At 48.8% G+C, this 120,418-nt stretch overlaps 3 protein-coding genes, 1 long non-coding RNA gene and 2 pseudogenes across 4 annotated transcripts; 3 read left to right on the top strand and 3 right to left on the bottom strand.

The window, feature by feature from the left end:
- The first annotated feature begins 28,557 nt into the window (after window positions 1-28,557).
- On the top strand, window positions 28,558-52,770 carry LOC136794502 (uncharacterized). The gene is made up of 4 exons (XR_010841386.1): window positions 28,558-28,724; window positions 31,213-31,260; window positions 50,104-50,221; window positions 52,439-52,770. It is a non-coding gene; the product is annotated as an uncharacterized lncRNA (long non-coding RNA).
- LOC136793126 (uncharacterized) lies at window positions 36,429-47,056 on the top strand (annotated as a pseudogene).
- A 9,932-nt stretch (window positions 52,771-62,702) lies between the features above and the next one.
- On the bottom strand, window positions 62,703-65,528 carry LOC136793535 (uncharacterized; annotated as a pseudogene).
- A 2,422-nt stretch (window positions 65,529-67,950) lies between these two features.
- Window positions 67,951-79,373, bottom strand: RHBG (Rh family B glycoprotein). Its single transcript, XM_059055176.2, has 10 exons — window positions 79,187-79,373; window positions 73,955-74,141; window positions 73,097-73,247; window positions 72,827-72,974; window positions 70,976-71,142; window positions 70,534-70,671; window positions 70,316-70,449; window positions 69,626-69,747; window positions 68,530-68,603; window positions 67,951-68,332 (listed from the first exon to the last, which is right to left on the bottom strand). Exons 1-10 carry the CDS (start codon window positions 79,371-79,373, stop codon window positions 68,264-68,266), a joined length of 1,377 nt encoding a protein of 458 aa, XP_058911159.1. The 3' UTR covers window positions 67,951-68,263.
- Window positions 79,374-100,026: 20,653 nt separating this feature from the next.
- Window positions 100,027-104,984, bottom strand: TSACC (TSSK6 activating cochaperone). Its single transcript, XM_067033399.1, is given in 4 exon segments — window positions 100,027-100,114; window positions 100,116-100,241; window positions 101,186-101,306; window positions 104,927-104,984. Coding segments are annotated over 4 exon segments (378 nt in total). The 5' UTR covers window positions 104,970-104,984.
- A 1,078-nt stretch (window positions 104,985-106,062) lies between these two features.
- Window positions 106,063-120,194, top strand: CCT3 (chaperonin containing TCP1 subunit 3). Its single transcript, XM_059055075.2, has 14 exons — window positions 106,063-106,294; window positions 108,166-108,227; window positions 108,937-108,987; window positions 109,077-109,139; window positions 109,834-109,930; window positions 112,234-112,351; window positions 113,869-114,055; window positions 114,959-115,108; window positions 115,877-116,009; window positions 116,184-116,265; window positions 117,539-117,719; window positions 118,481-118,726; window positions 119,002-119,133; window positions 119,864-120,194. The coding sequence occupies exons 1-14, from the start codon at window positions 106,264-106,266 to the stop codon at window positions 119,966-119,968; spliced, it is 1,638 nt and encodes a 545-aa protein (XP_058911058.1). The 5' UTR covers window positions 106,063-106,263; the 3' UTR covers window positions 119,969-120,194.
- The last annotated feature ends 224 nt before the right edge of the window (window positions 120,195-120,418 follow it).

Here is a 120,418-nt window from a genome sequence, read left to right as displayed (position 1 = left end):
CCTCAGACAGTAATGCTGAGAACCAGTTGGAAGGCAGGCAGAATTGAGGTCCAGTCAGGGTCCTTTACAAGTGAGAGGATGAATTTAGTAAATACTTAGGAGGCAGAATAACAGGACTTGGAAACTGCCTGGTGAGGACAGAGGACGAAGGAAAGGGAGGCGAGTCAATGACTCTCAAACTCGTGCTTGGGCTACTGACTGGATGGTGGTGCTGTGGCGCCAGACAAGGCCACCAGGTACGTCCGAAGGAGATGAGTCTTGTTTCAGATGAACTGAGTTAGAGGTGTACGTGGAAGCCTTCGTACGGTATTGATAGATGGTCATCCTGTCCAGGCCAGCAGGATGAGGTCACCCCATGGGTAGAGAGAAGGTTTTTATGAAGAGGGAAGCCATTCATAGTGTTGGTCACCTGTGAAGTCGTCGTCCTTGTGACATGGGAACTCCAAGGACCATGGAAAAAGGCTGGAGGGTGGGGCAAGGAGAGACTCATAGAGGGCCCCAAGCTGCCTAAGAGTTTGAGTTGTAGAGATCAGAAGAACCAGAAATGTATTTCTTATCTGTGATCTCCTAACTTCACTAAAGGCCTGCTTGACTCTAGTCTTTTTTTTTGGCCGCACTGCATCCCGGATCTTAGTTCCCTGACCAGGGATCGAACTCACGCCCCTGCAGTGGAAGTGCGGAGTCTTAATCACTGGACCACCAGGGAAGTCCCTTGACTCAATAGGCTTATGCTAACCTTGAAAAAGGGAAAGCTCACTGATGCATTCTTTGGGGCATGGGAGGGAGGAGTGTTTTGCTCCCCAGGAGTAACTGCAGGGTCAGGTGTGGTGGACCCAGTGCAACCCTAGAGGTCACTGGTTTTCTTTTGATAAGGAGAGATAACACTTCTTTACTAGATACCTGGAGGATATTCCGGAGGAACTACCTGGTAGGCAGCTGGATGAATGAAGCTGCGGCTCAGGACAATGCCTAAGCCAGAGACAAGAGAAGACTTGTGAGACATCAGCCTAGAGAGTACCTTAACTTCTTCATGACTAAGTCACTTCATGTGTAAAATGGGTTGCTGTGAGATTTAAATAAACATTACATATTAACCACTTGAAACTATTCCTGATCCATAACAAGTGCTCAATCAGTGTTATTATTTTTATTACTGCTACTTGTCAAAGACATGAAAATAGATTAACTTACTTGGGTAAGAAGAGGTTCTATGGGCAAAACACAGGGCTCTACATGCCTATTTCTTTGAAAATCTTCCTATCATTCAAGCTTTTTACTCCTACAACTTTCCCTCCATTAAACTTTTCCTGATTTCCCCCATCCTACCCAGCTGGCTATGATATTTTTCTCTTATGAAGTGTCTTAGGAATCTGCCCCTTTTTTATAGCTCCTACCTCATTCTACCTGAAACTGTAGGTACTAGTTTCTATTTTCTCTGTACAACTGGACTGAAAGCTCTTCTTAAAAATTAACTGCCTAAAAAAAAAAAAAAAAAAAAAAAAAAATTCCCCTGCCTCACCCATTTTTGTGTCTGGCTCAGTGCCTGGCACACAGTATGTGTTCAGTCAGACTAAAATGAGATAATGCATGTGAAAGTGCAGTTCATAAACTAAGTGCTACAAACTACAAAGGGTTTTTTTTTCCCCTCATGAGCATGGTAACTTTCTGCAGCTTCTCTGCTTTCCAGCACCAGATCCAATGGGGCTGAGGAGCGTGGATTCCAGTTTCTTCTCGTTATCACTCCACTGAAGAAATTAGCACCCAGTGGGCTCCTATCCCCCAAGAGGTGACTCGTGGGAGGTGGGAAACAAAGGGTGGTATCTGATTGTTCCAGCCAAGGAGGCCAAGCAGTTCCCTGTAGCTCATGTTCTTGTGACTCACCCCTCAGTCCCATGGGCTAACTTTTCCAGCCTTGTGATTGTGGAAACTTGTTTCAGGAACAGCAAGCGGATGTGAAAGGGACATAAGGCGACCCCACCCCAGGCTCCAAAGTGGCTCCTACTGAGCCAATACAGACTGCTTGTTTCTGACTGCAAACTTAAATCATTCAGTGTCACTGCCCGTCTAAGGGGCACGTCCAGTGCCCTGCTCTATTTCAGTTGGTAAACCCTAGGCCCAAAAGGAAAAGGTGGCTCTCAGGTTCTTTCCACAGCGCAGTTCCCAAATAGGTATAGTTCATTTGAGCCTAGGCTTTACTGCTTCCAGTTGCATTGACTTGCATTTACCCACCCCACTTTGCTTTGCCCCCGTTTCCACCTGTTTACAGCTCTTAGGCCTCATTCGGGCACTTCGTTTGGCTTGAGGTCCCCGCCTTCGCAGTGTGGCCGCCCAGAGTCACTCCCATTTACTGTGCATCAGCCGCCATGTGCCCAATAAAAGCTGGTGACGACGTCGAGGGCTCAAGAGGGAAGGGGCAGCGGAAAAGGAAGGGGAAGGGCCCCGCCTACACGGAGGTCCTGCGGCCGCCAAACCCCGCCCTCACGTGACCGCAGCGCCAGTCCTCACGCCCAGTCACCGCCCTCGGCTGGGAGCGGAGGCTGGCCTCGGCGCCTTGGTGTCCAATCCCAGCGCTGCCACCCAGTGCCGGGTGGGGACCTTGAATTGGTTTAGTATTCGCGGAGAGGAGAATCTCCATCTAAGGCGAAGGGGAAGAAGGGAGGTGTAAGGCAATAAAAGCACTTGTTTAACCTGTCCCACTAGGCTGTAAGCCCCCATGGAGGCAGAGATCACCGTTTCAAAGCGCCTGCCTAGGGCAGCGTCTGGCATACAGTGGGTGCTCAACAAATGATTGACTAGCAACGACCCCTGGGGACCCCGCCGCCCTTTACACCGACCCCTTCACTCTCTCATTCACCCTCCCCGCTATGACAGCAAATAAGGCAGTCGGTCGCCAGCGAGTGAGCCAAGCTTCCTGCCCGCTCCCAGGCTGACTTTTCAACCGCTTGGTCCGCACGAACATGAGTACGGACAAAGACCCAAATCCACTCCCAGGGCTCCCCACCGAACGGCGGGAAGTGGATCTTGAGGCTCACTTCATTGGCTCATCCGATGACGGATGGGACCATCAGCCAACCGCAGCCTATACAAGACGCGTGCGTACAGAAAAGTTTTTAGCCCCTGTATGGAAAAAACCTGAGCAGAGCGAACCAATTTTGGCTGGGTCTCACCAGGGCCTCGAGCAGGAGATGCGCATGCGTGAATGCAACTGCCTCACGCCCTGCCCAATTCGAGGGGGAGGGAATGCCCTCCCGCCTGCTGGCAGTTTTCACAGAAGTTTATCCTCCGTTGAGAGTACGGCCTGCTATGGAGCTCCCTGGAGGATCACGAAGAAAGGAAGAATCCCGGTTCATGCCCTCGCGGGTGACACGGCCGTCCCCAAACAGCCAGAGCGCCACTGGCCTGGCCCTGTTTGCAGAGGCCCCTCTGGAAACTGGGCCCAACGGTGACGTGAATATTAATTCGCAGTTTACGAAGCTCGTTGTATCCGCTGTCTCAGGAGTTCCTCGCAAAATCCCTCCTGTTAAGTAAAGAAAGAAGTGGAGGCTCAGAAAGGGGAAGGAACCAGGTCGAGGACAACTGCCTGTGAGGGTGACACCAGAATTGGAACCCAGGCCACCCATTCACTGCTCTCCTACCACGATAAGCCACCTCCCTTCCTTCCAAGGAGTTTATGTCTAGTTAGGGTGATGCCACTTAAGATATAGGAAAAGTGAAGCTACAATTTCAGCTCGTTTTAAAAATAGACAGTGACTACTAGAGGCGTTCATAGTTGGGAAGGATCGCTTTGTGCTCTTGTGATCTGAAGAGGCTACGTCAAGGAGATGAAGCTTCAAAGTATGTATAATTGGATTGACTAAATCTTAGGAACATACTATTGAATGATAAAAGAAATCCCAGAACACTGCAAGTATTTGAGACCATTTTCATAAATTTCAGAAACAAGCAAAATTAAACAATATATTGTTTGGGTATATATGATAAAACGTTTTGAAAAGCAGAGGAATGATAAAGTTTATTAGTAGTTACTTTGGAGAGAGTTTGGGGATGGGATGGGGAAGAAAAGTGGATGCTCTTGGTAATGTTCTAGTTATTGGGTAGTTAAATGGTAGATTTGTGGGTATTCATTATATCTTATAACACACATATAACTACTATTCTTTTGTATGTATAAAATATCTTAAAAGATGATAGTGGAATCATCTCCACCACCACCCCTCCAAATATAATACACAGTTGGAGAGATGAGGGGAAAGCCTTACGTATATTACACTTGGTTTCCAGAGCATTTCTACACGTTATATCAGTTGATCCTCACAAAAACCCTTCGAGATAGGTATTATCTCCATGTTAGAGAAGAAGAAATTCACCTGAAAGTTACTTGAGGCCAGTGAACAGACAAGAAAGGTGGGAATGCAGGCCTGTGGGGAGCCCTGTACAGCTAAACCTCCAGTGTGCCAAGCACTATGCCTGAACAGGGAACATGATCAGTAAACATTTGCTGAGTGAGCGAGTGGCTGAATTTTCTAATTACTTGGGTGTCTAGTGGTGAAATGAGCTGTCCTAGAAGTAGTTGAATACCCTGCACAGCAGCTGGCTGACGAGGGGCTGAAGGCAAAACTATATGAAGATAAGGCTTTCCACTGGGGAAGTGGAAGTGGTCACCAAAGAAATGCCTGGACAAAGGAGACATTTTGAAGGACAAATTAATAGGACCTATTGCCAGAATAAGTGTGAGGTGTGTTGTAGTTGTTGTTATGTGTATTGTTGTATGTAGCTACAGGATATTGACCCATCCCAACTGGATGAACGGTTGTGCTACCACGTAAAACAAGGAAGTAGGCCTTCATTTAGAAATGCCTGGCAGACAGTTGATAATACAGGATAGTGCTCAGGAGAAATAAGGGCTGAAGACACACTGAGATGTAAGAGAAAGAACCCTGGAGTTTGAGTTAGGAGACCTGATTTCTAGACCTGGCCTTGCCTTTAATTGACAGAGTCGCCTTGGACAAGTTACTTAATCCATCTGCGTTTATATTCTCAGATATTAAGGAACATATACACACAGCAAGAACTATAAAAAGGAGAATGTGCCCTACCCCCTTCTCAAGATCTAGTTAAATCTACTTATATAGTTACATATGCAGATATCCATCACTGGAACTTTGCTGTCCTTGGTTGTCCATTAATGTCATGTTCTTTCTCCATTATAGGACTTAGCCACATTTTATTTCATGTGCTTGTGCTAGAAGTGAGTTCCTTGAGAGAAGGAACCCTATCTAATTCAAGTTTATATTCCCCCATGGTGTCTTGCCCAAAGTAGTAGATGAGTCTTGCCCAAAGTAGTAGATGAGTCTTGAATTGCACAGAATTGCGTGGTTAAGTAGAGAGCAATGTTTAATCTCTGTGAGACCTAAATGTCCTTATTTGTAAATTAAGCTAGTTCATCTTTAAAGTTCTTTTGAATTATAGAAGTCTGTTATCCAACTATGTTCTATGGATTGGGAAGATTGAACTATCCGATCTCTAAATTCCTTTTCCAACTCCAATATTCAAAGATTTTATAATATTGAGTTACAAGTAATCTGCATAGAAGTGATAGATTGAACTTGAACAAGTTCTTGAAGAGAAAACGTGTAGAAGAAGAAGATTGAGAACAGAAGCAACATCTAGTTATCCGATACAAGAAAGAGAAACCACTGAAAGTGACATAAAAATCAGTCTCAGAAGTAGGAGAGACTTCCCTGCCAGTCCAGTGGTTAAGACTTTGCGTTCCCAATGCACGGGGCAAGGGTTCAGTCCCCGGTTGGGGAACTAAGATCCCGCATGCTGCACAGCATGGCCAAAAAAAAAAAAAAAAAGTAGGAAAGATAATAACAGGAGGGGTGACAAATTCAGATGCCTAGAGGAGCCAGGCAGATAACATAAATAAGTGAAGTGGTCATGTGGTAAGTATGAGGGAGCAGTGGAGACTGGAGAGGCCACAGCCCATCCGAAGAAGTCAGCAGTCTCTGGTTACCAATGCTTGTGTTGCCACATCTTCTAGTTGTTTTTTTTTTTTTTTTTTTTTTGCGGTTCGTGGGCCTCTCACCGCTGTCGCCTCTCCCGTTGCGGAGCACAGGCTCTGGACGTACAGGCTCAGCGGCCATGGCTCACGGGCCCAGCCGCTCCGCGGCATGTGGGATCTTCCCGGACCGGGGCACGAACCCGTGTCCCCTGTATCTGCAGGCGGACTCTCAACCACTGCGCCACCAGGGAAGCCCTCTTCTAGTTTTTAAGATGAAGCTGGAAATCCAGATTTTTGTTTGAAATCTCATGATTTTTAAATGTGGGCAACCAATTCAGATTCTTTTAAAGCTCTATGCAGGTACACACACACACACACACACACACACACACACACACACACACACACACACACACATATCTATAGGCCAGATTTGTTGGGCCAGTCTTTAGCCTCTCTAGTATAGTACCAAAGAGGAACTCTTTTCCCACCCTCAAATCGTACATGCTTAAGTATAATTTTAGTGGAAGAGGTTCCTGTTCCTGTTCATACCAGTTCTATAATATCAATCCCAACCTTCTTGGTACTTCCGGGGCTTTGCCCCATCAGTTATACCCTTCCCTTCCTCTTTTTCTTTTCTTATTTATTTATTTATTTATGCTGCACACAGGCTTTTTCTAGTTGTGGCGAGCAGGGGCTACTCTTCGTTGCAGTGTGTAGGCTTCTCATTGCAGTGGCTTCTCTTGTTGCAGAGCACGGGCTCTAGGCGCACGGGCTTCAGTAGTTGTGGCTCGTGGGCTCTAGAGCACAGGCTCAGTAGTTGTGACACACAAGCTTAGTTGCTCCGCAGCATATGGAATCTTCCCGGACCAGGGATCGAACCTGTGTCCCCTGCATTGGCAGGCAGATTCTTAACCACTGTGCCACAGGGGAAGTCTCCCTCCTCTGTTTTCAACTTTTCCCTTTCTACTTGCATCTTTCCTTCAGTCTAAGAACATGTTTAAGTCTCTCCACTGCTCCATTGTCCTATAATCCCTTCTAAGTACTTTCTAGAAAGTTTAATTTCTTTTTCTCTTTTTCCCTTCTCCAACAAATTTCATAACAGAATTAATTGCATTTGCTATTTCTATTCTATCTTTTCCCATTATAAGTTGGCTTCACTCTTCAACTCCCTGTAGTCTAAGGTCAGTCATCACCATTCCACTGAAGCCTTTCTGACCGGGGCAAAGGTCTCTGTTGCGAAATTCACTGAACTGCTCCAACTGGGCTAAACTCCTCAGAGATCAAGTATTATCTTTTGCACCTAACTAAGAGGTGTTCCATCAAAGTTTATTAAACCAAACTGGAAACTGTTTTCAAGAAAGAAGGATGGTCAGCATCATCAAACTTACGAAAAGATCAAAGACTGTGTTGGCCAAATAAAACCCATTATTTTTTAAGATAAGGAGATTGTTGGTAACTTTTGAGAGGGTAGTTTCAACAGAGGGAGTTGGTAAATATATTGCTGTGGTTTATAAAGAAAGGGGTTGTGAGGCTTTCCTGGTGGCGCAGTGGTTAAGAATCTGCCTGCCAATGCAGGGGACGCGGGTTCGAGCCCTGGTCTGGGAGGATCCCACATGCCGCAGAGCAACTGGGGCCGTGAGCCACAACTACTGAGCCTGCGCATCTGGAGCCTGTGCCCCGCAACGAGAGGCCGCGTTAGTGAAAGGCCCGCGCACCGCGATGAAGAGTGGCCCCCACTTGCCGCAACTAGAGAAAGCCCTCACACTAAATGAAGACCCAACACAGCCAAAAATAAATAAATTAATAAAAAAAATAAAATCCTTACCTCTACTTTTAAAAAAAGGAAAAAAGAAAGCGGTTGTGAAGTGATGACAGGATATAAATCATGCAGAGAAGTTTGGCACTACAGGGAAGAAATATCAAGCAGGAAATACTGGAGAAATAATGCCAGTTGGAGTTCCTAAGACTGAGAAAATCATGGCATGTTTGTAGGTAAAGAGGACAAAACCAGAAGCATAGGAGATACTGAAAATGCTCGAGAAAGGGAACACTTGAACATGCATCATCAGAGGGGATGGGAGAGAGTTGAGAAATCAGCCAGTTGAAGAGACTGGTTGGCCTTTGCAAGGAAGTGAGAAGTCTCCTCCTCTGAAGTAGGCAGCAGGGTTAAAGGCACAAGTCATAATTATATACAGACCCTTGAGGTAGGGAAGGTGGTGTAGGAGAGCTCCTGTGGATTTTTTCAGTCAGATGGAAGCAAGGTTACATGTCTCCAGTAAATGGGGTGGTATAACAGGACTATAGATTGCTGGTGATCTAAGAGACATTATTCTTTACTGGCTATACTCCTTTTGCTCACTGTGTATTGTTTCCTGGGGGTTCTGCATTTGCTACCCTTTCTTCTTTACTCCTTTTCAGGGAAGTGTCATCTAGTCCTGAGGTTTAAGCAAGCATGTAAATGCTGATGACTCCCAATCTATGTCAGTAGCTTAAATCTCTCTCTTGAGCTTCAGATCTATGTATCCAGCTACCTATATAACATATCCCTGGGGTATTTTATGGATTAAACTGAAAAAAAAATCAGTATCTCCAGGACTGAAACTTAATTTCTCCTAAATTGCTTATCACAGCTAATGGTCACAATACTTTCTCTGTTGCCCAAGCCAGATACATTTCTTCATCTCTCTCTCTCTTTTTCTCTCTCCCTCTCCTTCTCTTTCTCCAAATGTGTGCCTAGGTAGATAGGCATTTGAAAGACTGGGAACACACTTATATTTTGTGTATTATGTTTTCTTTTTCACTTACTAATGTCATAATCATTTTATCATGTCAGTAAATGATTTTCTATATTTTTAGTGTCTGCATAGTATTATCTCCTACACATGTACTATATTCTACTGCCCCACTGAAAATTCTGTTTGTTTCCTTTTTTTTCTATTATAAATAGCACTGAACATACATGTACGTATTTTATTTCCTTAGACTGAATACTTAGAACTGAAAATGGAAGGCCAAAGAGTATGCACGTTTGAAAAGCTTTTAACACATATTGCCAAGTTGGCCTTCCAGAAAAATTGTACTAGAAGTATATGGGTAGCATTCATTTGCCTGTACTTCTGCCAACATTGGATGTTAACACCTTTAATTTTTGCTGATATAATAAATTATATTTGGTCCTCCAACTCTCAGCCCCTGTCTTTCCCCAAAATCCTTTATCCTTTGCTTCTCACAACTCCCCTGGGATACACAACTCACTTGAAAGGCCGAGGGGAAAGTTACACCAAATTTCCCATAGAGATAATTCTCAATCTTCTGCCCTTTCTTTAAGCCTCTAGCCCGATTTTTGCTGCTTTCATGCACAGTGGTTTCTAGACTATTCTATATGAACTTCCAAAATATGTTTTTGGTGACTCTTAGTGTTTTCTCTTATCTCCCTCTTTTCCTAAATTCCTGTCTCTGAAAAGTCGTTTCTTCTCCCCCCTTGAAGGTTGACCCTTCCGAAGCACTCCTGCCCTTCCCTCCTCCCCTAGAACCTTTGCCTTATTTGAGCAGTATCTTCCATTAATAGAGTATTAATGTCCTTCCTCTTCCAGCAAATATAGTTAAATCTCTGCTATACAAGAAAAGATTTCCATCACCCTTTTTAAATTTTTTATTTATTTTGCGGTACGCGGGCCTCTCACTGCTGTGGCCTCTCCCATTGCAGAGCACAGGCTCTGGACAAGCAGGCTCAGCGACCATGGCTCACGGGCCCAGCCGCTCCGCGGCATGTGGGAACTTCCGGGACCGGGACACGAACCCATGTCCCCTGCATCGGCAGGCGGACTCTCAACCACTGCGCCACCAGGGAAGCCCCATCATCCTTTTTACCTTCTCAAACTTCTACCTTCTTTTCTCCTTTTTTTCATCATCAAACTTTTCTAAACAGTAATCAAGAAGTGTCTACTGGGCTTCCCCTGGTGGTGCGGTGGTTGAGAGTCCGCCTGCCTGTGCGGGGGACGCGGGTTCGTGCCCCGGTCCGGGAAGATCCCACGTGCCGCGGAGCGGCTGGGCCCGTGAGCCATGGCCGCTGAGCCTGCGCGTCCGGAGTCTGTGCTCCGCAACGGGAGAGGCCACAGCGGTGAGAGGCCCGCGTACCGAAAAAAAAAAAAAAAGTGTCTACTGACTCTCATTTACCTCTCACCCCTTGAATTAAGTGTTCCAGCCCCTTTTCTCTCCTGAAATTGTAGTCTTCAAGGTCCCAAACAGTCTCAAAGCCATATTGAAAATCTTGGTCTCTGTTGTCTTCCTTCACGTCTTAGTAGCTTGTAATGCAGAACCATGGCCTCCATCCTGAGGCCATCTTCTTCTGGCGGTGTGGCTCTGCTTTCTCCCGGTTCTCCTCTCAAGAGAACGTCTGTAATTCTTCATGCCCTCTAAGTGTTTGTGTGCCTCAACCCTCATCTCTTCTCTCTCTCCCCTCTCTCTTTGGGTTTTCTCACCTACTTCTGTGGCTTCAGTGATCTTCTTTACATTGATGACTCACAGCCTCTTGAATTCCAGACCCAAATGAGATAGTTACCTGTTAGACAGCTCTACCTAGATGTAACTCCTCAGATTCCACAAATCCCGTATTGAATTCGTGAGCCAACAACCCCTCCCCCTCCCCACACAGAAAAATCTGCTCTCCCACCATATTTCCCATTTCAATTAATGCTGTCACCATACTTTTAATGGTCATGTTCAAAATCATAATCTAATAGTTACCAGGCATTGAGTACCTGCTATATGCCAGGTTCTTTCCATACACAGTCAAATCCAATCCTCTCACAATAATTGTGTAAAGTTGATTTACTATTCCCATTGTTATAGGTGAGGAAACTACTAGAAAGTGGTGGTATTCACAAGTCTAGTTAGTGGTAAAGCCTCTGTGTGGTATTTCACCACATAATTTCTCCCTGCTCCTCTACCATATCCAGCCAGTTTCCAGGTCCCCTGAATCTCTGCGTGTTCACTGTACATCTGCCCCTTGTTTATCTGCCCACCGTCTCCTTCAGTCAGCCTTTGTTCTTTTTGCCTAGAAATTAGCAAACCCTCTTCAACTATCACTGACAGATTTCATTCTAAAGCATAGTTTTAAACATATCACTCCTTGTAAGTAAAAATCCAAAATTGCTCTTGGTGCTGAATGAAGTTCTAACCCTTTAGCTTGGCATCCAAGGCTCTCCACCCTCTAATGCCAGCCTTTCATCCTGCAAGTGCCCTTTGTGGACCTATATTCCATCTAGCCAAAACATGAGGCTTCAACATGCCCTGCACTCCTAACCCAGTCTTTGTTCATGCTATTGCTTCCCTCTTTAATTCCTTTTCTTTCTTATCTAACCCCCCCCCATATGTGTCTGATGAAATCCTACCCACACTTAAAGCCCAATTCAGATGCCACCTCCTACCTAAAACCCCTTCAAATCCTCTAAGGGAAATTTTAGTTCTACCTCTTCCAACCCCCACTCTTAGTATTTTTTGCTTTTCTTTGTCATATTTTTCCTTGTCTCAGAGATATTTTTGTAAATGTTTGTCTTCCCAACTAGTCTCTTATATTCTCAAAGGATATGGACTGTTTCTTAGCTATCTTTGTTCCTCTCACCTTAACCCCGCCCCTGGGCACCCCTCCCCCCACCCCCCACTAGGCAGTGTTCAAAGCAGTCATGTGTTGTGTGTTAAATTTTAGTTTGGCTGATTTGAACTAATCAAATAAACATTTGGTCCATTCTTGTTAATCCTTCAACTTCCACATTCCAGGCTCTGTCAGGTGAGCTGTTGTACTGTGTTTCTAGACTTAGTGACCTTGTCAGAGGGAGTCATTCCTGGAAACTGGAATGGATCAGAGATACCCCTAGGAAGAGAGATTATTTTCTCCCATTGGATTGCGACATAAATAAATTTTGCCTACTTTTACACAGTCAGTTCTATTCCAAGTGTTGGGTAGAGAGGAGCAGTGTTCCAGGCTTTGGAGTCAGCCCAGGTCCCACCACTTACTAGTATGACTCAGAACATATTGCTTAACCTCTTGGAGTCTCTGTGAGTACTTACCTCGTAGAGTTGTGAGGAGTCAATATAATGCAAGTAAATCACTTAGAGTAGTGCCTAGGAAAGATTAAGTGTTTAATAAATGTTAGATATTATAGTAACAGTAGGAATTATAAAATACATTCAAAATGGGTTTTATCTATCTATACTTTAGTATGAATGTGCCTGCCTTTCTGGAAATCCACATCAGTGTAGATTAAATGACTCTACTTCCCAGCTTCTCTTCCCAGCCCAGGTCAGCCCTTCCAGCCCCTCTCCTTCCTCTCTCCTCACTCTCCTCTAGTGTGGAGGAGGATATTGCCATAGCCATGCATGACCACCAGGAGGAGCATTTGCGCCAAAAGATGAGTTCCAATTCTCCCGCAGGAAAAAGTCGGCTTGAGTCTCCTGGCCACATACGCTGCCCTCTAGGGCATGTTGCTCGGTAGTGTGCTATTTTGCGATGCCACCACTTCCATCTCCCTGTCCCCTCCTCCTCCAGGCATACATGGGGCTCTCTAGTTCTACATTTCCATTCTCTTCTTTCAGACAGCCTGCTCTAAAGGAATGAACCCTGGATGAGAGCCAGGAGACCTGTGACTTACCCAGCTTTGCCACTGATTAGCTAACTGCTTGACTTTCTTTAGCATTCGTTTCCTCACCTGTGAAATGATGATACTAATACCTGCCCTGTGAGCCTCACTAGGTTGCTGTAAAACTTAAATATCCTGACATATGTTGACACTATTTATTAACTATAACATGCCACAAAGGTTATACCTTTGTCTAATCTCATACTGTGTCATCGCTCCCTTCCACTGTCTTTGTGGTCTATGCTCTTCATTCCCATCAACCCTGTGCCCCAAGTTGGAAACTCATGGTCAGGAAGGGAATACAGAGCACAGCTTCTCTACCTCTGCTAACAAAAAGGAAAGAATTTCAACCATAGCAAGAGGTTGAAAGGCTGGAGCCTCTTTTAACAGGGAGAAAAAGGCAGAGAGGGAACTGTCTAGAGCAGCATGAAAGCAGGGATACCTAGAAACAAACAGAGGGATGGGGTGACTTGCTCCATAATTGGCCAGAGGGAAGGCTTAGCATATTTTTGCTAAAGGGTTAAGGGCATCAGTGAATAAAAGAATGAATGTAGGACTTCCCTGGTGGCGCAGTGGTTAAGAATCCGTCTGCCAATGCAGGGGACACTGGTTCAAGCCCTGGTCCGGGAAGATCCCACATGCCGCGGAGCAACTAAGCCCGTGCACAACTACTGAGCCTGTGATCTAGAGCCCGCGAGCCACAGCTACTGAGCCCACGTGCCACAACTACTGAAGCCTGCGTGCCTAGAGCCTGTGCTCCGCAACAAGAGAAGCCACAACAATGAGAAGCCCGCGCACCACAACAAAGAGTAGCCCCTGATCGCCGCAACTAGAGAAAGCCCGCACGCAGCAACGAAGACCCAATGCAGCCAAACATAAATAAATACATAAATAAATTTTTAAAGTTAAAAAAAATGAATGAATGTATTGGGACTTCCCTGGCCGTCCAGAGGTTAGGACTCTGTGCTTCCAGCTGCTGGGTCCCAGGTTCTATACCTGGTTGGGGAATTAGGATCCCGCAAGACGCGCGGTGCAGCCACAAACAAAAACAAAAACAAACAACAACAACAAAAACCCGAAAACAAAGAATGAATGTATAAATGAATCTGCATGAATGAATGAACTGTGGTCTCTCCCTAGGGTAAGGTATTTAAGGTTTGGGGACACTAGGTGGCAGCACAAGGCAAGAAACTAAGAGATGAGACGTGGCACCTTATATGTATTCCCCTGACTTTAAGCACCTTTTCCCGTTCTCTACCTACATTCTTTCAAAGGATGACACTCTCTAATGGTAAAGATGCAGACAGGGAAGAGAAAATCTGAGGGGAACCAAATGCATATTTCCTAGGGTCGTTTTCAAATAGCCCCTGGGGTTGGAGTGTTCCAGCTTTCAAAAGGGCATTTTTTTAAAAAAAGGAAAATTCAAAACACTGCATGAGAAATCTGGATTAGGGTAAGGAGGCATTCAGATAGGACTCCCAATCTAGACTGATTGGGAAAAGAACTGTGGCAGGAATCTTTTTTTTTTCTTTTTTAAAAATCAAATAATGGTATTCTGAGGAAGTTAGTGCCTCATCCATTCCTGCCTCAGGACACCAAAGACATGTCTCCTCCAATTTCTCTGTAGATAGAGAGCCCATAGCATTTCTTAGCAAAGCAAAAGCAAAGCAGAAATCAGGAGTGTAGTTAATGGAAACTCTTCATTTTATCCTCCCATCAAGTATTGGTTCTTTGCTATAGGAAAGAAGGCTCTGCCAAAAGCGGGGGGCCAACGAGTAAACCCCCATCTCAGCCAGGAAATCCTGAAAAGCTACTGTGGTACAAAGCAGGGAGTTGATCATGCCACCTTTGCCACCATAACGCAAGTCTTCTGTGTCGTGAACATCATCCCAGTGGAAATATGCTGCCTTCTCCTTAGTTTCACTCTGCTTGGTTTTGTAACTCTAAGACAAAATTCCCCTATCTATATCATTTCCATTTCTCCTGTTGCTCTGTTCAGCATCCTATTTTAGCAGCCATCCATGGATGTGCAGCCCAGTGATGCCCCTCCAAATTTCCTTTAGCACAGTAGAACAAATGCCACCATCTTATCCTGTTTTCTCTGTCTATGGGCTATGACTCCTTGATTCTCCCTGTTTCTTCCAGACCTCACTTCTTCCCATGCTTTTCCTTTGAACTGTAACACTTACTGTTTTTGTAATAATGCATATAAAGCACTTGAAACAGAATACTCATTTATTCATTCATTCAACAAATTATTATCAAATGCCTGTTATACTCTTCTGGGCACTTGATAGAGAAATGAACCAAATGGGCATGATTCCTGCCTTCATGGAACTTTCAAGGAAGCTTATAGTTTTCAATTTAAGCTGACACACCCACTGCTTTGTGTCAGAATCTTGGCACTGGAAGGAATGTTTGAAACAGCTAGTTCAATCCCTTACCCAAGTCAGAAATTCCTTCCTCTATGTCTTTGACGGGTAGCCATTATGAACAAAACATTCTCTATATTTGGTCTTTTCTGGCCATTTATACATTCTTCTTCATGCCAACCCTAATCTGCTTCCTTATTTCCATTCACCGATTCTTCTCCTGCACTATTTTTTTTAAATATCTTCATTGGAGTATAATTGCTTTACAATGTTGTGCTAGTTTCTGCTGTACAACAAAGTGAATCAGCTATATGTATACATATATCCCCATATCCCCTCCCTCTTGCGTCTTCCTTCCACCCTCCCTCTCCCACCCCTCTAGGTGGTCACAAAGCTTCGAGCTGATCTCCGTGTGCTATGCAGCAGCTTCCCACTACCCATTCATTTTACATTTGGTAGGGTATATATGTCAGTGCTACTTTCTCACTTCGCCCCAGCTTCCCCTCCCCCCTCCACCGTGTCCTCAAGTACATTCTCTCCATCTGCGTCTTTATTCCTGCCCTGCCACTAGGTTTATCAGTACCGTTTTAGATTCCATATATGTGCGTTAGCACGTGGTATTTGTTTTTCTCCTGCACTATTAGTCCGTCCCTTTTCTTTCTTTTTTTCAAATTGAGGTACAGTTGTTTTACAATGTTGTGTTAGTTTCTACTGTATAGCAAAGTAGAGTTCCCTGTGCTATACAGCGGGTTCTTATTAGTTATATGTATTAGTGTATATATGTCAATCCCTAGTCTGCCCCTCTTCTACATGATGGCCCATTGAAAGTTAAAAGTTAAAAACAGATATCATGTCTTGTATTTTCCATGTGCCAGTCACTTTAGTGGGTGTTTTCATATAATCTCATTTAATCCTCATTTACTGTGCAGCCAATGTCATTCTCACCTTCCTTACTAATAAGGAAACTGAAGATGACACGGGTGAAGTAACCTGCCCATGGTCATACCCCTTATATATCACAGAGCCCCCTGTTTTTAGCTAATCCTCTTCTCAGTGCTATCTTATATGTTAGTATCTCACTTCAGATGAAGCCAGTTCAAAGAGCAGTAACATTCTTCATCTTTCTTGATCTGGATGTGATTCTTCCCCTCATAAAGCCAAAGACCACGTTAGCTTTTAGCAGTTACATGATGGTATCGGTTCATAATGAGCTTATGATTACCTAAATGTTCAAGTCTTATTGATATGCATTATTGTGAAGCCTGGTCTCTCCCATTCTCTTCTTTCCCTACATTCTGCATGTTCAGGTCCTATTCATCCTTCAAGACCCACCCAGCTCATGCCACCCCCTTAACGAAATCTTCCTGACTGCACATTATGCCAATTGAATATTATCTCTTGGGCTTCGCTTGTGGCACAGTGGTTAAGAATCCACCTGCCAATGCAGGGGACATGGGTTCGAGCCCTGGTCTGGGAAGATCCCACATGCCATGGAGCAACTAAGCCCATGCACCGCAGCTACTGAGCCTTCACTCTAGAGCCCATGAGCCACAACTACTGAGCCCATGTGCCACAACTACTGAAGCCTGCGTGCCTAGAGCCCGTGCTCCGCAACAAGAGAAGCCACCACAATGAGAAGCCCGCGCGTGCACTGCAAGGAAGAGTAGCCCCGACTCACTGCAACTAGAGAAAGCCTGCGTGCAACAACGAAGACCCAACGCAGCCAAAAATAAATAAATAAAATTAAAATTTTTTTTTAAAAAGGACCTCTTGCTCTCCCCTTAGAATTTCTATCTCGTTTTCTGAGCACATATCATGTCCTGCTATGTACGTCAGTAATCTGTGTCCTTGTCTTCATTCTTTAACCAGGGCATATGCCTCATTCCCTTTTGTGTCTCTTAGTGCTTTGTATATAGAAGTATCCAGCCACATTTGCCAAATGAACAAATCTTATAACTGGGAAATCAACATTGTGTCCCTAAATGTGCAAATGCTTTACACACTGCTGTTAAATTTCTTGAGCAAAGGCTTTCTAACTTCTTTATGGTGTTGGGGCACAGTCCCTGCTCTGTCTTGCACAGTGTTTTGTATAGAACACCCGCCAGGAACTGTGTATTACCTCATTGATTTTTCACAGCAGTCCTGTGAGGTAGGCATTATCTCTGTTTTACAAATGAGGAAAATGGAGAGTCAGAGAGTTGAGGATCCAGACCCAAGATCACCTAGCTAGTAAGCAGCAGAGCTGGAACGATTCAAACTGAGATCGTTCTGACTCCAATGTCTGTGTTATTTCTGTCACTATGCTGCTTTTCTAAAGTAAAACATGTGCCCCTTCTGGAGACCAAGTGTGTTTGGGGCAGTCGCCCCAAACAGGCAGGTAGTTGTTGGCCGAGGTGGGGAGACCTGCCTCTGCAGATTGTCCTGGAGATGATAAAGCAGGCTGCTGGGAGCCCCTTTAGGTTCTTGAGCAGGTCAGAAAACAGCTAAAAATAATGGTTGAGAGACAGAATGGGTTAGAAGTGGCCAACACACAGGAAAAGGTGGGAAGAGACTGGCTATTCTTTGTGTGTGGAACTCTCTCCTGATTTCCTCTTGAATAATTCTCTCATCTTCTGCAAGTCTTTGTTCAAATGCCACCTTCTCAGTGAGGCCCTATCCCTCACTCCCTTACCCTGTTTTATATTTCATTTATTTTCTATGGCACTTATCACCTTTTAATAAATAACGTGCATGATCTTATTCCTGGAGCCAATTTGCACATACATGTTCCTCCTGGTTCAGCCATAAATAAACTTCCCATGAGGCTCCTCCTAAGCCTCTCCCTCCACCATTTACGAAGCCCCTTTTGGCAACAGAGTAATAACAAAGAAGAGAATAAATGTGAAAAGCCTGTAGAAGAAATGACTTTCGGATGGAATTAAATTAGTCCTTCAGTGGATTTTCGTGTCCTCTTCCCCACAGATCTGCCAAATGAGGGATGAAAGTTAGATTTCAATAATTATTTCCCAACAGTCACAGGTGGGAGAAACTTGAAGAGACTAGAGAGAAAGAGAGACCAAAAGTGGGCTGGGGCAAGGTGGCCTCAGAGCTGAGACAGCAGGCCAGTGGGGCACAGAACAGGCTGTCCCACACCTCCACAGGGGGCTGATCCTCAGAGACCCCCAGAGCCCCGGGCCCGCCCCTCTCCCCGATTCCCATCGTCGCAGGCTCCCGAGAAGAATGCAGGTCAGGAGCATAAGTGACCTTTCACACCTCAGACAAGCTAAGTTTGTTTTCTCCTTTTCTGTCCAGCCCGCAGCAGGAGGGAGGGGGAAATGGGATGGGCCTTGTCGAACTTTCTCCCGCTACAATACCCCAGAGGAGCTGAAGTGGAGAGAGTAAAGGATCTATTTATTTTGGCTCAGGAGGGACAATGTAAGCAGATGGTCTTTGATGGGATTAGCGGCGTAATCTCTAAGACCCTGGTAAATTGGAAAATGATCCATTATATTCCAGGAACCTTTGGCGGCTTCAGCTCCTGGGGAGGGAGGGGCAGGGCCCGGGGGCACCTTGTTAGAAAGGACCCCCCTCCGGGAAGCAGCCAAATCTTGCACAGAGAATTTGGGAAGAAGTTCGTTAGCTGGGCGATGGAAGCCCCTCTCCACTTGAGAGAGCACAGAAATAAGAATTCTCCCAGTGCCCTCTCAGAGCCTCTTTTTTCTTCTTTTCCCTCCTCCTTCTCCTGGGTGTGCTGGGGTGTCTTCACTAACGGCCTCTGCCTCCAACACTTTCCATTCCCAGGAACTCTTCTTTGGGGAAAGATATTGGGTCTCCTGCCTTGGGAGGTCAGAAAATTCTTCTTAGAATCCAAATGATAACCCTCCCAGTGGAATCTCAGTCCATTTCCCACTCCCTCCACTGGGACTCCCTCCACTGTCCATAGACTTGAAAGCCAGGCAGAGAAAGAGCCAAGAGGAGGGGGAATGGGCAGGGATTGGGGAGGGGGGAGAAATGTGAAAGGGGAGGTAAGGTGATAATGAGCCACTCTGCTCAACCCTTCATCCTTTTAACTCACCTCAATCCCCCCAGAGTCAAGTGCCTCCACACCTAGGATCCATCTGGAGACTCTGGGCCTCTGAGTTGGAGGCGTATGGGAGACGCATTCAGTAAGGTGTGGTGCAGTAGCTAGGGTCATATAAGCTATTTGTAGTGTGTAGTGTGTAAGTTATTTGTAGTTCCTCACAACTAAGTGAGGAAAATTGAAATCGAAAAACTGGAAAGCCTAAGGTCACCCACTTCAGTAAGTGACAGAACTAGGACTGAGACTTGATTTCATTATATTGTGAGATCTACTCGTGTTGATAAATATGTCTAAAATTTTATCTTAACTACTGCACAACATTTTATTTATTTATTTCAGTATTGAAGTAATTTCCAAAACTTTATTGTTACAACCATTCTTGAACAGATATCTGCTTGGAATTGTATCAGATTTATAGATTTAACTTGGGGGATTAAAAACCAAAACACAAATAGTCAAATATGCATTTTTCCATACATAGAACCGCCACAATTCTTTGAAAATAAGTATGTAAATAAGGAAAGTTGGTGGTGGGGAGGGGCAGATAGAAAGGCAGCACAAGTTATTCAGTCCCAAGTAAAAATTCCAACACTTTTGAGTATATTAAACTCTAAGAGATGTAACAGTTGACTGGTGAAGGAGGGTTCCAGGAGGAATTCCACTTGTGCAGCATTTTGTTTCAGGCTATTTCAACGTACTGAGGTATGTTTTATTTATTTTAGTATCATTTTTTAAAAGAGTGACACTTTGTTATGTGTGTATTTGTTTATTTGAGATAATTTGAGGCTGACACAAGGATTTGTAGGCTGGTTAAAACAAGAAGGCAGAGTGAAGAGGCAGCAAGCTACAGCCATTCCTCACCTCCTAAGCCCCCCTCCCTGCCAGCAAATGTGAAAATTTCTCCCAGCAAATATGAAAATCACACTGTTGACATAACAATCCTGGACTGGAAGAAACTTACTATTTCTTGAGTGTCTATGAGGGGCCAAGCAGGTGCACACTGGGTGCATTAACGCACTGAGTTCACAACCCAAGGAAGTATATGTTTCCTCTCCTGCATGTTACCTGTTCAGAACAGAGGCTCAGAGAGTTTAGGTAACTGGCTTAGAGTCACACAGCCAGCTAAGTGGCAGGGCTGCCACTGCAGACTGTGCTCTTCACAACACCTTGCTCTTCCATCAGGCTGTCTGGCCTCATGTCATCCTCTGCCCAGAGCACCCTGCCTGGTTATTCACCCCCCTGGGAAGTCCTCTGCCTCCCTGTTCTGGGTTTCTTCCACAGAAGGAGGCTACTCCTCACCTCCCGCCCCCACAGCTGGTGCCTTTCTCTCAGGTTGGCCCACACCCTGCTGAAAATTAATACACAGTATGTTTACTGATGAAGTCCAAAATGTTCTGGGGTGAGACTGACTGATTCGCCAAACCTGGGTTGGTCTCATTCCTTCCTGGCTCTGATTGTCTTTCCACTGGAAAGACTGGTGGCTCCTAGCCCCAGACTCTTCTTTTATAAAGGAGGAAATAACTTGGCCAAGGTCACATAGTTGGTCCTAGCAACCTGTTCCCCACCAGTCCGTGGATACGGGGGCCAGGAGAGAGACTAGGGTAGGTATTTATTCAGGTGTTTGGAGAGTAAAATGGCCACTGAGTCAGCTGGCGCTTATGGGTGAGCTCTGAACTCAGCCAAGCCTCTTGGTGGCTGTGATTCCAGAAATGGCTCTACACCTTTATCTGGAGGACTTCAGCTTGCCAGGGTGCATCTCTTAGGCACCTTCTCTGTGCCCTAAGATGTTACAGCTTCCCCATCGCCTCACACTCTATCACCTTTCTCTGCTTCTGAGAGCCACAGACATGTTCAGCGGAGTCTGCACGTTCCTAATTCTCTGAAGCCTGTTGCAGGCTACCATGTTATGGTCTCCCCATCCGCTACTGGAAGCCCAGGGTCTAAGGGCAGAATTCAGCAGCTTTGGAAGATAAGGTCAAGGGCCCCCAGCGGTGCTTCAGGGAGAGAGGATATCAGTGCCTCCGCCAAACTCCTTGAGGGGCTCGGCTGCCCTTCCACCACCTTTCTCCGTCTCCCTTTTCCCCTTTATCTCTATGTTTCCTTTTCTCCAGCATTTCTTCCTCTTATCCGCCCCGTTCTTGGCCCCGTCTTTTCACCTCTTTCTCTCTCATCTTCCTTCTCCTCATCTTGCCAGGCTCCCCTGACACCCTAGCTGCTCCTGGTTATTAATTACTCACCCCCCCTGGCCCCGCACCACAGTCCGGGACTTCCTGTCTGGGGCTGGGGCCCGGAGCTGCCGGCAGAGAGTGGGCGCCGCCGCGTCCCCCAAACCCCACGCTGTCAACAAGCCGGTTTTCCCGTGGCTCCGCTTGGCGCCACGAACCCAGAGAAGCGCCTACAAGGGCCTCGCGGCCAAGAACATGAACCTTAGGGGGAACTGACCCTGACAGTCGGGGGGATGTAGGGGGGGATAGGAGGCTCATTCTTGGTTTTATTTTCCCCGGGGGTGAGTTCAGTAGCGGAGGTGGGGGGCAGAGGTGGTCCTCTGTGCCATCGCTGCTGGCGGGGCGAGTCGGGACTAACAGACCCTCCAGCGGGGCTTTTCGCCGGACCCGGGTCCGGGGAGCGGGCGGACGAGCAGAGGAGGCCCCGGGGGCTTGGCTTGGGCCGAGCGCAGCCGCCCGGATCCCCGAAGCTCTCAAACGCCGACTCGCCCCGTCTAGGCCCCCTTTCCCCTCGGGCGCCTTGGAGTCGTTTCTTTTCCATTTTGTTTCCTTGCCGTTTCTATAATTTAGTTTAACATTTTAAATGCCTTTGGTATGTTTCCTTTTTATTTCAGTTAGCGTTATTTTATCTCGTTTGTTTTAACGTGTTATTTCTTTTCAAAGAGATTTTGTTTTTCCCTTTTCTCTCTTTCCGATTCTCTATTTTCTTCTGCTCACTTCTCTCCTCGGCTCTTCTCGTGCTTTCATTTCCTCTCCTGGGCGCCCGCAGCCTTGAGGCTCTCGCGTCGGAGGCGTCCGCGGTCGTCCCGACCTGGGGAGGAAGCGAGTGTCCCCCACCCCTCGCCCTTCGCACCCGGAGGCCCCTCGGCGCCGCCCGGCGGGTCCGCGCCCCGTGCGGCTGCGGAGCTTGGACTTTGTCGCAAGCGGGAGCCGGAACCGCTGCTGCCCGCGAAAGCGCGGAGAAGAGGCAAGGGCGCCGGCTGGGGCTGCACGGGCGTGCTCCTGCCTGGCTTTGGCCGGGCCCGGGCACCCGCAGTTCACATATAGAAGCCACAGGTCCACACACACTGGGATTCAGGGGCCCGCAGACCATGGTCCACGAGCCACAAAGACACCGAGGCTCACAGCCAAGTCAAGGGCGTGCGCTGCGCAAGCACAGTGCACAGCGACAAACACAAACACCGAGATCAACAAATGTCACACATACAGCCCCAAACTACACACACACACACACACACACACACACACCAGTCACAGAGTGTCATATGGACATATATGTGATCATAGTACACATACAACAACCAGCACACACATGACTGCGCACTGCATATAGACATGAGGCAGAGACACACAAACCTACTTGTGCACACACCGCCGCGCTCAGCGGGGTTTCAGTGCTGACTACTCAACCCATCACAGTGGTGACCCTGGGGAGAGCTCCGGGAGTGGGGAGGAAACCTGCCTGGTCTCACCAGCAGGCACAGCAGTAGCCATATACACAGCCACCCAGAGTTCAGTAGCTCTGCCTGGACTAAGGCTGTAGGGGCTCCAAAGGTGGGGAATACGGGCTGCATTTTTTTTTTTTTGCTGTACGCGGGCCTCTCACTGCTGTGGCCTCTCCCGTTGCGGAGCACAGGCTCCGGACGCGCAGGCTCAGCGGCCATGGCTCACGGGCCCAGCGGCTCCACGGCATGTGGGATCTTCCCGACCGGGGCACGAACCGCGTCCCCTGTATCGGCAGGCGGACCCTCAACCACTGCGCCACAAGGGAAGCCCTGGCTGCATTTTTAGCTGAGGGATCCAGCCCAGACCCCAGAGCCTGAGCCCCAGAAATGAGCATCGGACCTAAAGAACCCACTGTGAAGCAGACAGAAGCGGGCACTGCACCAAGAAAATGGCACTGTGTTAGAGTATAAAGCAGGCATGCGATATGTGTGCCAGTATGTATTCCGTGCCACATGTATCCCACACAGTTGCCGGTGTTTGGCCAAGTGCCCACATGGAGACCATTATTTTTGTGAAAACGAGCAGAGGAGATGTATATGGTTCCAAGAATAAAAGTAACATATGTATACAAATATAGGTACCAATACACAACTAGGGAAATGTCAAGTAGAAAATCTCTCTCCAGATCATTGGTATCATTATCAAACTGGCATGCTAGACCAAGCCTCTGTGGCAAGGTCTGTCTCCTTTCCAGGGCGACCGTGATTATTTGGTGCCATGGGAGCTCTTTGGTGAAAGACTGGTTTGTGGGAGAATCAGATGTATCTGACATATTAGCAACCCATCAAAAGGGGAGATTTTGGCAGCTTTAGGGGGGAATTTTGGGGTAAAAAAACTATCTGAATTGCACTCCAGAAATCCTGCGTTTGAAAGGTGCCCGGGGCTGTAGCAGCACCAGTGATGGCCAGACATGCCTGGCCGATGGTGGAACCTGACTGCAGGTAGGTGCCAGTACACATAGAATGTGCTGGATAAAAACATAAACCTGTTCATGCCATACACAAACCCTCTCTACACATGGACAGCTCTGAGAACCACACCGGGCAATGTTCAGTTACAGATGTCCAATTGGATTGCCAGAGAAATTAATTTTGTAGGAGAGAAGATAAGAGATATTTAGGTGCACACACGGAGCTCTATAGTTTTGGAGCTCAGTTATTGTAACAGGAGAGCCACAGCAGCAGGAAAGTGCCTAGCGCAAAAGAGAAACACAGGCAGGTGAGTCCCTATCGTACAATGCCAGCTGCATGGAGATGGGTGTCTAAGGGGCAGCCCCGCGAGGGATTCGATCCATTGTCCAAAAGACTCCAGATGCATGCAGAGGGATGTGCCTGATGAAGCTGCAAATCTACTCACCGATTTCTGGGCTGAGCCTGGGGGAGAAACACGCAGAATTGAGGGCCACATCCCATGTCTCTAATGTGGGATAGAGAATGGAAAGCGTGGCCCTTGGGGCTGGCTGGCTGGCAGTCTCTGGATCTGTCCTGTCTTTGACTGGCTTTCTGGTGCCTCTTAGCACCTTTTTCTTTCACTCTTGCAGGTCGCTGTCTCTGGTTCGGTCTCTGCCTCTCTCAGTTTCTCTCTCTGTTCCGTTTGTCTGTGTTTCTCTCACTGCCTCTTCAATTCTTTTACTATTCTGTATGACAAGGTCACAGAGAAACACAGCCAGATCCAAGAGCAGATATAAAAACAAATGCATATCATAGATGCAGAGGTCATTGGTGATAAAGCCTATCCATCTTGCTGGTCTATATAGATTTATGTGACAGCACATTTTCATTTTTGTGTAAAAATCTAAGTAGAGCCTTGAAATTTTGTTTCCTTTCAGTCTTTTGGCTGCTTTCTCTTTGGGTGTCTGTCTCTGTCTCATTTTTCTCAGGGACCCTTCCTCTTCTTCATTATATCACTTAAGAGCAGGCATTTTGGCCCCTGGACCCTGCCACAGTTTTGATAATCCCCCCTTCCCTATATTGCCTTCTTCGAAGTTTGCCTCAGGTGGGCAAAGGTTTTTTTGAAACAGACAGTTAGATTGCCACATTGCAAGTGGTACCTGGAGAAAGACATTTGAAACATGATGGAGATACAAGAACATCTAGGGACATAAAAAGGGTTTTGGGGCCAAACAGAGATACTTCCTTAATTCACCTGGGGGCTGGAGTCTTCTTCTGAGTGGAGTGGAGGGAAGGATATAGGTGAGGCTCTGAAATCCCAGTCACTGGTCCATGGCTGCCATGGGCCAGCAGAATCCCACCCTGCAAGGCAGAGGAAGAGGTACCCAACTCAGTAGGGCAAGCACTGGAAACCATATGATGGAAAAGCAATGAAAACTATCAAGGTCCCATTTCCCAATCTTGGATCTGGTATAAACAGTGTCTGAGTAAAAGAAGGTTAGAACAGGAAAAGGGATGGAGTGGTATGGCTGAGACCTTAGAGACAGATGCACCCCATGGAGATCTAGCTGGGGAGCCAGAGAGTGAGACAGCCCCTGAGAGGAGAGGAGGGGTTCCCGGCCCAGCCCTGGTGGGAGAAAGGAAGTTGGAGAGTCGGACTTCCTTCATGCGATTTATGCTTATCCTATGGTTGTTAGAATAAAATGATGCACCAAAAGCCTCTGCTGGGGTCCCTTGACCATTTACTAGGTGGTGGAAAGAGGGCAAAAGACTTGGTAAAGTGGGTTGGGCTCTGGAGCCAGCAGAGGATTGGGGAAGGCCTCGGTCCTCGGTCCTCGGTCCTCGAGCTGCCCCAAGCCCAGCCTGAGTGAACTGGAAAGCTCATCCCTCCCGCTTCCAGATCCTTGTTTTCTCTCCAGATCTGGATTCTTCGTGCCTCTCTCTTTGTGAGTTCGCGACTCGGTTTCTGGCTTCTCTACTCCCTTGAACTGTGGATCTGTCTCTCTCCATTTCTGTCACTGCTTCGCAGATTTTCTGACTTCATCTGTCTCTGTTCTCAGGTCTCTGTCTCTCCGTACCCCCTCCCTTTGTTAATTCAAAGGGTTCTCACTGAGCACCTCCCTAGGCTTCCCAGAATAACATTGAGTAAAATGAGATAAAACCCGCCTGTAGGTTTTTTTTCTTGTCCTACTCCCCTCAGCCCCCTCTTCCAAGGCTACAACCCCCTCTTATAATGTCAGATAATTGCTGGTGTGCAGCTCTGAGAAGCCAGAGCTGATACCAGGGAAGGAGCGGGTGGGGGGTGGGTGGGTGGGAGGTGGGTGGGGGGAGAGAAATAAATAATAATCTGCTTCCATTCAGTGTATATAGGTTACCTGATTTGCATATATGCTAATATTGTTATAATTACCCTGCTGTTCTGGCCTATGATCAAGTTCTATAAATACATAGGATAGTAGAGCTAGGCCTAGCCACACCACCCTGAAAATGATCAAGTATACGTATGTATCTGTGTGCATTTCTGTGTACTCTAAATCTATGAGCCTTTCTTTGATATAACACACTCCCTTACAGATCCTAGCTCTTCCGGCTTTTAGTTAACCCTCCTATGTTTTAAGGCCACTCCAAGGGAGGGGGAAAGAGAAGCCTGAATGAGAAAACATTCTAAGTTATATTTAAATTCTTAGAATTAGTATCATTATGAATAAGTTATTACTATTTTATTCGGAAAATCAAAGATTTCCCCAAATTATTGAATTAGTTACCTCCTGAATGCCCCCCTCCTACAGGCCCATGCTTTGGGGTACAGGTTGGGGGATAGGAAGAGATATCTCCATGTCCTAGGCCTTTTGAGATGTTTAAGAAAGTGCTGTCTATGGGAGAGGAAGTGTAGTCCCCTTCCCCAAATCTGCCCCCATGCCTCACTCTCTTAGCACACTCCCACTCTCAGGAAACCAAGGGGAAGAAGCTCATGGCGTGGTGCAGATTTTTGGGTGATGGTGGCAGAAGTGGGGAGGAAGCCTGGAGGAACATAAAAGACGCAATCCACAGCTGTCTGCTTTTAATTATAATTATCCCCTTTAGCTTCCTTTCTGGCTAATGAGGGGGGGATTAAATTTTTTTCTGCCTTTCTCCCCCTCCCTCCTTTCTCTGGAATTGAGGGGTGGAGTGAGTTCAGGGTCCTCCTCCCCTTCCTCCCCAATCCCTTGGTTACTGGGAGAAAGGCAGACTCCAGAGGGTGGTGACAGTATGAAGAGATTTGTAGGAACAAAGGAAGGACAGGTTTGGATTGCTGGACACGTCCCAGAGTTGGAGAGACCCCCCCTCCATTCCACTGGCACCCCCTCCCATCAACCCCCCAGCTCCCTAGACAAGGAACTCAATGTCTTCAGCCGGTGAGAAAGGAGCTAAAGGGAGCCCTGGTCCAGAGGGAAGGAGGAGGGAAGGGGTGGGGAGCTGGGGGCGGGGGGTGCAAAATTAGTCTCAAAGGATCTTTATTTCTGAGCTAGTGAAGCAGATGTAATCAAGGGGAGAGCAAAATAATCATAATGGGAGGAATGAGGGGAGGGGGAAGCTGAGGCTGGAATGGGGGGACTGGGCCAGAACAGGGCTGAGAATTGGGGGGCAGGTAGCCTTGATTGGGGGCAGTCTGTTACCTTCTCCCACCTCCCCAAAGTCTGCCTACCTTGGGGTAGGCAAAGAAGGACCAGGTCTATAGACTCTGACCTTTGCCCTCAGAATCCCCCTTTCAGAGCTTAGGGATGGCCAGGCCAGAAGGTGGCTGGGAAGGCACCAGGGAGAAGAGAGACCCCCGCCCCAGCTGAGGGAGGTGGTGAGGAGAGGGGAGACTGAAAGCAGTGGGGGAGGGTGAGAGAGGGGAGCCAGCAGAGACTCAAGTGGCCTCCAGGTCTGTGGGACAAAAGTTGGAGGGAGATTTGTGTATGAGAGAAGAGGGGAGGGGGCCTTGGGGAAGGGGGGGCTTTGACAATGAACTTGAGACAAACTTCATTAGCATGCAGGCCTGCTGTCTGTCACGTCGAGCTCAGACTGAGTTCCCATGCAGGCCAGGAAGAGAGGGAGGGAGAAGAGGGAGGGGCTGAGGGTGGGGGTGAGGGAGAGAAAAGAGACCCGACCATTGTACCATTCTGGGCCCCAGCTTCCACCAGATATCGGGACCCCAGCCCTGGAAACCAACCCCCAACTCACTCTCCCTCCTCTAAGAACAAGATAATTTATCTCCCACTTTGGATCTATGGTCCCACCCCCTCCTCTTCTCTTTTCTAGGCTTCCAAGTGCTGGCCTTCACTGCCCCCCCCAACCTTGGTCACCCCTCCAGCTCTCAGCCTTCATCTTCTGACTGTCACTTTCTCTTTTACAGCTAAGATCTGGATTTGTGATTAGTTGAGCTGACAGGGACAGAGAGCTGGGGGAGGTTTGGGAAGGGGAGACCAGAATACTTTGAACCTCCAAATGGCAAACTGTGTCCTCTTTCTATCACTCTGTATCAACTCCACTCCCCACCCTAGACACACATCATTTAATCACGCTCTCAAGTTCGAAGGTGAATTAGAATGGGAAGGAGACTGGGGACAGGGTATTTCTGTCACACACTTTCTCTTGCTTCCTTTGGGGATAAGGGTGGCCTGGAGGAACAATAGCTTTCCTTAGCCCCTTCTTCCTGCCTCAGGTTAGAAAAGGCAGTAGGAGGAGGTGGGAAAGAGTGAAGATGACAAAGACCCCTTCCCAGACAGGCATTAGATGGGAGAAGGAGGGGCTTCATCAGAGTGGGTTGTTATTCTGGTGGTGATGGTGTCTCCAGACAGGGGCAGCACCCCCTTTTTGCTGCCTTTCCAGGGAGCGCAGCAAGAGAAAGAAAGAGAGAGGCAAGCGAAATTCCTGAATGGATAGACAGATGCTACGTCATCGGAGCTGCATCCTCCACTCCTCAAGAGGCTAGGAGCCGGGAGAAAGAGGCAGTCCAGCGGCAGGGGCCACCCGAGCAGGATGTCCTCCTCACAGAAGCCGGGTAAGTGGCCATTCTTTCGGGAGGGTCCTAGCCCCTCAGACATCTGAGCTGGGGGGGGGGGAAGGGATCCCCTAAAATCAGTCAGGGCGCCCTACCTTCCTACTTTGCTCACTGGCTAATGGAGGCGGGTGCAATAATCACAGCAAAGAAAGGCTGATAAAAGATTTAGGGGTGACCAAAACGGATGAGGCATGTGTGTGAGTAGTAGTTGGCAGAGTGGGATTTCATCTCTTGCTTCCCCCATCTATCTATCGAGGTGGGCTGAGGCAGGCCCCTGCCCCACCACCGTCCCAGAGCGCCTCTTGGTCCCCCTCCTTCCCCTAGCCCAGGCCAACCGGGAGACAGCTTACTAAGTTTGTCAATGGGATTCAGAGGGGCTTTAGGGTCACGGTGCTACTGATCCTATTAATCCGCCCCTCCCTTCCCTCCACCAGACAGGGCCAACATCTTAATGCTTGCACCAGAGGAGAGACAGGAAGGAAGATTGTAGTGGAGATGTGAGGGAAGAGAAAAAATGGTTCTGTATTTGGACTCCTGACCTTCTTTCCTCGCTCTGACTCTTATTCCTCTCTGCCCCAAACACTTCAGGTTTTAGGGGCGGACAGAGTCTGAGGGACTGGGGTGATTGGGGGTTGGAGAAGGAGCCGCATCTCCAAAAAGGTGGAGATGAGAATTAGGAAAAAACATCGATAGCATTTAGATTAATTTTATTCCCCCTTTTCCTTGCTTTTCTCATGAGCGGGGAGGTGGGAAAGGGGCTGAGGGGAGCTTAAAGGCAAGTGAGGTATTGGGGGCAGATGCCTAGGTTCAAAAGGGGAGAGAAGCCTGCTCCAGCCCTTATGCGACCCATCTGACAGTGGTTTTTTAATTTCTTGTTTTTTAAGAAGGGCAAGAGGAGATAGAAAGAAAACACTATTCTTATCCCCAGTCCCCACCCACATGGTGGTTTCTGGGAGAGAGGCTGGGACCATTGTGGGGTAGTCGAGGCTAGAGGCCAGCAGGCTATTTCTGGTACCCCAGGGGCCAAGTTTCTGGGAGAGGCTGAGGCTGCCACCACCGAACAAGCACACACCTGTTCCATGCCTCCTGGGGCGTGGTCCTTGTCACCATGTCACCCTGGACATTGTGTGTGTGTGGGGGGGGTTAGGGTGGGGTGCAGAGCAGAGGTCAGCAAAGAGAGGTACAGCTGCTCCAGGGACCCCAAGACGCTTCTTGATTAGGGTGGGAGAAGGAGCCTTAGGCTCCCCAACTGTCCTTGTGCTTATTTTCTATCAAGTTGGGGGCTGGGGGTGGCCCCCTCTTTGGTCTGAAGATAATTTCAGACTGAGATACCCCTTTATGAAATGGATGGGCTGGCAGAGCTGAGGCTGGGAGTTAAGTGGGTATTCATGGGTGTTAGAAGTGGGGAGGGGGACATTCAAAACACCCCTCCTAGAAATCAGGCTTGGATTTAAGCCTTATCTCTGCTCCCCAGCCTTCCTTTTTTTTCTGATTTCCTCTGCATTTAGGTAGGTTATCTTCCTGACTTTCAAAAAAAAAGAAGAGGAAGAATTTGTTGTGGAATTGAGTTTGATGTAGAAGGGATCACCAACTTACACCAACATACACACACACAAATACACTTCTCTTAGTATTTTAGGAGCTGGGTTACCTGTGGTACACATGTCATTCCTCAAAATCATAATTTAGCCTGAAGCAAATACTGGGAGAGTAAGACTATAAAATATTGAGACTGGGTTTCATACCCAACATTAAAATTAAACAAAAAAAACTGCTTTGTATCCACCCCTTTTGTGTATGTGAGAAAGAGAAGGAGAAGGAGAGAGGGAGAAATTGATAGCTACAGAAGATGTCTTTATGGATCCTTAGTGATATGCATGGGTAGATGATAGGTAGATAGGTAATGATGAGAGGGGGAAAGAAAGCTAGAGACACAATATGATTGACAGTATCTCAAGTGCGTAGCACTTTACGATGCAGTTACAGCTAGATAGACGAAAATGTATGTCTGACCCCAGATCCTTCATTCTCTCTTGAGCATGCTTTCTCGTACACCATGAACAGCAGGAATCTGTGAGGGGATGGTAGCCATTGGGCAGGGAATTACTCCTCTAGTTTTAAGTCAGAAGGGCCACAGCATCTCCACAGGCTCAGTTCAAACCCCTGGGCTGGTAAGGTTTTGGAGGGAGGTGGAAGGAGGTTGTGAAGATGGGCCTGGGTTAGAGTCATCCAGGCAAGATGGAGCCAGAGAAGCTCAGGCCAGGGGCCCTGCCTTCCCTGCATGTCTAGGCTTTTCTCTTTTAGCTATCTCCCTGTGCAGCCCAGAGCTCTGGCAGTTGAAGAGGGGAACGTAGACTGTCTAGGTCCTAAAAACATAAGACTAGAAGAAAAGGAGTTGGTGAGAGAGTGTCAGGGAGACATGGGTGTTAGTGAAAGAAGACTGGAGCCACTCAAAAGACTTTAACCTTTGTATTCTCCTCCTTGACAGGAGCTGGGCATCCGAGAAGAAGCAGCCTCCTTTGTTTCTGGTGTCATCGTAGGTGTCCCCCTTTGGCTTTGGGGGTATTTATTTTCTTATTTGTTTGTTTTTGATGGTGGTGTTTGGGGTGAGGATGGAGAAAGAAGCTGGCTCTGCAATCATCTGGGTTTTCTCCTGTTCCCTACACCTCTCTACCCCATGCCCTGTCTCTTCTAGCTTTCAGCCCCTGATTTCGGTCTATTCTGATTGTAGTAAGACTTGTATAGTCATTGATAGTGGGAATGGAACGTGGAGACTTAGGAATGAAGGCCACCCTGCGCCCAGTTCCGTGAGAGAGAGGAGAGGCACTGAGGATTCCGGGGACTCTTTTCCCCCTCTCTCATAGGCTACTGAGGGCAGAGATGGAGGGCAGTTGACACAGGGGACGGTGGTTGGTTGCAGAGGAGCAGAGATATCTGCACATGGATGATAGAGGTGAGAAAGGAGAGTGTGGGTTGCGGTGAAGGGGGACCTGCTGAGCTTAAACAGCTGTGAGTGGGTGTGTGTGCCAGGGTGTGTAAGCATTGGGAGGTGGTACTGCTGGGAATATCTGTAGATATGTCATTGCATTTGTCTTAGTTGATGATAGGATTGTGTGTGTGCGCGTGCCTGTGTACATACACAGCACCCTTACACACTCATGCTTTTGCCCCTCAAAGAGACCATTTGCTGATGGCTAACCCTCTACCACCTCTGTCACCTTGTTCTCACCTTTCCAACTCCATAGTGCTCTCAAGCAAGTGAGTGGTATGTGAGTTCAAGGACAGAATTGGGAGCAGGCAGGGAGGCAGTGCTTAGATAGACCTGAGGAATTTTCAGGCCGGCCTCTCAAGAGGAGAAAAACACTTTGTGGGGAGCGAAAGGTGGTATCCCCAGGGATGAAATCTTCCAGATTATGTCTCCACGCCCTTTAAACTCATCTGCCTATGTAGAGATTTTTTTTCACAGCTTCCCCATGTTTTTTTTTTTTTTTTTACTGCGAACTCTTGCTTTTATTTGTCGCTATCCCATAGAAAATGCAAATATTCTATAGCAAAAGAATAATGTATGATAATGTTCACAATAATGATGCACTTATAAGACAGAAATAAATATCTGAACCCACCCTCTGCCAAATGCAGCTTTCATCTGTATCTTCAAGGCAAATTAACCTGATAATTGAAACAAAGAACAAATATGCTTTCTATTTAATTACCTAAATATTTCAAGAGAGTTGCTTGATGCCAAAATATATTTTGGGACCCAAATTGTAAAGATCCATCCAAAAGCTGCATCCAGAGAGCATAATTCAGGCCATGTTTTTTTATACATGGACCTCTTCAGGGACACAGACAATGGGTGGGCATCAGGGCTGTAGGAATGGGGGTGGGGACAGGCACTGGCAAAGAATGTATGCTCCTTGGCTATTTGAGACACTTACAGACTCAGATCAGCACCAGGGATTTGGTGTGCTCTCTCCACAGTCTGCCAGAATTTCCCTTGAAGGACTTGGGTGGGGTCTGCAGACCATTGCTCTAAGAACACCGCAGCGGAATCTGCTGTGTGCTGGAAGCAGAGGGCTATGCTCCAACTGAGGCCTTCCTAGAGAGACTGAGGCTGGTTAGCCAAGCGCAAGGGGGATCTAATGCACCCATTTTACTCCAGCTGTTAGCTTCTCTCAGGTCTGCTGTATCCAATTCTCCACAGTAGAAGGGTCCCTTCTGGTCAAAGGAACTGTGGAATAGTCACTAACACACAACTCCCCACACTCCCCTCTCACCCCCATACACAGATCCCACAGGACACACCTTTTATCAACGCCCGCCCTCTGCATCCACAATGGGCTCAATCCACATGAAGGCAAACTCAGACTTGCAGACACACTCACAGAGACACACATCCTTTTATTAATTCATCAGTTACTGAAGGACAGGGAACTCTGCTCAGTATTTTGTAATAACCTAAATGGGAAAAGAATTTGAAAAAGAATAGATACATGAATATGTATAACTGAATCACTTTGCTGTACACCTGAAACTAATACAACATTGTTAATCAACTATACTCCAATATAAAATAAAAATTAAAATAAATTAATTCATCAGTTACTGGGCACCCACTTTGTTTTAGGCATGGCGTTAGATACCATAGAGTCGAAAATGTATGAAATCGCCTCTGCCCTTGAGGGGCTGTCTCGTTTGCTACCCTTGAATTAGTTTCTTTTTTGAAACTGGAGCAACATGCCTTGGTATACAAACCAATTCCAGTTAATATGATGGTGGGGAGTTTTCTGCTTCTTTCATGGCTTGCAGTTCCATCTCCATTAGAATAAAGACGATGCCCCACTCATCGTCATCCCTGAGCAGGAGCTGTGGGAGATCAGGTTGTCAACTCCACCCAGACAAAACTAAACAAAAAATTACTTCATCAGGAATCTAGGCAGAGAGGGGGATTCCAAGTAGATAATGCCAGGACAACTTGGAATAATCTCCATTTTCTTTTGTGCCCCCCCCCCCCTATATTTGGACACTCTGTTTAGACTGAGGTACCTCTGTAGGAGCCAAAGCCACAGTAAGGTGCAAGGGGATCTAGTTCTTTGTCTAACTATTTGGGGAAATTTAGATATGTACCCACTTCTGTCTTGACCTTGGTTTTTGAGGAATTCCAGCTGAGTCTGAATTTGGGCAATAAGGGTGTGGCTGGGGGTTTTCTGTTGGACAAAAAACCGTTTCTGTCCTCCTCCCTCCCCAACAAAAATACAGCAGTGGCTGAAGGGGAAGGGAGGTCCCTGCTGATCCCAACTGCTTCTTGCTAAGCCGTCTGGATGGCCCAGGCCAGGGCAAGGAATTGTGGAGATAAGCTTGGGCCCCACAGAGGGCAGGGAACTTGGTTGGAAAATAGTGACAGAGAAGAAAGGGGAGTGTGCTAGCAAGCAAGACAGCCTCTTTCCCACATGCTGGCCCCAGCCTCCAGGAGCTGGGTGAGGGTAGGATGGAGGGGCAGAAAGGTTTGTTCAGGGTGCTTTTGAGGGATCTCCTGGAAGGGCAAATGGGGAAATACTTGTAGGGGAAGTTGGTGGTGTGTTCAGAGAAGTGTAGGTCCTATTTAGGATTGCTGGAATGTCTAGAGGATATTGGGTGTCCTATAAAGGAGTATGAGGTGGTACACTGAGAAATATTTGAGGAGGTCTGTAGGCATGAAATGGCCTATAGTTTCTCTGGGGCCTGGCATGGGGGATTTATGTAGGGAATGCATTTAGCAGCACACCAGTAGGGTATGTCTACCTGTGAGAGTGGGGAGGGCTCTGCTTTTCTGCAGCTATACCCCACCATTGGCGGGTGTGCTCTCAGTTCTGGGAGGGTGAAGAATTTACACTGTGGAAGTTTCTAGAGAGCCTTTCCTTTGGGTAGGGGCTTTGAGACCCTATGGAGGCTGACCGAAGGGGAAAAGGTGTGCCAGGCACTGCCCTGAGAATGCCCTCAGACCTGGGGAGATCAGGGCATCTGCTTCAGCTTCCAGCTCTCACTGTGGTGGGGAAACGCAGGTCCCTGGGCTTTATCCTATTTCAAAGTGCCCCCCACCTCACAATCATGCAGCAATTACTCATACATTTTCCAGTCTTTGAGGGGAACACCAGATGAAACCCACTGGCACAGCTTACATCTAACCAAGGCAGATAGCATTCAGGCTGGGCTTTGTCTTAGACTATGCAGAGGCAGGACCCTGGGGCAGATAAAACCACCTGGCTGGGTCTGATGGCCAAACACTGGGCCAAACCCAGTGCACCCCTGTTGGTGTGGGATCCCTGGTGATAAGACCCAACCCATATTAGGCAGGGGGACTGGCTCCCGGTGTCCGAGTCATGGGATATTTTAGAAAAGGGGCCCAGAGGAGAGTGGGTGGAGGGATGGGGTAACTCGGCGCCAGGAAATAGAGCTGCTCCAGGTCAGTCACAGCGGCTCAAATGGGGGTCCGCAGCTTGATCTCAGAGGGCTCCGCCTGTCTTGGAGAATCCGGATCCCGCCTGCGGACCAGCGTGTGCCCCCGGGAGTTGGGACACGGCATTATTCGCTTCTGATTCTCCCGGCCACATGGGGAGCCGGGTCGGGAAAGCCCGCAACCTGAAACCTTGCTTGGAGAATGATTTTTCTCGCTGCGACCCCGGCTCTCCAGACACCCGGAGATGGAACCCGGGTTGGGGGTGCAGGGTTCGTGGTTGAAGGCTCACGGGGTGGGGGAAGGGAGAGAAAGCTCTAGCGAGGGACTCCAGGGCTAGGTCAAATCTGCAGGTGTTGCCCAGACTAATGCCAGCTGGGATCCCCAGCCTCCCCTACCTGGAACTTTGGTGCTGCGAACAAGTTCAAGAGATATTCTCATTTCTGCACGGCGAAGAAGGAGGCCCAGCCTCGCTCAGACCCTGCATCTCCCAATAGGAGTCCCAAACTTCCAGGATCTTTCCCTCATTGTTTCGGATTGAAAACCAACAAGGGAGGTTCCCATCTATCCTAAAAGATTAAGATCACAGTCTGGGAGGGATCAGAATCCGAGAAGCACAAAGAATATCCTGATGAGAGAAGGCAGGTAGAGGTAGAATCTCCAGTCATCTGGTTCTTTTTGAGGAGATGTCACCCGATCTCTTTTCCCATCATTGAGCCCTGAACCTGGTGCAATACACCTAGGGCCAAAATGGAAAATGTAGAACCTACAAAAAGAGTGAGGTTGGAGTGCGAAAGCACAAATGGTAATGGATTGGAGATGGCCGGCAGGTCTCGGGGATGCAGCAAAAGGCTGGGAATCAGCACGCAGACATAGTAGTTCCTCCCCCCCTCACCATTCTCCCGGGGGGAGGGCGCCCCAGTTGCGCACTCCGGCTCAACCTGGGAAGGGGGAAGGGCGGAGCTGGCGGGGGAACGAGGTGGTGACGTCAGGCTCGGCGGAGCCAATGACAGGCCCGCCTGGGGAGGGAGCGTGAAAGGATGAATGAAAAGTCCGGAGCCGGAGCGCGCCCGGGTCAGAGCAGCGGCAGAAGCTACGGAAGGAGCTAGGGAGGTGAGGCCCGCTCTGCCCTGCTCGCCTTGGCTCGGCGGAGGCTGAGATCCCGGCGGGCGCCTCTATGCCGGCGCCCGCTGAGCCCTGGCATCTCGGACCCAGGGCAATGGCATTCCGTGGGCGGGAACGTGCAGGGAGGACCGCGCGGGAGAGCACGGATGGGCACACTGGGCTCGATGTAAGTGGCCTGGCTGGCTTGGGACACGAGGTGGGCTAGAGCCTCGGAATCCTGCGTGCCGGCGCCTCCGCCACTAGGGGGGCTGGCCGAGCCCCACACCCTCCTCAGGGCTCCCGGGACCTCCTAGACGATTCCCGTTCCTGATCGGAACTCCCACCAACCCCTAGGGCACCTCTCGCTGCGGACCCCCGGCCATTTTCACAGCCCCGGGTGATTCTGGACCTCTTTGTACAAAGCCATTTCTCTGGGGGGGTCCTGTGGGGCCCGGGACTCGGCTCACCTTCCCGGCCCGCCCTCCGCTTTCTTCCCTCTTCCCCATCTCATGGATGCTCTCTCGGATCCCTTCCCGGGTGTGTCTCTGCCCTTTCCTTCTCTCCTAGAGAGACTCGCTTGGTAGTCCCTGGGTCGCCTCCTCCCACCCCCTTTGGGTTGCTAGGATTTCCCTGTTTCCTTCTGGGACACCTCCGGGGTTTTACCCCCAGGATTTCGCTCCCCGCTCCCCCTTTTAGTCGGAGGCTTGGATCCAGCCCTTTCCCCCTGCATGAGCTCCGCTTCGCTTCCACCGCCCTCGCGAGTTGGAAGCTGTGGTGGGGCCGGCTCCGCGCCTCCCCGCTACGACCCCACACGGAGGCTTGGGCTCCGCTGAAAGCTAAGGCTCCGTCTATCGGATGCGCCTGGATCTTCCAAAGGAGGGCAATGCAGACCCCGTGAGGTTTGGGAGGCCTCTGTCTCGGTCCCTGCAGTCTTCCCGTGTGGCACGAAAAGCCCGAGAGTCCCTCCTCCCAGGGACCAGCGGAACTCTCTCGCTTCTGGCTCGAATGGGGAGCGGGAAACGAGGCGTCGCAAGCTTTTGGGATCCGGGGGCGATTCCCGGACTTCGACACCGTCGGCCGTCGCGTCCCTTCCACGCCTTTTTCGGTCTCTGTCATGTCTGTGTCCCAGTGTCTCTGAGTCTTTTTCCGTCCTGGACTCTGTTTCTCTCTCCGTCCCCCACCTCTACCAGTGTACCCTTTCCCCAAGCCCCACCGGCGGGCGACCAAGATGCTTCGGCGATACAGGCGTCCGCAGCGGCAGCCGGGAGGCTGCGTGGAAGAGGCGGCGACGGCAGCCAGGAGGCGGGGTTGGTTGTTATCTTTGGTTATCTAGCTGTATGAGTGGTGTGGAGTCTTCATAAAGCTAGATAACCGAAAGTAAAAATAACCCCATACACTGCGCGGAGGGGCCCCGGGAAGGCTGGTGGCACGGGCGGGCGGGGGAGGCCTAAGCGAGGGGCTAGAGCTGCGAGGACCCACGGGCCGTGGTAGGCGAGAAGAGGACCCGGCGGCCCTCGGGCCTCAAGACCGCAGCAGTCGGGGCGACTTTCCACCCTCCAACTTCGGTCCGCGCAGGTAGGAGTCGCAGCCGCATAGCCAGGCGCAAGGCAGTACCTTCTTCCCCCGCCGAGTCGAGGGGTGGAGGGTAGCAAGAAAGGGCGTTGTGGTTACCGCTCGGGATGGGGCCTTTTCTGGCAGTCTGCGGATTGGGTCACTGCCGGGGGAGCTGCTCCAAGGGAGAGATCTGTTGAAATCTTGTTGCAGGGTTATTCCGGACGGTGCCGGGGGCTCCTGGGCCAGGCCTCTCCCGTGGGCGCTGGTGAACAGCTTCCCGCCGGCTATTCACAGCTATGGCTGGGGCGGGAGAGTTTGGGGGAGGTCACCTGAGAAGGCTAGCCTTTGCTTTGATGGGCTCCCTGAAGCCACGTAAGTCTATCCAGCTAGGTCGGGAGCCGAGAAGGGCAAAGTGGAGATAAGTGGAGGTAGACTGGAAGTACTGGGGGTGGGGGGCGGGGTCGCTCAAAAAGAGGACAGGGTGGCTGGGGAACCTTTTTGCCCAGCCTGGGTCCGGGGCGACGAAGTGCAGAGTATTTCTCAGCCCCCTTGTTTTCATATTCTTTCCTCCTTCCCACTCCGGACCTGAATCTGATGTCTTGAAAAGCTTCTCATGCCAGCTTTGTCTTCACTGACTAAAGGGGGTTGAGTTGGGGTCTTTCAGGACACCCTACCTCCCCACCCCATCCTCACTGTCTTGGAAATCATCTCCAAGAGCAAATGGCCTCAAGGAGCTCCAACACAAAGGAATTTGTCGCTTGGTATTTATGCTGCCCAGAGAAAGCAAAGACTTAGAGAGATTAATCAAGGCCTTTCCTAAAAGAATCCATTTATCTGGCCTGACCTAAATATTTTAAGCAAAAGGGTGTTTAAGTGCAGTTGAGTGGAGGATGGTCTAGTCACTTGGTAGAATAAAAGTAACTGTAGCAAAACTAGAAGTGGGCCCCTCTGCATTTATTACCTCTCCCCATCCCGACAACTCCCCACCATCCCCCCAGCCCACCCCCGCATTCCAGAACACAGGGCAGGGCAGTGAGGAGTCAAAAGAGGGCAGGAGAACTGGACAAATGACCTCGTACTGACTCCCTTTGCCTGTGTAAATTTAAAATTTCCTCCCAGGAGCTGATTTTATAGCTACAAGATTATGATTCAATTATATATTATGTGGGAGAAATATTTGGGAATCCAAACTAAAACAATTAGGCTTCAGAGAGTCCAGAGTGCCTATGTCTTCTTCCTTCTGAGGTTTGGAGGAAAGAGAGATTAACGGCCTTTTTGCTTTTTTCAGCTGTTTGAAATCTGTTTTTTTTGGAGGGGGGGTGTGCAGCTGGAGACAGGATTAGGAAGAAAGGGAGTGGGTTTGGGGCAGGCACTATTAATCCCTAACACCACACCGTATTTCCCGGAAACATCACTCTGCTTAGGTGCCTTCCTTTGATCCTCCAACACTGTGTGATAACTGTTATTAACCGCATTTTACAAACAGGAGCTACGAATTCAAATGTGTTGCTAATGTCACTCAGTGGTTTCAAATCCAATACTTTCTCTACTTCTCTACTCTACCATGCTTGCCTGAGGGAAGGACTAGAAAGGGTGAGGTAGGTAGACTGAGATGGGAATGAGCTAAGAAGGGAGGGCATCTGCGCATCAGCGGAGAGGGAAACCCCACTGTGAGATGCAAGGCCTGGTTGTGAGCACAGGCTGACTTTATTTTTTTTTTTTTAACTTTTCATGTAGTTAGCTGGAAATGTATATATGGGATCTGCTGAAGCTCATCCACAGGAGACTTCAAACCTATATTATTAGCCACACCATTCGGCTTTATATTATTATTGTTGTATCCCATTAATGCGTTTGACCACAGGATCTCCAAAGGAGAATAGAGGGCCTGAGGGCACTGGTGGGTTGAGGGTTTACATCCTACAAAACAAGCACCTCAATGGAAAGGGGGACTAGAAGGCAGGAGCGATGTGGGAGTGAGGGTTTGTGTCTGCCTCATGCGTACATAAGGTGTGTGGGTGTGTGGATAGGGTTGTCAGGAGAATGATGGGTGACAGTGTTTGTGGGCTGTGTATGTCTGCTTATGAGGGTGAGAAACTGAGTGATGTGTGACCTGGTATGAGATTGGATGTGCGTGATCCATGGTGGGTAGGAAGCTCAGATGTGAGATTAGGGATTCCTGGCTACATATAGCTATAAATCCACTAGAGCAAGAGACAGTCTGGGATCTGGGGGGGGGGGTTACCAAATGCAGACATCACAGTGACACCACTGAGTCCTACCTTCTGCCTCCCCCAACCTTTATACCAGATAGCACTTCCTCCAGCTAAACCCAATAGGAGAACGGATGGAATAGGGATGCGTGGAGGCTGGGTTGAAAGGGGCACAGAAGGGCCTTACCAATTTCTCTTTTGTATCATCACATTTCTGTGTCCAAGAATTTTTAGGTCTGTTCTTTGGATCTTTCTACATCCACCTATTCCTACTGGAAAACAAATTTTAAGCTAGGTTCTTTACCTATTTCTCTCCTCAGCCCTTTATCCCAATACCCTCCCCTATTGAATTCTGAGTTCAGGAGTTCAAAGGAAATTTTCTTCTAAATATTTGTCTCAAGTTTTACATTTTCACTCATACCCTCACCCGGGGCCAAAATTTTCCCAATCTGGGCATTAAAAAGGTTTTGTTGAAAGGTCCTTACAATAATAGGAATCAACACAATCAGAAAGGCTAGGGAATGAAAGAGAATGAGCAAATGTGACTGAACCAAGGTCTATGTTTAGGTGCCATTATTAACCAGCCTCAGATCAGATATTTGTACAGTGGGGGTAAGAATTTATACCCTCAGGGTTGTTACACGGAGCAAATGAAGAATTCTATATAAAAGATCTTATACGTTATGATACCCACAGGTAAAGAGTAATTCTTAGATTGCAGAGTAGCTAAAGGCTACAGTTTGAAACGACTGTTTGAAAGCATATGATTGATCTCAGAGTGCAAAAAGGACAGCTTTTTGGCATATTCTCAACTGAGGATCTCAAAACACTTAAACTTGAGAAAATTCCTCCTCCTTTTCAGCTTTGGAGTGGAGGAGGGACTCTTGGGACCTGAAGAAGCAGTGTCTGAAGCCTGGGGAGAGGAGGAACAGGCCCCGGGAAGCCTGTTATGGGAAGTGGCTGGAGTCCACATGGCAGAATGACCATTGTATTTTTTTCTCCTTAATGGATCTTACCATGTATTGGTAAGAGTGCTTAAGGTTGGTGAACTGGCTTATGTAGATAGAGAGGTATGGCTGTGTAAATGATAATTCCAAATTTATTCTATTAAGCTTCTGGAGTTACTAAAAAGAGTTTATTAAATTAAAGGACCAGTTAGGTAGTGGGTATAATTAACGAACCAAAGAGAGTTCTGTCCATCAGTATGCAGACTTTTCTTCATCCCTGAATGACTTTAAGAAGGGGTGTTTTCGGGGACTTCCCTGGGTTAAGACTCTGCGCTTCCAATGCAGGGGGTGCAGATTCAATCCCTGGTCTGGGAATTAAGATCTCACACGCCACGCAGTGCAGCCAGAAAAGAAAAAAGGGGGGGGTGTTTTCTGTCTTCTTGTCCCCCAACCCCCCACCTTCCCAACCACTGACTCTTTTTTTAAAAATATTTATTTATTTATTTATTTATTTGGTTGTTCCGGGCCTTAGTTGCTGCATGTGGGCTCCTTAGTTGTGGCATAAGAGCTGTTAATTACGGCATGCATATGGGATCTAGTTCCCTGGCCAGGGATCGAACCCGGGCCCCCTGCATTGGGAGTGCGGAGTCTTAGCCACTGTGCCACCAGGGACGTCCCCCAACTGTTGACTCTTGATTCCCAAGGTTGATAACTCACCAGAGAGCACAGACCCCTCTGCATTCTTCCACATCTGGAAGTCCTTCTGAGGTCTGTACTTCCCAAGGTTTGGGAGTTGGAATACTGATATTTGTTTCTTCACCTCCTTTCCACAGTGATATTCTGGGGATCTTTGACCTTTCCATCTTCCTTCCTTTGCTATTGAGACGCCAGAGATCTTGAGTGGTTATAACACTGTTTCATTCAGAGGCAGGGTGTACCAACTTCCTGAGTTGTTAAATGAATTTAGGTTAATGCTTTAAAATCATTGGAGGGAAAGAGTAGACAAAAAACCATAAAAACATTCTCAGAGCTTTGAGGAGAATGAAGAGCAGGGTTGTGGAAGGTAAGTGTGAGCCAGAGCATATTTAGATAGGAGAGAGGTAAGAGAAAAAGGGGAACCCTTCCTTGCCACCCAGGCTCTCCCAGGGCTCAGAATGGCACCCCTCCTCCTCTTGCCCTAATCCCCCCATTAAGGCTGCTCTGAGTTTGTTATGACAGCGGCTGAAGGCAGCTGAATTGCTGTTTGCTGTGTCTGCTAATTGGACTGAAGGGTTGGAATCTGGACACTGAAAGAGACCATTGTTGCTGTTTACCTTCCACACTGCCTCCCTGGGGACCTTCTGGGTGAAGGGGAACAGCACGCCCTCAGGGTCATTGCACCCATTCCCTGTCTCTGCACAAGGGACTGGGGTGGAGGGAAAGTTCATCTCATTGCCTTGAATGGTTTGAGCTTCCACAGCACAGAAGAGACAGGCCCAACACCTGAGTCGGTCTCCAGGCCAGGCTTGGGGCCATTGGGAACTCCTAGGAGAGGGGAGGTTATGTGTTTGTCCTTCTCTTCCCTATTCATTCCCTGCTTCAGGGGGCCTAGCATTGCCTCTTCCTCCAGCTGCTCAGGCTTAACCCCTGACATTTTTCTTATTTGCTTTCTTCCAGACCAGTGGTTCTCAACTTGGTTATGCACTAAAATCACCTAGGAAACTTTTTAAAAAATACTGATATTTGGGTCCAGTGTATCCCAGAGTGCCTGAGAATGAGGCCTAGGCATCAGTATCATTTAAAAGGTCCGTTGGTGTTTCTAAATGTGCAGTTAAGGTTAAGAACCACTGATATAGGCTCATCTCTCTGCCTGGGAAACACGCAAACACACACACACACACACACACACACACACACACACACCTGTGCACATGCAAGCAGGCACACACATACCCTTTCCTACTTTCCCCACCTTTCTATCACCCCCCACCCCAAGCTCCTAATAGCTATAATACTATCAGGCAGATTGTGTATCTTCCTCATCTTTATTACTAAATTCCTCATAGGCGCCTTAGAATTTAGGGTGGAATTTAGAAGTCTGTAACCTGTCCACTACTTCAATCTGCGCTCTACCCCAAGGGCAGAAACTATGACTCCATCTCCCTGTGGATTTCCAAGTAGGATCCAGATGAGGACTGATCTAATCCAGGACACTTAAATCATTAGGGATGAAGGGGTGTGAGTTTCAGAGTTTCATTGACTCTTGATCTCTTCCTCCCCCAAAGTAGTATTGGCTATTTGGAGATCTTCAAGGAGGAGAAACTGTCTTCAGAAATACATCTGCCCCTTTCCTTGCTGTTTCGGAATGTTTCTGCTTCTTCTCTTCCCTTTAGCTTCTCGTCTGGGGTGGGTGGGTGGGATCTCCACCACCCTCCCGCCCTCTTTCCTCCACAAGGGCACCAGAGCCGTATCCAGCACCACGGACAGCTCCCAGGCGGTGAGTGCAGTGGCCGTGCTGACCCCCTTCGGGAGGGTTAGGAGGGGATCCTGTCTGCACGGTTATATATCAAAGACTCTAGAATTTTTAATCTTTGGGAGTTGTTTGCAGGCAGCTGTTGAGTCTCAGGGACAGGAAAAGGCTGAGGGCAGTTGCCATTCCGTCTCCAGGAAACTGGGTTTGTCCACTTTGGGGAGTCTGAATGAGAGGTCTCCAGCAGTAGGGAGGTTGAGGGTTAAATTTCAGGAAGAATTGAACCTAAGCTCATGTAAGATACACAGTGTATGGATCAGGTAGAGCCTTAGATAGCATCAGCTCTATAGCCGTCATTTTACAGATTCCCAAGAGAGTGCAAGAGGTATGACCAAGGTCACTCAGCTGGTTAGTGGAAAGGCCAAGATCCAGGCTCCTGGTTTCCAGCCTGGCCTTGCTTATTGTGTCTGATACCTCCTTAAGGAGTCTCCCTGCCTGAGTTGGGTGGAGCAGCCCTAATGCAGGTAGGTAGAGTTCACAGGTTGCCCCCATACAAAAAAGGACGGGATTCATGTCCGGGCATGTGAGGTGTCCACACAAGCCAGGAAGAGATGGAATTGACTGCTCTCTCTGTCTGAGAAGGCTGGGAAGGGAGGCCTCAGGGAGAAGCACAGGGGAAGGCATACCTAGCAGTAGATGGTAAGCCCATGGGAGACAAGGCAAGGGGGCAACAACCTGCCAGGGCAAAGAGGCCAGTGGATGGCCACAAGGAGTCTCCAGAGGCCAGCAAGAGTCACGCAAACTGGAATGGGGCCTGGGAAAGGCCCTTCTGTGTGCCCAGTCCTGCTCCCCCAACACCACCGCAAGCCTGGAAACAAAGGGACCATTCTTTCTAGGATTTGATGCCGCCATCTCCGGCTGGCAGTGCCAGGTGGTGGGGGCATCAGGGGGTGTCAATCCATTATCCCTCCCAACTCTCTAGGTCCTCTGGGGCTGGATGTTGGGGAGGTGGGTGTTCCATGCTATGTTGTCATGGCAACCACCCCAACCCCCACCTTCCAAAGCACAAAGAGAGACAGCTTGCACCCCCCACCCCCACCCCAGGAAGAACCTGGGTCTGGTTGGGAATCTTCCCTTGGGAATCCTCCTTTCTGATGCACAAGCCATGGCATGCATAAGCATCACCCTCTTTTCAGCTGAAGGTTCAGCCGTCAGCAGACCATACAGGCAGGGAGGCTGGTACATCCAGAGTCTCTGGGCAAGGTTGTGTAAGTGAGTCCCTTGTACCTAACCCTCTCTCCCCGCAAGCTCTCCTGTCCCTCACCTATAGCCAAGGCCATCCTAGGCCTTCTCAACTGAAGCAACGGTGCCTTCACCTACTCTTTCCCAGAAGTGAAGGACACCTCACTACCCCCAGCAAGCCCCCAGGCTGTGGGAACAGAGAAGATGGGGTCATTCCTGCCACCCTCCATCTGTACCCTCCGCCATTACTCATTAGGCATTCTGCCCCCTCCTTCCGCTTGTTAAGCCTGATTTGCATACATTTGCATAATACAACTCATTTGCATTCCAGGAGGCTCTTGGTAGGAGCCAGGAAAAATGGGGAGGGGGGTTGGAGAAGAGAGAAAAGGGGAGAGATTTTGTTTTCATCAAAGTGTGTGTGTTGGAGGGGGAGGTGGCAGGAAGAAGACAGAAATAAAAACTCACACTACTTTCTTTCTTCCCTTCTGCCCTCCCTCCCTATGCTAGACTCAAATGCCAAAGAGAGATGCCAAGGGGCCGGCTTTTCTGTCCTTTTTTGTCTTGCTTCCTCCGGCCTTGGCTCCCTAGCCTGGCCCCCCACCTTGCTGGGCTCAGGCTTCAGAAAGAAAGGGGCAAGGGTAGGAGGCAAGCTGTGGGAACGGAAGCAGAGGGAGAGAGGGAGGCCACCATCTTAGGTAGCTGGCGCCTATAAAATGGCCGCCTCTGACAGGTGTGGGCTGAGAGCCAGCCTTGGATGGTGGACAGGGAGGGAGGTGAGATCAGGTAGAGCCTTAGATAGCATCAGCTGACCAGGAATATTGTTGAGTCTTCCTACTAGTGGAATTGTGAGAAGAAGATGGGGAGAGAAGGAAGGAGGGAGAGATGAGGGATGGCAGCCCCAGAAGAGACATGAACCTCACATAGGATCAGGGGTGGTAGAGAGGCCTCTGTGTTGAGTTTAGTTCCAGACCCCTCATGGGTGCCAGTGGTTAGAGAACTTGGAGGACTATGAAGAGTGTTAAAAAAAAAAAAAATACTGGAAGAATCAGAACTGGAAATATCAGCAGGAAAGGGAGGGTGAGAGGACAAGGTGTGGGCAGGCAGGATTATCTGTCAGTTTGAGGGTTTCTCTGGGGTCTGTGAAGGGCCACTCGCTATGTACTTGAGGTGAAGTTCCAAGTCTTCTCTCCTCAGCCCATCAGTCTGGCTTCCACCTTCATAACTGGTGAAACCTGTGCCCTCTCCAGCCTCTCACACAGACTCTTCAACCGGACCAAATGGCCCTTGCTCAAGCCTGGTGACCTCTGTGGAACATTTCCTGCTGATATCCATTTCATACTGATGTCTTCTCCTTTGGCCTTTGGTTCTTCTGTTATACCCCTGATTATTCATTCTGGGTTCTAGTCATTCAGTCCTCTGGGTAGATCGGTTCTCCAGCCAGAATTGTTCTCCAAGGTTCTGCTATCAGCTCTTTTTTTTTTTTTTTTTCCCTTTCCACTCATGCTCTTTCACTTTTACCATTTCAACCATCCTTTGGAATTATAAATGCTCACTCATTTCTCTAAACTCCAGATTTGCACCCTAACCACTGTGGTCCTGTTATTAGCTCCCAGATCAGATGGGAGTGGTGCATCTGATTGGCTAAGCCTGGACCATATGACCAGGCCCTAGCTGCAAGGAAACCAGGGAAGGTACCTGTGCTTTTGGCTTCTGTAGTGGCTTATAAGTACAACCTCCCTCCGAAACTCATGAGATGGCCATTCCCCAAACATAGGGAGGGCATTCAGATGCTTACTCACTCAGCATTTAAGTCTTGCGCTACATTCCTGCTTCCCCACCTCTATCGATAGCATCATTAAACTTCTAGGTCCTCAGGTGCAAATCCTGAGCATTATCCTGGATTTGCCTTCTTCCTTTCCCCTTCATCCAGATCAGTCACATCAGAACCCATCACTTTGTCCTCAGTAGCGCTTCTCACATCCATGCCTTCCTTTCCCTTACCCATATCTCCATGTCAGCTCATTCACTGAACAGGCATTTATTGGGTGCCTACTGTGTGCCAGGTGCTATGTTGAAGAGGAAGGTGGAACACAAAGCTGCTTTCAGGGCCTAGCAGCCTGGTGGGGGAGGCAGACACGAATAATTACAAGACAGTGGAAAGGCTGCTGTCCTGAAGACCTATACAAGGTGCTGTGGCAGCATGGGGGCTGGGACACCTTGGGTGAGTTAAGGAAGGCTTCCAGGAGGGGGCCAAAAGATAAGTGATAAAATAAAGGGGATAAAAGTGATAAAAGTTAAGCAGGGGCTAACAGTCTAAGGCATCTGACAAAGTGCGTGGTGGGGAGTGGACAGCATATGTGAAGGCAAGGAGGTAGGAAAGAGCACGTTGTGTCAGGAGTGTCCCTTAGAGGGAGTCTGGACAGGGAGGAGATGGGAAATGGAGGCAGAAGTTCAGTTATTAGGAGCTTTATGTGCTTCACCAGGGAGACTGGATTTGATAGGGGTACTGGGCAGTTAGCTGACAGCCTCAGAGGTGCTGAGCGCAGAGTACGGCTCAGGGACAGCACATAACCACCCCCAGGATGAAGGGGGAAACCCGAATCTAGCTGCCCGCTGAGCCCAGCACCAAGCAGATACTTAGCTCGCTCTTGGCTGGTTCTGAACAAATAGAGGAATGTGAAAGGAGGGGGAGCCACTTGAAGAAGGGTCTCTGCCTCTCCCCCTCTAGAATCACCCTCACTCCTCTCGACCACACACACCTGCATGGTCGGGGCAGGCTCAGGGGAGCTCCCTGGGAAGAGACGTGGAGAAGCCAAGGTTGGTCCCCAGCACAGTGAGTGCCCTGAGGTCAGGACAGGAGCTGGACCTCTGGGGGCTGGAGTGAAGAACAGAGAAGTTCAGTCCTGGAAACTTCCTGGAGGAGGGAGTGGGAGAAGGGGTAAGGGAGGGTCCAGGGGTGGGCCAAGGCTCTGAGGAGATTCTTCCTAGAGAAGGGGTGAGAGACTGGAGAGACAGCTGAGGAGATGGCGATGCCACTGCCGGCCACCAGGGTGGAATGTAAGTGGGTGTGCCGCCTACCGCCCCTCCCCCAGGCGCAGCCTCTGCACAAAGACCTCTCTGTGAGTAGCTGTGGAAGTGGCCATGTCAGGTGCGGGGGCTTAGCTCCCAGGGCCTACTGGGAGTGGGCTGGAATGGGGTTGGAGGAGGGAAGGGTGAGGGGTGGCCTCAAGCTTTAGCCAGGTCCTGGAAGGAAACAGAAGCTGAGATTTGGCCAGGTCTCACAGTGAGGCCATCCATGGTAGAGTCGTTCCCAGGACAGGCTCCTCTCCAGCACCAAGGCTCTGCCCCTGCTCCCTCCCCAGGTCTTTCCAGGTGTATCTCCGATGCTGCCAGGCCTGTCCAGCCTCCCTTCCCCAACTGTACATGCCCTCCCATAGTACCTCTGCGGCTGGCCCCGCCCGGAGCCTCTCTCTTCTTCCAGCATAGATTCCCCTCCAGCTCTGCACAGAGCTCCCCGTCCAGGGAGGGCTATGTTGGGAGGGTGGAAATTCAAGACTGACCAGAGCCCAAAAAGGAGTCCAGGGTCCCCTCGCGGTCTCCACACCCAGGGGAGGTTTCTCTCCTTGCCTGGCCTCAGTGTCACTTATGCTAACCGGCAGTGTGGGTAGACCTCCTCCCCTACCTCCAACCCTCCGTTGGGTACACCGTCCCTGCTAATAAAAGTTTGGATTTGGGGCACTGGAAGCGGTAGAATGATGGTGGACACACCTCAGCTGGCAGATTGCTCACAGATTTGATAGAGGGGCTCCGGCCATAGGAAGAGCAACAAAAGAAGGAGGTTTTGGTTTTCGACTCTGGAATAGGACAGGCTGGTCAAGATACAAATTCTATCTTCCCTCCCTTACTAGCTGGGTGGCCTTAGGCAAGTCACTTAACGTCTTTGGATCCTAACTTCCTTCCGCGGTTATCCTGAGGGTCAAATAGGTCGGTGTGGATGAAAGTGTTTTCAAGGCTGTGTGCAGATGTCCAGTGCCCATTCTAAATGCTGAGGGACACAGAGTTAGAGGGGCCATGATAGGCATAGATAGATGGGGACAATCAAGGAAGGCTTCCAGAGTTTGGAAATGAGGGAGTGGGTTGCTAGGGAGGAGAGTGAAGGGACTCTGGGTACAGAACGTGATGAAGCCCTGTCTGGGAGGCTGGGCTCCGTGGACTGGCTGGAGCTCTCTGGTCTCAAGCAGGTGAGCATCTTGCTGAGACAGGTTTGGGAGGCACTTGTTTTTAACAACTATGTGGTGAAATGGACTCCGTGACCACAGCTTCTTTCATCCTTCTCAGGAAGAACTTCCCACTGGCCCTGTGTGAATACTGTCCAGCCATTCCGGGAAGAGAGGAGGGGTGGAGTGAAGCCCGATTTCCCTTCATCTCCCTAACCCACTCTGCTCCCCCATCTCAATGCTCTCCAGAGGGAACCTTAGCCGGACACTGTGACCCTCCACTGAATGTGTACAAAATGGTACCTCCGAGCCTTGCCACTTAGGACCCTCCCAAGTCCCTGATTTTAAGGTTCCTCAGCACGGTCAGGGGTGAGCTAAATTCAGACCAGTTTAGATCTCTCGGCTGGTGGGCCAGGGAGACTGAGCAGGAGGGTCTTTTGTCTCTAAGCAGTCATCCCTTGTTGTACAAGCAAGTCTCGAGGAGGAATCCCCACTGATAGCAATGGAGCCTTTAGGCCTGGAGGGAAGGGACAGGCTGAGGCTGGCATATGGAGGGAGAGCCCTGGGCACAGGGTCATGAGCTTCACCCAGCTGGGGCTACCTTCTGCTGGGTTTGTCCATCTGGCACCAGCTGGCTTCCCGGCACTGCCCCCACAACCAACCAGACTCCTTCTTCTGCTGTTACCATAGCAATTGGCTGCCATCTTGTACTTGGGGCACTATCTCATATCTGGGTTTTCCCATGGGGTTCCTGGAGGATGGGAGATAGGTCTCCAGGGGATTTATCCCTCCTCTTGATATCCATCCAATAAAAAATCATATTAATATATGATTTTTTAAAAATAGTCAAAACGAAGGCTTACTATATGTCAGGCTCTGCTAAATACTCTCTATGTGTTATTTAACATGGATAAGAAAGCATTAATGAGACAAAATTTAAGAGGTTCCCACTAGGGGCTTCCCTGGTGGCGCAGTGGTTGAGAGTCCGCCTGCCGATGCAGGGGACGCGGGTTCGTGCCCTGGTCCGGGAAGATCCCACGTGCCACGGAGCGGCTGGGCCCGTGAGCCATGGCCGCTGAGCCTGAGCGTCCGGATCCTGCGCTCCGCAACGGGAGAGGCCACAACAGTGAGAGGCCCGCCTAGCACAAAAAAAAAAAAAAAAAAAGAGGTTCCCACTCAGTTTCCTGTTTCTTTGACAGACTCTTCCTCTCTCCCACCAGGCAATTCCATGCTCTTGCTTACTGCTGTCTTGGGAAGTCCTTTCCAGTGTCTAACCAAGTTCTGTACTGCTGAAGTACCAGTTCTTTGACCCTTGGCTTGACATGGCTAATTTGAGAGGTAAGGAAGGAACTGCCACCCAGCTTTAGTCACTTTATTGAGCTTCCTGGATTCCAGCTGTTGGGATAGGGAAACTGAGACTTGGCCAGATTGGTGAGAGGCCCAAGTGCCCCTTAAAGACTTGGAGGTCCCAAGTCTAAAAGCTTTTGTTTAGAGGAGTGGACTCAGTGTCACAAATGCTTTGAAATTTCCCTTCCTTGCCCCATCCCCACCCACAGAGAGAGGCAGGAGACAGAGACCATTGGCAAGTGATAGTCTTCTAGCTCTGGTGCAGTGGGGGTGGAAGGCAGTCTCCCCCCTCCAGCCACTGGGGACGGTCCAGCAGGGTCCCTGAGAGATCCTGGGAGGGTAAGAATTCCCTCCCTCTGTAGCTCAAGCAGAAGGCTGAGAATGGTCACCTTGAGCTAGAGGGGCACCTATAAGGGGGCACTGAGCAGGGGCCAGCTTTGCAAGGGAATCCTGAATGAGGAGCAGGTGGAGAGAGAAAGGAGGCCATTCTCAACTGAGGAAGGGTGGGCTGGCAGGGAGGGGCTAGGGATAATTTACGATATCACTGTTCTCCGCCCCGCTTTCCCAGCCCCCACCCTCTTCCCAGGCCCCTGCTACTGTACGGTTGCTAGGAGATGCTCCCTCTGTCTGGAGCTGAGAGGGTGTAACAGGCGGAGACTGTTCCATCTGGACTCCTCCTCTCCCACCCAGGGGAGGGCCCTGAGCTGGGCTTCATCTACCACCCCTTCCCAGGCCCTGACAGACACCAGTTTCCTCTGCTGTTCCCCCAAATCCAGCCAGCCTGGGGCTAGCAGGGTTCCCAGACAGGCTGAGGATCTTGAGCAAGGAAGGGAAAGGGAGCTGTGGGGGGAGAGGCTAACAGACTTAGCGGGCACTGAGGGGCAGCTGGCTCACCTCGGGGCCTCTGGGAGCCAGCCCAGGCTGGGAATAGGGCCAGAGGGGGTCAGGGACACAGGCCTCAAGGAGCCCAGGTTTGAGAGAGACTGAGTCCTTACCTTTGGGGAGCTTCCAGTTTGATGGGTGAGGCAGACCTCCCATCCCTACCCCTCCATAGTATGGTCAACGTCAAGGTTAGGGAAAGGCGAAGGTGGGGTTGGGGGCAGGGAAGGGAAGGAGGAGGTGGGACAGGGAGGAAGAAGGCAAGTCTGGAAAGTCTGAGAGTCTAGGTAGGAGGAAGATGACACTGATCTGAGCAGAGGTGGGTAACGCAGCGGTGTGGCCTAGATCCCCTCCTCTTTCTGAAATTCTCTTCTCAGATTTTAAAGCCGTTGGAGAAGTCGGGTGAGGAGAACTCTGGGGGCTCCCAACTCCGGATGAGGCAGGAAAGGAATGCTGTGCCCACAGCTGTGCTTCTGACACCTGATTTCTGTGTAGCCCCTATTGATTTTATTCTTTCCGAGGCACAGCTTCCCTCCACCCCAGGAAGGAAGGGACTGACCTCGATCTGGCACCCACTTGCTTGTGTAAACCCTTTCCTAGCCATTGTCTCAGTTAATCTTCCAATGGTCCTGAAAACTGGGTGATACGGTCCCCACTTTACAAAGGCATAATCAGAGCCCCAAGTCACAGGACTAGTAAGCTGGGCTGGGCTTCAAATGGGACTTGGTGGCTCCCAAAGCATATGCTGTCTCCCTCCCCTGTGCTGACTTCCTGCAGAACATGTTCCAAACGCAATCCGAGGGACTGAGAGGAGAGATGACCAGATAGGCAGGGGGCCTTCTCTGCATGTTCTCAGGGGAGGAAGGGGCGCTCCTTCTCAGGTGCAGGAGTGGAGTCTGAGGAATGCTGAAACAGTCCTTGCAGGTTAAAGACAGGACTGGGGAAGAGGCCACAGGAGCTGTAGAAGTCAACAAAATCTTCCCAGGTTTGTCCCTAGCCAAGGAAATATGCTTTCTCTCTTCCTGAAGCAAGTCCCCTGGGCCACCGCCTAGCCTCTCACCTGTTTGGGATCTGAGTTCCTGCCCTGGGCATGCCCTCTCTGCCTCCCCCTCCACACACACAACCCCTGCCATGGCCCTGCGTAGAGCACCTAGAAGACGCTCCTAGACTCATCCATTGTCATGGTAGCCCCCTTTTACATGGAGCCCTCCCTGGTCTCTCGCCTTTCCTGGCCACTGGACGCTTGCCGTGCTTGCCGTCTGCCTCCTGCTAAGGTCTCCATCCAAAGAGAACTTTTTTCAATCTTGACATTTTTTTTTTTCTTTTCAGACCAAAAAGAAGAAGCTACTTCACCCAGCTGGCTTGGGTTCCCTCTGAGAAGCCATCCTGGTTGACTGAAAGATAAGGCTAAACTCTAGCAAGTTGAAGAGCTCTTTCAAAAAGCCTTTGAGCCAAAGAGAAGTGGGGAGGCCCTAGCCTCCAGCCTGGGCAGCCCACTGTACCTGGAGCCACCTGGGATAAGACTTTGCTTCACCATTGCTCCTGGGTCTACAAGCTGTCCATCCCACCCGTCCTGGTCTCTCCTGTGTTGTCTGAGCTGAGATTCCTCTGAGATGGAAGTCCCATCTCCTGTCTAATAAAGACTCTTGAATACTGAACAACAGTACTAGTGGTAGTGGATGTACCTGGGCAGGGGAGGGGCTGAATGAGAGGAGGGCAGTACCGGGCTCCCTCTAAGAGACCAATGCTATAAAAGCCACCATTGCAACAAAAGGGGGAAGCCTCACTAAGACAGAACTCCCACCTGTGGGGGATGGGTTGGGGAGGAAAGATCTCCTTGGCTCCTTCCTCTTCTCTGAGCCACCCCAAGGCCCCTGGGAACACCATCCATGATCTGGTCAGTCCCAATTCAGAGCAATGGGCTGATGCTCCCAGCCAAGGAGGCCCCTAGGTACCACCCCAAGGACCAAGAGGATGGGAGAGGGTGGGGTTGCTCCCCCAGAATGCCTGTGTGGGAGGTCACTGGATGGCCCTCTGTCTCAGCCACAAAGGGACCCATCCTTAGAAATGTCCTCCAGGGTTTGAACAGACCAGAGAGAAAGAGCATCCCTGCTTCACAGGGCCACCCACTCCTGCTTCCTCCCTGGCCACCCTCAGTAGAGGTAGAAGGGGATGAATACGCCTAACAAGAGGGATTCAGGTTAGACAGCAGGTAGGACTTCCCAACAATACCTGGGAGGGAACCTGAGGGAGCAGGGGAACCACAGCAAGAAGGAGCTGTGTTCTTGGCCTCATTTCCCCCATAACACACCTGCATAAAACATGCTCCCCCAAAAGATAGCGCCCCCCTCCAACCTCTAGAGAGTTCCTGCTGGAAAGTGTTGCAGAGTCCAGAGCGCCAGCTCCTTTTAAGCCTTCTACCACTCCCTAAAAAGTCCTTCCTCCCATCTAACAACAATCCCTCCATGGAACTATAGCTGGAATCCTGGGATTTTTCTAAATAAAAAGGCTTAAGATAATACACATGGTTCAATTCCAACAGCACAAGAGGGCAAGTATGCCTCTTACCCTCCCCTGTTCCCAGCCACCCACCTCCTCTCCCAAGAGGCAACCACTGGTGCCTGTGTCCTCCCTGAGATACTCTGTGCATCCAAGCATGTACGTATGTCTACACACCCCTCCCCTTCCATTTAAATACTGACCACAGCATTTTTAGCTCCTCTAGACCAGGGCTCCTAGCCTCAGGTCAAGATGAACCACAGGGGGATCCTTGCATCTGCTGAAATTGCATACAGAATGCTGGCTAGGCACCTGGGCATGATTTCCAGGAAGAAGGAATGCATTAAGAGCCACCTGGTCTAGCCCAGCTCCTCATTTTACAGAGGAAACTGAGGCCAGAGAGAGGAAGGGCTGTGTCCAGGGTCCTCAGCATGGTGGAAGCCCATGAGGAGAATTCCAAGCTCCCCTAACCTACGTTCCAAGGAGCCCCAGGATCCCCCACAAGGAAAGGGTCTAGGAGGGCTGACTGAGGCCAAGGATGCACCCAGGAAAAGGCAGTTCCATTTGTAACACAATCTGGCATATTTAAGGGGCGGAGCCTGGGCTCACCAGGTCAGGCAAGTGCTGCTGAAGTTCCCAGACCTCCCTTCAGGATCCTTCCCACTGCGCAGCCTTGCAAGGACCCATTGCAGCCCTGGGGTCAGCCCCCGGAGGAGGAGGAGTGAATGGAGACAGGGTCTGGCCTGGGATCAGCAAAAAGGAAGTTGCCCAGGTCTGCCCTCCTCCTCCCCCTGCTTTTGTTTGGACCCTGGAGCCTAAGCATCAACCTTCTGTGGCTTCCTTACCCTCTGGGTGTTGGGGGGCCTGGGCAGGGAAAAGCAGCCCTCTGCCTCCATTAGTGGCCTGGCCTCCTGGCTTGGAAGGGAGGCTCCTGGTGAAGGAGCTGGGGCGGCCGAGGAGGTGGGAGGAAGGACATATCTGAGCACAGGAAAAGAAAGCCGGACACCAGTGACAGCAGGTGGGAGAGGAGCCACAGAGGGTGGGCTGCCTTTTGGAAACAGAAAGGCCCAGACCCAGACAGGGGCAGAAGGGGTGGGGAGGGACCCCTCCCTCAACAGGGGTGCCAGGACTGGGATGGGAGGGTCCAGGCAGACACTTAAGAATCTGCTCTCAGAGTCCTACTGAGCATATGCAGATGAGGCCTGTCTGTATGCAAATGAGACCGTCTGTATGCAGATGAGCAAAGAGGGCATTCTCTTCTCAGGGTTACCATAGAGCCCATCCCTACCCCCTTCCCTCAGGGCCCCAGGTGCAGGGCAGCCTGTGAACAGGCCAGGCCTGGGGAGAGGAGAAACCTGCAATAGAAGGTTAGACTTCAGGAAGAACTTACCAAAGGAAAATGGCCAGTCCGTGAAATGAACTGTAGATGAAATGAGGAATATAGAGGGGCTGCTGAGAGAGCCAGGCAAAAAAGATGGGGGTGGACTGTGAAAGAACATCTCAGTCACCCAGAAACGCAGGAGACTGCAGAAAGCTTTGAAAGGGAGGCAGGAAAAAAAAGAATTTCGATTGAGTATCCACTTTGCACCAGGTCGCACATGGAGTGTCTTCCACTCACTGTCTCACTATTCCCAGTGATAACCCCGTGAGGCCTTTCACAGATGAGGCCCAGACAGACTGACAGGTCCAGGTCACACAGTTTGCAAATGGCAGGGCCCTGGGCTGTCTGACTCCACGGCAGGCAGCCATGGCTTAGGATCTCCTTACTCCTCCCTTCTGGCAAGTCGCTCCTCCTAACCTGAGGGGAACTGAAGGGCCTTAGGGGTTGGGAGGCTGTGCCTGAGTGAGGAGTGCTGCTTACCCACTGAGGGGAGGTCTGGCTGGGTCTCAGGCCCAGGGAGGGCCTGCCGAGGGCTGGGAACTGGCAGTGGAAGGTAGGGTGTGGCTGTGAGGGTAGCTGAGTGGGCAGAAGCCGGGAGGGGACATCAGGGCTGGGAAGGACGCCGGGGATTATACAGTGGGGGAAACAGAGGCCCACAGGGATTGGGAGGGTTGCCCTCCTCACTCAGCAGATCCAGGTCCAAGCTGGGCCTGAACCCAAGACACTGGGCCCCCAGCCCAGGGCCCCTTTCTGGGAATGCAGAGGCTGGGAGTTGGGGCGTCTTGGAGAACAGCCTCTCCTCTTCCTTCGGTGGCCCCTGGTCCCCCACATCCCATGATGTAGCCAAGGCCTTTGTGGGGAAGCCGTGGGGAAGAGAGGCCCCTTGTTGGCCCATTCATCGTGCTGGAGGCTCGGCCAATGCCAGCCCAGGCACCGGCTGGGCTCTCCTTCCTGGGGGTGCCAGCCGGCCCCCACCCACTGCCACTGCCCGCACCGCTCCCCAGCTCTGGCGTTTCCTGGAGCCTCAAGGCTTTGGCCCTGGTCCCGGCTGAAGGATGGCGGGGAGCCCCAGCCCCCGCGTCCCCCACACCTCGCCTTTCACACGCTGGCACCAGAGCCGTGGGAACGCTGGACGGCAGCTGGGCACCGGTGCCCAGCTCTGCCCACCCCCAGCCCGGCCGACCTCAGAGAGGGGAGAGGAACAGGCTGCCCCCAAAAAAGCCCCCTCCGGGATGGGGCCCTAGAAATCCTTAGCACTAATTATGAATCTGGGGACAAACAAGGCATTTGCAAGTCAATTAGTGACAGAACTTTCCCAGGAAAGAGCTTCATCCAGGCTCAGCTTCAGACAGGGCCACATGCTGGGTCATCTTGTCCCTCCCCCTGCCTCTACCCTGCTCAGAGCTCAGGGACAGAGGCCACGCAATGTTCTGCCAGCCCCTAGGTGGCGAAGGGTCTCAGAGCCCTGATGGGCAATGAGGGGCAGGAGGGCAAGACTGCACTCTGCTGAGGTCAGCTGGAGGTCACTATAGCGCTGCCACCAGGAGACATCCTGTCAGGGCCCTGGCCTCAGTTCCACCTGTGACAGAACCTGGCTGCTCCTGGATGGAATTGCCGAGGAGACAGCTGGCCCAGACAGGGTGGCATGGATGGGTTGACAGGAAAATAGAGGTCATTGTGAAAGGGCCAGGGGGAGATGCTACCCGGAGGACACAAAGAAACCGGGACAAGAGGAGACCAAGGGAGAGACAAGTGGTCCCAGGCATCTCAGCTTGTGCCCAGGCAGGAGGCACATAATCCGAGGGGGCTCAGCCACACACGTGGGAACTTCAGGCGGACTAGCCGGCCATCTGGGGCCACTTCCCATAGAGAGGGCGACAGAGCCCGGGAGGGGGCTGCTCCCAGGCGGGGAGGCCTTTAGCTGGGAGAGGGGCTCTCTGCTGAGAAGACCCCTTAATTGGGGGAAGAGAGTGAGGGAAAGGGGCTATTTGGGGCAAAAGCCCTAGAGCCAGCCTCGCCATCTGAGGGAGATTAAGGGATTATAATTAAAATGCGTTTGAGGGACTCCAAGCAGGTGGGTTGGGGCTGGTGCTAACGATCTAATTGCTGCCTTTAGCCAGGGCTTTAGCCAGGGCCTGGCTGCTGGGGCTCGGTAATGAGTGGGGGGCGTGTTCCTTTTAAAGGAGGGTGGGTGAGAAGAGGCGGAGTTGAGGGGCCAGGAGGGGCAGTCTTTCTCTCCACTGTGAACACCTCAGCTCACAGGGTCCTGGGGCCCGGCGAGGCTCCCCCATTACTGCTCTCCCTGAGAAACCAAGGGGCAGGCTGCGGCTCAATGGAGTTCTGGGAAGCCTGGAGAAGAATTTGGGGGGCCAGGAGTGAGCAAAGAGGATACTTACGTTCCCATAGAGAGGGGACATTGAGACGGGGATGGTTAGGGTGTCCTGGGAACAGTTACAACGCCAACACGAACTGCAAACGTACTCTGTGTCGAGCATTGTACAAAACACTCTATAAACTGATTTCACCCTCACAACCATGGTAAAGTAGTCTCCCCCTCGGGACTAGAGCTGGGCCTCGCCCCCTGGCTAAGCAGACGCCAGGGGTCCCACTGGCCAGGGATGGCTCCTTTCTAGGAAGGGACAGATGAACAAACCCTCCCTAGACTCTGAGAGACCTCAGGCTGAGGGGCAAGGGCATGCAGATTGTAGCCCAAAGACCCCGGACTCTGGGAGTCCAGCATGACCGAGGTGGTGCAGACCCCCTCCTGCCTCTCATGCGGAAGGCACACTAGGGACCTGGGCACACGTCAGGTGTCATACCACTAAGCCTTTGCATATGCTGTTCCCTCTCCTTGGAAAGCCATCCCTTCTGCTCCGTTTCTGCCCTTCTGAGAGATCTTCCTCTCCCCTGCAACCCCTAGATCCCCTAAGAGGTTAAGGGTTCTCTCTGGCCGCCTAGAGCCTGGCTGAGAAGGTGCTTACCACACATTTAGGAAACAGATGAATGGCCTGGTGAGGGGCCGCTGTTTACTTTTATAACTAAATGTCTGAACAGCTCTGGGAGGATACAGGGGAGACCAGAAACATTAGTTGCCTCTGGGATGGGAACTGGGTGGTGGAGACCCGGATGCAGGGAGGGAAGCTTTGCTGTGTGGTACACCCTTTCAGGCCTCTAAAGTTTTCTGCCCTTAAAGTGAAGAAATTACTGGGGACCTCCCTGGTGGCCCGTGGTTATGACTCCTCGCTTCCACTGCAGGGGGCATGGGTTCGATCCCTGGTCAGGGAACTTAAATCCCATATGCCACGTGGCCAAATAAATTACTATTATTATTTTTTGGCTGCTTTGGGTCTTCGCTGTGCGGGCTTTCTCTATTTGCTGCGAGGGGTGGGGCTACTCTTCATTGCGGTGCGTGGGCTTCTCACGGCGGTGGCTTCTCCTGTTGCAGAGTACAGGCTCTAGAGCACAGGCTCAGTAGCTGTGGCACACAGGCTTAGTTGCCCCGTGGCGTGTGGGATCTTCCTGGAGCAGGGCTCGAACCCATGTCCCCTGCGTTGGGAGGCGTATTCTTAACCACTGTGCCACCAGGGAAGCCTCAAATAAATAAATTAATTAATATAATTAACATTTTTTAAAGTGAAGAAATTATTATTCAGAAATAAATCTAATTTAAAATAATAATTACTGTATCTTTTTTGAAAGCTTGGGAAGGACAGTGTTTAACCCCAAAGGCCAGAGCATAAGAGAACCCCTGAGACTCCTCACTGGGGAGGAAACAGTGCAATTCCAGTTCCTTCTCTCTACCTCCCCCTTCTCCCACCCTCTGCTCCTGCCTCCTCCTCCCAGGGCCTGGTCCCTGTGCCCCACTCCTCCCGGTCCTCTAAGAGCATTTCCCTGTTGGCCCAGAGAGCGGAAGCGCCCCCTCCCTATCAGGTGGGCATTGCGGGCAGAGCCCCTGGATCCTCACTAGCCCTGCACAGGGCAAGTCACTGAAGCTCCCCAAGCTAGTAGCTGCCCCTGTGAACACACAGTGACGGCCTGGCTGCTCTCTCCTGGAGAGGTCTGGGGGCGGCTGCCCGCCCTCCTCTGCACATGCCCAAGGGACGCCTGCTGCCCAGCCCCAGCCGTGGGCCCTTCTATCTGCTGTGTGCTCTCTCCCAGGCCACCTCCCGTCTCTGTGCCTCCTTGTCCCATCTGGGCATGGGTGTATCCCTGCCCTTCCTCCCCCTGTATGGCTGAGCTGAGGATAAAGGAGCTCTGGGCACCCAGTCTTAGCATTCTTATCTGAAAAATGGGGATACAAACGGTAGGTATTTACCAGAGCTGTTGGGGGGATTAAATGAGATAATGTATGTAAAGTGTTTGGTGCAGCGGGGCACAAAGTGGGGGCTCATAAATGGTGGCTGTTATTATAGTTATTAAATGGGAGGGACCCTGCAAAATGTGCTAGCCTGGGGAAGGGACTCGTCATTATTGCTCTGGCTGGGAATAATGAGGCCTTGTGGTAATAGCCCCTCGCACTCCCAGGCCCCTCTGACAAAAGGACGCAGCGGCTGCGGACGGGCCCAACAAAGTGAGAAGTGAATGGTACATAATGGGACACTTAGGGGCTTAGCCCAGGCTGGGGAGTGCTGGGAAGGACCCTCCGGCTGTGGCTCCAGGTGCTGAAGGACCCCACAGGCCAGAAACCCAAGCTGATGGGCCGCCCTTTCTCTGCTTCAAGGCAGCTTGGTCAAGAGCCTTCAGCCGCAAACCCAGGTCATCTGGGCCTTCGCTAATACGGACAAAGTACTCCTAAGTGCCAGGTGCTGCTCTGTGTGCGAGGGCACCAGCCTGCACAAACAGACCCCAGGACCTCAGGCCTCGTGAGGCTAGTGTGGGAGACCAACATGAATCCAAACAAATACTCAAAATAGGTAGAGATGCTGATGAATGATCTGAAGAAAAATAGGAAAGGAAAGGGAACATAAGGGCTGGAGTTGGGGTGGTGAATTCAACTTAAAATAAGGTGCTTCCAGAAGGCCAGATTTTGTCCAAACTTTTCTTGTGGAAAATGTTAAATAGATGCAAAAATAAATAGATTAATCTAATGAACCCCCATCTACCCCTCATCCAGCTTCAACAACTGTCAGTCTTGGGCTTCCCTGGTGGCGCAGTGGTTGAGAGTCTGCCTGCCGATGCAGGGCACACGGGTTCGTGCCCCGGTTGGGAGGATCCCACGTGCCGCGGAGCAGCTAGGCCCGTGAGCCACGGCCGCTGAGCCTGAGCGTCCAGAGCCTGTGCTCGGCAACGGGAGAGGCCACAACAGTGAGAGGCCCACGTACCGCAAAAACAAAAACAAAAATAACAACTGCCAGTCTTGTTCCATCTGCACCTCCACCTACTCTCCCCCACCTCCCGTGTCACTTTTTAGGAAACCCCAGACTTCTCCTTTCCTGCAGGATGTGATTTGAGCAAAGACCAAAGGAGATGAGGAAGCCAACCATGTGGTCATTAGGGAGGTGAGCATTCCAGGCAGAGGGAGTAAGTGCAGAAGCCCTGTGCCTAGGATTGGAAGATCAGGCTCTAATCTCAGCTTTGCCTCTACTGGCTGTGTAAACTCCCTTAACTGCTCCGAAACTCAGTTTTGTCATCTGTGAAATGAGACTGACGCCCCCACCCCACAAGGAGTTTGTAGAAGTGGAATGAGAACCTCTGCGAGTGTTTTATAAAATAGAGCAACACGCCAGGATCAAGGTCTACTCTCAGAAACTCAGTGTCTTGGTGGAGGTGAGGGGCTGGGAAGGGGGTCTGGGGGTGGTTTCCTGCAGAAGGTTACCCCCAAACTTAGTCTAGCAGGCTACGGTGATGGGGAGGGGGCTCGAGCTCAGATCTAGGCCATGTCTGCTGGCCTTCCCCTCACCCCCACCCCCATGGATGGGCCACAGGATCCCAGGCTGCTGGAAACAAGAGAAGGGCCAAAGGCCTGAATGGCCAACTGTTCTCTGAGGAGGCTTGGCCCCCTCTAAAGACCCTTATCACCACCTCCACCTCCCTCCCAGGGTGATTATCACCCAGAGGGGCCTTTCCTGGGGGACACAAAGAGACCCTCCACTCCCATCCTCTAGGCAGGATAATGGGCCATTCACACTGAGGGGACCCCAGCCCCACACCTGGCCCTCTCAGGCAGACCCCGACAGCCCCATTGTCCCAGGCCCGCCTTGCACACTGGTGTCAGTGGCGGGGAAGCCCTAGCTCCCAGCTGGAGTGCTCCTGGACTTCCCCCACCTCCCCAGCCGCCGGGACTCTGGGCTCGATCTGGGGGGCGGTGGGCCCACCATTCATCCCACACCCGCTCACTCGGAATTTCACTCCTCTCGAAAGTCCTTACAGAGCGATGGGAAAATGGGAGGGAATAATTAGGAAAATCATTAACGTCTCAAGGCCCATCTGAGAGGGATTAAGGGATTAAAAGCCTTCCAACCAATCTCTCCTACTTTAAGGTTGTTGGAGGGGTTTTGTTTCCAGGATTTCTTTTTCTTCTTCTCTTTTCCTGGGTTGGGGGACACTAAAGTCTTGATGGATCCTTCCTTCAAAAGCTGCAGGAAAGGGTCAAGACAGTAAAATCCGCATGGAGAAGAATGGGGAAGAGCAGGTGTATGGGGGAGGGTCCCTTGCCAAGCTCTCCTGAGCTGCTTTGGGCCGCCTCTCGGAAGGACATGGGTGGAGAGGGAGGGGTGCAGCGGCCAGGCTGGGCCGGAGGGGAAGCCCAGACAGGTCTGCTGAGAGCGGACAGGCTCCCTTGGAAGGCCCCTGAGAGGCCCAGCCCCGCATGCCAGGCCACATACACCTCCGTCGAGTCCTGGCTGACTGGGTCCAACAGAGGTACAATGGGCCAAAGGCTCCATGCCACACATCCTGCTCTGGAAGCCCAAGGCTGGAGGTCAGAGAGGAGGGAGCGGAGCGGGAAGGCTGAATCAACAAAGCCTGTTACTGTTTGTAGTAAGCAACATACAGCCGCTGTCCTTGAGCAATGCGTGGTCCAGTGGGGGTGAGCAGATAAAAATGAATAGCTGGTTACAACACACTGTGAGGCTGGCTGAAGTGTGAAAGGGGGTGAGGGGGTCCTCAGAGGAGGCAGACCTCAGCCAGTCTGGAGAGATTTGGGACAGTCCCCTGAAGGGGTGATTTATTTATGAGAGGATTCCTAAGGCCTGGCACCTGGTAGGTACTCAGCAACTGTGAAGTAAATGCTCCACACGGATGCATCACCCCCTTTTACACGGAGTGTCTCACTGAAACGGTCCCCCTCACCTGGCTTAAGGCAAAGCCGGTATTTGGGTTGCTGCAGAGCAGAGGGGCACATTAGCGGATGGCCCAAGCTCTCCCTGGAGTCTTCCTGAGCTCCATCCTGACGCAGCCCTGAGCATTCTGGGGAAGAAAGATACTGGCAGCACGTGGCTCACACAGTGCCCCCTCCCCCAGCACACTCACGGTTCCAGTTTGGGGGCAACCTGGAGTGAAGGCGGCCCCTCCATTTCTCTGGAAGTCTCAGCTAAACCCCCTCCGAACTTCTGTACCCACCAAACCTTGCCTCGAAGACCTGAAGCCTGGTGGGGCAAAATGGAGGCAGGCGGGAGCCATCCAGAGACAGCACCTCACCAGTGGTGCAGGTGATAGATGCTGGCGGCTGCAGCCCTCTGCAGCATTAATAACTACGTTTACAAATGGTCTTAATTAGCAACTGCCAACAAGAAGCCCGGTACTAATTCCACCAATAATCGAGGCTTGCGGGGCGCGGACAGGAACGCGAGTGAGGGGATGGATGGCTTGCAGACCCTGTGCATAGCTTGCAGATACCCGTGCAGCTGTAAGGTCCAGCTACAGCAGAGGCCAGCTGAGTGGCTGGAGGGCTGGAAAGAAGAGGGACCCTGCCCCCACAGGCTCCCACACTAGGGTTCCTTGACCCCCCACGGCGCAGCCTCCTCAGTTGGTGTTGGGACAAAATGAAGCGTGAGGAATTGCAGGGAGGAGGGGAGATCTCTGTCTGCACCGTCAGAGCCAGAACCCAGACAGCAGCCTGTGTGATGAAGCCGAGCCTGTAAAAGCCCAAGTGAAATGAGCTAGAAGGGGATTGGGAACAAGCCCCACAGTGTCCTGGAGCCACATTCCTTGCTCTGGGGAGACGGAGATGGATGGTGCTGAGCTGCGAAGGAGGGGACACTAGGGTTGGGGGGGGACAGCTTCTCCAGCTGAGGGCTCCCCTGCCAAGACGAGCAGGGTGGGAAAAGCGAACTTAAGAATCCAGTCGATGCCCCAGCACAACAAAGCCCACTTCCTCTCTCAGCCTCAGAGCCAAGATGGGTCTGCTTGGGTCCTGCCCAGGGACCTTCCAAAGACCATCCAGGGCTTCCCTGGTGGCACAGTGGTTGAGAGTCCACCTGCCGATGCAGGGGACACGGGTTCGTGCCCCGGTCCGGGGGGAGGATCCCACATGCCGCGGAGCGGCTGGGTCTGTGAGCCGTGGCCACTGAGCCTGCGCGTCCGGAGCCTGTCCGCAACGGGAGAGGCCACAACAGCGAGAGGCCCGTGTACCACAAAACAAAAACAAAAACAACCACAGGCCTCTGAGGCAGCACTAGAACCCCTGCTTCCCAGAAGACTGCCTGCCCTACCAGCATCTTCTCCCTCCTCTCCCCATTCAACTCTCTCCTGCCTTACTGGAACTGAAAACCTGGACTTCCTGGGACAGTTCTCATTTTGATGTTGCCCCGATTGATTTTGCCCCGAAAACCTTATAAGTCTCAGAAGCATCATTGCTTCAAGGGCCCAGGCACCACCTCTGAAATAGCTCCCACCTGAGTGGCATTAGCCCTTGATCATGAGCCTGTGTGGGAGTTTAGGAAAGGTGGAATCAGGTCCTGCACCTTGCAGAGTCGAAAGCCCAGTTAGTGGAGCTCAACCTGTAAGCACTCAAGAGCAGAGGCCAAGTTCCCAGCTAGAATGGACTCCACTTCCAGCATAGAGTCCCTTGCCTACTATCCAGTGTTGGGCCAATACCATCTGTTAGATGGGCACAAGCTCCTGGGCTGGGGGTAGAGAGGGATGCACGTTTCACTTGTGGGAGGGGACTTTCTGTGGCAAACCACTCCCCCATACCTCTACATCACTGGAGAAGTTTCTTTCAGTCCTGCATGGCTAGGGTTTCTCCCAGTAAACGGTGGGCCTTCTTAATTGGTGGTGGCAGCAGAAGGAAGCAGGAAGGAGCCCTGGACTGGGCCTGGGTCTCATGAGTCATAGAGGATCCCGTGGGGTCATCTCTGTCCAGTAACCTGCTTTGGGGAAACCACGAGTATTTCCCTCAAGGTTCTGGAAGGGAACTGGCTCCAGAGACACCTCTGGTCAATGTAATGTGAAAAAAATGGATGGAGATGGAGAGGGCAGTTAACAGGTAGGGAGGATGGGAAGAGCATCAGCTATAGGCTAGGCTTAACCTCCAAGAGACGAAGCTCAGAAATGAACTGCTTTGTGTGAGTGGGGGAGCCAAGCTGGGGGCCCACCAAGGTCTGATCCCAAAGTCAAGGCTCTTCTTGGAGAGGAGTAGGTATGGAGGGAACAGGTGACCACCCCTCCTTGGCCCCAAGGCCTGGTTTGGGTCGCCTTCTTCCTTCCTCCCCGGGCTGGCGAACTCCGATCGGCGATCAGACGGCGGCACGGAGACAATAGCGCTCTGTCCCGGGCGGGCGCTCCGGGAAGACAGCTCATCCCTATGCAGGGACGGCCTCCCCCACCCGGGCCTGGCCGGCAGCCCCTTTCAGGCGGTGGAAGCCGGGGCGGCGGCAGAGGGGGATTCTCACAGGCCGTTGGACATTTGCATAGCCCGCTCGCCCGCCCGGAGACATTGGCCCGCATTGTTCCCGGGCGGCGGCGGCAGCGGCGGCGGCGGCGGGCGCACGGGCCGGGGCGCGCGGGGCGGCGCGGAGGACCCGGCTGGGAGCGGGCGGGAGGACCAGACAAAGGAGACGGGGCGCGCAGAGCCGGGCGGGGCAGATCTTGACGGTGGGAGAGAAATATCGGGGTGAGGTGCGGGGGTGGACGCGGCTGCCGAGTTAGTCTGTCTCGGGACCGCCACCGACCCCCACTTCGGACACCCACGCCGTGTCTAATTCCTCCCTGAGCTGGGGCCACCATGCGCCGTGATTTGAATCCCAATAACGGGGCATCTCAGGCCTTCCCCAGGCTACGCAGGTTCAGAGCGCCAGGTCCTCCAGAGGTCAGAGGAGCAGCTCCTATCTCCTGGCCCGGCCCACGGGGCTCTGGCCACACAGGCACAGAAGCACCCTGAGGCGCGTGGGGAACCTTAGACCTCCCAGCCAGATGTCTGGGCAGGAAACTCTGTTGTCGCCCACACATACTTGCGCCAAGCCCGTACAGCGCCACCTCCAGAAACCCTTCCCTAATGCCTCTGGCTCTGCTGGCTTGACACTGACCCCAGCGCAGCCAATCTTCCCCATCAGTGGGGCCCTGGGAGGCGAGCAGGGGCCCAGTGTCCTCGTCCATCATTGTCCCCAGAGCTCAGGCACTGAAGCTGGACAGACGGAGTTCATGAGTGGGCAAGTGTCTGATTGTCCTGCATTGAGAGTGATAATGGTGGTGATCAGAGGGGCTGTCCCTGAGGGGCAGAGGCCTCATTGTCCTGAAGGGGTGAGGAAGGAGCTCCCTTGCCCCTTGTCCCCGCCATCTCCTTGACCTGCTCATTGTCACCCTGTCGACCCAGCCTGAATGGATGGGCCACCGTGTGGGGAACCAATGGTGCTGAGCCAGGGGCTACAGGAAAGATGGGGGAGGGGCTCAGTCTTGGTGCAGCAGAGAGGCTCCAAGGATACCTGTCTTTCCTGCCCTCTGAGCTCCCTGCCTGAAAGCAGTAATGGGACGATCACCCCGTACCCAAACCAGTAATGATGGCTCAGTCCATCATTTGGACCGAACAATCTATGGACTGTCCACCAGGGTGCTAGGCACTACAGGAAAAGTTGAGGGAGAGAAAGGAGGAAATGCAGAGGGAAAAACCAAGGGCTTGGTTTAGGAGAGTTCAGTCCAGGACAGAGTTCCCTGAGCCATGAAGCCAGGGTGCTGGATCTTGTAGTAGAGCTCAGCAGAGTCTCCCAGGCCATGAGAGGCTTTATGGGGGAGATGGAGCCTGAACTATCTGGTTAGGGGATATTCAGGGCCATCTCTTGTCGGGCAGCCATCACCCTTTCTCAGGGATCTCTTGGTGGGCCACCCTAGGAACTGTAGCCTTTCCTCCCTTAGAAGTTGGCTGGGTAATTGCCCTCTCCCAGGGAGGGTTCAGTTGTCACGTCTCCAGGAAGCCTCCCTGGATTGAGATGGGAGCGATGACCAGCCTAGGCTAGAGCAGCCCCTTTTTGTCAAGCCTGGAGGAGATTTGGTTGTGGTCAAGAAAGAACCAGAGTAGAAGGAAAGGATCAAGTGGGAAAATGTTGGTGGTATGCGTAGTAAATGAATACTCGTAGCCTTTCCCACCCAGGATAAGCAAGGGCAGGGAGGGTCTTATCCTTAAGTCTCTCCTTCCTATAAGTCTTTCAGATCTCTGTTTGAGGACTGCTCAGGGAGCTCAGGGGCAGAACAGGTCAGCTGGCTGTACCTGGATCCATGCAGAGGCAGAGTGATGGCTCTGCAGGGTGAAATGGGGGATGGGCCTCTGCTTGCCCAGACTCCCTCCCAGCAGGGGCTGACAGGACAGGGTACCTTTTTGCAATCTCAGCAGTCATCCTGCCTCAGCACAAGGATCTCCCTCCAACATACCTACCCCAGCCAGCAATGGTCAGGGGAGGCTGTGGAGGAAGGAGGGGAGCTCAAGGGGAGGGATATACCAAATATATTTGGGCCACACGGGCAGGGGTGGTTCCCATGGGGCACTTCTCTCTCAACCGCCCTCCTTGTTCCTCAGCTTTTCCTCAACTCTGTGCTTGACCTCTTTCCCCAGCCAGACTCAGTCCCTTCAGCTACAGTGAGGATGGAGCCTCATGGGAGCACCTTTTGCCCCTGTCCCAGAACTAGGCCTCAGAAATCCCTCCTTGGGTTCCTAGGTGTGCATGGGCTTTGGTTTTGAGGAAGAGGTCTCTAGTCATGGGTCACTCCTGCCAGAAGCCTGGGGAAGAGCAGGAGAGGGCAGAGGGGGGGGGTCCCAGTACTTCAGGGTTGGGAAAGGAGCTCTGGTCCACTGGGAGGATGGATTCTCTGTTGAATGAGAGATCTGGAATGACATGTGGTAGGGACTGGGAGCTCAAAAAAGTCTTGTGGCATGAATAGTGAGGACCAGAGCTGAAGCAGACAGGGATGCCACTAGGCTGTAGGAAGTACTTCCCATTCTTGGTAGAGGATGGAGGGACAAGAAAGGCCACGTCTTCCTCCGCTGGGTCTGGAGCACCCTCTGGTGGTCAGATGGTTTCAGGCTGAGGGAAGCCCCATTCTCTGCAGCAACTCATTTGCCTTCCTAGTCCCCACTCCTCAGACTCGGGACAGGGACATAAGTTGGTGCCAGGGGCTGGCTGCTTCCAGCTTCTGAGGAGTTAGTGGCAAAGAACTCCTTATGCCCCTCTTAGTCCCAGCAGGGGCCCTTTTCCTACTCTGTTCAGAGGCCACCCAAGTTGAGGGTCATAGTGGCAGCCATTCTGGAATAGGGAGAGCTCTCTAGCAGCCTGAGCTGTCCCATAACAAACACAGACTTGCTGGAGGAGAACGAGCTCCCTATCTCTGGAGGCAGGTAAGCCCAGTCTGGGCATCCACCTAGCAGAACACGGCATCCTAGGGGGAGTTCCATGGACCCAGGGAGGCAGGATATTGTCACCACTAAGGTCCTTTCTCACCCGAGTTTCCAACATTGTGAGTTAGATGGTAGGAGGAGCCCCCCACATTCCCAGTGCACAAAAAAAGGAGTGACAGTCCTCGGTGACCGTGGCATTTATCACCCTCAGAGAGCCAGGCCCTGGCTCAGGCTTCACTGTAACAGAGTGGTGCTGGTCCAGTGGATCAGCAGTCACTTGGGTGCCTCACTTGCAGGGCGTGGGGCGGTGGGGTGGGGCTGTGTGAGGTTCTCCCCTCACCACACTAGTTACAGCCCCTCCCCCAATGCTGCCTATGGTAAGGAGGCTCCTTCCAGCTCCTGTCTTCTTTCTTGCAGCAGAAGTGACGGGAACTAGAAAAGAAAAGCTTCCCAACGGTAGCCAGCCAACATCTTCTAAAAGGAGAGCGTCCTTTCAAGGCCTGGAAGCAAGTTAGGCCTGAGTCTCCGGTTCCTCTGCCCTCAGAGGTCCCTGGGCTAAATCCTCATGCTCTCCAGGCACCTGGAGGGCAAGGATGGAGGAGCAGGTGAAGGGGCAGCTCCAGGGGGCTGGAGGCCACAGCTCAGGGGGGGACCTCAGAGGAGAAGGAGCATACGAGGAAGGAAAGAGGTGGGTTGGATCAGGGGAGGTGCGGCAGGGAAGGGAAGGTTGGAGGCTGAAGAGCCCTATGGGCCTGGGGGGCTGCAGCCACATCTCACCTCCCAGTAAATCTGGTCCTCGTAGCACTGGGAGTCTGGCGGGGAGTCCAAGGAGGGCAGCCTCAGCAGGAGCCCTGGTGGCAGTATGGGATCACGTGTGAGGCTTTTTGCCACCCCCATGGGGGAGATTGGACCTCAATACCACCGGGCACAGAGGAGCCAGGAGGCATGAGGTCAACGTGATGCCTGGCACAGGCAAATCACAGCGGTATTTACCGAGCACCAACGTTTGCTAGGCCCTGTGCAAAGTGCTTGACAAGATTGCCCTCCTTAAGCAACCACAGCAACCCTGCAAGGTGACTATGATCCCTCTGTTCCAGAGAAGGGGGCCAAGGCTTAAAGAAGTTAAATAACTTATTCAAGTTGGCACAGTTGGGAACGGACCAAATAGTGAGTCTGTCATGAACCACAGCTCGTAAGCCTTCTGTGGCCACCCATCCAGGAGGGATGAAGAAAGTGTTTATTGAGTAAGTAAGTAATTAAATGAATGAATGAGCTGAACCTTGTTTGAGAATGAAAATCTCAGGGTGGGAGCAGGAGGGTGGGGATACTCAATCAGACGTTTTATTCTGAAGGCCGACAGGACTAAGGCCAGATATCAGGAAGGACTGCCTGCCCTGGCATCAGTGGGCAGGCTGCCTCTGTGGAAGGTTTTTGTGCTCCAGTCTAGTGATGAGACAGGCAGGCCTCTTTCCTCCCTGCCCCTGCCCCACACGCCTCAGGGCCTCAGCCTGAGGTTGGGCTGCCCTCTAGTGGGTAGAGGGAGCAGCACAGGGAACGCCACAGAGGAGAGGGATCTGCCAGCCCCTAGCACCTTCCCTTGGCACGGGAAGGGAGCAAGTACCCACTTGGTCCTACTTATCTGGAGGAAGTTACCCCTTAGATGTACAACCCCACCCTGCACCTGGCACAAAGTAGGCGCTCAACAGATACCTGTGAGGAAATGAATGGCAGGGGGATGGGGTGCAATGGCCCTTCCTCCAGAGAAACCCCCTCCTCTGTCTTCCGCCCTCCCTGGAGCTCCTGCCAACGCCCCTCCCCCCCCCCGCCTCCCCGCCTCCCCCCCCCCCCCCCCCCGCCAGCCAAGGTCACTCACCTCCAAGGCTCCCACCCACAGAGGCAAATATCAGTGTGACAAACAGTCCGAAGAGCTGGTGCATGGCCTGAGACTTCGCACTGCGCTGGCCCTTGGCTAGGAGCGGAAACACGCTCTCTAGGCTGCAGGGAGGGGAGAGTGTGGGGAGACAGGGATGGAGCACAGAGCCAGGGCTGGTCAGTGCATCGGTGCACTGCACCGCTTCCTGCAGCGGCCAAAAGGGCCTCAAGGGAGCTGCCACGCTGAGTCACCTCCGGGCCTTTGCTCCAGTCAGGCCCATAGCCTGGAACACCCTCCCACCTCCCGTGTGCCAGCGACACCCTCACACCTTTCAAGGCTCACGTTGAGGGTCACTTTTGCCTGCCCTCTCTTCTGAGCCCTGATGTGCAAAAATCTATCCTAAGGGTCAGTGTCTCTTACCTGACCCTTTAGTAATAACACTATTGAAATCATTTGTTCAATGACCTTCTGTTGCACTTGAGTGAGGACCAAGAAGGCAGTCCCCAGTCTTGTTCGCTCCAGTTTTTTCAGCTCCCAGGAGGTAGAGGAATGAATGAATGAATGAATGAATGAATGAAAATAGACAGCTTTTTTTTGTTGGTCCACAATAGGAGGAAGAGAGTGAGGGACTTAGTTCCAGGGGGATAATGATTCCATTGGGGATGGGGGATGAGGGTGGGGAGAACTCACCCATCTCCATAAGCTTCATGGGTGGCCAGCCCAGCCACAAGGACCCCCAAGAGTGCTCCCAGGACCCCAGGCATCCCATGGAGGTTGTGGACACCGCATGTGTCTTGGACTTTGAGTTTTGACTCAAGGATGGGCTGGAGAACAGGACACTAATAATGAGTCTCATGTGCCCCCCGAAGACCCCCCTGTTCTGCCCAGGGCCCAAGAGGCATCTGTACCGTGAAGAACTTGTACCCCAGTGTGGAGACGGTCCCAGCCAGGAAGCCAGCTGCCAGAGCCCCAAAGGGTGTCAGCATCATTTCAGCCGATGTCCCCACCACCACCCCTCCGGCCAGTGCGGCATTCTGGATGTGGACCTAAGGGAGCACAGAAGAACGAGGCATTGGAGGCCATTTCAGATCGTCACACCCACACCCAACCCAACCCCGCCCACCACAGTGGCACCTACTGCTTCTGAAGTCCCCCCACCATCTAACCCTCTACCTCTCCTGCTAGCCTGTCATCACCTCATGCTCTGACCCAACACCTCCGGTGCAGATGGAGCCCCCTGTGCCTGTGCCCTTACCTGTTCCCCTGGAGAATCATCCTTGCAGGGTCTCCGATCTCTCCCCCACCTCCCGGTCCATCCCTTGGCCTCTCCCAAGCCTCTCCCCCATATACCATGTCCAGCCGCCCATCCCTCCCGACAAGGGCTGACAAGGCGAAGGTGCTGAGGGTGCTGGCAGTCAAGGAGTAGTACGTGTTGAGAGCCGTCCAATGCTGCCCATCCCCCAGCATAGTGGGTGCAGAGTTGAAACTAGGCCAGAAGATCCATAGGAAGATGGTCCCTAAATGGTGGGCAGGCAGGCAGAATGAGAGGAAGGAGGTGACTCCCCCACAAGGTACAAGCTGTGTAACTGCACTCAAGTCACCTACTCTCAGCAGCCTCAGTCTTCTCATCTGTAAAGTGGGGATAGTGATACCTACTTTATAAAGTGAGGACTAAATGAGGTGATACATACCAAGTGCATAGCGCATGGCCTAGCCAGTACTAAATGTTCAACAAATGGTAGCTATCGCAGGGTACTGGCACAAAAGGGAGCTACTTGATTGAAAACCACAGGGGGCTGAGAGTTTTTAAGTATCAGAAAAGGAAAGAAAAAAAGGCAAAGGGCAAAAAAAAAAAAGGCAAAGGGTACCACATGTCAGGCACTAATCTGGTACTTGATATACATAAGAGGAAAATCATTTGTTTTATAACCTCAACTGCCCCCTGGAGAGGGTGGGCCCTGCCATGAGCACCGATAGGCTGGGCCTGCGCATCTGGGGTAAGGACTGAGAGCTCCATATGCCCTGCCTGCAGTTCCCAGGTCAGTCCTGGAGGGAGAGGGGAGGGGCCAAGGGCAGGTCCCCAGGGGAGAAGGGGAGCTGGGGACCCCGTAGGGTAGGGTCAGCAAAGCAAAGAGGCTTGAGAGACTGCCCCTTAGTCCTGAGTGGTCCTTGGGTTGCGATGTAACTTCTGCACCTCCACAGTCTGATTAAAATCTGCCACACATACACATGCGTCTTCTGAGAAGAGTTTTGGGAGGAATCAAGGAAGAAGCCAGTTTTCCTGTCTGAAAGAAGCTGGGAGGCAGAGGAGACCTGAGAATGTAAGCCTTGAAGGAAAGCACAGACATCTTGGGGAAGTCTTTGGACTTCAAGCTAAATTTATCCGGGTCTCAAAGGGCAAGGAGACCTCAGCTGACCTAGGGTTCCACATGCTCTATTTCACAACAAACCCAGAGGTGAGCAAGAAATACAAAACCGGTCTCTTTTTAATGTAAGAATGGGCACTTCTGTCACCACTCAATACTACCTTCAAAAACATAAAATACGGATTTCCTTTCCTGACTCATTAGTGAACAAAGAGAGAGAAGCAGAGGCCAAGGCGGAGGTATATGGGCTTAGGAGAAACAGGTGGTGATGATGGGGCTTGCAGGTCAGACCCTACTGCTTGCCGGCATGACCTACGACCTCTTCTTCTCCCCCCTTGAGAGTGCAGGGGCTTCCAGGAAATCTCCTGAGAGGATGTGACCTCAGGAGGGGGGATGCAGCCTCAGTGACAAAAGCCTGGAGGTTAGAGATGGGGAGAAGCTGAGTCTGGCTGGAGAGTCTGGCTGGGTGGGCGGGGGGGTTGGGGGGGGTTGGGGGGAGCAGCCAATATCCTGCAGGGATGGGTGTGCCAGGCTGAGGAGTCTGGTTTCTAACTGTCGGTAGTGGGGACCCTGGAGGCCTTTAACAGAGATTGGTGCCATGAGACTTCGATTGAGAAAGGCCCCTAGGATGGATCTCAGGGCGTGTGCATACCCCAGTGCTGAGTTCTAAGAACCTGTCATAAAACTACTGAGAATGGTGAGCACGGACTCCCAGGTCTCTGGTGGAAGAATCTGAGTTGGAAGGGAGTTCCCAGCCAGAACCCCAAGGTGGCATCCCAAGACCAGGCCTGGAGATGAACCGGCCCCGTACCCACCACACCTCAGCAGTCCTCACCAATCATGGCAAAGAGGTCCGAATGGTAGACGGAGCCCTGGCGATGCTTGCTCTTCTCCAGCTGGGGCCTATAGAGGACCCTGGAGAGGACCAGCCCGAAGTAGGCACCAAAAGCGTGAATAGTCATGGAGCCTCCTGCATCCTTCACCTGGGGAGGTGGAGCTGAGGTGGAGGGGCAGCCCCTTGCCCCTACCCCTACTCCATGCCCTCCCTGCTCAGGGCCTGGCCCTGGCCACCCTCACTCCTCACCCCATCCCCATCCAGACTCACCTCGAGGAGACTAAGGAGCACAAACTCGTTGAGGCCAAATAGCACCACCTCCAGCAGGGCCATGAGCAGCAGCTGAGCCGGCCCAGTCTTGCCCAGTATGGCACCAAAGGAGATAAGCACAGCTCCAGCACAGAAGTCAGCATTGATCATGCTGGGGGATTGGGATGGGGAGGGTGAGAGGGGGCTGGAAGCGAGGGCAGCCCTGGGGTGTGGGGGGAGGGGAGGAGGCAATGAGCCTACCCATCTAAGCTCTTCCCTGGTAGGCAGGAAGGTATCACCTCGCCTTTTTTGTGGATGCGGAAACAGAGTCTCAGGGAGGTTCTGGGCCTTAGCAAACAAAGCCCACAATAGGTGGAAGAACCAGATCTTGAATCAAGAGCCCCTCTGGGGGGCTTCCCTCGTGGCGCAGTGGTTGAGAGTCCGCCTGCCGATGCAGGGGACGCGGGTTCGTGCCCCGGTCTGGGAAGATCCCACATGCCGCGGAGCGGCTGGGCCCGTGAGCCATGGCCACTGAGCCTGCGCGTCCGGAGCCTGTGCTCCGCAACGGGAGAGGCCAAGGCAGTAAGAGGCCCACGTACCGCAAAAAAAAAAAAAGAGTTCCTCTGAACCCTGCCCTTTTCCATGACACTATCTCCCAACATCTCTTGGGTAATAAGGGGCCTAGAGAAATGGGGAGGTGGGGCTTGAGGATGGGAGAAGAAATCAGGCAATAGAATACGCAGGGCACCTAAAAGAAATCAACTGATGGGTCAAAAACCTGGATCAGGGAGCAGACTTGAAGGACTGGGTTTGAGCTGGGTCCCCTGCACAGGGGCCTCCCAGGTAGACCTGAGGGGAGCCTTGGCCGCCACTGCCCACCTCTCTATGCCTACATGGATGTGGCCACCGTGGAAAGAGTGGAAGAACCCCTGGACGAGTGTGGACCACTGCAGGGCAAAGGCGGCCAGGAGGAAGGTGAAGCCCACGCTGCTGAAGCCGTAGCGCTGCAGGAAGACCATGAGGAAGCCGAAGCCCACGAAGATCATGGTGTGCACATCCTGGAAGCCTGCAGGGGTTGGGGGGGGCATTCAGGGATGCTCAGGCTGCCACCCATCCACCAGTCAGCCATCCTGCCAGAGCCCCCAGCTCTCACCAGCCAGGACAGCCCTGAGGCTGGAGCCAAGCCTATAAAACTCCCTGGGCATGGCCGGCCTCCCAGCCCAGGTCCCCATGCAGAGCTGGCCAGCTTGGAGAAGTGGGACCCAGACCATCCCTGCTGTCGCCAGGTCAGAGCAAGAGAGTAGAGCCTTCCACTCTCTTCTCTGCCCCACTCATTTGCCCTACCCCTGGGTTGCTTAAAACCAGTGAAAAGTCCAACCTTTCCTGTGTTCTTTCCTGGCGCAGTCCCTGCCCTCTGTGCTGGAAATTCTCTTCCCCTTCGGGCTTTTCTCCAATTTTCCCTTTCTGTCGGAAGTCCTTCTTGATGTCTACCCTCCATTCCTCATACTTCAGAATCTATACCTCTCCATTTTCAGGATTTTAAATTTTATAAATTAATTTACAAAAATAACTTTAAATTGTTAACAGAGATTATCTCAGGGAAAAGAAATTGAAGGGAGGGGGCAGGGCTGCTGAGCTGTACGACTCTGGTGCAAATAATGCCCCCTGGAGGTATGCAATATGGCCACTCCGGGAAGGAGGATTTTACCCTATAGTTTGTTTGTTTCTATACTTCGAATGTTTTAATTTTATAGATGAATCACTTGAATTTTTTTAAGTGTCAGTGGGGTTTCTGGGCAGGGAGATTTGAGGTCTTTTCTGTTTGCTTTCTATTCTGTGTAAAAAAATCTAAAATAATAAACAGTAATAGTGAAAATGAGATGAATGCAACAATTTGCTTTCGTATTAGTTTGTTCTGTACCCCTCCCCCCATCTACTTGTAAATAGGGTTTGAAACACAACCTAGTATGATGTTCAGCCAGTGCATCTAGTCCTGTTTCCTTTGTCTTGGGTCTATGTATCCATAATGCTGTGCTATCTTTGGCTTTAATTGAGAAATATTAGAGAAACACTTGAGTGCATTATTGCATTTGTTGTAAATAACTTACTGAGAAACAGGGTCAACCATGACCATAAACTCTCCTTTCATAGCTCCATGTGAGAAATTTCTCCTGGAACTTAGTACTAGGAAATGTCATTTCCCCTGAGGAACCAGGAACCGGTTTGCTTTCCCTCATTCATGTGATAGATGTTTACTAGCAGTCATGCATCAGGCTCTGAGAATGTAGAGCTGTCGGTGGACAGCCATCAAAAGATCAAAGAATCACATATGTGAGGCTTCCTTGATTCTGATGAGAACACATAACTGACCATATTACCCCTTTTTCCTGGCTGCCTGGAAGCTCAGAGCTACATTGGAATTTCAACTATAACAACTGTAAGCCTTCACAGTGTTCATTATTTGTATACTGCTTCTATACTTTTCTTTTCTTATTCACACGTTTTTGTTGTAAACGACCTCTCTCTTGTAGAAAGAGGCCGATCACAAAGAAAGAAAATCACAGTCACCTTTTTGTTTAAAGGTGAAGCACCAACAAGCCAAAAATTTATTACTGAACTTTAGAATGTAATCAATAACTTTGAGAGAAGCAAATGTTTCTGCTTGTGTGTGTGTGTGTGTGTGTGTGTGTGTGTGTGTGTGTGTGTGCGCTGTGTATGGGCTGATAGGAAATGAGTTTGCAAGCCCTTGGCAGAGGGTTGGGTGCATGTTGGAACTGGAGGTCTACAGCTCAGCTGCCAGCCCCAGTGGCCAAGGGGGTGAGGGTCTGGAGGTCCACTGGCCTCACTAAATGTCCCCATCACTGTGCCACTTTTCCAGCCCTTCTCACTCCCCAAATCACCCAGATCTCTCTTCCCTCTCAGATCTTAAAACCCAACAGAAAAGGAGAGGTATCTTTTAGAACTCAGCCCGAAGCCTAAGTTCTTTTAGCCTCACAGCCTGACTTGTTTTCTCCTTGTGCAAACAGTAAAGGGGGTGCCATGTCTGTTCTTTTGCCCAAGGATAGCAAAACAACAAAGGGGGCTGGGTCATGCCCATTTCATGCCGAAACCTCTCCAGAACTTGTCTTGAATGGCAATAATATTTACATCTCCCACCCCGGGTTTGTTTGGAATCAAAACTCAGTCCCTTGGCCTTTCACCTGGAGTCTAAACATTAAGAAATCTCCTTTACTCATTCCACTCTGTGGAACATTCCACACGGACATTCTCCGTAGACTGTGGTGGGTAAGGGGCTATTCCAGCTGGAGGCAGGGGGATAGATTAGATGACCCCTCAACATTCCCTTCAGGGGATCCCTGGGTTGGGCAGGATGGAGCCTGTTTTCCATCACATCCCCACCCCCACCAAACCCATGCACCTTTGGTTGGAGAGAAGATAAAAGCCCTCTAGGGCCACCTATCACCCTCCCTCCTTCCCTTACTTCCCCTCTCCAACCACACCAGATGACTCCTGAACAAGGTCAGACTGTGGGACAAGGAGACAGTTAAAGCTGGGGCTTTAGCATCTAACAGAGCTGGATTTAAATTCCAGCACCTCCCCCCTCCACTTCTCACTGTGTGACCTTGGACAAGCCACTTAACCTCTCTAAGCTTCAGTTTCCTCATCTGTAAAGTGGGGATATAAAATGTGAGAAGCAGAAAAAAGAGAGTGGTAAGCTGGGGAGGCCATCTCCCCCCCCACCACTCTACCCCCACGTGCCTTTAAGAGGGCAGATAGGACTGTATTCACCTAGAAAAGTCACAAACCACGGTGGTCCCAGTAACTTCTCCCTGCCCCCACCTCAAGAAAATCCTGATTCCATTTGTCCTAAATCCCTCTCCCTGCAAGTCAGGTCTCAGAGATATATAAAAAAGAACCTGTCCATATTTTTTCTTAGAACCCTTTCTCATCTTTGCTTCTGTGTCCCCTCTATGCCTAGTCTTTTTCCCTAGTCTTTCCCCTTCTTTCTTTCTTTTTTTTTTTTTATTGGAGTATAGTTGCTTTACATGTTGTGTTAGTTTTCCCCCTCTTTCTTATTTTCCATTACTTGCCTCATAGGATAAGAAGTTTGTAATGTGGGGGAAAGTCTGCAGATGGGGAGTCAAGAGACCCGGTTCTAGGCTGGCTAACTTGCTGTGTGATCTTGGGCAGTCACATGAGCTCTCTGGCTCTCTCTCCACATCTGAGAGGAGTGGACCAGATGATGAGCCCTAAAGGCCCTTCCTATAGAGATAACAGACAGATACTCAGAGCAGCCATGCACTTGGCATTGGCTAGTCCCACAGCTAAACAACAGCGGCAAAACTCTCTTTCATCTCCCAAATCAAAGGGCAGTGACCACACCACCCTCTGGCCCTGACCACTTCTCCTGGACACAGGGATAGGTGAAGACTTGGCTCATCAAAGCCCCAGACTCCAGGGACCTCACACCTCCCTCCTCCCCAACCCATCCCTGAACCAAAGTCCCAAGTCCACAGGGATAGAAACCTAGTGCAGAAAAAGAGGTAGGATTCCCACTGCTATTCCTCTTATTGCAATCCAGGGACAGAAAACTGTGCATCCAGGAGAGCCTACCATTGCAGCAGAGGGATGAGAGGTTGGGGGTTTCAGGGAGGGCTGTGAAGCAAGCAGGGCTTGGAGGCCTTGAGTGAGGCCCATGGGAGAAGTAAATGGGGGTTCATGGCAGGCAGCCAGGTCAGACCCTAGAACAAGAGCTTACTTCTCTCAGCCCGTGGACTGTCCCTGCCCAACTCCCCATCTCTGTGGACAAATGTATGACCCCAAGAGTCTGCCATCCCAGCTCTGTGGCTCTGACTTTGATTCCAGCATCCATGGCTCACCGCATGCAGCCAGAATTGGGGTGAAATGTGGGGAGGGAGGAGCTGTAGCCCTCCCTCTGCCTAGGATGGCTGGTATTCTGGCACTTTATGCCCAGGTCCAAGCCTCCACCTCACCCTCTCTATTCTCAGCATTGTGAGCTTCACTTTGTTGGGGTTGGGGCTGGGAGAGGGTCAGGTGGGGACAAACTGCCAGCAGCTCTGCATACAGAAAGTAGGGTAATAACAGTCTGGGGTTTTTATAGGAGACTCTCACATTCTGGGCCTCGTTTGAATGTATATCCTTCAAACAGAGGCATCTTTTCTCCCCATTGCTCAGATGGGGAAAACTGAGGCTTAGAGACCTGGTCACACATTTGTGACGAAGTCTGGGAGATCTGATCTGGTCCCAGCTGCCCAGGGCCTGAGTCACAAGGTTGGGTCCCCAATCTTGAGAGAGAGGCTCTGTCCACAACAGGGGGCAGGGGCTTAACCTTCTCCTTCCTGGGCCTTGTCAGCAGGCAGGTGAGCTGTGGTGCTAGGAGCTGAGGATGGCTGAGTCCTAGTTCCAGCTCTGTCACTCACGTGGTAGGTGATCATGAACAAATCACAGCCCCTTTGATCCTCAGCTTCCTCCTGGGTGAAATGGGCTAATGACCCTGTTTTGCCTCCTTCGCAGGGCTGGGGGGCTGCTACTCTGTGATTGGCTGGTGGATAGTTACATCATTTTCTCTCTGGCTCTGGAAGGACCAGCTTTGGGGGACTGGGGAAGAAATGACTCAGTTCACTAGTCTTGGCTGCCTTCACAGCTAATACCATCACTGCCTCCTGCGCCCCACTCCCTACCTCCCCTGCCCAGAGGATTTTTTTCCCCCGTGGTCAGGGTGGAGGTCCCAGGAAAGGCAAAGTCTCTGAACAGCCCAGCAAAGCCCAACTACGCCAACAAGAGAGTAGGTAAAGCTGGGGCTTCAGATCTGGGTTCAAATCCCAGCTCCCTCAATTCTGACAGCAAGACCCTGAACCAGCCACCTAACCTCTCTGAGCCTCAGTTTCCCCATCTTTGCCTACTTCATAGACTAAAGGAGAAAAGATGCATGTGCCGTCCTCAGCATAATACCTGGAACGTGGCAGACGCTAGTGAAAGGGTGTTATTATAAATCTGGGGCACCTTAGATCTGGGCATCCAAGTACTCCCTCCCAAGACATCGGGGGAGCTTAGGGCCTTAGCTGCCCCCGCGCCCTCACCCGCACTCACTTGGGTAGCGAAAGTAAAATTCATTGTCCGCGTTACTGTGGTTGTGCCAGTGCCAGAGGGCAGCGTCGGTTTCATGGTTGTAGCGGACAAAGACCGCAAAGAGGATGGCGGTGGCGCCCTGGAGGAGGAGGCACAGCAGGGGCAGCTGCAGTCGCCGGCGCGCGGTGCGGCGGGGAGACCCGGCCATGGAATAGAGGCTGCGAGTCTCCGGCTCCGGCTAGGGCACCTGGCGCGCGGCCCTGGGAGACACTCACCGGGCGGGCCGGTCAGGTTTCCCTCGAGCCAGGCCCCGCCCACTGGAGCCAGGCCCCGCCCACAAGGAGGCTTACCTGCCCGCAGTTCCTGGCTCCAGCCCGCGGGGCGGGGAAGGGCGGGCGGTGTCCCAGGCCGGAGGTGGGGCAAGGAGTGGGAGGCGATGGGGCGTTCGTACCCCCAAGTCCTCTTTCCTTTGGGCCAGCTGGCCCTGGCGCCGTTCCGGTTGGGACAGGTCCTTGGAAATGACCCTGGAAAGGCGGCCTATGTTCTACCTGCTGGGGCGCAGCTGCGGGACCGCAGAGGGCGGTGGGGGGGGGAGGAAGAAGGGAGGGCACCCGCCCCCTCAAACATGCTGTTAGTGAGTGTTTCCCAAAGAATAAGCAGCCTTATTAATAGGCTCAGACTTCCCTGAGCGAGCCCCTCCCGGGTTAATACAAGAGAGAGGAGAGGGATTACTCAATCTTTTGCCCAACTGAAAAGGCAATGGAGAACGGAGATAAGAAGAGCCGGCTCTCTCGGCATTGATGATTAACCTGGCCGGGGAGGTCTGAGCCTCAACAGTTGAGTTCCTTACCGCACTCCCAAGCCTCAGCCTCCTCACCCGCGTCTGCATCCCACCACACTTCTAGGTCAGAAGGCTGGACCTACGAGCAGGCTGGCAGAGGCCAACTGACACTTGGGTTCCCTGCACGTCCAGTGTGGATATGAGAGGGTCTGGGCTGCCCCAGCAGCTGGAAAGAAGGGAAGCTAGATGGCAGGAGGGTCTTCTCAGTTAAGAGTTAAGAGACCCTTGTTACACAAGCAAGATTTGCATCCGCTAGTGTCCTGGTAGATAGACAGTGAGGAGGCAGATGTTAATTGAGCACTTACTGTGAACCAGGCTTCAGAGATGAACCAGATGACCCCTCTCTCCAGGAGCCACTGTCCAGTTGGGAGAGAATTGAATTACCACTGGGGTAAATGTGTGACCCTGGGAATCACAGAGGCTCTGGGGGCCTAGAGGAGAAGCTGCAGAACCCACAGGAGTGGGGATGAGGAAGGGGACAAAGATGGAGAATTGCTTCCTGGGAGGTGGTGTCTGCAGGCAGCCTGGAAGGACAACCTAGAAACTGAGTAAGTGAAGAAAGAAAGAAGAGGAGATGTTTCAAGAAGGGGACCCACATAAGCAGAAACCGTGTGCACGTTCAGGGTGCTCAGGAACTGAGGCCAGGGGCGGGTATCAGCAGGCGGAGGTACGTGGCCTCTACCCAGTGGGTGCCAGTCCCCTGGAGACCTCTAAACAGATGGAGGACCCTCACATTATTGGTTCTGATACCCAGAGGCCACAAGGGGCTTCAAAGAAGAAAACGTGAAGGTCAGTGGGGCTGGTGGTGGGGAAGGCCCTCTGTCTACACTGCCTGTAGCCTAGCCCTAGCTGTCTGAGGGGGTTGTTGTGTGGGAGGGACTTGTGGGTATTTGCAAAGATGTCTCAGACCCCGGCCTGAAGGAAGAGCTGTCATTCTCAGGGGATGTGGCCTAGGCCCATAGGGACCAGCCACTGCCCAGAACTGATGCAGGGTAGGGCTCCTCCTAGGAATGGGTGTTACCCCTTCTCAGGAATTGGAAGGGACAGGAGTGACAGGAGTCCCTGACCCTCCTCCTTGCTTCCCCTTCTGCCCTCTCCCCAGTTCACCTCCTCCCTACCTCCCCTCAGGGGCCTGAGCCTCTGGCCCAGCATGGGCTCTGGGGGACAGTTGGATTCTAGGTACTCAGCTAGGCAGGCTTGTTAGGGTGGTAGCTGCCTCTGATAGCACTGCTCTACCAGGCTGAACAGCCTCTCTGGCCTTTGGTGGCCCCTGGCCCCGAGTCTCTCTCACTTCTTGGTCAGCAGGATGGCTGTTTTCTAGCTCCCCTGCAGGTGGTGGGGCAGGGGGAGGAGGTGGGGGAGGAGAAGATGTCTGGTCAGCAGCCTTTGGATAATGATTCTCAGATAATTCAGCATCTGGGGTATCCTCCCAGGTCCAGCCTTCTGCCCCAAAGGTTCAGCCTGCTTCCTGAGCCCTGTATGGGAGCGGGGGTTACCTTGGGTTGCACAGGCAGGGACTGGACAGGCCCTTCAGGGGAAGAGTCTTCAAAAGCAGCAGAACGTGAGAGAGAAAGGAGTGAGCTGGGCCGTCCCAGCATCTTCTGGGAGCCTCCACCCTGATGCCAGCCTCCTCCATCTCTATTCACCTGTTGTCTCTCTTAGTCTCTCTGAATTCCTCTGAATCTTTGATTTTCCCTCTCCTCTGTTGCCCATTCATTCATTCAACGAATATTCACTTAGTGTCAACCCTAAGCCAGGTCCTGGTGCTGTGACCTGAGGTTCTAGTCACACGTGCAAAATGGTTGGGTCCTGGATGCCTCCAGACCTGGCAGGTGTCAACCCTTTATTTGTTGGATTGTGGGAGGTCTAGAGGGACCCCCCTGGAAGGGCCAGGAGAGCTGGGCCAACCTCTTGAGGGCATACTTGGAGACCTTTGGGGAACTGCTAAATACCATCTTTATAGGAGGATCTTGGTATTTTAACAACTAATGGGTACCATCTGGTATCACCCCTGGTCCAGCAGAGAGCAAGACCCTGATAGTCCTCCCCTTTTGAGGGTCCCCCTGGCCCACCCGCCCCTTCTGAGGGCTCTCCTGGCAGGCCTACACCTGTGAGGGCTCCCCTGGCCCACCATCCACTATGGAGAATCTCAGTCCATGGTTTTCTTTTGGATTGCCGAGTGCTGTCAGGGCCCCTGGCCCTTCCTCCTGCCTTCTCTGGCCCTCAAAACTCTGATGGAATGGGGGGGCTTCACCTCTCACCCCTTCCTCCACCCCTGAGCTCCTCTCAGGGCCCAAACTCTGTCACCAGCTCCCATCCTGCCTGGTCTGGGGTCTGCCCAATCTTTGACCTTCCATCTCCAGTTTCCAGCTGTGACCAGCTGGGCACTTGAGGGTGGCCAAGGGGAACTGGTGTCTGCTGCCTGCCCTGGCCCAGTCTGGCCAGGCTGTCCACGGGGACCAGGGTTTGGGTTACTGAGTAACTCGGGGTTGCTTGGAGCTGTTCTCTACTGGGGTCACCTCCTCCCTACTCCCTGCTCTCTTGGCTCAGGAATCCCCAAAGCCAATTGAGTCCTTTTGCTCCATCGAGCTATCCCCAGTGTTTATGGGGAACAAAGGAGAAAAGTAGCAAAGCACCAGAATCAGTAAGACACTTGTTTGTTCATTCCTTCATTCATTCAATACATCTTTGCTGTATGACCTCAGCAAATTGTTGAGCTCTCTTTGAGTCTCAGTTTCCTTATCTATAGGAGTAATAATATTCCCTTTGTGGAAGTGTTATGAAGATTACAAATAATTGATGTAGAGCGTTGGCATTTTCGTAAGCAGTCAACAGATATGGTTATTATTGTTCTGACTGGCTGAGCAGAGAGGGCAAATGGGTTGCTGACTCCAACATACTACGGGCACATGCGCCTCTGGGGACAGGAAAGGATGGGGGGGGGGCAGACACAGTCTTGATGTGTTTTCTTGTCATCGGCTGGAGGCAGTGACCAGCAGAGTCTGGGGCCTAGGACAAGCATATTCAGAAAGGGCCATCAGACCAGCAGCCCCTGTGACACAACAACTCTTGAATAGAGGAGATGTGGGAGAAGGCAGAGCCTTCATTCATTCAACAAACATATATTGAGCACCTACTGTGTGCCAGACATGGTGCTAGGGGCTGGAGATCCAGTGGAACGAGATATATCCCTGGGTGGGGGTGGGAGGTCTATCTGGGGGGGATGCAGGTGAATCAGCAGGCAATCGCATTGCCAAGGGTGATAGTTGGGGAGACAGGTCCTATGGGGACCCAACCCATGCAGGGGGTGATTGGCGAAGGCTTTCCAGAGGAAGTGATGCTTACCATGAGATCTGGCCTAATTTCACAGGTAAGGTGGAGCAGGGGGATTCCTTTTTGTCTAACAGTCTGGTATGAAAATAGAAAAAGAAGCTATACTAGAGAACTCCTTAGCACCCATTTTCTGGGGGTGGAAAACCCCAGACTTCATTTTTTCCCAAAAACCACAGCCACAGTGGCACCATACAAAATATCGTTGTGTTTACATAGAGCCAATGGTAAAAATCAAATATGGCTTTCTGTCCCCAGAGGCTCACCAAAATAACTTCCATGTAAAAGATTGCCAGAATCAGATTACTTGTGTTTGTTAAGGTTTCTTCAATCTGTAAAATGAAAATGACAATACCTTGGGGAAAAAGGTATTTTTTACCTTTGTCAGAAGGCAGTGATATCAAATTAAAATGTTTTCCACTCATGTAATATATTTTGTTTGCATTCCTGCTATGTGCCAGGTGCTATACGCTACATGCTAGATTCTGGAGGAACGTCCTCCACACTCCATCACCATCAAACAGAGCAGAATCATGCTCTGTTCTCAGGATGCCAAGACGGATGAGATGTAGTCTCAGTTCCCAAGGCCTGACAGCAGCTCTGCTTCAGTGGTGCAATTCTTGCGATCCTGTTGGGGATCTGTGATCAATTCCTGACTAGTAAAAGTTTTGAAAGACAGCAAAGAGCAGAAGGTGAGAGTGTGGCCTCAGAATGAGAGGGACAGAGGTCAGAGTCCCAGCTCTGTCCAAAAGAGATTTTGGAGAAGTTGCTTACCATGCCTTGAACCTCAGTTTCCTCATCTGTTACATGGAGATAAGAATAGTAATAACCCCACAGGGGTTGTTGTGAGGATTAACGTCCACAAATCATGACATGTAGTACGTCTTCTATAGTACAGCCATGGTTGTGACTGTTGATCAGTACTCACAGGCAGGGAAGTCCCTCAGTCCTTAGTTTTGTTTCGTTTTGTTTTTTTAATTAATTTATTTATTTTTGCTGTGTTGGGTCTTCGTTTCTGTGCGAGGGCTTTCTCTAGTTGCGGCGAGCGGGGGCCACTCTTCATCGCGGTGCGCAGGCCTCTCACTATCGTGGCCTCTCTTGTTGCGGAGCACAGGCTCCAGACACACAGGCTCAGTAGTTGTGGCTCACAGGCCTAGCTGCTCCACGGTATGTGGGATCCTCCCAGACCGGGGCTCGAACCCGTGTCCCCTGCATTAGCAGGCAGATTCTCAACTGCTGCGCCACCAGGGAAGCCCAATCCTTAGTTTAAAAAATATAATTGTGTTCAGTTAACTCTCAAGTGCCTGACTGGAGCCACTTAAGAGAAAAGCCAGGGGGGGACTTCCCTGGCGGTCCAGTGATTAGGACTCAGCCCTCACTGAGAGGGCCAGGGTTCCATTCCTGGTCGGGGAACTAAGATCCCACAATCCATGTGGCACAGGCAAAAAAAAAAAAAAAAGAGGGAGAGAGAGAGAAAAGCCAGGAGGGAATCTAGGGTGCAGTGGAATTGCATCTAGAAATGGGTCAGGCGGAGGTGACAGCAGTTAAAGGGAGCAGGGGAGATGAGAAGCCACATCCCCACCCCAGCTTCCCTTCCTCAGTTCTAAGGATTCTGCTGCCGCCACCAAACCAACCAAAACCACACTCCACCTTGGACAAGCCAGGAAAGCTGGCTCAAGCCCTACTACCTCCCTCTGCCAGGAGCTGTTGTTCAGCCATCCTGGTGTTGGACCCTTGCTCTCCTAGGCCAGTCCCATCCTCCCCTCCCCCAAAGTGAGGGACACTCTGTGATGAACACCTCTCTTCTCTGGAAAGGGAGCAGTTGGATAGAAATATTCTTTACATACAACCCAGGACAGGACAATTGTAAAGGTTGGAAGCACATCTTCTCTGCCCCGGGCCTGAAGCAGCCGGGATGGAGGTGGTAAGATGGTTCCATAAGGTTTGACAGGAGCTGCAGAAAAGCGATCAGTCTGGGCTGTGAACAGACTCAGCCTCCCTGGGGCACATCTAGGGACATGGGCTGTCTGCTCTGATCTCCCTCCTGCAGCCCCACCAGCATACCAAGCTCCTGAGACACAGAGGAGAATGTGGGATCTGAGTCTCTTAATGCTGTTAAGCAAGGTCATGACCATTCAGCCATTCATCGCGTAGCTATTTATTGAGCCATGCGTTGCAAGGTCAAGCAGGCCCTGCTTTCAACCCTGAGGACCTGGCAGTGAACAAATAGACATCGTCCTTGCCCTCATGGAGCTGCTGTTCTAGTGGGGGAGACACACAATAAACACACACAAATAGATACATAAGATGTCACGAGAGGTTTGTTGAAGAAAACAAAGCTGGGCTAGAGGACAGAGTGACAGGGGTGCTGCTAGACTGGATTGCTAGGGAAGGCCTCAGGAGGGATGGAAGGAAGTGAGAGGGGATCTTACAGACTGATAGGCCGAGGGAACAGCAAATGCACTGCCCCTGAGGTGGAATAGCAAGGAGTGTGGCAAGAGCTCAGTGAGCAATGGGGCAGTGCAGGAGGGGTGGCAGGGGCCAGCACACGGAGGGCTCAAGGCCCTGGTAAGGAGTTTGGACCTTACCATAAGGAAAATGGGGAGCAATCTGAAGGGTCAAGAGCAGAGAAATAATATGACCTGATGTATTATTTTAAAGGATCCCTCTGGCTGCCTGGGGAGCAGGTAACCAGTCTAGACGCCCCTGCTGCAATCCAGGCAAGAGCGGACGGTAGCAGTAACAGTGCAGAAAGCAGTCAGATTCTGGACGTACTGGGTTGGCCCAAAAGTTCGTTCGGGTTTTTCCTTAACGTCTTACGAAAAACCCGAGCGAAATTTTTGGTCAGCCCAATATTTGGAAGGTAGAACTGACAAGGTTTACCGAAGGATTGGATATGAGGTGAGAGAGAAAGGAGTTGCTATGGACCGAACTGTGTGCCCTGAAAGTCATACATCAAAGTGCTAACCCCCAGGGTGATTGTATTTGGAGACAGGTCTTTGGAAGATAATTAGGTTTAGATGAGGTCATGAGAGTGGCCCCCTCATGATGGGATCAGTGCCCTTATAAGAAGAGACACCAGAGAGCTCCCCCCACCTCTTTTGCTCTCGCTTTCACTCTCACCCTCTCTGCCAAGTGAGGACAACAGCAAGAAGGTGGCTGATTGCAAGTCAGGAAGAGAGGTCTCACCAGAAACAGATCATGCTGGCACCCTGATCTCAGACTTCCAGCTTCCAGAACTGTGAGAGCATAAAGTTCTGTTGTTGAAACACCCAATCTATGGTGTTTTGTTATGGCAACCTGAGCTAATATACGAGTCAAGGATGGTACCCAGGTTTTTTACCTGAGCCACTGGTGGTGGGCCCATCTCCAGCAGGGAACCGAGAAGACCCCTCCCAAATGCAGCCTGTTTCTCCCTCCAGGCTGAGAGATTTGCTTTCCAGACTCTGTACTTTAGTTCTGGTGGGTAATTAGTTCGGGCTCTTACCCGCGTGTCCCTTCTTCAACTAAAACAGGACTTCACCTTCAAGGCCCACCTCAAGTATGATTCCCTGCCTTTGGGCTCCTTGCCATGTGCTCCCCAAATCAGAGTGCTGGATGCCCCGTTGGGATTTATACCTCCACCCCTTCTCTGGACTGGGCCACCTTGAGGGCAACGCCTCTACTGGGCATGGCATGGTCCCCACACCCAATTCCTGACTGAAATGTTGGGCTGAAAGGAGACAGGACTTTGACTCCACCAGGGCAAGTCCTTTCCCGCTGCAGGGAGTCCTTTCCAGATCTCCATCCTCAAGGGCCTGCCCTGCCCTACTACTTCCTCTGCCAGGCCCTCCACCCTGAGACAGCTGGTCAGCTGGCAATGGAGCTAAGTCATCACACCAGTCCCCACCTTCCTCTGCCAACAACACCTTCACCCTAGGCTTGCAGCTCCAGCACCCACAGCTCAAGCCAGTAGCAGGTTAGCTCCCATGGAGGGGGCAGGCCGCACCCCTCCATCTCTGTGGGCATGGGCAGCGATGGTGGACAGGAAAGAGGGGGACCCCACCCTGTTGGCTGGGCTAGGCTCCCTGGCTGGCTCTCAGTGTGCTCTTCACCGTCCTATCTTCTGAGCCAGATCAGTTTGTAAACAATATTATCCTTCCCACTTACTCATTCAATAAATATTTATCTATTTAAGTATTTCATTTTATTAGCCATTTAAATATGCAGCAAATGGCTACTGAGAGCCAACTACGTGCCAGGCAGTATTCTATGCATTGGTCATACAGCAATGGGAAAAGCTGTCGAGAACAGGAACAAAAAAACCCTGATTCTTCACTAACATGAAACTTACTAAAGTTCTTTTTAACTGTATTGTTTTAAAATGTGTCACTACTGGGAATTCCCTGGTGGTCCAGCGGTTACGACTCAGTGCTTTCACTGCCGTGGCCCGGTTCAATCCCAGGTTGGGGAACTAAGATCCCAAAAGCCGCGCCACGTGGCCAAAGAATAATAATAATAATAAAATGTGTCACTACTTGAAACCGGTGGTCTGACGGCATCAAAATCCTGCCAAGTGGTTTGCAAATATCAGATGACAAAACCCAGAAGATCCTGAGTTCAGGAAGGGAGAAGCTGGGCCAGTGGGGTGGAGGAGTGTCTTGGGGAAATGCTCCCAGAGAACTCCTCCAGGGTTCTGAATCTCCCCTTCCGATCTTCATTTTTCTAAGCTCTGGACACACCTGAAGTCCTGGATTCAGTTAGAACTGCCATATCTGAGATGAGCAATAAACAGAGAGGCAGGTTCAGATGAAAACCACAGGAGGATGTTACAGGAACTGGGGCTGCTTTATCTGGGCAATGGAGGTCTTAGATTGCAGGGGCTGGGGATGGCACTATTGGTTCCTGTCTTCACCATGGAACTGGCTTACTAAGTGCTTGGAGAAAGCTGTAGGAGTCAGACCTAGGTTTAGGTACAAGAGCCTTCTAGCACCCAGACCTGCTGCCCTGGGAGGAGACTGGGCTTCCTGCAGCTGGGCAGGTAGCTGGGTAATTCCTGGCAGGAGAATCATAAACAGAGGGGTAGGGGGCCTAAAGCACACTCACCAGAGCCACTGCGGGAAAGTTGAAAAGGCTCAGCAGATGATTGTGAGAGACCCCGTATGGCAGCACCCACTCCCCCTCAAGTGAACCATGCTGGCCCGGTGGAGACGCTGGATCAGTGTGCCTCTGAATCATTTGGGTTGGGGAAGAAACTCTGAAAAAATACCAGTGCTTGCCCCCACCTCCAGAAACTTTAATAGGTTTGGGTGGAGTCTCAGTACCAGTATTTTTCTTTTAAAGCTCTCCAGACAATTTCAATGCTTAGCCAGAGTTGAGGATGGCTGATCTAGACCAGCACATCAGCCCCCTGCCAACGGGGAGCTTGTTAGAAGGGAGAGGTTGGGAATTCCCTGGTGGTGCAGAGGTTAAGAATCTGCCTGCCAATGCAGGGGACACGGGTTTGATCCCTGGTCCAGGAAGATCCCACATACCACGGAGCAGCTAAGCCCATGCGCCACAACTACTGAGCCCACGTGCCACAACTACTGAAGTCCGGGCGCCTAGAGCCCGTGCTCTATAGCAAGAGAAGCCACCACAATGAGAAGCCTGTGCACCGCAAAGAGGAGTAGCCCCTGCTCGCTGCAACTAGAGAAAGCCCACGCACAGCAAAAAAGACCAAGTGCAGCCAAAATTAAATAAATAAATAAATGAAAGAAAGAAAGGAGAGCTCTCAGGATCTGCCCCAGACCTACTGAATCAGAAACTCCAGGAGCCGGGCCAGCAGTCTGCATGGAACAAGCCCTCTGGGTGATTCTGATGCACGCTGACATTTGGGGAACTTTCAGGCCTTTTCTAGCTCTAAGAGTCTCAGAACCTCAGGGAAACAAAGGTCGATAATGGCTTGCCCTCTTCACCAAGGATGTGTGTTCATGGTTTAACCTGCTTAGAGAACAAACCAGTCAAACCTGAGATCACAGAATGGTTTCACTTCTTTGTTAATGCCTCATTTCATGAAAAATCCAAACCAAAAACTACCCATCTTCAGACTTTTTCAGTAAGTGTTCAGTTTGGCAGCAAACAGTGGTCCTTGAATCAGATGCACCCATCACCTCCTGTCTCAGAAAATCGACTACTTGAGTCCTTAGGACCCTACTGTCTGCTTTATGAGTTCTTCACTTATGGGACCGTGCCATCCCCTTGGTTTACATTCCATCCCCAGGAGTCAGTGTCAGTACACAGAGGGAAGGACTTGCCAGGCAAGAGTTAGCCCAGCTCACCCAGAGAAGAAAGTGGTGGCAAAGCAGGCTTGAGCAGAAGATGTCAGTCCAGGCACCACTGTTCATTCAGTGGAAAAATGCCAACATGTCAGTGGTAAAGGGAAGGGAAAAGTGAAACCCTGTGTCAGAGGAAGCCCACAGCAGAGGGCTTATTTGCAGGGAGGTAGTTTAGCACTCTGCACTGGAGGTTCTGGATGAGACTAGAAGGCTGTGAGGATCCCAGGGTTTCCATCCGTCAATTCCACCCCACCCCCCCTGCCCCAGTGTAGAAGAGGAGGGACCCAGGCTCCTCTCAGAGATTTTTCTCCGGGCCTTTCTCTTGGCCTCAGAGCAATTAGAAAGGCCCCAGAACCCAAAAAGGAATCAAGCCCTGTAGAGGAAGTAATGGCAAAATCTAGGATCTCTAGGATACACAGTCAGGTAAGAAGGAAGAAGAACAGTAGTTAGTGAAATCTCAGCCCCATTGAGGGGAAAGCCAGGAGGAGAAGGACACTGGGGGAATGCCGCTCAGGCACACCAGCCATTTTCCTTCTCCCATACCCCTCCCTGCAATTCCCTCTGAGACACTGTCATGAGGATATCCCAAAGGCACTGTCACGTGTTATAACACGCAACTATTCTGTAAATTCTCTGGACCCTACCTCTTGCTCCAGCTAATGCTGCGGTGACAGTTTCATACAAGCTTCAACCAGCTAAGTGCAGGTACAACCTGTCAGTGTCTCTCCTTGGAATCTGTGCCACCCCTCCCATTTATTGCCTTGGGGCTTCTTTGCAAGAACCTACAAAGACTTATGCATGTGTAAACTGGAAGCATGGGGGTGCTAGGGACTGAATGTAGCCTCCCAAAATTCTAAACTGAAACTGAAACTCTAAGTTGAAACTGAAACTCTAAACTCTACCCCCTCGATGTGATGGTATTACGAGGTGGGACATTGGGAGTTGATTAGGTCATGAGGGTGGAGCCCCCCGTGAACGGGATTAGTGCTCTTAAAAAGGGACCCCAGAGAACTCTTACCCTCTTTTCACCATGTGAGGATATAAGAAGTTGGAAGAGGACCCTCACCAGAACTCGACCAGGCTGGCACCCTGATCTTAAACTTCCAGCCTCCAGAACTATGAGATTAAATTTGTTTTTTATAAGCCACTCAGTATACAGTACTTTGTTTTTCTGTTTTTTGTTTGTTTATTGAAGTATAACTGACTGACAGTATTATATTAGTTTCAGGTGTACAACATAGTGATTCGATTTGTATTTTATTTTATTTTGTTTTTTGTTTTTTTGGCCATGCTGTGTGACTTGTGGGATCTTAGTTCCCTGACCATGGATGGAACCCAGGCCCTCGGCACTGAGAGCATGGAGTCCTAACCACTGGACTGCCAGGGAATTCCCTCGGTATCTTTATACATTATAAAATGATCACCACTTTGGTATTTTGTTATAGCATCCTAGACTGATTAAGACAGGGAGTTAACAATAGTGGGGCACTCTTGTCCAGCAGGGGTCAGGAGCCAATAGATACATTTCCCCTTTTCATTTCTCAGAAATGGTTCTGAGATCCATTTCATGAGGCTCCTCAAAAGGTCCTGTGGGATTCAGCACGAGTCACCTGTAGTGGTGGCCAATTGAATGATGCATCTTTATATCATCTTTCCCTTCTTCCCTGTCCACTCCGCTTGTTCTGCATACCTTCTCTCTGGATCGCATTCCCAAATAAACTACCTGCATGAAAACACTTGATTCAGGCTTTGCTTTTGGGAGAAACTGGCTAAAACAAACCTTAACTTAGGAATGTACGTCCTGTTTCCAAGAACCTACCCCCATACCCTAGGTTAACTATAAAATTATCCCAATGGCCCCTCTGCGGTATGGAAAGCAGCTCAATCCCAATCCCACCCCTGATCCACTGATTATATGGAGCTGCCTCATTTTTCAGCCTCAAGATGCCTTCTTAGTTTGGTGGGTGCTTCACATTCCCTCTGTCCTCCAACACTGCAACATTGAAGAAATTTTTAGGGATCCAATAATCTGATGTATGCCAGAACATCTCCCCTAAAGTGAAGGACAAGTAGTTGCATTTTGTATCCCCTACCACTAAGAAGAATGGTAACTGGTAGAACTCTTTAGATTTTGGAGGCAACATATCCCACACATGGCAATATTGCTCCAAACCATTTATTAGGTGACCTGAAGGGCTATCAGTTTTGAGTGGGGTTCAAAGCAAGAGAGAGCTCTATGGCATGTCCAGGCTATGACTGAAGCTGTCCTGCCACTAAAGCCACATGATACAAAAAAACCCACAATGAATCCAAAGGTCTCTACAGTGGATTAGAACATTGTAGAGAGTCTCTAAAAAGCCCCAATAGGAGGGCTGTAACACAGACTCAGGGTTCTGGAGCCAAACTCTGCCTACTGTGAAAGAGAATGTTATCATTTGAAAAATGGGCTATAGGGCTTGAGCACAGACCCAGCACTGACTATGGGACATCGAGTGACTATTCATCCAGAGCTACTCATCTTGACTGGGTATTATCAGATCCACTACGTCATAAGATTGGGAGGGCACAGCAGCAATCCATTGTACAATGGGGAAATGGCATATTTGGGATTAGGCCTGAGCAGATCCAAAAGACCCATGCTTATTACATCAACTGGTGGTCCAGACTGTCTATGTCCTTTGCTTCCCTCAACTCATATCTATGGCCTCATGGGAAACTTTCCAAGACCAACTGACAGAGGACTAAAAACTCAGGTCTGATTTTGAACACTTCCTATATATTTGATATTGAGGTATTATTGCTATTTTCAAGTGTAATAATAATGTCATTTTTCAAAAGCATTTATCTTTTAGTGATACATACTAAAATATTTACAGTGAAATTATGTAATGTATGCAACTTGTTTAAAATATCATGAGAGGGGAAAGAAATGGCCATGGTTAAGCCTGAGTTAGGGATAGATGGGAGTTCATATACTATTCTATTTACTTAGGTGTATGTTCTAAATTCTCCGTAAATCAAAATTAAAAACAACAACTCAGTCTGGTCCAGAGATGGGTCAACATGATACACTGGGGTTAGCTGTAAATGGACTGCTGTTATATCACAGCCTTACTCAGGGGTGGCCCTAAAGGACACCATGGAGGGAGATCCTTCCCGGACCAGAGCCTTGAGCATCACACCTAGTCAGTCGTTTATTTTGTATGGTAGAAGTGGCCTGAGGTCGAGTATACATGGAGTTCTGGATGGTAGTGGTGAATGGTTTGGCTGGTTGATCAGGGGCCTGGAAGGAGAAAGATTGGAAAATCAGAGACAAGGAAGTATGGGAAAGAAAATATTGGTGGAAAATTTGGGAAAATAATTAAAGTAACTTTTGTTTCTAGTAATCAAATTATGTTCCTAACAGTGAAAGAAGGGTAATTTGGCTCTTTCATTCTTGAAGATATTTTCATCTAACACTACCTTAGCCTTTCCAATCAAAGCTAAGGACAGCAGAGCCTGAGAGTTGCTCTTCCTCTCATGGAACTCTTAGCCTTGTGGTGCCCAGAGCTCTATTCTCTGCCTCTTCATTCTCTAGGTGGTCTCCTCCAGTTTTGTGGCTTTCAATATCATTAATATACTGATATCTACGGAATTTTTATCTCCTTGCAAGCCTCCCCCCTGAATTTAAATCATGTATCTAACTGCCTAGTAGACATTTCCACTTAAATACATAACAAGTATCACAAATCTAACAGAACCTTGCTTCTGCATCCACTCCTTCCTATTCCTCCCCCAGGCTTCTCCATCTCATAAATGACAACTCTATCATTCTAGCTGTTCAGGTCAAAAATCTAGCGTCATCCTTGACTTCTCTTTCTCTCATACATCGTATCCATCCATCACCAAATCCTGAAACCTATACCTTCAAAATATATTCAGACTCTAAACGTTTTTCACCACCTCCATAGCTACGACCCTGGTCCAAGCTGCCTTCACCTCTTGCTCGGATTATTAAAATAACCTCCTCCTCCTCCCTTGCCTCTATACAATCTATTCTCAACACAGGAGCTAGAGTCATCCTGTCAAAATAAATGTATTTCTGATCACGACTCTTCACAATCTTCCAATGGTTTCACATTTCACTCAGAGTAAAAGCCAAAGTCCTGGGCTTCCCTGGTGGCACAGTGGATAAGAATCTGCCTGCCAATTCAGGGGACACAGGTTCGATCCCTGGTCCGGGAAGATCCCACATGCCGCGGAGTAACTAAGCCTGTGCACCACAACTACTAAGTCTGCGCTCTAGAACCCACGTGCCACAACTACTGAAGCCCTTGTCCCACAACTACTGAAGCCCGAGCGCCTAGAGCCTGTGCTCCACAACAAGAGAAGCCACTGCAATGAGAAGCCTGCACACCGCAACGAAGAGTAGTCCCAGCTCGCTGCAACTAGAGAAAGCCTGCGTGCATCAACGAGGATCCAACACAGCCATAAATAAATAAATAAATAAATAAATAAGCCAAAGTCCTTAAAATATCCTGCAATGCCGTACACATCATCTGGGATTCTCATCACCTCTCTGATCTCACCTCCTTCCACTCTTCCTTGCAGTCATGCCATTGCAAATATCTTGACCTGCTTGTTCTTCCAGAATTCCAGGCACACCTCATGGCCTTTGCACTTTCTGTTCCCTTGGCCTGGAATGTTCTACTCCTATATGGCTCATTTCCTCTCTACCTTCAGGTCTCTGCTCAAATGCTACTTTATCAGTAAGGCTTCCTTTACCTCCCACAATCTCCCCCTTCCCCCCATTACACTACACCAAGGGTTTTCACAATTTTGGTTTCAGGACCCCTTTACACTCTTAAAAATTGAGGACCCCAAACAGCTTTTGTTTATATGGGTTATATCTCTCTATATTTACTTTGTTAGAAATTAGAACATTTAAAAATATTCATGTATTCATTTAAAAACAATAACAACCTGTTAACAAATATTTTTAATAAAAATATTATCCAAAACAATATTAGCAAGAACACTATTTACATTTTTACAAATGTCTTTAATGTCTGGCTTAATAGAAAAATAACTGGATTCTCATACCTGTACCCAATCTGTTGTAATATCACATCCATGTAGCCTCTGGAAAACCCCACTGTATCTGCATGAGAGAATGAGAATGAAGGCAAATAATGTCTTAGTACTACTTACTACAAAAATTGTCTTGACCTCAAGGATCCCCTAAAAGGGTTTTAGGAACACTCAGGAGTCCCTGGCCCCATTTGCAAAACTGTGTACTACACTATATTTTAATAGTTCTTACTGTCATCCAACATAACTATGTATTTACTTGTTTTCTTCCTGTCAGTCTCCCTGCACTAAAATGAAAACTCAACGAGTTGGAGACTTTGTTCTGTCCACTGCTCTATCCCCAGCTCCAAGATCAGTGCCTGCCACATGAGAGGCACCCAGTAAATGAATGAATGAAGAAATGAAGAAAAAAGGAACAACAAATGTTATAATTTTTAGGATTATCTCATCACAAAGAATGCAGTGATGCTGTAAAACACCTCATTTTTATTCTTTTTATTTTAAAATTTTATTTATTTATTTATTTGCATTACGCGGGCATCTCATTGTTGTGGCCTCTCCTGTTGCGGAGCACAGGCTCCGGATGTGCAGGCTCAGCACCCATAGCTCACGGGCCCAGCCATTCCGCGGCATGTGCATTTTCCCGAACCGGGGCACGAACCCGTGTCCCCTGCATCAGCAGGCAGACTCTCAACCACTGCGCCACCAGGGAAGCCCAGAAACACCTCATTTTTAAAACAATTCCATTGATTAATTTATCCTGGAGTCTCAAGTACCTATACCCAGATAAGACAATTAACCACCTATGATCAATTTTATTTCATCCACACCCCAACACAGGCCCCTCTACCAAGGTTCTTTTGAGGCAAACCACAGACATCATCTGTATATGTTTCTGTATGTATCTCTAAACATAAGGACCCTTATTTTCAACATTTTGTTATGAAAATATTCAAACATACATAATAGCTGAATTTTTTCTAGTGAAAACTCATGGATTACCAATACGTAAACTCAACCATAACATTTTATTCTATTTGTCACATAACTATCTATCCATCCTTCCATCTATTTTTTTTTTGATGCATTTCAGAGTGAGTTGCAGACATCAGTATACTTCACCCCTAAACCTTCTGTATGCATATCATTAACTAGAGGTCAATATTTGTTTACAGTTTCTTCTTCAGGTAAAATTTACATCCGATGAAACGCACAAATCTTTAGTGTACCGTTTGATGAGTTTTGACAAATGCATACATCTGTGTAACCCAAACCCTATATCAAAATATAGAGCCATCAACCAGAAAGTTCCCTCTGCCCCTTCCCAGTCAATTCTCATTCCCACTCCATCCCCAGAGGCAACTGTTGTTTTTAGTTTTTTTCCATCATATATTAATATTTGTGTTCTAGAACTTCAAATAAATGGAATGGTACAATGTGTGCTCTTTTCTGCAAGATATCCATCACTTAATGTAATGTTTTTGAGATTCATTCACGTTGTTGAATGTATCAGTAGTTTGTTCCTTTTTATTGCTAAGTAGCACTCCATTGCTTGAATATAACATTTTATCTTAACCTATCTATCATTATGAAATGTCCCTCTTTATCCCTGGCAATACAATTTGTCTGTTTTTTCTTTTTCTTTTTGGCTGTGTTGGGTCTTTGTTGCTGCGCATAGGCTTTCTCTAGTTGCAGCGAGAGGGAGCTACTGTTCATTGCAGTGTGCAGGTTTCTCATTGCAGTGGCAGGAAGAACCAACATCTTAACAAGATTGAGTCTTCCTTGGGACTTCCCTGGCGGTCCAGTGGTTAAAGAATCCATGCTTCCACTGCAGGGGGTGTGGGTTCCATCCCTGGTCAGGGCATTAAGATCCCGCATGCTGGGTAGAGCGGCCAAAAAAAAAAAAAGAAAAGGTTGAGTCTTCCTATCCATGAACATGGCATGAACATGGAATATATTTTCATTAAGCATGACTATAAATTTTTTTATTGAATATATTTGACAAGTAATATTGTGTATATTTAAGGTGTACAATGTGTTATTTTGATATATTTATATTTTGTAATATGATTGCTGTTGTAGTGATACTTACCACATTACACAATTATAGTACAATATTATTGTCTAAATTCATTATATGGTGCATTAAGATCACTATGGCTTATTTACTACTTGTTGCAAGTTTGTACCCTTAAACAACATCACTTTTTTATCCCCCCACCCTCATCCCCTGAAAACTACCACTTTATTTTGCTTTTCTTTTTTGTTTGACTTTTTTAGATTCCACATATAAGTGTATCATACAGTACTTGTCTTTCTCTATCTGACTTATCTCACTTAGCATAATGTGCTCAAGGTCTATCCATGTTGTCACAAATGGCAGGATATCCTCTTTTCTCATGGCTGAATAATATTCCATTGTGTATACATACCACATCGTTTTTATCCATTCATCCTCTGATGGGCATTTAGGTTGTTTCCATACCTTGGCTATTGCAAATACTGCAATAAACATGGAAGTGCATTTATCTCTTCGAAATACTGTTTTCATTTCCTTTGGGTATATACCCAGTAGTAGAATGCTGGATCATATGGCAGATATATTTTTAATTTTTTGAGGAATCTCCATATTGTTTTCCATAGTGGCTGGACCAATTTACATACCCACCAACAGGGTATAAGGGTTCCCTTGTCACCACATCCTCACCAGCAACTGCTGTCTTTTGTCTTCTTGATGACAGCTATTCTAGTGGGAGCATGACTCTTAAATTTTAAGTGTGAATGGAGAGATCACTGGCTAAGGGAAGAGGGGACCCCATTCAGACTTTATTCAAAAATTGCATTTTGGGGACTCCCCTGGTGGCACAGTGGTTAAGTATCCACCTGCCAATGCAGGGGACACAAGTTTGAGTTCTGGTCCAGGAAGATCCCACATGCCATGGAACAACTAAGCCCATGCACCACAACTACTGAGGCTGTGCTCTAGGGCCTGTGAGCCACAACTACTGAGCCCGCGTGCCACAACTACTGAAGCCTGCGTGCCCTAGAGCCCGTGTGCTGCAACTACTGAGCCTATGTGCTGCAACTACTGAAGCCCATGTGCCTAGAGCCTGTGCTCCGCAACAAGAGAAGCCACTGCAATGAGAAGCCCGCGCACCACAACGAAGAGTAGCCCCTGCTTGCCACAACTAGAGAAAGCCCGCACACAGCAATGAAGACCCAACACGGTCAAAAAATAAATAAATAAAAATAAAAATGAAAAAAAAATGTTAAAAAAATAAAAATAAAATGAAAAAAATGTTTAAAAATGTTTAAAAAATGAAAAAAAATTGTTCAAAAACATTGTATTTTGATGAGGATGAGATGATGAAATAAACATACTTCTAGACATAACTTATCCTTCCTTTTTCCAAGCAGTTTGGTCCAAACTTATCCACAAATATCTTTGTAAAATTATTTAAATTATCTCTTTCTCCATGGATAATAGCTTAATCAGAATTTTTTCAATGCCCAACCCCAATTCCTCAAGCTTCATTTCAGCCTTATTTCTTCTCAGTCCTCTTTTTTTTTTTTTTTTTTTTTTTTTGGTACGTGGGCCTCTCACTGTTGTGGCCTCTCCCGTTGCAGAGCACAGGCTCCGGACACACAGGCTCAGCGGCCATGGCTCACAGGCCCAGCTGCTCCGCAGCATGTGGGATCTTCCCGGACCGGGGCACGAACCCGTGTCCCCTGCATCGGCAGGCGGACTCTCAACCAATGCACCACCAGGGAAGCCCCTCAGTCCTCATTCATTATACAGAATAAAAAAGTCTCTCTGAAAAACCTTTCAAAGAGTTGAAGCCAATGTGAAGTCCTCTTCTCAATCACTGCTTTCTCACTTCCTCCTCATCTCTGTATTCAAGCCTAACGCTCCTTTCATCTTCTCTACATTCCACGGGAAAATAAGCCTCTGGAAAAAGGACCCAGTCTCAATCTCAAGAATAATTTGCCAACATATCTGTAAAAGAAAGTGGTAACCTAATGTGGCTCAAATGGCTACGCCAAACTCAGGTGTCCCCTTCTCAAACACTGAAAACTTATGGCTGGACTTGAACCCTCATTAAAGCTAAACTGACTTCCCAACTTAGAAATTTCAGAATGCACAGTCTCTTGGTGTTTCAAGCTCAAGACTAGTGCTTCTCTGTAATTTAGCTCAGATTTACCCATTGCCTGTCTTTATTTCTAAACCCTTTATCCAGACCCTGGTAGTATTGTATCAGATTACTATTATTAATTAGTGCAGGCCTCTCCACTTCCATTCTCCCTTCACTCCAAAATGTTTTGCCCATTATATGTGCCTTGCTGCTAGCTGAAAGCCTCCAATTGCTCTCTAGTGCTTCAAATAAAATCAGAGCTGGGACTTCCCTGGTGGCACAGTGGTTAAGAATCTGCCTGCCAATGTAGGGGACACGGGTTCGAGCCCTGGTCCGGGAAGATCCCACATGCCGTGGAGAACCTAAGTCCATGTGCAACAGCTACTGAGCCTGCGCTCTAGAGCCCGCGAGCCACAACTACTGAGCCCATGTGCCACAACTACTAAAGCCCTCACACCTAGAGCCCGTGCTCCACAACAAGAGAAGCCCCTGCAATGAGAAGACCGCGCACCACAACGAAGAGTAGCCCCTGTTCGCCACAACTAGAGAAAGCCCGCGTGCAGCAACAAAGGCCCAACACAGCCAAAAATAAATGAATTAATTAAATAATTTTTTAAAAAAAGAATGAAAATCAGACCTTCTAACAGTTGTTACCAGAATAATTCCCCAGGGAAAGCTGCTCTGTCTGTTCTCAGCTGCTCTGCATTCTGCCTCATATCCTATATTCTGGGCATAAAAAACCCTCTTATCCTAATTTTTGATGACTTATTCTCCTACCTCTAGGTCTTTGTCCAAGCTTCCCAACTGACATGGAACTACCTTACTTCATCCGTCCATGCCATCCAATGCAGCTCCTTCATCAAGTGGCACCACTTCCTCCAGCAAGATTCCACGATTGGTCCAGTATCCTACTAACCTCTATCTCTGAACTTCCATTCCCCCTCAAGAGTACCACTAAATTTTACAATGAATTCTTTTTCTTATCTGCCTTGTTAGATAGTAAATCCCCCAAAACTCTATCTTCTGTAGTATGTATCCCCAAGTGCCTTGTATAGTGCTTTGTACTGAATGAGCACTTACTATGAACTTGTGAACTAACCAACCACTTGTAGAATATATATGCCCAGATTCCACCAAGAGTTTACTGGGAACAGAGTAGGGAAAACATACACAATAACTTTGTTCCACAATTCATTTACTGAATTGGGGCAGGTGATTTAACAACAGATCGCAAGATAAGGTTGGGAGAGAAGAGTTATGGCGTTCTCTCCCAGGAGCATTGTGTCATGTATGCTTGTAAATTTTCAAAAATAGCCATCTGTTGTTGGGCAAGCTGGGTCTCAAGCTGGAGACTGGCATACATACATTCTAGGAGTCCTAGGCATTCCTTGGGCTTGTGGTCAATTCATGAAGGAAGAGCAATGGAGGTGCAAAGGAGACAAAAGAGAGATTTTATAATTGTACTGAGGCGGGAAGGGCTCTAATAAGATGACCGCTTTAATCTTTCTGGGCACAACTCAACCCAGATGCAGCTGTGCTCAGCTGTCACCTTCTCCATGAAGCCTACCTGGCCGCCCTATTTGAAACCAATCCACTGGAACTTATTACCCACTCTCTTGCTTTATTTTTCCCTTAGTACTTATGATTATTTGGCATATTTTGTAATTAGTTATGTAATTGTTGGCTAATTCCCCCTTCTAGAATGTAAGCTCCAGGAAGGCATAGATTTTTGTCTCATTTGTTCACTGTTGTGTCCCCAGCACCTAGAAGAGTAAGTACCTGGCGCATAAGTGTTCAACAAATATTTGATGAGTGAATGAAATTGTCTGAGAGTGAGGCCTAACTTCCCTTTCAAGAGCTCAGGGGATGCCTCAGCATTCTTCTTACCTGACATAGTAAGGTCATCAGCAGTAACCTGAAGTTCTTCCTATTGTCTAACTTTGACCAGTCTTGCTGAAATAAATTTTTTCTAATGTTTTCAACTACATTATATGCATCCAGCTCTTAGTTAACCTTGGTAGTTTATACATTTATCCATTATTTGTGTATTTTTATTGGTCTTGACTTCTTTGTTAAACTCTGAGGTCCTCAAAAACAGGAGTCATGACTGTCTAGTGCGCTGTGTGGCTTCCCACAGGTATGCTAAATACCCACTGATTTCGCCATGGGAGGATGAATAACTGAAATGCAAAGAAACTGAGCTAACTGTTACTATTTCCTTCCCTGGCCACTTTTCAACTACATTACTAGCAAGCAATAAAATTTTCAGCCAGCTCCAGCCACCTCCTCCATACAACCTTTCCCCCTGCTGAGTCCATTTGGGAAATCCACCCTGCATCCTTCCTTACTTGAGGACAGCTTTGTTGCCAGGAATTTCAGGCAAGTGGCTGGTGGGGAACTTGCTTGAAGATTAATAAAGCTGGGGGTGGGTTTGGCTCGACAAAGAGGCACAGCATTACCTTCCTCTTTGGCTAGAACAAAATCAGAGGCAATTAAGTCAGAGTTCATACTGACAAGGGACAGCCTAATTAGATCCCTGCGTCTGGTCTATGAATGCAGGTGCTGAGACCCTGGCCTGAATATCTTCAAAGGAAGTTATATAAGACAAAAGAGAAACCATAGTGGGACTAAGGGAAACCAAGCAGGGTTGGCATAAGCTAAAATCTAATTTGCTTATATTCTGCAAGTTCTTATTGATCTGTGCTACATGCTGACTACTGTGCTGAATGTTAGGGCATACACAAGACATCTAAGACATGGTTTCTTAGGTGTTTAATACCTACTTAGGGAGACGAATCAAGACACTGGTGAAATGGTGATATAACAACACAGGACATAAACAATGAGTCTGACAGTCTCAGGTGAAAGTAAGTCCTTTTATCTTTTAGTTACACTAAGATGTGATTAAATGTAAAAATGAATGTTTTTGAAATGGGGTAGGTATCGATATGAGTACAACAGTCAAAAAAGACTCCAGGCAGGTGGAGGGTATTTATTGGACCTTGATAACAGGAAGCTTTGGATAAGTGGAAAAGATATTTCAAGTGGGAGAAAAAAAAGATGGCGTGAGCAAAGGCAAGGAAGCAAGAATATGGCTAGAAGGATGAGGAGCCCTAAGAAAGTGGCCAGAATTACAGGGTGAAGAGTGGGAAAGCAGGATGGGTCATGGAAGACCCTTTCCAATAGCAAATCTCAGACTTTCTCAGAAAGTCACTGAGCCTTTTAAGATTAGAAAATATAAAATTTTTACTTTAATTAATCCACTGGGATTAAAATGGGTTGGACACGGAAGTTCTCAAAGGGGTAAAGAGATTACCTTCGGCAAAAATAGTTACATTAGAAGGAAAATTTGATTTGTAGGGAGAAAATCATAAGTCCTATAGGAGACATATGTTATTTCTGTCTACTGAGCAACCCTTGCTCTGGAAAACTACTCTTTCCCCAGATTGCACGTCATACATACATCAGACCCCTCTCCATGTTCCAATGGGAATAGGCATGTGACCCAATACAGGGAAATCATGGTATCCTATCCCCCTTGGCAACTGTGACTGACTGAAGGGGTAAGCACATGAGGCAAACTGGGCCAGTCATTCTTTGGGATTGATATATAGATTCTGTGTCAAAGCTTGCTTTCCTCTGATTTGCTATGCTGGGAAGATGTAAATTTGGGGTCAATGAAAGCTACTGAATTTGGCTAGCATGCTATGAGAAGCAGATACAAGCAAGAGATTAGAGAGAAGAGAGAGTGCAAGAGAAAGATGAAGAGATGGGTAGATAGCTACAGGCACTGAATCCCCAGTTCCAGTCCCTGTGGTACTGGTAGCTCTTCTTCCTATTCTCTGACTACCTCAGCAACCTCCCAACTGCACAAGCCTCTGAATTTCCTTTCTCACTCAAGGGAATCTGAGTTGGGGTAATGTCATATTAACATAAATCACATTTTGGGCACATTGGATCTGAGGTGAGACAAGACAGTCCAAATAGAAATGCCTAGAAAAACTGCCAGAGAGAAGGCACTGAGCTCAGGTGAAAGGTCAAACTGCCAGGCCAGTCACAAAGAGGTGATGAAGGAACTGCAAAAATACATTAGCTCTCCAAGGTCAAAAACTGTGACAGAAAACTGGACCTTTGGGGAACTCCTCCTCAGGAGTTCAGAAGATGAAAAGGAAGTGGCAAAGTAGACAGATGAGCAATGGATGGAAAGGCAGAACAGCTGGTTCTATGAAAGAATTAAAGGGGTTGAGACAGTGGGGAATCCATTATTCACTATCATAATGAGATCAAAAAAGGATTAAAAAAATTGAATTCATTCATTCATACATATAAGAGACAGTTAAGTGCTTGCAATATATCAGCCACTGAAGATACCACAGTGAGCTAAACAGACATGGTTGCTATTCTCATGGAACTGACAGTATTGCAGTTTAGACAGTCATTAAGTGATCAAGCACCATCAGTTACTCTTGGTGAGGGAAATCCATTTTTTTGCCCTGGGTTTGTGGATTTTTCTGAGCCCTACTGTAGGTTTTCCATCTTCTCCTCGCTCCTGCTCCAGAGTCATCATCTCATTTGATGGCTCATTCAACATGGTAAGGAGCTAGAAGGTGAAACTCAGGCCTCAAGATTCTTCTCACCATTTGAAAAATTTGTGAACTTCCATGCAAATGCACTTCTAATTTGGGCCCTTCCTAGGTGTATGAGGATGCATTTTCTACTGAATTGTAAGGTTTGAAGAGTACGTTACACACAATCCATACTAAAGGAAACATATTTCTGACTAGACAATGTATAATAGATGATGAGGTTGGGGAGCAGCAAAAGGAAGCAGAACAGAGAAAATAATAAAAAGTGATTTACATACATTATCTTATACATTTCTCATAATGACCCTATGAAGTAGGTAGCTTTATCCGCATTTTTTTGAGAAAATTGAAGTTAGGAAATTTGCTCAAGATTCCACAATTAGTATGTGGCAATGGCGGAATCAAATCCAGGCCTACAGACTCCAAAGTCATGCTCCTTACCACTGCACAATATAATCTGTGAAAAGAGGTAGTTCATTTATGTTCAAGTTATGACAGAGCAGGCCTCTCAGATAAAGTAATCTACCACACCTAAGAGTTAAGTGAATAGGCTCTGGAGTCAGATGGTCTCAGGCACTTCCCTGGCCACCAGTGGGACTGTCCCACTCAGTATGAGTATCTGTTCACTCTAGCCAACAATGTCTTCTGTTCTAAGTATTAAGAGGAGATACAAAGGAATAATTAATATATTCATTCAACATATAATTATTGAGCGTCTGGGACTTCCCTGGTGGCACAGTGGTTAAGAATCTGCCTGCCAATGCAGGGGACACAGGTTCAAGCCCTGGTCTGGGAAGATCCCACATGCCGCAGAGCAGCTAAGCCCGTGCGCCACAACTACTGAGCCTGTGCTCTAGAGCCCGTGTGCCACAACTACTGAAGCCCGCACGCCTAGAGGCCATGCTCCGCAACAAGAGAAGCCACCGCAATGAGAAGACCACGCACGGCAACGAAGAGCAGCCGCCGCTCACCACCAACTAGAGAAAGCCTGTCCGCAGCAATTAAGACCCACAGTAGCCAAAAATTTTAAAGTTTATTAAAATAGGACTTCCCTCGTGGCGCAGTGGTTGAGAGTCCGCCTGCCAATGCAGGGGACAAGGGTTCGTGCCCCGGTCCGGGAAGATCCCACATGCGGCGGAGCGGCTGGGCCCGTGAGCCATGGCCGCTGGGCCTGCGCGTCCGGAGCCTGTGCTCCGCAACAGGAGAAGAGGCCACAACAGTGAGAGGCCCGCGTACCGAAAAATAAAATAAAATAAAATATATTTTAAAAATTATTGAACATCTATTATTTAACAGATCCAGTTCTAGCCACTGGGAATACAGGAATGTTCCCATTTCGTGGGAAATGCAGAACAAATACAAATACTTTCCAATTAAATAAGTAACAGGAAAAAAAAAAAAAAAAAAGTAACAGGAAAAAACATACATACAACTAGCTTCATTTTCCCAAAAGCTGAGCAATTAAGGAGGTCTGGTTTTAAGTGAGAGGAAGCAGGGCCTCTGACACACACCTCTTCTGTTAGTAGAATGACTAGAATGCTGCTCCATCTGAACACCTACAGGTGTGGTGCCTGGGAAAGAATCACATGACCACTGACAACCCATGCTATTATTTTACTATTAACAACTTCATAAGTTCTCCCCAGCAGAGCTCAGGCTGTTCCAATTTGGGGAGGAAAAAAATGTGAAAGGGTGTACTGTTCTATCTCATGGCCAAATATAAGTAATTGTTCTTGAATTGATGTTGGCCTCACAGCCCCTTCATTAGTTTGGAAAACAGCTGCTTCTAGTAGTACTGCAGCCTTTTTTCCTAGACAAAATAGTACTGTAACCATGCCCAAACCTTAAGAGTCTCCTATGAACGGGCAAATATTCTGTGTTCTCTCCTCGTTTTAATTTCTGTAATATCCGTCCTTTTCCTGTCTTGTAAGGTAATTTAAAAACTCTGGCTTCCCAACATCTCTAATGCACCGGTAGCTGAGGAGATAAGGAAGGCAGAGGAGGGAATGGACGTGGAGAAAAAAATCTTAGAGCACTACAGGGAACACTTGAAAAAAGTGTTTTAGATAGGATAACTCGGGAAAAGGTAAGCCGTCACCCTCCGGTACCGCTCACAGCCTCAGAAGAACACATTTGCCTAAAAACGTAAAGGTCCACGCACAGGAACAAGTCAGAGACAATAAACCACAATTCCCAACGTGCCCGGAAGAATAGTTAACCGCCCAGCCCAGTCCGATCGGACTACAACTCCCATTTCACCCCGCATCAAACCGGCCAGGTCTTCCCTCAACCGCCGGTTTAAGCCCCGCCCCTCCATCCCTCCCGGTTGCTAAGGCTGGAACGAAAGCGTGGAAACTGTCACGCCTTTCTTGACCTTCGGGACCCGAGAGGAGCTGAGACGCAAGAGTTTAAGGATCTCACCTGCCGTGTTAATCCAAAACCTCAACCCCAGCACCCACCCTTGTAGTTGTTGATACACATGCGCAGTGACATGCCGGCCAACTGCCCGAGTCTTGGCGCTTACGCGGTGGTTCGCGCTGCACGCGGCCGGGAGCGGCCACCCTATTGCGCAAGCGCCTGTGCCCTCTCATTTCCATCATCGTGCTCTCTCTATCTAGCTTTCCCTGCGTTCTTACGTAGGGGGCGGGGCTAAGAATGTCAATTGGTCTGTGTGCGTGCCGGTCAGTGAGGTGGGTGCGGTGATTGGTGGCGACTCGGAGAGTAGCGTGTTTGCGTGTGAGCCCTGTGGAGGCTGCGTTTTCTGGGCTTCGCTGGTTCTCTCTCTCCAGAAGGTTCTGCTGGTTCCCCCAGCTCAGGGTACCCGGCTCTGCATCACGCCGCCATGATGGGCCATCGTCCGGTGCTCGTGCTTAGTGAGTTGTGGGAAAGCCGGGGAAGGGACCCCCCCCTCTTCACCACCCCTCTTTTTCCGCACTTTTACAGCCTTGCCTCAGTCCAGTCCCGCTCAGGTCCGGCCACTGAGCCTTCCAGTCGTTAATTTTGGAAGCCCCTTCTCCCGTTTTCCTCTCTTCTCTTAACTCATTCCCCTGTCTTGGCAAATGCAAACTCACCTTCCTGTCGCCGAGCCTGTTGAACGGAACGGCATTCCGTTCTTCACTCCCAACCCCCGCCCTTGCACTCTTCCTTGAGCGATTTTCAGTGTGTAGCTGAATGAATAAAGGTTTTTTAGTTTGGCCTAGCTTTATAATCTTGGCCCATCCCTTAGTAACGGTGTGGCCTCGGCCAAACTGCTTGATTGAAAATGGCTCCATCTTTGTTATTAGGGTTAACAGTATTTCCTCATAGGATTGTGAGGCTTAAATGAGGTAAGGAGATATAGCTGTTCAAAAGAGGGTCTGGCAGACAGCGAGTGGTATCCTTGGCCACGTCCTCTTCAGTAGCCATCCTCTTGAATTTCTGTTAGTCAACCCCTTTTCACGAAGTAACCCCGCTTCCCTCACTGGTCTGGCTTAGATGTAATTATTCCCTTAAGTGTCCCCTCCGTTGTAATCTTTCCCACTTACCAGCTGAGTTTTCCCAGATTCCTCGATTGGTTCTCTTTGCCCTTCGGGAACATCCCAGATTTCTTTCCTTACTTACGAGTCCCATTTCCCTTGTCTTCCCTTGGTATGATTCCAACCTTTGTAACTTCTGTATCCTATTTGCTAGAGCACCTGAGATGCCTGACTAGCCATTTTCCCTCCCTCACCATCTTCTTTGTAGAGAATGCTATTCCAAGATTTTATCTATTTTGTCTATACCTGGAAAATAACTTTTCAGACAAGAATTCACTTAACCCAGAAAAAAACCTGTTTTTTCTGATGAATCCATCAGAAAGGTCCATGCAAGATTTTAGTTATCACTGCCTGAAATAGGAATCGAAATCCTGAGACTTGTGTTTAGATTTGATGGGACTGGATTGAAAATTTTACAGCAAATTGTAGGGAAAATATAATTTGGAGAGAGGAGTGAGACATTACGTAGGTTCGGTTATAGTCATTGGCTTGTCTCCCATTGAGAGGGCCCTGGGGTGACTGAGTGGTGCATTGTGCAGCCCTTTGGAGGTCCACGTTAATCTCTGGCATTAGTGGCTGTATCCAGTTAGGCTCCTTATTAAAATACGTAGTCAGCTCTTCTTAATGGTAAATGGGTAACTGAGGCACTCTTGTTATGTACAAGCATGAAGTGACTATCTTGGCAAACCCAGACACTTGAGTGTGTGTTCTCATTCCACAGCACAGTGGGGGGTACTATCAGTAATTATGCTGGGACTGTCAGTATGATTCCCCATATCCAAGTATGAGAATATGAACCCCCCAACTCCCTTTTTACGTAAAGGAGAGATTGATGCTTTTTAGAGACAGCAGCCCTTTGAGAATCTAATGGATCTCAGATCTCAGGTTATGAATTCTTGCTGTAAATACAGAATGTTTGGCTAGAGGGAAAGTGATGACCAAGATTCCAAAGTTGAAGCTTTATGGATTGTTTCTTCGTATACCAGGGGTTGAAGTAAATAAAGAAGTAAGTAGCCATAAGTATGTATGTTTACTTTTTAACAGTTTGTCGAGGTATAATTGACATACAATAAGCTGCACATATTTAAAGAGTACAAGTTGATAAGCTTTAATCTGTATATACATCATGAAACCTGGGTGTGTCTTTATTTTCAAAGACTGGGGAATAAATAGCTTATATACGGTGGGGCAGTCCTGGGCTGTTGCCTTTTGTTTTTAATCTATTTTAGGCCAGAACACAAAGCGTGAATCTGGAAGAAAAGTTCAATCTGGAAACATCAATGCTGCCAAGGTAGCACATCTTTTAAGTTGTTTATAGTAGTTTGCCTGTAGCTGCCTTCCCTAGTATTTCTGTATTTGTTTGCAATTTGGTGAGGAAAAGTTGACTTCCCTTCCTTCAGGACATTTTCCTCTCGGTGGTAAGGAGAAGGAAGCCTTCCCTCTCTGAGCTAGGCCTAATGGTCTTCTCATATTAACTTGTGCATATCCTATTGCTGTACATTGTCTCATAATATTCTATTTGTGTTTGTCTCCCGTACTAGACTGAGTTAGTTGAAGGGAAGAACTGTATTAATTCCCTTTTGTATTCCTAGTACTCATTGTAGATCCTGGATAGGTATTTAGTAAATATCTTTTGAATGAAAGAATGAAATAGCCTTGGATCTAATTAGCATGGGGTGGAGGCTACTATCATGGAAAGAAATACAAATACGTGGACTTTCAGTTATCTGGACTGCTGGGGAACTGAAGCTCTGGGAGGCATGTCCCTTTTTTTCCTTGTGAAAAGTTATTTCTTTCTGCATCCAGAAAACATTCCCAAAGTGGAAAAAGCAAAGAACAGAATCTAGCCATGTGGCGTGCTGTATTTAAAGTGGTCGCTAACCCTACTTTAGAAGTGTCCTTGTTAAAACACTGGCTCTGTGGGTTACTCATGCCTCTTCCCCTAACACACTCACCATCTTCTGATTTGTGCTTACATGTTTTGTATTTTCTTTCCATAGACTATTGCAGATATCATCCGAACATGTTTGGGACCCAAGTCTATGATGAAGGTAGGCTTATCTCATACTGAAACTTTGACTACAGATTTTCCCTTTCTGTTTTCTGGGACACTTAAATATAACTTCTGCTTTTGTCCTAGATGCTTTTGGACCCGATGGGAGGCATTGTAATGACCAATGATGGCAATGCTATTCTTCGAGAGGTTTGACTTTTCGTTATACTTTCTAACATTTCATAAAGGATACATAAAGAGATAATGTAAATAATGATTAGCTTTTTGGGGCTGCTGTAGCAGATTACCACAGACTATGTGACTTGAAACAACAGAAATTTATTCACATGGACTGGAGGCTGGTGGTCCAAACTCAGGGTATCAGCAGTGCCATGCTCCTTCTAAAGGCTCTAGGGAAGAATCCTTCCTCTTATAGCTTCTGATGCTTGACTACATTCCTTGGCTTATAAACTCTCCTTCTGTCACATGGCATTTTCTTGTGTGTCTCATATGGACACCAGTGGTTGGGTTTAGAGCATACCCTCATTACCCCTATGACCTCATCTTAACTTGGTTACATCTGCAAAGACCCTATTTCCAAATATCGTTTTCAGGGGATGAGACATCAACATGTTCTTTCAGAGGACACAATTCAACCACAACAATGGTGTTCCCAATAAATAAGCTAAAAGATACTGTTCTCTTCTCAAGAAACTTCAGTAGTTAAGTTGTCCTAATGCATTTTTCCCCAAAAAGAAAAAGACTTGGAAAGATGTTTTACTTAGATATCTTAGGGGCCACTTTTAATCTTTAAAGCTGTCGTAAAACAATAAAAGGGAGTAAGTGTGGAAGCAAGTTCAGGAGTTAGGACCAAGCAGAATGGGTTAAGAGGTCTTTCTTTCAGATTCAAGTACAGCATCCAGCAGCCAAGTCCATGATTGAAATTAGCCGGACACAGGATGAAGAGGTTGGAGATGGGACCACATCTGTAATTATTCTTGGTAAGAAAAGAGTGGAAGGTTGATAAGGGAAATTAGTTTGAAACATTAAGATTTTTGCCAGAAATAACGTCAGAGCTTTTTGTTTTGTTTTATTTTGGCCGCAACGCACGGCATGTGGGATCTTAGTGCCCTGACTAGAGATGGAACCCACCGCACCCCCTGCAGTGGAAGCATGGAGTCTTAACCACTTGACCTCCAAAGAAGTCCCCTGAGTCATATTTTAAGAAGAACATTTTTACCAATCCACTAATTATAAATGTTTAAAGAACTTTTTGCTAATTTTCTGTGTATTCTCTCCAACTGAGCATAAAATGTTCATCGTGGTATAGGATGAGCTTTGCAAATCTGGTTGAATAAAATACAGTCCATTGTCATTACTCACAATAAGTTATATTCTATAAAGTCACCACAAACACTGAATTAGTGAATACTAAACCATCACTCTGAGGGGAGTATGGGATTAGGTTCCTCAAGCCTCCAGTCTCATATTTATCAATGCATAAATATATGTTTTATGTTTTAGTTGTTTTAAAGACACCTTATTTAATATATATTGTTGATTCATTAACACTGGACTCATGCCCAGTAGCACTATAACTTATGCCTGAACAAAGCTTATGTAGTAAGTTATTGTCTCTACAGGGCACATTACAGCTTTCTTGCACGTAGGAAAACTAGATAGTACTTTAGGACTATACTTAGGCCATTTTAAACAGTGAAATCAACAAGAAAATGCACAAAAAATGTGGAAAACATGCCACTAAATATACCACGTTAAGGACACTTGTTTACATGTGTTACATGGGAATTCCCTGGTGGTCCAGTGGTTAGAACTCCACACTTTCACTGCCGAGGGGGCGGGTTTGATCCCTGGTCGGGGAACTAAGATCCCACAAGCCATGTGGCATGGCCAAAAATAAAAATTTAAAAATTAATTAATTTTAAAAAATGAAACTCTGTAGCATATGTTTTTAGGAATTGAGAAAAAAACTATTTTCAATTAGGAGATGCCAATTTATAGTGTTGGCCCACAGGCCTAAAAATAGAATCCTTAAAATTATTATAATATGAACTTTTAAAAATTTTTAAAATGCCTTTGTACTGCATTTTGAGAATGGTGAGTTGGGTGGAAATTTGCTTGAGTCACCACCAACTAATCACATCTTTAGATCCACTTCTTTTGTGGATTGAGAATTAATTACATATGGCGAGGTCTGTACTTTGAAGAGAAACTTGCAAGATGAAAGAAGTAGGTAAGACTCCATATGCATTTTCACTTATTTGGGTAGAAGATGAGCTTTAGGTATCAGGCAGAATTTTCTAGCTGGTAATCTTAGTTAAATCTCCTGGAGATATTAAGTAGGTTCAGTATCCATGAGTTTCTTAGACTTAGGTAGCTTTTACAAAACCAAAACTGCCATTTCTGAAGATACCTTTCTTCTATGATACTGTTCTGAATCTTTAACAGGGTATATATAGTCTTTTCTAAGTTAACTTATTAGAGCATGTTTCAAAATATTTGAGTATCTTTCTTTTATTGTTGTCTTTTCCCCTGAGTATCTTTCTTTTAATATACATGATGGTCACTTAGGAATTCTAAAGTATTAAAATCAAGTGTTTGAGCACATGCCAAAGAGTATACATGTGAACTTTTACACATTTGTGTACATTTTAAAAATTAGTGTCAGTGGACCTGGTAGTACAAGCTCTTTGTGCAGAAGGTCCTTTTTTGACCAAAATAATGTTTTTTCCTCTTTAAAACTTTTTTTAGAAACAAGCTTGTGTGTGTGTGTGTGTGTGTGTGTGTGTGTGTGTGTGTGTGTGTGTGTGGTTTTTAAAAGGAAGGGACGTTTTAACCAATAATCCCTCTTCCGGAGGGTAAATTTTTATGGGTATTCTTGCAGGTGTAAAGTTTTGTGGGTTTTTTTGTTTTCAGTACCAGCAGTTTGACTACATGCTAGGTATTGAAATAATAAACAAGTCAATTTTCCTTTATTTTTCTTTCTGTTTTAGAGTCTTTGGGAAAATGTTTACCATTTGTTTAGGAAACTGGGAACAAATATTTCGTTAGATCACAAGAATAAGTAAATCCTGGGATCAACCTTTGATCATTTAAAATGTATCTGATGAGAATACTTTTTTTCCAAATTTGCTTGTACGAAGTATAAAATTTGGAATAGTATTTGCATACTTTCGGGGAAACCTACTTTAGAAAAAAGAGCAGGTATTTTTAGAAGCATAATGAAGTTGCCTTGATATCCAGGTGCTTTTCAAAATGTTATGGTGTATGTATCTTTTTTCAGCAGGGGAGATGCTGTCTGTGGCTGAGCACTTCCTAGAGCAGCAGATGCACCCAACAGTGGTGATCAGTGCTTACCGCAGGGCTTTGGACGATATGATCAGCACCCTTAAGAAAATAAGGTATTGGAGGTGGGGACCAGAAATGGGTAGTGTCAACTATGGGAGGCCTGGAAGACTAATCTGTTCTTAGATGGTAAAGGAAGGCCGAGCACATCACCAGTAGTTTATACCCTGGTATTATTTTGTGAGAAGGAGAAACAAAAAGGGGAGCAAAATGAAGAGAAGGATAAGAGAAATAAAAGTTTTTAGAAAATGGCAAAGGATACAAAGACAAATAAAAGAAGCTAGGTTTAATTCTTCAAAATATATTTTGGTTATATGCTGTCTGCTAGTTTCCATGTTAGGCACTGCTATGGGAAATGTGTAGTAAGTAAAATAGAGCTACCCTCCAAAGTTTTAGATTCTAGTGGGAGAAATAAGGAGTTAGATAACTAATTATTCAGGGCTTAAAATACCCTACCATTGTGTATGATTATAACTAATTCAGTCAGTACTCTCTCTAAAGTGCTGTGGAGGATGGTAGCTAGTGGTTTTCATTAAAATCAAAAAGACTGGTACTGAAAATGCTATTTGAATCCTCTCTAGTTATCAAAGAGCTTGCTGTTAGTCTATGTTTGCTGAGTTCTATAAGGTAATAAAAGGAATGTAGGAATGTGTGACTTCTACGTGAGGAAATGTCAGTTAAGAAAGAACATGATACAGAATGCAAAATTTTTTTTGATTAAAAAAGTTGTTTAAAAAATAAAACCTGGGAGCTTCACTGGTGGCGCAGTGGTTGAGAGTCCGCCTGCCGATGCAGGGGATACAGGTTCATGGCCCGGTCCGGGAGGACCCCACATGCCGCAGAGCGGCTAGGCCCGTGAGCCATGGCCACTGAGCCTGCACGTCTGGAACCTGTGCTCTGCAACGGGAGAGGCCACAACAGTGAGAGGCCCACGTACCGAAAAAAATAAATAAATAAATTTTAAAAATAAATAAAGGGATTTCAGCAGTATGTGAAAATTTGGACAAGATGGTATCCAAGGTCTCTTACAACATATGATTCTAGATAGTCTTGCCATGTACAAATTTATAATCTCGTTAGAGGAGACTAAACACATAAAAACACTGTGGCGCACCATGTATTTTGATGCTAGGTAAAATAGAATCAGGTGTCCAAATGGATAGCACAGACCAATGGTGATTCTCAAGAGGAGCTCTCAGAATTTGCTAGTTATAGGATGAGGTTTCAAAGATAAAATGTGTCTTGACCCAAGTTGTGAAAGTAATAGAGTTTATTTGGTTGGAGCAGAAGGTAAAGAATTTTACTGTAAACTCTTAAGTGTGGAGAGTTGTCAGACGTGAGAGCAGATTATTCAGGGATTTGAGACACCTTTCAGGGGTGGGTTAATTGTAATCTTGCTAAAAGGCACAGGGTGGACAAAGTTACTTCTTGATAACACTTAGTTTCCTACAAAGGAACAGATTCCCCTTGTTCTGCCTGTTGGCTCACTATTATAGTCATCAAGATACAGATGAGGACTTCCTTAAACATCCAAGATCCCACTGAGCATATTATTCATTTCTCTTTTCTCCAGTACCCCTGTTGACACCAGTAACCGAGATGCGATGCTGAACATCATCAACAGCTCCATTACTACCAAAGTAATCAGTCGGTGGTCTTCTTTGGCTTGCAACATTGCCCTGGATGCTGTCAAAACTGTACAGTTTGAGGAGAACGGTCGGAAGGAGATTGACATCAAGAAATATGCAAGGGTAGAAAAGGTAAACTCTTTGAGTGTGTACTTTGGAAACAAATTATTTCCTAGCATGAGTCATCACACTTGTGGAGGAAATCAGAGCAAGATATTTTTATTATTAGAACAAGGAAGAAGAGTATTTGCTACCTGGAAAACAAAAACTTGAAAAAGAGGGTGCCAAAGAGGTATCTGAAATAATTCTGTTCGCTTCACTGCTGTCCCTACATAAGGTCTACAGGGGCACGAGAAAGGCTTATTTTTGTGTCTGTATTTGTGCATTTGCATACATATCAGCCACTGGGTCAGGAAATAAACAAGGGCTCTACAGCATAGCGCTAATAAGCCCCAGAATGCTTTCTCCATCTTTATTAATTTAAGATTTTAAAGTAGCATTAAAATCTTGTGGCCAGTAGATGGAGCCCTATGTCTAAAATTCATGGACATATCTTTCATGAAGTAGAGATCTGCGCCCCCTTTTTTTTTTTTTAAGTATTGCGTGATTCTCTCATTCATTCGGCTGTGCCAGGTGTTAGTTGCAGCACGTGGGATCCTCATTGCAGCATGAAGGATCTTTTAGTTGCTGCATGCAGGATCTAGTTCACTGATCAGGGATCAAACCCAGGCCCCCTGCATTGGGAGTGCGGAGTCTTACCCACTGGACCACCAGGGAAGTCCCTGTGACCCTTTAAATCTCTGTCAATCCCTGAATTTCTGTCTCGGCCAACCTTCAAGTTGTGTATCATGGTCTAGAATTGATGTGCTTCCTAGAGAGAAAGAAATTTGATTGCAACTATAGTTGTTTTAGAGGTTCATGGAAAAAAGATACTCTAAAAATCTGAAATGGTGGTCATTTGGGAAAGATGAATGTCTGGGTAGGGAGTTGAGAAATTGTCTCCTGGTTGTGGATTGAAGTGGTTCCTTTGCTCAGATACCTGGCGGCATCATTGAAGACTCATGTGTGTTACGTGGAGTCATGATTAACAAGGATGTGACCCATCCGCGGATGCGGCGCTATATCAAGAACCCTCGCATCGTGCTGCTGGATTCTTCTCTGGAATACAAGAAAGGAGAAAGCCAGGTAATGTCCCTGGCCCTATTCCTTAAATTTGATGTAAGAATCTGTTAATATGGGCAAGGGAAATAAAAAGTGTTTGTTACATGCCTACTCTGTGACCTTTACAAGTAATCTCTGATTCTTAAAACTACCCTTTATAGCAGATGATACTGACTTCCATTTTACAGATGAGGGATCTACACCTCAGAGAAGTTAGGTTAATTGCTTGAGGAACACAACTGGTATTGACCAAATCAGAATTTGAACCCAGCTCTGTTCAGCTTCAATTCCACACTATCATGCCACCTTTCCTAATGCATCAGTAGAACATAGAGTAGGAGTTAATTGAGCTTTGAAGTGCCAAAGAATTTCCAGAGGGCAGGAAGCTCACAAGGCTCCATCACCCTTGGATAAAACAAAGTAATTGAAGCTTATCAAACAGTGGTTGGGAACAAGAATCGATTTATTAGTGGGAAGAATTAAGACGCTGAGTTACCATGCACACTGACAGGTCAGAGGAAACATTGAACTAAGTGGCTAGAGACCTTAGCCAAACTCACTAATTGCATTGTGACTTTGCATTCCAGTTGCTTTATAATTAAATGGGGTTAAACTAGATGACTGCTGGAGCTAAAGTGGCTTATAGAGGTGTTGGGTCGCGGCTTATTCTAACTCATGCTTTCTGGGATACGTGAGAGTGCTGGATGGAGGGAGTATGGTAGTTGGGATGACCCTAAAGAGCTTCACCAATCCAAAATTTTTAATTCAGAGTGACTTTTCTTCACCACATAGACTGACATTGAGATCACACGAGAGGAAGACTTCACCCGAATCCTCCAAATGGAAGAAGAGTACATTCAGCAGCTCTGTGAGGACATTATCCATCTGAAGCCAGACGTGGTCATCACAGAAAAGGGCATCTCAGGTAGGACTACATTCATTTTTCCAGACTATTGTTGTGGTAGAAGAGGGTCGGTGATTTTTTTCCTCGCACATTGTCATACACTGAACATAACGTGATGGTTAGGGAACGTGGAGGATAAAACCTGTTCAGAACCCAGGGTTTCTGGTTTCCAGCTTGACACCTCTATTCTTGCAGATTTAGCTCAGCACTACCTCATGCGGGCCAATATCACAGCCATCCGCAGAGTCCGGAAGACAGACAATAATCGCATTGCTAGGTGAGTAGGCCAGGTAAAAATAAGATTCTCTTTCCCATGTGTTTTTATTTTGTAGCTTCATAATGTAGTCATCCTTATCTGAAAAAGTTTAGCATAGGATAAAGTCAGCCAAATTGTTTACAGATGGAAATAACCTGGGTTTAGCCATCTGTACTCTTCAGAAGTCCTCTGTCTAGGGACTTACTGGTGGTCTAGTGGCTAGGACCCCATGCTCCCAATGCAGGGGGCCTGGGTTCGTTCGATCCCTGGTCAGGGAACTAGATCCCACATGCCACAACTGAAGTTCCTGCATGCTGCAACTAAGACCCAGCGCGGCCAAGTAAGTAAATAAGTATTTGAAGAAGAAGTCCTCTGTCTAGAGTAACAATTGTCTGCTGCATGAGACTCTACTGCTCCTAACCATAGTGAACAGCTTATGCTTAGACATCTATGATCACTACCTTGGTGTAGGGGTCCATTTCAGATTAGTCTGTTTTAACTAGCTCAGAATGTAGCAGATCCAACAATTACCCTGATTGGATCCTCAGCTGCTGTTAATGCAACCTTAGATTGCACTCACTACTTCAGCACGAATATCTAGGCTCAGATACCATCTATTTTTAAGAGTAATTTTTTTTTAAAGGTTAATTCTATCCTAACATCACATAATATACCATAGATCCAAATCCAATTTTATACTTAAAACGCTTGCTCTGAAATGGTTCGGCATACATACATATACATAGTTGACTCTACATGCCCATGAGTGGGGGAAAAATGACAAAAAATTAGCCCTACATTCATTAAAACTGGGTGAGACATATACCTATGTACTTAATCACCTTATTTCTTGCTTGACCTTTACATTGTCTTTAGTACAGTCCTGTTATTGGCCTTGAGATCTAACTGGGCATTATAGGATGAGTTCTATCTAGAAATGACCATTATGTGTTACACACATGGTTAGATATGCATAAGAATTCATTTGTCCAAATTTTAGGGTCCACTAAGTATACTTTGAATTAACCTGTATCTCGTTACAGTAGTTGCCTTAGGTATGCACACTTTCACTTATAAAGCCATATTAGTTTAAGGAAACTTCACCTATGTATTTGGAAGTCTATTTCGCCAGGCAACCAAGACGTCTCGAGTTAGGTAGAAATATTGCTAGCAGTCCACTTTGGCCCTTAACCCTTACACCCCACCACAGACGCTAAGGACCAGGAAGATGAGTAAAAGTATTTGACATCATCTGGTCTTCTCCCTGTCCCCCTTCTCCCCATCTAATCAATAGAGCCTGTGGGGGCCGGATAGTCAGCCGACCAGAGGAACTGAGAGAAGAAGATGTTGGGACGGGGGCAGGCCTGTTGGAAATCAAGAAAATTGGAGATGAATATTTTACATTCATCACTGAGTGCAGAGACCCCAAGGCCTGCACCATTCTCCTCCGGGGGGCCAGCAAAGAGATTCTCTCGGTGAGTCAGCCTTGGAAGTGTGAGTGAATGATCTAGGTCATTCTATTTCTTGAGAGTTTCCCAGAGGGCCTAAAATAATCCTGTTGCCCTTTTATAGTTATTTAATTGCCATCTGAAGCCACAAATCTCTCTCTTCTTTTTTTCTTTTAAATATTTTTAATCATGGTTTAAAATTTTTTTAATGTAAAATTTATCATCTGAATAATTTTAAGTGTACAGTTACAGCAGTTTTAAGTGTATTCATATTCACATGCAACAGATCTTCAGAACTTTTTTTATCTCAAAAAATTGAGACACCATACCCACTGAACAATGACTCATCGTTTCCCCATCCACTAGCAACCACTGTTTCCTTGTTTTTTAAGTTGAAATTATAAATTTTTTTTTTTTTCCTTAGTGAGGTTAAGTAACTTACCAAAGGCATATAGCTAGTAAGTAGAGAGTTTCCACTACACTGTGCAGCCTCCTAGAGTACACAGCTAGACAGGACAGAGTAGGGTTATAGGTCTGTCAAGCACAATGGACAAAAGCCTAACATCCCAGAGTGATACCACATTCCCCCTGGCCTTGTTGCAGTTGTAGTTAATGTGTTTTTCCAGAGTTAGTAGCATCTGCCCTGCCCAAAAGGTCTGAAGGACCTTTCTTAGTTTGCCCTCCTTGGTGGTTTACCAAACTTGGCAGTCAGGAAGGTCCTTTGGTGCTTCTGATTTGTCCTTGAGTCATCAAGCTTTGGCTTTGTACTCTTTGTTTGCTTTCCCAAGGAAGTAGAACGCAACCTCCAGGATGCCATGCAGGTGTGCCGCAATGTTCTCCTGGACCCTCAGCTGGTGCCTGGGGGTGGGGCTTCTGAGATGGCTGTGGCTCATGCCTTGACAGAAAAATCCAAGGCCATGACTGGTGTGGAACAATGGCCATATCGGGCTGTTGCCCAGGCCCTAGAGGTCATCCCTCGTACCCTTATTCAAAACTGTGGGGCCAGCACCATCCGTCTACTTACCTCCCTTCGGGTGAGTTCCTTTCCGTGCTCTTCTCTTGATGGGGTAGGAAAAGCTGTGTTTGGCCTGAGAGGGTAGTTCATGTCTGTCTTTCTAGGTTCTCCTGGTAACTTTTTCTCTTAAAGTCTCTTCTCTTTCTTAATTTTTTATTTGTTTGTTGTCATTGCCGTTTCCTCTTATCCCTACCTTATCAGTGCAGTGTACTTGATTTTTATGTAATGATCTCTGCCAGCTTACTTGTTCCTAGTATTTTCCCCTTTGATTATTTATGCTTGTTCCAACTATAGGCCAAGCACACCCAGGAGAATTGTGAGACCTGGGGCGTAAATGGTGAGACAGGTACTTTGGTGGACATGAAAGAACTGGGCATCTGGGAACCATTGGCTGTAAAGCTGCAAACATATAAGACAGCAGTGGAGGTGAGGCACTCTTAAGATATATGCTGTGCTGTTTATTTCCAGATAATCAGAAAACAGTGTGTTTGGTCCAGTCTTGAGTGGGGGGGCGGGGGATAGAAGGCAGAGTATTCCCCAAAAGATCTCCCAAGGAATTCCATCCCCCTACTTATATTTAGCTCATTTAAAAAGCAAGGTAGGGGGACTTCCCTGCTCCAATGGGTAAGACTGTGTCCTGTCAATGCAGGGGGCTCGGGTTCGATCCCTGGTTGGGAAACTAGATCCCGCATGCATGCTGCAACTAAGAGTTCTCATGCTACAACTAAGAAGTTCACATGCTGCAACTAAGAAATCCACATGCCACAACTAAGAAGGTCCCGCGTGCCGCAACTAAGACCCGGTGCAGCCAAAAATAAATAAATTTTTTTAATTAAAAAAAAAAAAGGTAGGGAATTCCCTGGCAATCCATTGGTTAGGACTCCGTTCTCTCACTGCTGAGGGCCCGGGTTCAATCTCTGGTTGGGGAACTAAAATCCCACAAGGTGTGTAGCATGGCCAAAAGAAAAAAAAGGGGTGGGCAAGGTAACGTAGCAGAAGCTGCATCCGTTGCTGACGGAGAACTGCGTTTTACATTCAAGTCTCTGAAAGGGTAGATTTCAGATAAAATGGTAATTATATAGGAGGAGCTAGATGATACAAACAAGGGTCCTTCCCTTCTTTGCTAACCTCTTTGGGGCTGTGGTTTTTCTCCTAGACGGCAGTTCTACTGCTGCGGATTGATGACATCGTATCAGGCCACAAAAAGAAGGGTGATGACCAGAGCCAGCAAGGCGGGGCTCCTGATGCTGGCCAGGAGTGAGCGGTGGCAAGGCGACCTCAACGCACAGAGCCAACAGTCTCCCCCTTCCCTGAGCCAGACTGCCAGGGACACTGTGGATGTCTTTGTTTGGAAGGGATCGGGTTGAGGGGCAGCCCCAGTCCCTTTCAGTCCCAGCTCAGTTTGCAAAAGGCACTGACATGTAATTCTTCTCTATTGTAAGCTTTCCATTTAGTTTGCTTCCGATGATTAAATCTAAGTCATTTGAGATGGTGGTTATTTGTTTTTCAACCTTGGGTCATATCTCTGCCTCCTGGCAAGGAGGGAAGAGGCAGAAAGCCTTACTGAGAAGAGAGATGGGAATGAGGTCATTCAGTATCTGCCTCCTTGAGAGGGTATTCTTCAGACTTCTCAGTAGATGCTGAGAAGGCTGAAGAGAAGGTTGGGAAGGCTCTTGGAGTTCAAAACATGATATTGTAAAGCTTAAAAACG

Source organism: Kogia breviceps, chromosome 1 (assembly GCF_026419965.1).
Source record: "Kogia breviceps isolate mKogBre1 chromosome 1, mKogBre1 haplotype 1, whole genome shotgun sequence".
Classification (NCBI taxonomy): Eukaryota; Metazoa; Chordata; class Mammalia; order Artiodactyla; family Physeteridae; genus Kogia; species Kogia breviceps.
This window is presented reverse-complemented; position numbering and strand designations above follow the sequence as displayed.

What these genes read in the sequence shown, in the direction of transcription:
- RHBG (XM_059055176.2), bottom strand. Translation starts at nt 79,373, where the DNA reads ATGGCCGGGTCTCCCCGCCGCACCGCGCGCCGGCGACTGCAGCTGCCC. An exon ending in TGCTCCTTAGTCTCCTCGAG is followed by an intron (nt 72,975 to 73,096) that starts GTGAGTCTGGAT and finishes CCACCTCCCCAG; the next exon opens with GTGAAGGATGCAGGAGGCTC. An exon ending in GGACCTCTTTGCCATGATTG is followed by an intron (nt 71,143 to 72,826) that starts GTGAGGACTGCT and finishes CCCACCATTTAG; the next exon opens with GGACCATCTTCCTATGGATC.
- CCT3 (XM_059055075.2), top strand. Translation starts at nt 106,264, where the DNA reads ATGATGGGCCATCGTCCGGTGCTCGTGCTTA. An exon ending in GAAACATCAATGCTGCCAAG is followed by an intron (nt 108,228 to 108,936) that starts GTAGCACATCTT and finishes TTCTTTCCATAG; the next exon opens with ACTATTGCAGATATCATCCG. An exon ending in AGCACCCTTAAGAAAATAAG is followed by an intron (nt 112,352 to 113,868) that starts GTATTGGAGGTG and finishes TCTTTTCTCCAG; the next exon opens with TACCCCTGTTGACACCAGTA.